At 46.4% G+C, this 123,723-nt stretch overlaps 42 protein-coding genes across 42 annotated transcripts; 15 read left to right on the forward strand and 27 right to left on the reverse strand.

The window, feature by feature from the left end:
• Nucleotides 1-10,930: 10,930 nt before the first annotated feature.
• On the reverse strand, nt 10,931-12,308 carry BT62DRAFT_893892 (glycerol dehydrogenase; the record flags this gene model as incomplete). Its single annotated transcript, XM_043183163.1, has 6 exons — nt 10,931-11,220; nt 11,270-11,327; nt 11,381-11,571; nt 11,623-11,938; nt 11,990-12,111; nt 12,164-12,308. The coding sequence occupies 6 exons, from the start codon at nt 12,306-12,308 to the stop codon at nt 10,931-10,933; spliced, it is 1,122 nt and encodes a 373-aa protein (XP_043040253.1).
• Nucleotides 12,309-13,097: 789 nt separating this feature from the next.
• BT62DRAFT_1005135 (uncharacterized protein) lies at nt 13,098-14,617 on the reverse strand (the record flags this gene model as incomplete). Its single annotated transcript, XM_043177106.1, has 8 exons — nt 13,098-13,469; nt 13,524-13,586; nt 13,639-13,730; nt 13,802-14,008; nt 14,061-14,223; nt 14,274-14,313; nt 14,369-14,402; nt 14,455-14,617. The coding sequence occupies 8 exons, from the start codon at nt 14,615-14,617 to the stop codon at nt 13,098-13,100; spliced, it is 1,134 nt and encodes a 377-aa protein (XP_043040254.1).
• Nucleotides 14,618-14,775: 158 nt separating this feature from the next.
• Nucleotides 14,776-15,770, reverse strand: BT62DRAFT_1075522 (iron-sulphar subunit protein of succinate dehydrogenase; the record flags this gene model as incomplete). The annotated part of the gene is made up of 4 exons (XM_043179123.1): nt 15,359-15,770; nt 15,204-15,302; nt 14,989-15,155; nt 14,776-14,928 (listed from the first exon to the last, which is right to left on the reverse strand). Exons 1-4 carry the CDS (start codon nt 15,747-15,749, stop codon nt 14,776-14,778), a joined length of 810 nt encoding a protein of 269 aa, XP_043040255.1. The 5' UTR covers nt 15,750-15,770.
• A 102-nt stretch (nt 15,771-15,872) lies between these two features.
• BT62DRAFT_1075523 (uncharacterized protein) lies at nt 15,873-18,612 on the reverse strand. Its single transcript, XM_043179124.1, has 14 exons — nt 18,516-18,612; nt 18,168-18,468; nt 18,066-18,121; nt 17,987-18,016; nt 17,813-17,931; nt 17,624-17,766; nt 17,512-17,577; nt 17,370-17,467; nt 17,234-17,320; nt 17,077-17,182; nt 16,954-17,023; nt 16,538-16,901; nt 16,391-16,491; nt 15,873-16,340 (listed from the first exon to the last, which is right to left on the reverse strand). Exons 1-14 carry the CDS (start codon nt 18,576-18,578, stop codon nt 15,926-15,928), a joined length of 2,019 nt encoding a protein of 672 aa, XP_043040256.1. The 5' UTR covers nt 18,579-18,612; the 3' UTR covers nt 15,873-15,925.
• Nucleotides 18,613-19,879: 1,267 nt separating this feature from the next.
• Nucleotides 19,880-21,451, reverse strand: BT62DRAFT_931333 (proteasome 26S subunit). Its single transcript, XM_043186104.1, has 6 exons — nt 20,933-21,451; nt 20,658-20,877; nt 20,498-20,606; nt 20,270-20,441; nt 20,126-20,217; nt 19,880-20,076 (listed from the first exon to the last, which is right to left on the reverse strand). Exons 1-6 carry the CDS (start codon nt 21,412-21,414, stop codon nt 19,967-19,969), a joined length of 1,185 nt encoding a protein of 394 aa, XP_043040257.1. The 5' UTR covers nt 21,415-21,451; the 3' UTR covers nt 19,880-19,966.
• A 13-nt stretch (nt 21,452-21,464) lies between these two features.
• Nucleotides 21,465-24,457, reverse strand: BT62DRAFT_967492 (S-adenosyl-L-methionine-dependent methyltransferase). Its single transcript, XM_043188864.1, has 13 exons — nt 24,397-24,457; nt 24,136-24,344; nt 23,984-24,088; nt 23,832-23,937; nt 23,709-23,780; nt 23,267-23,658; nt 23,087-23,217; nt 22,828-23,035; nt 22,398-22,778; nt 21,986-22,350; nt 21,887-21,938; nt 21,760-21,837; nt 21,465-21,708 (listed from the first exon to the last, which is right to left on the reverse strand). Exons 1-13 carry the CDS (start codon nt 24,409-24,411, stop codon nt 21,522-21,524), a joined length of 2,301 nt encoding a protein of 766 aa, XP_043040258.1. The 5' UTR covers nt 24,412-24,457; the 3' UTR covers nt 21,465-21,521.
• A 296-nt stretch (nt 24,458-24,753) lies between these two features.
• BT62DRAFT_1005139 (uncharacterized protein) lies at nt 24,754-25,611 on the forward strand (the record flags this gene model as incomplete). Its single annotated transcript, XM_043177107.1, has 3 exons — nt 24,754-24,947; nt 25,040-25,288; nt 25,335-25,611. 3 exons carry the CDS (start codon nt 24,754-24,756, stop codon nt 25,609-25,611), a joined length of 720 nt encoding a protein of 239 aa, XP_043040259.1.
• Nucleotides 25,612-28,488: 2,877 nt separating this feature from the next.
• BT62DRAFT_931335 (uncharacterized protein) lies at nt 28,489-29,118 on the forward strand. The gene is made up of 3 exons (XM_043186105.1): nt 28,489-28,608; nt 28,673-29,024; nt 29,082-29,118. Exons 1-2 carry the CDS (start codon nt 28,547-28,549, stop codon nt 28,806-28,808), a joined length of 198 nt encoding a protein of 65 aa, XP_043040260.1. The 5' UTR covers nt 28,489-28,546; the 3' UTR covers nt 28,809-29,024; nt 29,082-29,118.
• A 117-nt stretch (nt 29,119-29,235) lies between these two features.
• BT62DRAFT_931336 (uncharacterized protein) lies at nt 29,236-30,817 on the forward strand. Its single transcript, XM_043186106.1, has 3 exons — nt 29,236-29,471; nt 29,519-29,811; nt 29,862-30,817. Exons 1-3 carry the CDS (start codon nt 29,343-29,345, stop codon nt 30,661-30,663), a joined length of 1,224 nt encoding a protein of 407 aa, XP_043040261.1. The 5' UTR covers nt 29,236-29,342; the 3' UTR covers nt 30,664-30,817.
• Nucleotides 30,818-31,384: 567 nt separating this feature from the next.
• BT62DRAFT_893607 (uncharacterized protein) lies at nt 31,385-32,595 on the reverse strand (the record flags this gene model as incomplete). Its single annotated transcript, XM_043183152.1, has 6 exons — nt 31,385-31,586; nt 31,637-31,755; nt 31,814-32,008; nt 32,062-32,116; nt 32,166-32,391; nt 32,442-32,595. 6 exons carry the CDS (start codon nt 32,593-32,595, stop codon nt 31,385-31,387), a joined length of 951 nt encoding a protein of 316 aa, XP_043040262.1.
• A 377-nt stretch (nt 32,596-32,972) lies between these two features.
• BT62DRAFT_1005144 (uncharacterized protein) lies at nt 32,973-36,736 on the forward strand (the record flags this gene model as incomplete). The annotated part of the gene is made up of 19 exons (XM_043177108.1): nt 32,973-33,074; nt 33,123-33,185; nt 33,806-33,844; nt 33,898-33,951; nt 34,001-34,037; nt 34,091-34,242; nt 34,295-34,516; nt 34,569-34,602; nt 34,652-35,014; nt 35,085-35,156; nt 35,208-35,332; nt 35,390-35,473; nt 35,590-36,003; nt 36,042-36,087; nt 36,144-36,247; nt 36,299-36,305; nt 36,341-36,369; nt 36,425-36,484; nt 36,542-36,736. 19 exons carry the CDS (start codon nt 32,973-32,975, stop codon nt 36,734-36,736), a joined length of 2,202 nt encoding a protein of 733 aa, XP_043040263.1.
• On the forward strand, nt 36,676-37,808 carry BT62DRAFT_85618 (uncharacterized protein). Its single transcript, XM_043182481.1, has 2 exons — nt 36,676-36,855; nt 36,917-37,808. Exon 2 carries the CDS (start codon nt 36,930-36,932, stop codon nt 37,605-37,607), a length of 678 nt encoding a protein of 225 aa, XP_043040264.1. The 5' UTR covers nt 36,676-36,855; nt 36,917-36,929; the 3' UTR covers nt 37,608-37,808.
• Nucleotides 37,640-38,012, forward strand: BT62DRAFT_1005146 (uncharacterized protein; the record flags this gene model as incomplete). Its single annotated transcript, XM_043177109.1, has 2 exons — nt 37,640-37,726; nt 37,776-38,012. The coding sequence occupies 2 exons, from the start codon at nt 37,640-37,642 to the stop codon at nt 38,010-38,012; spliced, it is 324 nt and encodes a 107-aa protein (XP_043040265.1).
• On the reverse strand, nt 37,808-40,862 carry BT62DRAFT_1019728 (uncharacterized protein; the record flags this gene model as incomplete). Its single annotated transcript, XM_043178258.1, has 10 exons — nt 37,808-38,362; nt 38,412-38,502; nt 38,549-38,600; nt 38,654-39,309; nt 39,364-39,535; nt 39,586-39,670; nt 39,724-40,130; nt 40,177-40,260; nt 40,311-40,565; nt 40,614-40,862. 10 exons carry the CDS (start codon nt 40,860-40,862, stop codon nt 38,131-38,133), a joined length of 2,283 nt encoding a protein of 760 aa, XP_043040266.1. The 3' UTR covers nt 37,808-38,130.
• A 196-nt stretch (nt 40,863-41,058) lies between these two features.
• BT62DRAFT_1005148 (uncharacterized protein) lies at nt 41,059-41,817 on the reverse strand (the record flags this gene model as incomplete). Its single annotated transcript, XM_043177110.1, has 6 exons — nt 41,059-41,148; nt 41,196-41,246; nt 41,297-41,374; nt 41,427-41,507; nt 41,563-41,691; nt 41,752-41,817. The coding sequence occupies 6 exons, from the start codon at nt 41,815-41,817 to the stop codon at nt 41,059-41,061; spliced, it is 495 nt and encodes a 164-aa protein (XP_043040267.1).
• Nucleotides 41,818-42,372: 555 nt separating this feature from the next.
• On the reverse strand, nt 42,373-43,345 carry BT62DRAFT_85786 (uncharacterized protein). The gene is made up of 3 exons (XM_043182486.1): nt 43,318-43,345; nt 42,883-43,262; nt 42,373-42,831 (listed from the first exon to the last, which is right to left on the reverse strand). Exons 2-3 carry the CDS (start codon nt 43,079-43,081, stop codon nt 42,452-42,454), a joined length of 579 nt encoding a protein of 192 aa, XP_043040268.1. The 5' UTR covers nt 43,082-43,262; nt 43,318-43,345; the 3' UTR covers nt 42,373-42,451.
• Nucleotides 43,323-44,019, reverse strand: BT62DRAFT_893504 (uncharacterized protein; the record flags this gene model as incomplete). The annotated part of the gene is made up of 2 exons (XM_043183146.1): nt 43,323-43,553; nt 43,609-44,019. 2 exons carry the CDS (start codon nt 44,017-44,019, stop codon nt 43,323-43,325), a joined length of 642 nt encoding a protein of 213 aa, XP_043040269.1.
• A 458-nt stretch (nt 44,020-44,477) lies between these two features.
• Nucleotides 44,478-45,621, reverse strand: BT62DRAFT_85825 (uncharacterized protein). Its single transcript, XM_043182488.1, has 3 exons — nt 45,383-45,621; nt 45,011-45,334; nt 44,478-44,953 (listed from the first exon to the last, which is right to left on the reverse strand). The coding sequence occupies exons 1-3, from the start codon at nt 45,392-45,394 to the stop codon at nt 44,651-44,653; spliced, it is 639 nt and encodes a 212-aa protein (XP_043040270.1). The 5' UTR covers nt 45,395-45,621; the 3' UTR covers nt 44,478-44,650.
• A 768-nt stretch (nt 45,622-46,389) lies between these two features.
• On the reverse strand, nt 46,390-46,951 carry BT62DRAFT_1005152 (uncharacterized protein; the record flags this gene model as incomplete). Its single annotated transcript, XM_043177111.1, has 2 exons — nt 46,390-46,629; nt 46,682-46,951. 2 exons carry the CDS (start codon nt 46,949-46,951, stop codon nt 46,390-46,392), a joined length of 510 nt encoding a protein of 169 aa, XP_043040271.1.
• A 447-nt stretch (nt 46,952-47,398) lies between these two features.
• Nucleotides 47,399-49,047, reverse strand: BT62DRAFT_1005153 (uncharacterized protein; the record flags this gene model as incomplete). Its single annotated transcript, XM_043177112.1, has 4 exons — nt 47,399-47,639; nt 48,300-48,440; nt 48,573-48,697; nt 48,751-49,047. The coding sequence occupies 4 exons, from the start codon at nt 49,045-49,047 to the stop codon at nt 47,399-47,401; spliced, it is 804 nt and encodes a 267-aa protein (XP_043040272.1).
• Nucleotides 49,048-49,988: 941 nt separating this feature from the next.
• On the reverse strand, nt 49,989-51,705 carry BT62DRAFT_948601 (uncharacterized protein). The gene is made up of 4 exons (XM_043188075.1): nt 51,685-51,705; nt 51,473-51,631; nt 51,016-51,422; nt 49,989-50,967 (listed from the first exon to the last, which is right to left on the reverse strand). Exons 3-4 carry the CDS (start codon nt 51,204-51,206, stop codon nt 50,229-50,231), a joined length of 930 nt encoding a protein of 309 aa, XP_043040273.1. The 5' UTR covers nt 51,207-51,422; nt 51,473-51,631; nt 51,685-51,705; the 3' UTR covers nt 49,989-50,228.
• On the reverse strand, nt 51,469-51,627 carry BT62DRAFT_893354 (uncharacterized protein; the record flags this gene model as incomplete). Its single annotated transcript, XM_043183140.1, has 1 exon — nt 51,469-51,627. A coding segment is annotated over one exon (159 nt), but the record flags the coding sequence as incomplete, so codon positions are not given.
• BT62DRAFT_967510 (uncharacterized protein) lies at nt 51,553-52,765 on the forward strand. The gene is made up of 2 exons (XM_043188865.1): nt 51,553-52,486; nt 52,539-52,765. The coding sequence occupies exon 1, from the start codon at nt 51,809-51,811 to the stop codon at nt 52,424-52,426; it is 618 nt and encodes a 205-aa protein (XP_043040275.1). The 5' UTR covers nt 51,553-51,808; the 3' UTR covers nt 52,427-52,486; nt 52,539-52,765.
• A 1,307-nt stretch (nt 52,766-54,072) lies between these two features.
• BT62DRAFT_85992 (uncharacterized protein) lies at nt 54,073-54,937 on the reverse strand. The gene is made up of 2 exons (XM_043182495.1): nt 54,613-54,937; nt 54,073-54,559 (listed from the first exon to the last, which is right to left on the reverse strand). The coding sequence occupies exons 1-2, from the start codon at nt 54,780-54,782 to the stop codon at nt 54,313-54,315; spliced, it is 417 nt and encodes a 138-aa protein (XP_043040276.1). The 5' UTR covers nt 54,783-54,937; the 3' UTR covers nt 54,073-54,312.
• Nucleotides 54,938-55,532: 595 nt separating this feature from the next.
• Nucleotides 55,533-57,600, forward strand: BT62DRAFT_919363 (PLP-dependent transferase; the record flags this gene model as incomplete). The annotated part of the gene is made up of 7 exons (XM_043184155.1): nt 55,533-55,730; nt 55,784-56,388; nt 56,442-56,554; nt 56,655-56,790; nt 56,848-57,316; nt 57,364-57,366; nt 57,499-57,600. 7 exons carry the CDS (start codon nt 55,533-55,535, stop codon nt 57,598-57,600), a joined length of 1,626 nt encoding a protein of 541 aa, XP_043040277.1.
• Nucleotides 57,601-57,799: 199 nt separating this feature from the next.
• BT62DRAFT_948607 (uncharacterized protein) lies at nt 57,800-60,207 on the reverse strand. Its single transcript, XM_043188076.1, has 6 exons — nt 60,069-60,207; nt 59,864-60,017; nt 59,666-59,812; nt 58,430-59,616; nt 58,021-58,381; nt 57,800-57,969 (listed from the first exon to the last, which is right to left on the reverse strand). Exons 1-6 carry the CDS (start codon nt 60,143-60,145, stop codon nt 57,922-57,924), a joined length of 1,974 nt encoding a protein of 657 aa, XP_043040278.1. The 5' UTR covers nt 60,146-60,207; the 3' UTR covers nt 57,800-57,921.
• A 327-nt stretch (nt 60,208-60,534) lies between these two features.
• On the forward strand, nt 60,535-62,242 carry BT62DRAFT_993705 (NAD-P-binding protein). Its single transcript, XM_043190424.1, has 8 exons — nt 60,535-60,795; nt 60,848-60,991; nt 61,042-61,268; nt 61,319-61,334; nt 61,385-61,416; nt 61,464-61,488; nt 61,536-61,744; nt 61,794-62,242. Exons 2-8 carry the CDS (start codon nt 60,891-60,893, stop codon nt 62,186-62,188), a joined length of 1,005 nt encoding a protein of 334 aa, XP_043040279.1. The 5' UTR covers nt 60,535-60,795; nt 60,848-60,890; the 3' UTR covers nt 62,189-62,242.
• Nucleotides 62,243-62,763: 521 nt separating this feature from the next.
• On the reverse strand, nt 62,764-63,955 carry BT62DRAFT_1005161 (uncharacterized protein; the record flags this gene model as incomplete). Its single annotated transcript, XM_043177113.1, has 11 exons — nt 62,764-62,816; nt 62,865-62,875; nt 62,936-63,044; nt 63,096-63,141; nt 63,191-63,206; nt 63,258-63,308; nt 63,362-63,438; nt 63,489-63,585; nt 63,632-63,708; nt 63,762-63,790; nt 63,838-63,955. The coding sequence occupies 11 exons, from the start codon at nt 63,953-63,955 to the stop codon at nt 62,764-62,766; spliced, it is 684 nt and encodes a 227-aa protein (XP_043040280.1).
• Nucleotides 63,869-64,761, reverse strand: BT62DRAFT_86397 (uncharacterized protein). Its single transcript, XM_043182505.1, has 3 exons — nt 64,658-64,761; nt 64,235-64,608; nt 63,869-64,183 (listed from the first exon to the last, which is right to left on the reverse strand). Exons 2-3 carry the CDS (start codon nt 64,524-64,526, stop codon nt 64,017-64,019), a joined length of 459 nt encoding a protein of 152 aa, XP_043040281.1. The 5' UTR covers nt 64,527-64,608; nt 64,658-64,761; the 3' UTR covers nt 63,869-64,016.
• Nucleotides 64,762-65,343: 582 nt separating this feature from the next.
• Nucleotides 65,344-68,576, forward strand: BT62DRAFT_86477 (uncharacterized protein). Its single transcript, XM_043182507.1, has 4 exons — nt 65,344-65,676; nt 65,730-66,005; nt 66,056-66,214; nt 66,265-68,576. The coding sequence occupies exons 1-4, from the start codon at nt 65,422-65,424 to the stop codon at nt 68,434-68,436; spliced, it is 2,862 nt and encodes a 953-aa protein (XP_043040282.1). The 5' UTR covers nt 65,344-65,421; the 3' UTR covers nt 68,437-68,576.
• Nucleotides 68,546-71,257, reverse strand: BT62DRAFT_931351 (uncharacterized protein). The gene is made up of 5 exons (XM_043186107.1): nt 70,961-71,257; nt 70,845-70,903; nt 70,424-70,789; nt 68,759-70,367; nt 68,546-68,699 (listed from the first exon to the last, which is right to left on the reverse strand). The coding sequence occupies exons 3-5, from the start codon at nt 70,768-70,770 to the stop codon at nt 68,676-68,678; spliced, it is 1,980 nt and encodes a 659-aa protein (XP_043040283.1). The 5' UTR covers nt 70,771-70,789; nt 70,845-70,903; nt 70,961-71,257; the 3' UTR covers nt 68,546-68,675.
• Nucleotides 71,258-72,079: 822 nt separating this feature from the next.
• On the reverse strand, nt 72,080-72,766 carry BT62DRAFT_86590 (uncharacterized protein). Its single transcript, XM_043182508.1, has one exon. It carries the CDS (start codon nt 72,570-72,572, stop codon nt 72,192-72,194), a length of 381 nt encoding a protein of 126 aa, XP_043040284.1. The 5' UTR covers nt 72,573-72,766; the 3' UTR covers nt 72,080-72,191.
• A 688-nt stretch (nt 72,767-73,454) lies between these two features.
• Nucleotides 73,455-73,711, reverse strand: BT62DRAFT_893317 (uncharacterized protein; the record flags this gene model as incomplete). The annotated part of the gene is made up of 2 exons (XM_043183139.1): nt 73,455-73,520; nt 73,580-73,711. Coding segments are annotated over 2 exons (198 nt in total), but the record flags the coding sequence as incomplete, so codon positions are not given.
• Nucleotides 73,712-74,953: 1,242 nt separating this feature from the next.
• BT62DRAFT_948619 (uncharacterized protein) lies at nt 74,954-75,922 on the forward strand. Its single transcript, XM_043188077.1, has 4 exons — nt 74,954-75,118; nt 75,171-75,316; nt 75,386-75,401; nt 75,459-75,922. The coding sequence occupies exons 1-4, from the start codon at nt 74,978-74,980 to the stop codon at nt 75,492-75,494; spliced, it is 339 nt and encodes a 112-aa protein (XP_043040286.1). The 5' UTR covers nt 74,954-74,977; the 3' UTR covers nt 75,495-75,922.
• Nucleotides 75,923-76,376: 454 nt separating this feature from the next.
• BT62DRAFT_980425 (uncharacterized protein) lies at nt 76,377-77,492 on the reverse strand (the record flags this gene model as incomplete). Its single annotated transcript, XM_043189511.1, has 2 exons — nt 76,377-77,303; nt 77,358-77,492. 2 exons carry the CDS (start codon nt 77,490-77,492, stop codon nt 76,377-76,379), a joined length of 1,062 nt encoding a protein of 353 aa, XP_043040287.1.
• A 1,727-nt stretch (nt 77,493-79,219) lies between these two features.
• Nucleotides 79,220-81,112, forward strand: BT62DRAFT_980426 (putative adenosylhomocysteinase; the record flags this gene model as incomplete). The annotated part of the gene is made up of 12 exons (XM_043189512.1): nt 79,220-79,238; nt 79,287-79,333; nt 79,389-79,424; nt 79,479-79,531; nt 79,582-79,651; nt 79,712-79,746; nt 79,798-79,976; nt 80,029-80,264; nt 80,314-80,525; nt 80,581-80,730; nt 80,794-81,017; nt 81,075-81,112. The coding sequence occupies 12 exons, from the start codon at nt 79,220-79,222 to the stop codon at nt 81,110-81,112; spliced, it is 1,299 nt and encodes a 432-aa protein (XP_043040288.1).
• Nucleotides 81,113-81,671: 559 nt separating this feature from the next.
• BT62DRAFT_86783 (uncharacterized protein) lies at nt 81,672-82,214 on the forward strand. Its single transcript, XM_043182509.1, has 2 exons — nt 81,672-81,910; nt 81,962-82,214. Exons 1-2 carry the CDS (start codon nt 81,790-81,792, stop codon nt 82,099-82,101), a joined length of 261 nt encoding a protein of 86 aa, XP_043040289.1. The 5' UTR covers nt 81,672-81,789; the 3' UTR covers nt 82,102-82,214.
• A 2,108-nt stretch (nt 82,215-84,322) lies between these two features.
• Nucleotides 84,323-85,843, forward strand: BT62DRAFT_980427 (uncharacterized protein; the record flags this gene model as incomplete). The annotated part of the gene is made up of 5 exons (XM_043189513.1): nt 84,323-84,475; nt 84,527-84,553; nt 84,606-84,862; nt 84,915-85,063; nt 85,122-85,843. The coding sequence occupies 5 exons, from the start codon at nt 84,323-84,325 to the stop codon at nt 85,841-85,843; spliced, it is 1,308 nt and encodes a 435-aa protein (XP_043040290.1).
• A 717-nt stretch (nt 85,844-86,560) lies between these two features.
• BT62DRAFT_894221 (winged helix DNA-binding domain-containing protein) lies at nt 86,561-87,113 on the reverse strand (the record flags this gene model as incomplete). The annotated part of the gene is made up of 2 exons (XM_043183168.1): nt 86,561-86,890; nt 86,946-87,113. 2 exons carry the CDS (start codon nt 87,111-87,113, stop codon nt 86,561-86,563), a joined length of 498 nt encoding a protein of 165 aa, XP_043040291.1.
• A 2,657-nt stretch (nt 87,114-89,770) lies between these two features.
• On the reverse strand, nt 89,771-90,280 carry BT62DRAFT_893582 (uncharacterized protein; the record flags this gene model as incomplete). Its single annotated transcript, XM_043183150.1, has 5 exons — nt 89,771-89,853; nt 89,911-89,977; nt 90,036-90,060; nt 90,110-90,192; nt 90,245-90,280. 5 exons carry the CDS (start codon nt 90,278-90,280, stop codon nt 89,771-89,773), a joined length of 294 nt encoding a protein of 97 aa, XP_043040292.1.
• A 107-nt stretch (nt 90,281-90,387) lies between these two features.
• Nucleotides 90,388-92,795, reverse strand: BT62DRAFT_931355 (guanine nucleotide binding protein, alpha subunit). Its single transcript, XM_043186108.1, has 11 exons — nt 92,454-92,795; nt 92,326-92,402; nt 91,780-92,273; nt 91,666-91,718; nt 91,548-91,613; nt 91,427-91,498; nt 91,312-91,371; nt 91,151-91,194; nt 90,919-91,099; nt 90,762-90,857; nt 90,388-90,631 (listed from the first exon to the last, which is right to left on the reverse strand). Exons 1-11 carry the CDS (start codon nt 92,659-92,661, stop codon nt 90,579-90,581), a joined length of 1,404 nt encoding a protein of 467 aa, XP_043040293.1. The 5' UTR covers nt 92,662-92,795; the 3' UTR covers nt 90,388-90,578.
• Nucleotides 92,796-93,588: 793 nt separating this feature from the next.
• On the forward strand, nt 93,589-94,163 carry BT62DRAFT_931356 (uncharacterized protein). Its single transcript, XM_043186109.1, has 2 exons — nt 93,589-93,657; nt 93,712-94,163. Exons 1-2 carry the CDS (start codon nt 93,605-93,607, stop codon nt 94,070-94,072), a joined length of 414 nt encoding a protein of 137 aa, XP_043040294.1. The 5' UTR covers nt 93,589-93,604; the 3' UTR covers nt 94,073-94,163.
• The last annotated feature ends 29,560 nt before the right edge of the window (nt 94,164-123,723 follow it).

Genomic DNA, 123,723 nt, shown 5'->3' on the forward strand with positions numbered 1-123,723 from the left:
ATCCACCAGAATTTTATGAATGTAGAGCTTGCCATCACTGCAGCAAAGGACCTCAACAACAACCTACACATTGAGAGCCAGCTAAAAACAGGAATAGCCAGTGCAAGAGGAAGAATTGCCTGAGATCAAATCATCTGACAAGTCTTCCTAGGATGGGACCTTATAGTCCCTTTTAACTATAACAATGTAGTACAGCAGCAGCAGCAGCAGGATCAGGCCTATCAAGCAGAAACCCAGTGAGCCCAGAAAGAGCTCGCCGACTATATTCAGGCAGAGGCTCAGTGGGAGTATGAAGAAGCAGAGTATGACAGACAAAGACAACAATAACAATAACGAGAGGAAGCTGAAAGACTGAGATCGGTCTCTCTCAGCTAGTACAGCCTTCAAACCAACTCCTCAGACTCTCCATTCAGGGAGCCTGACTCAGAACCCAATCCATGGACAGGACCAGAAAGTCCAGTCATCAGAAGCAAGGCTGTCAGAAGAGGCCATGCCACAGAAGGAAGCTGCCCTCTCTTTCTCCAGTATTCCACTAGAACTGATATCATCTCTTCTGATGCCAACTCCATCTTTGGAGCCTATAGACTTAGAGTATCGGACAATGCCTATGTCTCTGACTGAGCTCTCTGCCGATTTCTAGGGAGTAGAGTCACTCATCAGTTCCTCAACTCTGAATTCCAACATAGCTTCAGCCTCTATAGCTGAGCACTGGAGGAGGACAGAGCACATGACAGAACACAGTACAACCAGCTTCCAAGGATTCCCATTCAGCTCACAGCCCCTGGACCTAACTCTAACACTGCCAGTCCCAGCACTAAGAAGCTCTCTGGCAATGCTCAGACTAGCTGTACCATCCATCTATGATCTGCTCATCAGTTCCCTCCTTAAGAAAGAGAATAGCAGGAAAGAGGGCAATGAGGAGGACAGCGAGAGCCTCTTTGAGCCTGAACAATTTATGAAATATGCCAGTGAAGAAGTTGATGAAAAAGTATTAAGGAAAGAAATAGAGAGGGAAAGAAGGAAGGAGTACCAAGGGTTATATGAGCAAGGAATGCTCTTTCTATGGAGGGATGCCCACTGGAGAGACATGCCCTAAGGACAAAAATATAAGTACACAGATAACACTGAAAAAGCAGATATTTTATAGTATGCCATAACCAAGTATGCTTGAAAAGAATATGGCTAACAGCATCCAGAGGATCCCCTCAAGCCAATACCTCCATACCAGGAAGAGAACCAACCTAAATCCATGCTGAGATCTCTATCTGTATCACTGCAATGGACCATCTACATGGCACCATTTATCTGAAGCTAAGCCAAGATATTGGAACCATCAATCTAAAGTATGACCACTCAGCTCACCAGAACCCAATACTAGCTGAATCCTTTAGCATCATGGCATGAGAGATTCCAAAACCTGTGGACTGAGAAAGGAAGCCAACTTCTTGAGGGACAGTCATCCTCTGATCAAGCAGGAACTAGTGAAGCAGGAAAAAAGCTGATACAAGATGACCTCAAGGCTGTTCGCCTCAGATTCACTATACAAGATAGAATAATCATCCAAAAAGATGCTGCTCCAAAAGGAAGTCCAGTTGCCAATGACTATTCCCTTCATTCATTCCTTAGACCCCTATAAGAATGAAACCGACCTCTATTTTTGGAATAGCCCAATCCAATGGACACTCTGCCTGAAAACGCTGCTGTCTTACAGTGCTGACCTGACTTATTACAGAAGCCTCATCCCTTTAAAGAGACCTCAGATGATATCAACTGATTTCTGGTTGACTGTGAGCAGTACTTCAAAGTGTACACCAGATATCTAGGCTCCAACATGAATAAAGTCATCTTCACCACCTTCTATCTCAAGGAAAAGACAAAAACCTGGTGGATCTTAATCTCTCCAAACTTCTGATCATCAACTCAGAAGCACTACTGATATCCATCATAGCTGGTATTTAAACAGATGCTGAACAACAAATTCACTGATTCAGTGGTGCAAGAAGTGCATAAGCAAAAGATCAGAAAGTATAAGATGGGAGACAAGACAGCTATAGACTACTTCAATGAGCTAGAATGACTTGTGAAGCTCACCAGGATCTAAGACAATGTGGCAAATGATGGGCAAATGGTTGAGGCCCTCAAAAGAGAGGTTCTCTTCTTGTATATCACAATGATTTCTATTATCAGCATCAAAATGTTGATGCCGATTGGATATGATAAATAGAAGGAATGAATTGTCAAGATATACAAGGAGTGACAAAGGTAGAAAGCAGAAGCAATGACATTCTAAGACTACAACTGAAAATCAACTCTGCTAACTCTGAATAAGTTAGGGCAAACTGCTAGAAAATCATCAGGATCCCTTCTGATTCCTATGTATAGTGCTCAGAAAACGAGAACAGGAACAACATACATAGAGGCTGAGAAACCAATAGACATTGATTGGATGAAGAAAGAGGGCAAGTGTTTCAATTGTGGACAAAAGAGGCATATGGCTAAGGACTGTCTAAAGAAGAAGCATATGAGGGAAGACATTCAGGCATAGATTGCTGAGTTACAAAAGAAAGACAAAGAACTCAGAACTGAAATCAAGGTGGAAGAAGTAAAAGATCTGGCCAGTCAGTGAGTGATTCCACTGAACCAGCCAACAAACATTATAGTGTGCAATCCCCAGCCACTAGTTGGACTGACAGTATCTCTGTAGTTACCTCTGTACCTATTATGCATTCAAATATACCACCAACTCACACCCCACACACCAAGGAATTGCCAAAGAAAACTCAAGAGCCTCTAGGCTGAACAGGGGCAGAGAGCCCTAATATCTGGCTCAAGCCATTTGATACCAAATGGACTTGGTGAGCCATCAAGAAAGCCAAAGATGAAGCAGCAGCAAAAGCCATGCTTAAAAACTGGGTCCATCAAACTCGAACTAAAGAAGTAATCAACAAAATAGTAGAAAGAATGAGAAGGGCAGAAAGGTGTCAAGCTTTGGAATAGCTTGATGAAATTTGGAGACTATGAAAGTTCATCCTGTGATCTAAAATGCCCAGATGAAACCTCATCACTAAGGCTCAAATCGAAACCCTCACCTCCCAATCCATCCATGCAGTAACTGCCCTAATCGACAGCGGCTGCACTGGAAGTTCCATCAACCAAACCTTTGTGGAAAAACACAAACTCCTAACTCAGTCCACCATAGCTCTAATACTAGTCTACAATGCCAATGGGACTAAGAACTAAGCTGGCTCGATCACTGAGTTTGTGGAGCTCAGACTACTGATCGGTGATCATTTGAAATGGATCAATCTGGCTGTCACAGACCTGGAAACTAAAGAAATCTTCCTTGGTCATAATTGACTCATACATCACAATCCACTAATCAATTGGAAGACTAGACAAATCACATTTGCAAGATGCCAGTGTTGGAAAATCCCATTCAAGCTTCCTGATAAGGATCTGGAGGATTAGTGGGATGAGGAAATGGAGGATAGAGAAACAATTCTGACCATTGACATTCAACAAGAACTGCACATTCATGCAGTGCACCATGCTAATAATCTGGCTGCTAAAGCCAACAAACAGAAGAAGAAGAAAACCTTTGAAGAAATAGTACCTGAATGAGCACACAACTTCAAAGATCTGTTTGAGAAAGAGAGCTTTGATAAGTTACCAGAACTAAAACCATGAGACCATACCATTGAGTTGATTCCAAATGCAAACACCAATCTAGATTATAAAATGTATCCACTTAGCAATAACAAATAACAAGAACTCAATAAGTTCTTGGACAAAAACTTATCTAGTGGATATATCAGACCATTGAAGTCCCTCATGGCTTCACTATTCTTTTTTGTGAAAAAAAAGAATGGCAAGCTTTGACCAGTCTAAGACTATCAAAAGCTTAACAAAATGACCATCAAAAATCAATATCCACTCCCATTGATCTCAGAATTAATAGACAAGCTCTGAGGGGCCAAGTGTTACACTAAGCTTGATGTTCAGTGGAGATATAATAATATCTGCATCAAGAAGAGGGATGAATAGAAGGCAGCATTCAGAATGAATTGAGGGCTATTCGAGCCAATAGTAATGTTCTTTAGACTCACAAACTCCCCAGTGACCTTCCAGTGGATGATGAATGACATATTCAAAGATCTCATTGCTACTGAAAAGGTCACCATCTATCTCGATGTCATTCTCATTATGTCCAAGACAAAGGAAGAGCATAGGAGGCTGGTACAACAGGTGCTAGCCCTCATGAGAAGACATAAACTGTTTCTTAAGGCCAAAAAATGTGAATTCAAAGTACTAGAAACTGAGTATCTCAGAGTCATCATCAGTGAAGGGAGCATTCAGATGGACTCCATCAAAGTAGCAGGAGTAACTGAATGGCTGGAACCAGTCAAGAAAAAAAAACTGCAATCTTTCCTTGGATTCACCAATTTCTACCAACAGTTTATCCAAGACTACAGCAAAATTGTCTGCCCTATGACACAATTAACTGGTAATGCTCTCTGAATATGGGGCCTCTCTCAACAAACCACCTTTGATGACTTAAAAAGGCAGTTAGTGGAGGATGTCATACTCACCATTTCCACACAAGAAGGAAGGTTTAGGGTCAAGGCAGACTCCAGTGAAGGAGCCATTGGAGCTGTATTATCCCAGGAACAGGACAAAAAGTGGCATCCTGTCACATTCCTATCCAAGGCACTCACAATTACTGAGTGAAACTATGAGATCTATGATAAGAAACTCCTTGCCATCATGCTCACCTTGGAAGAATAGTGACATTACCTTGTCAGAGCAGTGGAGGTCTTCAAAATTTGGACCGATCATTAAAATCTATGATACTTTCAACAGCCACAGAAGCTAAATCATTGATAAGCCAGATGGGTCACTGAACTCAGCCAATACCAGTATACAGTCTATCACAAGGCTGGTACTGCAAACAAGAAGACCAATCTCTTGAGCCAATGGGCAGATCATGATCAGAGAGAGACCAATAATGAGAGAGTAACCCTACTGCAGCCTGAATATTTCAGGGCCATGATAATGCTAACAAAAGAGGATATCTATGAGCATATCAAGAGTGCAACCTGCAACACTCATAAATAGGATCAACAAGTAGCTTCCTCACTCAATCATGAGCAGAAAATGATAAAGGAAGAAGAAATGATCCAATATGATGGCTGGATTTATATTCCTCGAGATCAAAAACTACACAGTGAAATCATCACCACCTGTCATGATCACACCACTGCTAAGCATCTTGGCATTGCCAAGATGAAGGAATTAGTGCTGTGGGAATACTAGTGGCCTAAAATGGGAAATGGCATCACTATATATATCAAAGCATGTGAAACCTGCCAAAGAGGCAAGTCCTTGACACAGGCCAGAGCAGTCCCACTTTATCCAAATATAGTCTCATCATCCCCATAGACCCACATTTCTGTTGATATGATCACTGGATTACCAGATTGCAATAGCTATGATGCTATCATCATCATAGTTGATTGATTCTCAAAGTCAATCATCTTGATCACCTGCTCAACTGAATTGACTTCAGAAGGATGGGCAAAAATATTATGAGATGAGGTCTATGCAAAATATGGCATGTCTCAAGTAGTGATCTCTGACAGGAGCCCCTAATTTGTGTCTAAATTCCTGGACAATCTTTACCAGCTCCTAAACATTAGACACAATGCTTCAACTGCTTATCACCCTCAGATGAATGGGTAAACAGAGTGAGCTAATCAAAAAGTCAAAAAATACTTGCACCTATTTATCAACTACCACCAAGATGACTGGATAGAATGGTTAGCTCTTGCTGCCTTCCAACATAACAATCACATATACTTGGCAACAGAGAAAAACCCTTTCTTCATAAATTATAGATGACACTCTAATATTGCACAAATAGAGTGACACCATACAACCACCCCTGCCTCAGCAGACTTTGCTGTCATCATGGCAAAAATCCATACTGAAATGAGGACAGCCCTTAAAAAGGCTGCCTCAACAATGAAAGCTCAATATGATAAGCATCGATAGCCAGCCTATGAATACTCTCCAAATGATAAAGTCTGATTGGATATCACCAACCTTCATCTTCTATGTCCCAAATGCAAACTGGCTGACAAGCAAACCAGCCCCTTTACAGTAACCACAAAAATCAGCATCAGTGCCTACAAACTAAAACTACTCAAAACCTGGAAGATTTACAATGTCTTCAATGAGACACTCTTAATGCCATATATTGCCCTGGCATTCTCAAACCAAGAATGACCACCACCTCCACCCCCTACTCTTGTCGATGACAAAGAACACTATAAAGTCAACCAAGTATTAAATCATAAACTATGAAAAGTCAAAGCAAAAGGTGGAGAAATGACAACAACAGTGGACTATCTTGTTAGTTAGAAGAGGTATAGACTGGAATCTAACCAGTGGGTAAATGAGAAACAAATGAATGCCAACAATACCATATATGAGTATGAATTATCCTTAAATTAAGCTATCAGGATGATGGTCTTAAGGAGGGGGTAATGTTATGATTTTTGTTCCTTTTCTTCTCTTTTCAACTCCTATTTATGCTTAGTCAGGGTGTCAGAACAAGCATCTGAGACCATGAGATGGGAGCTTAGTCATCACAACTGGCCAAGCCTGCTATTGTCTCTCAATGTAACAATGTTGCCTGATGATGCAGTCAGCCTTTTATGTATGGTAATGATGCCCTAGGACAATGAGCACAAAAGACAGAGGGATACATAATAAGTATGTAGTATTATTAGCAGAGTCCTGTACAATATTTAAGGAGCTCATCCTTGCTGGTAAACCTCAGCTTCAAGCTAAAGTTTATACATTCTCATTCTACTCTTATGCTAAAATCACACAAAGCCTTGAAGCACAGGGAACCAACATATAACACATAAAAGTGGACTCTAATGGAAGGCTCAAATGTGAAGTCATGTTAGCTTATCATGTGTTAGTTGATCACATGCAGCTTGAGCCTAACATCATGCCTTACTGGCAAACAGCATCACCACAATCTTCTTTGTGGCTCAGAAGAGTGGAAGAAACATCTTCTTAAGTGAGTATACAGTGATATCAAAGGTCCAATGCCTGTTGCAACTCCAGAGGGCTATTGCTACTAGATAACATTCATCTGCAGTGCATCTGACACTTGGACTGTTGCACCTCTGAAGTATAAAAGTGATGCCTTTAATACCTTCAAGCAGTTTAAAGCATATGCAGAGAATACCCATCCAGAACTCAAAATCATTGAGTTTCAGAAAGACAAAGGTGACAAATATATGAGAAAGGAGTTTATCAACTTCTGTGCTGAGCATAAGATCAAAAGATGACATACTGAATCTGATGAACTATACCAGAATGGCACAGCAGAATGAGCCAACCACATGACTGCAGAGGCCATCACTACCATGCTAAATGAGTCACATCTTCCACTATCATTTTGGAACTTTGCTATCTGAGTATTCATCCATGTCCAAAATCACATCCCCACAAATCCTCTTCTGAACACCACACTCTTCACAGAATGAGATCTCATCAAAAACCAGATATATCTCACTTTTGTGTGTTTGGATGCCTTGCATATGTGCTAGTATAAAGAAAAAGATATTAAGCATTAGAGTCACATATTCAAAAATGTATCTTTGTTGGATATCCAGAGAGAATAAAAGGCTGACTATTCTGAAACCCTTCTATGCAGTGGTTCATCATTGCCAGCTATACTGTATTCAATGAGCATGTATTTCTGAAAACCACAGAAATATTATAAATCCTCTTGGTAATGATACACCTCCCACAAACAGATATAACAGCACAGATACTGCTATACCTGATGCAATAATGCCTTATCAAGAGAGAGAGGATATATCTACTGATAAGCCATCTTTGCTATTTGAGCAACTCTCATCATCACCATTCTCACCATCTAAGTCAGCTCCATCCACTCTACTAGATATGCAAACACCTCCAGGATCATCTCTTACTCCACTATCAAGTCTTCCAATATCTTCTACATTCTTTTCACCACTCTCACATTCTCAGACATGCTTCAAGCCACAATATGACTCCAAAGGCCTTATAATTCCATCTCCAAACACTGGACATGGTTTTCACCATAAACATTCTGGCACTAATGCAATGAACTCATCAGACTCAGATAAACCTGTCTCTGATCCTACTGATGAAACTACTGCCAAGCTAGAGCTTACTGAGACAGACATTATTGCAGGAATGACTTTTGTATTGCATGATAATGACTATATCACATATACAGAAGCTCTTGAGCTCACATTTCAGACAGCAGTGGAGATGGCAAACCAAGCATCTGTATCCAACAATGAGCCAAAGACACTTGCAGAGGCCCATGACTCAACTAGAAAAGAAAAGTGAAAAATAGTATAAAGCAGCTCAGCAGAAATTGAATACACTGCAGAAAAGTGACACCTTTGAGCTTGTGAAGCTCTCTCCAGGATGAAAGGCTATAGGTGGAAAATAGGTCTTCAAAGTGAAGCATAACCCTGATGGATCCATTGAATGCTACAAGGCATGCTATGTTGCAAAAGAGTACTCACAGCAGCCAGATTTCAACTACACTGAAACCTTCTCTCCTACTCCAAAATAGGCAGCCATCCAAACAGTCCTTGCTCTTGCTGCACTTGAGAACCTGGAGCTCTGGAGTGTAGACATCTTATCAGCATTTCTGAATAGTGATCTGAAAGAGGAGATATACCTTCAACAACCAGAGGGATTTGAGACAAAGGATAAGAGCTGGATGCTTTGTCTCTTCAAGTCTATCTATGAACTGAAGCAGGCTAGGCATGAATGATACAAAAAGCTCCACAGCACTATGACCAAGATAGGCTTTGACAGAGTATGCTGTGAACACAGTGTATGGGTGTACAAGAGAGATGATGCTCAAATTATCATCTCTGTGTTTGTCAATGATGTAACAATTGCTGCAAAGTCTATGGAGTCTGCATGACATATTGTTGATGACCTCAAGAAGCACTTCAAACTTCATGATCTAGGTCCAACTTCATTCCTCCTTGGTGTTGAAATACAAAGGAACCATCTAAACTGAACACTCACACTCTCTCAACCACAGTACATTCAAAAAATCCTAGAATATACCAGAATGTCTGACTATAATAGTGTCAGTACTCCCCTTGATCCACACACTAAGCTATCCAGCTCAATGTCCTCTGCTACTCCAGAGGAATGGGAAACCATGCAGCACATCCTATATCTCCAGATCCTTGGCTCTGTAGCATACTTGGCCATCACCACTCATCCTGACATAGCTTTTGCAGTCAGCATCCTATTACAGTTCAGCAAAAACTCTGGATTGAGGCATTGAAAGGCTCTGAAACATCTCCTCAGATACATAAAGGGGACAATCAACCTAAAATTGACATATTCACCTGACTCTATAAATCCAGAGCTGTTCAAAATGTACAGAGATGCAGATCATGGTGGAAACCCAGATAATAGGCATTCAACCTCAGGATATATTGTCAAGATGGGCACAGGTGCAGTCAGCTGGATGAGCCAGCTACAATCTATAGTAACCTTATTGACCACAGAGGCTGAATATGTGGCTGCCATCTCTGCTGGACAGAAAATTCTGTGGCTGCAAAATCTGTTCACAGAATTTGGTTTTCATCATCTGTCACCATCTCCACTGCTGATTGACAACCAGTCTGCTCTCTCTGTCGCTTGCAATCCTGACCATCATGGTCATATCAAACATCTTGACCTCTGCTTCTACTGGTTATGAGACAAGGTTGAGCAGGAGCACATACATATTGAACATCTTTGCACAGAAGACACACCTGCTGACATCTTCACAAAAGCCTTGGGGAAGGAGAAGATGACTCACATGATCAGGCTGTTGGATCTTGAACTCTGAGAAGTATTGTGTCAAGGGGGAGTGTTGTGGGATGACACAAGTACCTGATATCAACCTTATATAAGCATAGACAGTTTTGTCCTGAGTCGACAGTCAACTGCCTTTAAGCAATTGACCATCATACTCAGCCTGGCCATTATTCACTGTGTGAAAATAACCTGCCTGCAACAGCATCAGGATCATGACTCGTCTGTTTTCAGTTATACCCATGAATGATGTTGAAGATGAATCCCTAACAAAGATTACCATCCACATTTATAACGGGCCCACAATAGGATGCGGAACGAAGTACGCCCAATGAGCCTTCCTTCCTGTGAGCTTATTCTCAGCATATATGAGAATATCGAAATTGTAAACACCAGCAGGTGCCAGGGATGGCTATGAGAATGCTTGTCAGTACAGGTATGTTCAGGTCCTTTCGCTTGCCTGACTGATTGATCGAAGATTAAGTCAAGGGACAAAACCATACGTATCACTCTGCCCCGTGAAAGAAATCTATTTCAGGGATGTGGCTTTTGTCAAGTCTTTTCAAGACGCAACTGCTCAGCTCCCGTTTCGACTTCGTTTTTCCACCAATTTCACGCCGCAGTCTCGATGCCAGACTTAATAATCCTAACCCCAGATGCTCCTTTATTCTCTGGATGAAATCGTTAAAGATACCATGTTAGTCTATATGCCATGTACTGCCCCACCTTCTTCCCTAAAACGAATCTGAAATTCCTACGGTATCCTCGCCGTCTTTCTTCCCCACCTCGCGATCGTCCCGAAGATCTGCAGCTGGAAAATTTGCCCAAAGTCTTTTTTTTACCTCGACGTCACTCCGTGGGTTTTTCTTGTGTCAGTCAACAGCTTCACCCTCCCTCTTCGATGTCAATCAACACCTCATTCTTGTTACAATAAATGGCCCACAACGATACACTTCAGTACATACAGCTAAACGCTCTAACAGCCCGATGAAGAAAAGACAAAGAGTCCAAGCGAAACCAATCACTACGCCAACAGCCCTTTTTTCTTCAAGAAACTCCTCCCAATAGCGTCTGCGCCCTTGATCGTATGAAAGACAACATCCACGTTAATTACTCGATCCAAATTCCAGATGGTCTCGTTTTCTGAGCATGAGAGCTCCGCTACCTTTTTTAGCTGCTCGTTAGTCGCGTCCTTGGCTCCAAGTTGCTCCAGAGTGATGGGCAAGTCAACAGAGATCATAAACTCGAGATACCGATCCATCTCCTCATGAGGCGTGTTGGATAAGATAAGCTGACAGATCGTACCAAAGTTAACTAAGAAGACGAATGAGAAATGCATAGAAAGATAAGCAAACCGTTTTACCTTTCTCGCCGTGCATGAGATGATGCGTGCCTTCAAGTGCGGTGAGACCGTTGTGAATCTTCGCCATGACGCTAAGTAAGAGCTCCAAGAAACGAATGATGATGGACTTACCGCATGGGCAGCAGCCAAACCGCCACTTTCAAAGCCGAGCCCAGAAAGTAATGTGTTTGCTTCAACGACGGCCTCCAAGGCAGGGGTAATCGCGCCGACCTTGTTCGCCTCGTACGCGAGTTTTCCATATTTGAAGAGAATCTCCTCGCACTTGGAAGTGATAGCACTTGACACGAGCGTCGGAAGGCCACCTTTTTGGGATAAGTTCAATGGCCACGAGTCAGATCATGAGACATACTGACCACCAAAATTGGTGCTATTCCTTGTCTCACGGGCCTCGACATGTGTCGCCAATGCATCACCCATACCCGCGCTCAGGAACCGAGCAGGAGCATTTGCAACAATAGATGTATCCACCAGTACGACGGTAGGGTTCGCAAGGAAGAAAGAATACTGATCAAATTCGCCGTTCGGAGTATACAGGACACTGAGGGCAGAGCAAGGTGCATCTGTAGAAGCTGTTGTTGGGAGGATGGCAGAAGGAACGCCCAGCTTGTCGGCGACGGCTTTGGCAGTGTCGATGGTCTTGCCTCCTCCGAGAGCAATGACGAATTCAGCCTAAATAATGATAAGTTCGTTTTCGTGGGATGCCAACGCAACGAGTCGAACCTTGCCCTGCTCACCAATATCCTGTACTCGGGTGATCTCTTGAACCGAGGCTTCCCCGTTGAACCTAGCATACAGGACTGTCATTTTGGCCTCCTCCAATGCTGTCGTCAACGCTGTTCCAGCTGACAACATTGCTTAGTGTTGTTGGCCCAGGACGTCGACTACAGCGCTCACCGATCTTGTACACCAAATCATCGGCAATTAACAGTGCTGTCTTGCCCAGCCTTCCCAGATACAGCGGTGCATTCTTGATAGCAGAGGGGCCTTGTATGTACTTTGACGGTGACTGGAAGAGTTTTTCGGTAACCGTATTCTTCATTAGTGGGGGCATGGTGGAAAGGTTGGAAGACGATCCCCTGGGAATAGTCGACTTTTGTATGGACGGGCCGGTACCGGGCCGTCCCTAACTCCTATTCTTCTCAGGAGGCCAGTGCATTTTAGCTGGTAAAAAATGAAACTTTAAAAGGTTTTGTTTTAGCGATGCCTTTTTCGGTCCTGAAAAGGGTGTCAGCAAAACAGTATGAAAAATATTTCCCCCTAGAGAACAATAGAATTGATGTACCTTTTGGTTTTACAATGCTCAAAACAAGGGCATAAAAATTGAAGCTGAAATCGAAACCTTTAAGGTCTCATTTTGAGCTATCAAAAACGCCCCAGCCTCTGCAGTGCATATTGCAACTGAATGTTCAAGTAAGGCCTAATGCAAATGGTTCATACCTTTGAAGGCTCCCATCACACTTTAATAAGGCGCGCCAGGCTTTCCCACGCTTCTCGACGACGACTACTGGCTTTTTGATGCAATAGCTCTTCTTGAACAAAGGTAGTTATTTTTCCGGCTGAGATTGAATTGTCTTTGTCGACGCTGTACGTATAGAACGGCATGGCATGGCCAGAGTCGATACCGCCGAATACTCTATTCGTAGGCCTGGAAAGTGTGCTTGCACTGGGTATAACAGAAAACAGTAATAAAATCCAATGACCTAGTATGTTAGAATTATCAGCAACGTCGTCTAAATCAATGTACTACACTGCCTGATGCAAAATATGCAAAAAAAACGTCCGTACAATCAAGTCCATTCGTACGAGTGTCAAAAGATTAATAGATCAGCTAGAGAAGCAACATTCCAATGCTGCCAGCCATCAGTGTCACTCCCAAGCTCACTATCGCAACACCGGCACTCTCGGCACCATTACTGCTGCTGCCAGTACCTGTGCTAGTGGATGCTGCACCCTTGGCCGAGCTGGTTCCCGTTTTGGAGGTGGTTGACGACGCTGCAGAGGAGGATGCAGGAGCTACGGATGCAAGGTTCGCGACAGTACTCCAGGTTGCAGCCGTGTTGGCTTCCGTTGACGAGTTGCTGTAGGAGATGTAAGAGACAGCGCCATCGGAAGTTAGCTGAACAAGAGAATCTGTAGAGGCAAAGTATGTTGCGCCTGAATCCTTAGTGGAAGGTCCGGCGAGGGTCTGCGTCGTGTTCGTCTAGCAAAGGTTGTTCAGTGTGTTTTTGATCTGCCGCGGTTTAAAAAGGCCCACCTCGACACTAACAACATATGTTGCCGACCCGTCATCGGGGATGAAAGCGAAGTCTTCTTGGACCTACGGCAACGCATTCAATACATCACAGAAACGAAAAGAGAAGATAACTTACGCCCGAGTCCATAAAGAACGAGGTCGCCTGTCCATGCGATGCAGGGAAGCTGTTGTTGCCGTATGATTGAACCTCTGGCTGAAAGTACGAATCTACCATCACATCAGAACACTGCCTTCCGCAGCCAAAAATAATAAATTCCAAAAAAATGGTGCCAACTCACAGTGAATGACAAAAATGTTTGCCGTTCCAGCGGCGTTTCCTGGGACGTCCAAAAAGTGTATGTGGTTTTGGGCGAGGGCCATGACAGGATTGTAACCAGTTGTAGTGAAGCTAGGGGCTTCGATGTCATTCCAGGAGAGCGATGTAGAATTGGCGGCGGTCAGGGATCCCATATCCAATGAGTAGAGCTCTCCTTTGGAAAGTGCATCTTAACAATGGCGTGAGTCGAATGAGGCGAAGAATGCTAATACACAACATACAGAAGATGTTGGTGTCATGGTCAAGAATAGCGACAAAATCTGAGACATCGAAGTTGCCGGTAGTCACAGTTTGGGTGGACCAGGAGCTACTCGCGGCGTTATAAATGTAGATATTTGAAGGGTTAGAAGAGTCAGCATTTAATACGTAAATGGCGTTGTAGAACTGGCGAACGTTGAGGATGATGAGCAGGACAGTCAAGGCAGCGCGCTCACCTGGGACAGGTAGCAAGTCGTGTTGGTGCCATCAAACGGTCTGTTACGGATTGGTAAACGGAAATTTTCTTGGCTAGCTGCGGAATGCTACTCACGGCCGACCAGACGTCGTAATGTTTTTTGCGCTACCTATATACCGATATTCAGCATGTTAGCTTGGGACTGCTGCTGCGATACTGACCAGACGCCCACGAATCCTTCGTGCCAGCATTGTAGTCCTTCCCATCGAGCCCAAAGGCGAGCAGGTTCCAAGAGATGTCAAATGCGACGCAAGAGCTGGCGGCAAGGGCAGCAGAAGAAAAAAAGAGAAGTAAAAGAGAGACGATAGTTAATTGGCGATTCATGATGGACAACGACGACGACGACGACGACGACGATGGAGGTTGGTATTTATTTATAGCTGCATGCTGGCATACGGTCACACGGATCCATATTTGGATAACTTATTTCGAATAATATCTCGCTGAAAATCCAAATGTACAGTGCACTCGAATACAACTTTCTACTCTGTCGCCAGCTCCAACTTGATCTTTGCAATCGCAGCAGCAGGATTCAGTCCCTTCGGACAAGTCCGCGAGCAGTTGAAGATCGTATGGCACCTATACAAACTCATCTCATTTTGCAGCTTCTCCTTCCTTGCCTCGCCATACGAGTCCTGCATGAATCAATCAGTAAGCAATCGCCCAGACACAAATACTGACAGAGAGAGACTTACCCGAGAATCGGCAATCCATCTGTACGCCTGCATCAACGTCGCGGGTCCCAGATACTCATCTTGGTTCCACCAGTAGGACGGGCACGACGTCGAGCAGCATGCACATAGAATACACTCGTAGAGGCCATCCAGCTTCTTCCTATCCTCCTGCGACTGGAGGAACTCGCCTGTTACCAAGGTCAGCCTCGACGTCATATCCAGCAATCATCGCCTGCCTTTCTCAGGGGGGTTGTCGTTCTGCAAATACGGCTGAATCGACTTGTACTGCTTGTAAAAGTACGTCAGGTCCGGTACCAGGTCCTTGACGATGTACACTATGTGAGACAGAACAGTCAGCTTCGCTCCATGGTGTACAAAGGCCAGTACTCACTATGTGGCAATGGGTAAATCTTGCTATCCTTCGAGGTGTTTCTGTCAATCCTGCACAAGCACGCAAGCGTATTCTGCCCATTGATATTCATCGCACAGGACCCGCATATGCCCTCCCTGCACGACCTTCTGAACGTCAACGTTGGGTCAATCTCGTTCTTGATCTTGATCAAAGCATCGAGCACCATTGGTCCCGTCTGGTTCAGATCGATAGTGTACGACTGGAGGGTGGGCTTCTTGCTGGGTTCGTCTGGGTTCCACCGGTATATCTTGAACTCCTTGTTCATCACGGACTTCTGCACGGGTGTTGCCTGCAACGCCACAGTCGACGTCGAGAATAAGCGGGCATTGGAAGAGATCTGGGAAGAAAAGCGTCGTGCCAGGGATTGCATCGCCGTCGTCGTTGTCGTAGGTGCGAACAGAGGGCGGATTGGTGCGGAAAGAAGTTATCGCGTGAATTCGGATGATCGCATCACGTGAAACTTGTTGGCCGGACCAATCAAATTCCGGCGGTTACACCTTACCCCACAATGGGGTCAAAACCAATCATATTAACTCCTCTACTACTCTACTCGGATAAAAACTCTTTCGGAGTCGTGGGACTATCTTGGGCTTTCGAAGAAAGCCTTCTACTTATTCGCTGACTCTGCAACGCAGCAAACATAGACCAACGTCTATCCATGATGCCGGGACTGGTCGCAATCTCGTATCCATCTTCCCCCTCCATTACAATCTTCATCGTCTTTGGATCGATTCTGAATTTCTTATCCTGCAGAGCTGCCGATATGTCTTCGGGGTGCTGTCGACCTGCCAGGAGATCACCCATCCCAGTCTGTGCACCGATGCTCACAGCCGAGGCAATCGTTCCCGGCTCATGGAGAAGCCGAAGGTTGCGACGGTCGTAGCGATGTAGTAATTGGATAATCGTGGCAAAAAATGCAAGCAGGAACATGGCAATGGCTAGCAGATGGACAGCAACGTCACTGTAAACCAATCCTCAGCACACTTGACTCCGGCCAATGCTAGCCCTTACCTCAACCAAATCCTTTTCTGCACCGTCTTCATCTGGATCGTTATTGGTTCATTATCGTCTAGGAAGTACACAGTCTTTGCAATAAGGGCCAAATAGGTCCTCTGAGACCCCGTCAGTCCAGTTACCAACGCAAGGTATGACACCTACATAGACATTCGAAGACAGCCTCGCAAACGTATCAGCTTGGAATGAACCAGTCAAACCCTCTGGGCTTTGGACAGCAGCCTGAAACACTGCAGCCGGCATCTGAAGCTGTGTCGCGTTCCTCCTGGCAATCACAAACCTATCCGGATTCGTCAAATTAAACTCGATCCCATTATACGCACGCCCGTTTAAAGGCGGACCGGTCACGTTCGCAGATAATGACGAAAAATTAGACGAAGAAGAGAAAGGACGCAATTCCGTTACTTGGGTGATATTCCCGCTCGCTAAGTCGAGGTTGATGTTGACGTCCCAGAGGGTGAGTGAAGGGAAGCAGAGTGTTGCAGACGCTGCAGGCTCGGGTTCATATCTAGAACCCAAGACATCAGATCCTGGGCATAAATGAAGAACATTGTGCATACGTGAAGAACCAGAACAGCACTGGGCTGAATTGCGGGGGTACATCCGAATCACACACCGGTATATCGGTGCCTATATCAATAGTGAGAAGATGATTTTACGATGATACAGGGAATTTGACGCGCCGAACTGGACCGTCGCATTGCGGTCAACGGCGAACGATATGCTACACCCGTTTGAGCTTACAGAGTTGTTCCACCCACTGCCATCTGTATTTTGGACCATATTGACCTGGAAAGCCATGAATCGCCGGGTGACCTTGATCGAATGACGACCACCCACGGATGCGGCTTGGCATCCAGGATCGCTCCTGAGTGCTGTAGTATTCGCGTAAATAACGGTGCTGTTGATCGCAACATCACTCGGAAGCTACAGGCGAGGTAAAGACGGCTCTTCGAGCGAGAAATTAGAACCACACCTGAAACGGAGCAATAGTATATCCATCAAACAAAAACGGGGGGTTTCCCAAGTTATACAAGACGGAAGCGGACGCGAACCCTGCCGCCGTCAAAAATGCTAGGAGAAGGTGAGATCGGTAGACGGGAAGGAAAAACGTATACAAGTCAGATCATCAAAATTCTGATTCTGGTTCAATCCAATGGCAGCGAGGGTGTTCAAGGTAGTATCTACAAAGGTATGTCAACAATGTATTGATACAGACACTAAACGCACCTGGTAACCCCCACCAAGTGTCACGAACCACCAACAAGGCAGCCGCCAAGGGCTGGAAGGCAAGAGAAAGCAATACCATAAGAGACGCGAGGGCAACGACATAGTGTTTATTGGCCGCCGCCCGCGACCATACGAAGAAGTTGCTATTCAACCAAGTCAGTAGATGATTCCGATGGCAGTAGGGCGCACTTTGTCCGGGTATAGTCTAGCAAAAGACTACGCTTAGGCGGGGAATCGCCATGGACGAGATCGACGTAAGGTTGCATCTTTTTAATCTCAATGTCTGTCCATGTCCATAGGGCGACAATCTAGGAGGATGAAAGGTCAATACTACCATGGAACACATGAGAAAACACAACTTACGACAGCGGCAACAGCGACAGGAGGCAGGGTCTGTATCAACTGATGAGCAGATGGTAACGAGTTCAAGCAATGAACGCACATAGACATAATGCAGGACCCCGGTCTGACTGCTGAAAGCGTCATTCGTCGCCCATCCTATAAGTCGTCAGGAAAGACGAAGAAAAGTATGGATATCACGCACCAGAATTCTTATTGCTGAAACAAAGGGCGACTTCTAAGCCAATAGCGCCTAGTATCATCAGGAGAACAAAGGGTATCCAGAACCAGGCTCTTAGAGGGTAAGGTATCCATGGTTTGGTAACAGCGACAGACTCGTCTACCATAGATGAATACATGAAAGACCGAAAAACGAGAAACCCACAATTAACGGCCGCATTTGTCCACGAGGCTGACTTTTCTCTAGAGATAGGGTATTCAGGCCCAAGCAAACGATGAGAAGGTGTTGCTGGCGGGCTGTCGTTGCGTGGAGTGTGTATGGTCGTCTGCAGTCGCGTGAATAGATGGGATATGCAGACAAAGGAGCGCATACAGTCGGGGCCATTGCACCTGGGGGCAAGGCCGACAGTGTCGAGGGCTGGTTGCGGTTGTCCATGGCAGCGAGAGAGAGCGTGAGAGCCTAAAGGAATGCATCATTGCTTCTTTGTTGGGTGGTTGTGGCTGCTGTTAGTCCGGCCATTTCGGTGATCATAGTGAATCTCGCTTTGCTAATCGTTCCAAATAAAGATCGAGTCATTTACAAACTTTTATTACTCTCATGCTCAGGCTTGCTATCCAGGAATTCCGACTGCCTCTTTACACATGCACAAAACTAAACTACAGGGGTAACCCTCCATCTTAAAAACACATGGTCACGGTCGGTCTTCACAGTTGGCAATGTAAGCAATGTCGAATTTTCATCGAGAGCAAAATTACTTGGAGACTGAATGGAAGGATCATACAACCGGTTCAAGGATGACCTGGTAGTAATTTATTTGTCGAATTTGCTTCACTGTGTAGAACCTGTTTTGTGCTCTGCTATTCACACAGCACGATACAGCTGCATAGTATTACATCTAATGCCATTACACCAAAATCAAGTCCCATGTGTTTCCGAAAGGCCTGACGCTTCTACTACCAATCTTATCCAATGAAAGTGCAAATAGTACCTCTCGGCGATATTCCCTCAGAAGATGGTAACTCCTTTCAGTCTGAGGAACTGATCTAGGTGCTGTGGAAGCTTGTATGAAGCACTGAATATCATTAATAACGACGTACACGTTGACGTGTGTAACTCACGTTACAGTGCCAGGAAGGACAATTCAGAATATGGCAGCGACCTCATATCTTAACCAGAAGAAGATCAGCTAACCAATAGCGGCATGAATCTTAGCCTGCACCCGTTTGGAGGCTTTGAATTCATCATGATCATCACGAGTACAAACACATAAACAATATCTCCAAATCGAATACAGCGCTCATATATCAAAACGTATCGCATTGAGAAGAGTGTAACAGCCTAAATTGTCGGCGACTAGGAGAAAGGGGTTTGACAGTTCTGTTTTTCTCTGAGTCGTGGAATGAGTCATCCACATCGTATAATCCAGGGAATGAATACGTATGGCCCTTCCTTAACGGGAGGGAAATGTGATGTCCCGAGTTGCAAGAAGGAAGACAAGTGCAACATACGAATCCCGCTTCAATGACTGTCCGTTCTGTTGGGCATACCCAAGCTATATATCTGTGTCGACTGCGAATCTACAAACCATTAGCAAGCGAGAGATCAGTGAATGATGCGCACCCGAATTCAAAGCACTTATATCTGAAGCGCTAATTGAATTCCCTAGTAATTTATTCTTTTTTCATGATTTTATCGTAGGTCTGGCTGGCGATATACCAGGAAGTCTTCCAAAAATGCTGGCGCTCACTACCTTCGTATATTACCACTTCTTAAATGCTTCCAGAATGTTCTAGTCGTAAGATTGCAAGGTATGAATACACCGGCTACCACAGAACCCTACTAAGTCGACCGGCCTCTCCTAGAACCAGATCGCCCTGCTTTAGCACCACCTCAACTGCCGTACTCTTCAAGCTCAACGCTGGTGTTATGGAGTCTGTTATTGCGTCAGACCAAGCAAAGGCTAATAAAAGCTCAATACGAACCGTTGAATCCCATCCTCGTTGTTTCCACCACCTCATGCACCTTGTCAATCGTGGCGTTTAATCTCCCTGTCGATATGAAATGAGAAAGTTCACTGGAGAGATGTCAGCTTCCTCTTGAAAAGCACCACACTACGGGCTGCTCACTTGTCGATAAATTCAGGCCTGACACCGAAAGCTTGACCCATACTTTCAAGGGTCAAACTCTTGTAACTCTGCAAGAGCTGATTGTATGCCAAAATGCGCATTTCGCGAACATAGAACCGCGTATGTGGCGATAGGAAACGAGAAGGAAGCAAATGCGTTTGCTCAAGAGTTGCTGTAGAAAGGCATTGAGAGGAGGACGATAATGACATTCCAAAATATTACACCCACCCAAGGCGACGAAGAACTTGTCGTAATGGCATTCGTAGAGATTCTTGACGATGTCGCCAAGTGTCGGCTGTTCGGGAAGCAGCTGTATTACCTCCGGCGCAGATATTATCTTTGATTAAAGCGTGAGGGTATTTTCAGAATGATCCAGAGTAATCCGTACCTTCTTCTTGAGATCCACACGACCAAGGGTCAGTGTGTTAGCGATGACGGTGAGGGCTACGAAATCATTGTAGCTCAAGAGTTCCGTAGCTGTAAATGTTGATAGCGCATCAAGAAGGAGCTCGCCACCCCGCTTGAATTGGCGAACGGAAAGAAGATGAAGGCCTTTGTAGACCTTTAACCTGTTACGTCGATCCCAGTCGCCGCCCTCTTCTACCATTCTGTATAAACAAGTTGGAATGATAAAAAAATACCTTAGTTTGAAAGGATACTCACTTCTCTGCTTTATCAAGTCCCCACATAACCAGTGGCCTGTCCAACCAGAAGAAGCCGATTCTGACAATTGTCAGGGCAATATCTATCCGACTACCCAGCCCAGGTGTCTTCTCCAACGCCACCTTCTGCGCATCGACGGCCTTCTCTCGTTCTCCAGTCTTGGTGAGAAAATTTGCCCGAGCACGTAGTGCGTCACTGATTTCGGATTCGCCTTCCATCTTCTTTGCACTCTCCAGCCGCTCATCGAGCTCTGTCAGAATTTTGGTATTTTCGGCTTGCATCTTTTCCAGTACAGAAACGTCCTGTGGAAGTAGAGATGGAGAAATAGAGGCATAATATGGAGCCATCTGGTCGGCGTTGATGGCTTCCAGCAGAGCATGCTTGGAATGCTCATGAAGATGAGAAAGAGATGGTGAAGAGAGTATAAAAAGGTGCTGAGGAACAGCGAGGTTAGGAATGGGTAGGACAACTTCGTCGCTCATCGTGGTTGTGGTGAGAGCACGGTCAGCGTCGACGACGCGACGCGTAAGTTGCTGATGTAAGCTGATTAGATTAGGTAGATCGTGCGAAAGACTGCAATATACATATTCTAACTATCTACCTCTTCCTTTGCCTCTTCCAGAGCTGCTTTCTCGCTGTCTTCAGGACTCTCCTCTTTCACATTTGCTTGAGATTCAGCCACTTTGGTAGAAGGTCCCTCTTTGGATACTTTAACAGATGTTGCTTCGCGACCAGCAATCGTAATGTCTGCTCCGAATATTCGCAGACTCAAGGCGCTGTTGATCAAATACGTGACCAAGCTGCAAAAATGTTTAACGGCTTCGTACCTTTTTGCCTTCTTGTCAATCATTAAACTGATAGATACATTGGATTTCCATACAGGAAGAACAACATCGTGGAACAAGCTAGGAAAAATGTGTCAGTAAAGCTCAGATGCGCGCCGAATCAACTCACGTCGCGCCTTCGGACTTTTCGGGTGGGAAACGTATGATATGGCTCCCCACAGCTGTAGTCACATCAAAACAAAGGAATTGTATAGTCTGAAACACTCACGTTTCCCTTCAATGACCGACTTGAACGGTTCGGCAAACGAGGAACATAAAGGATAGTAAGATTGCACCAGCGTCTTCAATGTTTCCAGATCTCCGCCTAAAATGGTGGTAGGGTCCGTGAAAGGCAGTACCACAGGCAAGCCCTCTCCCAGAATTCTAAACTGGGCATCCACGCCCTTGCCAGCTTCTTGCTTAGCAAGTACTTTGGTCCCGGCCGCATTCAAACGTATCCGACCATACTCATTGTGCAGCACAATCTGTTTGACGATATCATTGGTAAGGTACATGGACCTGACAGCATCGCCTTCGGGGTTTCTGACGAGGACATTCGAAGCCGGAAATTCAGAAGTGAGGTGCAGACGCTCACTGAGAAGCTCGTTCAGTCAAGGCGAGGGACAAAATTATACACGTACATGCACGATAGAAGAATGGGGTCGTCGAGGCGTAAAAAGGTGTAAGGGTTCTCTTTGAAAGATCCGCCACCACCGGAAGTGACTTTGGACACGTTTTCACCCTTCTCGTCAGCTGCAGTGTCCATTGGTGCCGGGTCACTTGCCATGGCTTCTACGTCTCCTCCGACCGCGGCAGGAGGTTTGGCGCTATCCTCGGCCAGTCGCGGCTTTTTCGATTCGGGCACATCCCCTACGCTGTCTGCCGTTCTTTTCCTGTGCATAATTAAAATTGTGGACCTGACGGGAAAAGAAGATTCAGACTTTGTTTTATTCGTCGATCTGCGTTCTAATACTGCAATGAAGAAACCTCCCGAGTCTTGAAGGTGGGGATATATACGCATGCTTAGACCGAGACGATTAGCTATGGGGAAACGGGTGTAAGAAGACTTACCTCCGCGGGAGATTCAGTTCTTCAACATCTTGCGGAGGCCAATGCCCTGGCGTCAACTTTGCCTCCGAGGCTGATTCAGCTGACAAGAAGGCATCGTACGTGTCGTAGGTAGTTTTAGCTTCGCGGTGTGATGTCGGTCTCCAATTTGTCAGTCCAGGCCGACGCTTCAACTCGGGCAACTGAGAAGACACATCAACAAGATGGAAGTCTCACAAAACTAAGGATAAGATTATCGACCGCATTCACAACGAGAACCTACCGGAATTAGATTTGAGAGCAGAAGCCACGACCGCCTCGTTCTCAATGGGGTTCAGGGAACAGGTCGAATATACTATCCGACCGTCTGGTTTGAGAAGCTTCATCCCCCGCTGTAGAATACGAAGCTGTAGACTAATCTTCATTTGAGTTAAGGTGCGCGCGAGGGAGGCATATAGCTAACCTGTGCAACCCATTGCCATCCTGCGGCTGCCATTTTTTCCATATGCCAATATTCTTCCTGATGGTTCCGTCCCCGCTACATGGGACATCGCAGAGGATACGATCAAATAGCAGCTGCTCCGTACGCGGCGGGCTTCCCGCAGAAGTGTCTCCCTTTACAGGAGTAGGAATTTTGATTGAAGGATAATTCGATGCGTCCATATTAGTTACCATCAGCGCAGGACTGGGTAGACGTGCAGACTGGTGGATAAGCAGGTGGGTTCGCTTGTAATCGCTGTCATTGGCTATGAGAAGGCCAGAAGGCATGGAAGTCGAAGTGACAGTGTCATTTGCGTGTAATGCTTCCAACAGCTGGGCCGTTTTTGAACCCGGGGCGGCACACATATCCATTACCTGATATGAAAATCAATCACGGTGTGATAGACCTTGGGTCATAGACGTACATGGTGATGGGGTTCGACTCCAAGGAAAAGGGGAGGTAGCATGCTGACAGCTTCCTGCCTGGAGATATTTCCCTGGTACTGAAATGAATTCTGAGCGGCAACTAGACATCAAAGACAACGGACCACTTCGGTTTCGCCGACCAGGAATGAGTGGAACTTTTTGAACTCTGCCGACTTGCGCAACACTTTCTTTGGTACATTAAACTGCCATGCAAGGCCTTCTGGATACCTTTTAAATGTTGAACACACAGCTCGATATAATGACATGTTCGTACCAGGGGATCTGAACTGGAGGCGGTATTGACTGGCCCTCGAAGGTGACATTGCTCAGGGTTCGCACATGTATGTCCTTTACCATAGAATTAAGTGTATGGGCCGTCCTGTACTTGGTCAGATAAGGCAGTCGATAGAGAATCACTGTACGCACTCCCGACTGCCAGCAACCCTGAATGTAGTGGGCAGATGTTGCCGCAATGTCTCCACAAACAAGTCCCATTCATCGTCAGGGACAATTTTCTGGGCCTTGTAGTACGCGAAAAAGCGCTCGTTTTTCATGTCAGACTTATCGAGGAGGTCGCTGCGGTATTCATCTTTTTTCTGCTGTCGACCGCCGCCGCCTCCTCTATCACCTCGGTTCTATAAAATAGTTGAGAACAAGTCACTGCGCGACAGTGAAGAGGGTCATGACCTTGTTTTTTCCCATCCTTCAACAATTTGTTGAAGTTTTCGGAAAGGAGTCAGCTAGCCACGTTCGGTCGGACTCGGACCGATATCCGATACCACTCACCATCACTTGACATCGACGACTTTCGGACTCCGTACATTCATTGAATATGTGCTGCGACAGAGATTCCCCAGTATAAGCTGGAAAATTTCTTATGATTCTAGCATGAATGCTCCGGCCCACGAATCACTATCGGGGCAGAAAAAAGCTCCTGCGACTGTTACTCGTATGTAGCTATGCTATTGACACCTTGATGAAAGCTTGCTGCCATTCAGATATCTGCGAGTCCTTGGCAATCACTCCTTTACTCTTAGGATTTCTATGTCTCTAGATTCGTTTGAGATACGTGCTCAATTGCGGCAACCGTCTGAAGGTTCTGCTCCATTGGACTGCAGTGTTTCATCTGTCGTGCCCACGCTGTTGATGATGAAAAGTCTAAAAGGAGAGACGCAGGCTAGTTCTCCATTTTCGAAGGACGTTTGCAACTGCACACCCTCCAACCGGCCAAAGTTACGGTACGTTGCTGCAAGTATATTCCTTGCCTCTACTTGGTGCAACTAATGCTGCGTGGATGTATTTCATGTTGAAGCTGACATTTCTGTTCAAGCAACCTTTCTATCATCGTGGAATCTTCTCTCTGGGTCCTTGATCTTTGCATCATACAACCGCATATAGATGTCTTCCTACCATTTTCATGTTCGGAAACTGTACCCGTAACCACCTTTTCTCCACAGACAGTGGCCCATCTGACATCCCTTGCGCTCCCATGTTCTCTTATGGTTTGTTGCTTGCCGTCTGGTCTAGAACGCCCGTCCTTTTCACGAGCGGTGGAATGGATTTGTAAAATTTATGGCTTGTATGAGTCTTGTCAGAATTCTGAGTCGTGCTGACTCAATTGACAGTCTTGAAGACCTCGAGACACCGGCGGTGCCGTATCGCTGGAACTTAAATGTGGGAGACCTGCTGCTATCTCACGTTCTCGTTAAGGTTCTCCTTCGCCTGCGGTGCCTAGAGCTCATCCAGGGACGCGACCTTTCCTTCAAAAAATGTACCAAGCTTTCCATGTCGTTTACCAGGAGCGCAACCAATCATTTCTTTTCTGCCTCAAACCCGTCTTCCAGAGACCCTGATGTTCCTGATGTTGAATCTAGAACAAGTTGCGTAGTTGAGAAACCATAAGTGGCAACATTCAATGAGACCGAGCCTCATCGACATACGGCATTTTCTTGTAGCTGGAGGCACTTTTGCGGAACATAAATTCGCTTGCTTGAATGTGCATGCTTCTTCTTCTTTCATCCCTACAAGTACCCAATATAGGAAGATTTGGGTTCTTGTATGTCCTTCATTCTGATTCCGCGGATGTTTTCTCCCGTGTGGGAAACAAAATTTCTCGACGGCGCATAGCTGTCGCGTCTCGAGCACAGTCTTTCTTCCTCAGACCTACCACCACTCCTCCTTTCTTTGCTATGCTAGGTGCCAGAAATGGACATGGCTCTTATTCATCACGTATACTTGGCACCACATATGGAAAGAGACATTCTCAGTTTTATTCCAGCATTCCTATCTTATGCAACAATGCCGACAACCTCTTCTCACAATATCTTCCTCCATTTGCCATCTATCTCGTCCAACGCGCCCTTCCGCTTGTACCTTGCCACCTATACCCGAGTCAGGATCGGTATTCTCTATTCATTATCAGACCATGTTCTCAGAGCCTGAGTTTGACGTGTACGAATTCGTATGTCAATGACAATGGATCTTCGCAGGATTCGAATGTCAGAGGGTTGTCCAATGGACCCGAAGATACTATTGTCAGCTGTTCTTCCTCGGGTTTCCACTCAGGACGAGAGCTATAACCCTTCGGAATATTCCAACAGTTATATATCAGCCAATCCTGTCACCTCGACCTCGGAAACAGAAGAAAATCTGAAGAGGCAAAAATGCCTTGCTTTTCGGCGGACCTGCTGTGTGTCCTTGGTCTCCCTGGTCCTCATCGCGGGATTTTAAAGCAGGCTCGGAGGCTAACTTTTTGACGAAAAAGCAGTCTGCAAGGTAAAGGACATTTTTCAGGACCTCAAGTCCAGGCTACATCTGAAGTCCCGAGAGACGGCGAGTCTGCATAATGCTGCTGACGATGCTGTCAAGTCAGAAAGCTCCAAATCCAGGCGTTCTCGCTAGACTCCATTCGTTCTGATCCAAGACTCAAGGCGGTGTTGGTATGTCACTTATCTAACTATTCATCAATTGCGTTGATTCAACTGTTTTACTTATTTAGACGGCCCAGCGTAGTTTGCATTTGGTGCATGCTTCCGGTGATCCTTGAGATGTAACTGCTCTCTTGTAAAGAAATTTTAGCGAATGTGGAATTCCGCATGGATCGGTCAAACTACGTACTTGTCGGAATCTGGACTTTCTTTGACATGTACCACCTGTCGGACCGTTTTACCTGAATCGAACAGTTTCTACTGGTATTATTTGCTGTCATTATCAGACAGTAGGCGCAAGTTTTGTTATAAGCCACATTATTAATATTGGGCCTTTCGGCATTCGTGTATTAACTTTTACCGGGAACATCTTTCGCCTTGTGTTCACATCACTGAATAATCAAATTCATGATCTATTCCGAGGTAATTGACCCTCCGGTGGGGAACGCTTCGAGGTCAGGCGATGAACACAAGCAAATGATAATCGACGTTGATGTGTACTCAACCCGGAGTTTATGCAAAGCCGGTACATTTCGGACGGAAGGGGACGTTCTAAAACAAGAAAACAAAGTCAACTTGAGTTGACGGATGGCTTGTGCTCTGCTGAGGAACTTGGTGGATTCAACTGAATTTGCCAAAGGTGTCGGATCCGTCCATCTCTCTGCCCAAGGACTAGCGCGTTTGAGGGAATAAGCATAAGGCTCTGATTGTTGTCTTCAAAGTTCAAGCTAAGTATGAATGTTTTGTAACCAAGAGGGGCTAAGTCTTCAATTCTGTCAAGGCATTGGCCACTTTCATTCTGACGTTCCAGCTTGAACTTTTACCCAGAATCTGTTGTAAAACCCGGTGGAAACCGCCCTTTCCTAGTTAGTACCCTGGTGGCACCCTGACTTTGCCCTGACCTTGAGGCACTTTCCTGCCAAATGCAGATACATAGACGAAAGCAAAGGGCTCGAGGTCGGCCTCAGTGCCTGTCCCTGCCTTTGGAAGTGATTACCGGAGCTCGAGACTTGAATGAACAAATGCGTCGTAGCCGAATTTGGAAATAGGCGGGAGGCGGACCGACAGCCACGTCTGTTACCAAAGCACCGATAGTAGGGTGTGTCCGTGCCTTTTCAGTTGAAATTGGCGACAGTCTCCGCAATGAATGCGGATTCCATGCCAACTCAGTTATCTGCGGCTACAAGTGCGACACGGAAAACATCACGGTTAAGCAAGGAGACGTCGGCATCGCAGTTGGGGCCTTACGTACTCCGAGTCGATGTCCGTACCGCGTGAAAGCTATCGGCTTGCGAATGTGGGATCGTCCGTTGAAACGCTCAAGGCACGGTCTTGCTCCTGATCACGGCCATTGCTCAGGACCATGAATAACAGAAGCCCTTTAGGATCACTAACCTTCTGGCCCCATGATTTGGGGGGAGAGCCTTGTAGCTGAATCATGACTTGATCAACTCCACCTGCAATCACGAAGGGATCTGCTTCTGAGGCAATGGACAGATCAGCAGCTACAATTCACTCTGATACTTCTATCATACAAGAGCGCGGTAAAGATGATATGTCTCTTCATCATGTTGCCTCGAACTTTGTATTGTTATTTTACGAAAACGCCGATCTCGCAAGCGGATGGTAGCACTGGAATGTGTTCCATTACGTGCTGTAGCTGTTGAACAGCTACGAAGGTGCATCATTTCATCCTACTGGTGTTCCGTGGGTTCCAGGATGTTTTCTCGCATCGTATCGTCCACCGGCAGTCAAGTATTGGATGCTATGAGAATGAATGAGGCTGTGCATGTCACGCAGTTTATACGCTGGCAGAAGGATGGTACAGTATCTCTCGTCGTTATCGTACTATCCGCAAGAGGATATCATGATGTGTCCTGCAAGGTCGGAACGAACAATATCCAACTACTATGTCTTCTATCAGGCAGCCACTGCTTCTTTCCAGGATGATCGAATCGCACATACTGTGCAACTAAATATATGTTTCCTTGATCAGACTGATTCTGATGGAATCAGCTGTAGTGGGGACGGCTCACTGTGACTTGTACGGGGGATAGTATGCTCCAGACGTACAGCAACGGTATCGCCGACATCGACTCTGTAATAGTCTTGGGAACATCGGCTGAAATGACGCCTGTTTTTGGGCACTACTACCCAACATTGTGGTCGTAGTCTCCAAGGCGCATATCCGCAAAGATGGTATCCGAACAGCAGTGCTATTTACTGATCGGGAGAAGGTCGGTCAGGAAGCTGGGACACCACCGACCCTGCAGGATTGAGTTTCGCTGCGTGGCATGTAATCGCTTAATGTTAACGGGCAAGGGGTGGGGGAGGCAAGTCGCGGAACTCGGGAGATTCATACTGTTCCGGTGAGAGAGATGTGGAACCCTGACAGTATTTGTGAGAAACATAATATAATGTTTTAAGAAATGAAGGGAATATTACAGTAATGGGTAAAGAGACATGCACTCATAACGGATGCTGACTAGGATGGCAAAGTGGCTGGGTGGTGGCTGGCCCTAATCTGGATGTTTGGCTATGGCAACAAGTGCAAATACGGCAACCAGTTACGTGATTGATGATGAGAATAATCGGAGTAGTTGCTCAATTCCACCAACACCGGACATCGTGGTCTTCGGACGAGGATGCGAGATTCACCTTTAAAGCCCATGCTCGTCTTTTGCTTTTTGCTCATTCTCCACCATCATGTCCTGGCACGACCTTCCCACTGAAATGCACCTCGCCATCCTCGACGTTCTCGACTACGAGCAAGTCAGAGCTCTCTCCACCGTCGACAGAACTACCTACGAAGCTTGTGTTCCGTCTTTGTTCAAGGTGCGCTACTATTTATCGTATCATAACGCGTACTCACCTGTCTCTAGTCAGTCACATTGAATACTCATGATGCTCTCGAACAATTCCTCGAAAACGTCCCCAAGGACTACTGCAGATACATCCAGTCCATCCAAGTCGATCTCAAGCGTCAGGATTTCAATCGCAGCGGAAGAAAGGAGCGAACCAATAGTCTAATATCCCTTCTTCAAGCTTGCCTCCGGTTGGTTGCACTGGACGTACGAAATGCAGGGTATCTTCACCCGGATATTCTATCCTGTGTGCTTCCCTCCTTAAGGAGCCTCGTACTGAGCCATTGGGATCCTGAGGAAATGATGCCATTGTAAATTTTTTCTCAATGATAATCGTAGGTTTCACTGATCTTCGATCCAGGAGTGAACGCCTTGTTGTTTCATTTGCTGCATCACTTCCGCTGTTGAACCATCTTTCTATTAGTGGTGCTACACGAAGTACACTACATGCCCCGGACCTCGTTGGTGTCTACCCACCTGTCCCTCTTGTCGTTGGAGACAGTGATATACCTGCTCATCCCATCTTTGGAAACGACTTGAATCTCCCCAGTCTGCTCAGACTCACTGGGCTGCGCACCCTCAGCATTAAAGACACCCACCTCGGAGATGCACGCTGGGACACGGAGCAAGTGTGCTGCCAATTAGAGCGTGTCGATTTGATGGGCTGCTGCGAGGAAGGATGGACAGAACGTATCATGGCTCGTGTGGGCCGTACCGTTGGCGAATTCGGCTTAAGCGTTCCGGTCAAACCAGCAAGCGTCAAAGGCTTGGCGTCCTTGAAGAAGCTGCGCATTGGGGAATATTTCCCCGTCGACGACGTAGCTGAAACGCTTGGGGTCTTCGCAGGCAGCCCCATTGAACGTGTCGAAATGGAATGCTTCGAGGAAGACGTAGTGGATGTATGTACGGAGCTAGAGGGATGGTTGCGCCGCAGGGGAGAGGGCCTTTGGCAGAGACTTGAACGTGTGGATGTCAACGTTCTTGAAAGCTCGGACGACGACGACGAAGAAGAGAAGAAGAAGGAGGCCATGGGGAAACTTATGAGAATATGCGGCGAGTTGAGGGTTAAAAGCCGCATTAGCGGGCAGCGCAATGGGAAGCAGCGGATCTTCTCAGAGAACATGAGATGGCCAGATGGACGAGTTCGAGCCAACACCGTCTAATCATCTCACACCGCGTTACTCTATTATCGGGACTTTAGTTGGACTAGGTTACTGGGTATCTTTATTCCTTTCATATTCTAATATGTACCAATATCTATCCGCGAAATATACCTAGCAGATATCTTCAATTCTCGTCTAAAGACTTCTAACGCGGTCCACCCGGAGCCTGCCCATATCCAGCTTTGACGGACATTGAGATAATACGCTGTGGCGCTGGTAAACTCAACTTTTATATGGACAAGTGACGTCCTTTCAATTAGTTCATTGACAGTGATGTCCAGAGTCTAATAGCCGTCGGTAACGGCGTTCACTGATTGAGAGCCAGTCTATGTGCTCAATTCAAAAATAGCACGGAGATAATCTCAAAGTGCTGGCAACCACTGACAGCTCATTGATATATCATTGTTTAAAACTCTACAGACGGAATAACACGGGGATAATGTACATGTATTAGACAAGAAAAATGTGGGAAGCCAAAAGAAAAATTGCGGTTAAATAAATACTTAGTGCCAGTGGCTGACGGGTTTACGTTTGGGCCTGAGCGGAGTCCGAGAATTCACAGTGCTAGTTGACGGGGACCGAATCAAGTCAGCCTCCACGGACTCCTAAGAAGAGGTGAACTGCAGAAAAAGCGGCTCACCGCGGATCGGCCCAGCACGGACTGTAGCAGTTCCAGAGTTACGGACTTGGCCAAATGCAGGTGCCGACGGAATAGGAGCCTTCAAGCTGGAGGCGGGAACGGGTCTCGGGGAGAGTGACAGAGTTGCGCTGACGCTGCCGTACATTGCGTCAACGTAAAGGGAGTTATTCCGTTCCATGCGGATATAGAAAAGTCAATGGTCTTTCGAGGCTTGAACTCGGGAAGAGACTTTGTGTCCGGGAAGAGGCGGCGTGTTGCGACAAGGAGCAGGACTTTACGAAGCCTGAGTTACACATAAGGAGTTGGCGGCGTTCAAGTTGAGCTTGGGAAGACTTACCTGTCAAGTTGAATATCACCGCCGTTGAGAGGACCGCCCATTCGGGGACGTGGGCCCCGGCAAACTCGGAAAGGCGGGCGAGGCCTATAGGGACGATGAGCATGCTATAAGCAATCTAGAGCAAGAAAAATTAGCATTAATGTTCGGGACCTTGAAAGAGGCACACAGTTTACCGGGTGCCAGACCATTTGGTGCACAACGCGCAACATAGAAGAGTCAATAAAGTCTCGGAGAATGCTGAGTTTCCAGCTCTGCCCTCTGGGGACGAAACGAAGGCGGGGCCTCCCTGAAACAAATATGAGGTTGCCACGGACCCTGAATAGTATCGCTGTGTACAGAATAAAGGAGGTTCCCGCTGAGATGTATTCCTTATTTGCTCTAGTAAGATCGTACGCTTGACGGAATGCACTCAGGAACTCACAAAGAAATATTCAAGGAATCTTTGTTCCCGGGGATAGGCGCTGGTTATCCAGCACCTCAAACTCTGTGAGCAATGAACGGATAAATACTAAACAAATGACATACCAGCTGCCAGAAATGCCGAAATATGGGTACTGAGTCGGATGCGACGCTCGTATTGTGGTGGGGCCGATGATTACAATGCAAATGACGAGTCCCCACCCGAGTATCAGCACAGCAACAAACGCAGCACGATTAGATGTCTGCCGTAGGAAGAGGATGTTGAACAAATGAATTGAAATACTAAGAGACCAAACGGCGTGGCCAACATTTCCGGCTTGTTTGATGACGCCTGCAGGGCAGAGTAAGTAAGATGGTGACGAGAAGTGGCGGCGGGTTTACCTTGGGCAGCACAAAAGTCCGTCTGATAGACATTGTTGAATGATAACCATCTGGCGTTCATGACGGTACCGGATGATTGAAAGACATTGGAGATGAGAAGGGATACAAAGTAGCCGAGGATGTGGGTCCCTTTGTATCCTTTGGATCTGGGCATAACAATCTGAGCCATTATAAGACTCTGTGTGCAATAGAACGATGGTATAGCGCACTATGAGTGCGAACACGGCCGCGAGCAAGGAAATTGCTCCTGATACGGATATCCACTACATCCCGTACAATAAATCTCAAAGTCAAATCATTTAAATAAAACAGGTACTCACTAGAACGCCGTTGAATTCATATATGTCGTACGTGTGCACAGATTCGAGACGAGTTGGGTTGATCTCAATAGCAGGCATATGATATTGTTCACCACACCAGGTGGGACGTCGATCCTAATTGAGGGGAGCGGAATGGTTGCACAAGAAATTCCAAAGCAGAAGAGTTGGATTGTATAGGATGCTTTATCTGTTTAGCCTGCGTATCTTTGTTATGGTAATTGAGGGTAGCAGGGGCAAATCACGAGTGTTCACGACGAGTACTGCCCGAGCTATATTCAATGCCTTGCTGTCAGTCTTCGTATATACGCTAAATGTACCGCGAGCCAGTCCATAATATAGTTTGCACTGGTGAAAAGCCTAGAGTGTAGGTTCAAATTTCGAGTCGGGAATCCGAAACGGAGTTGATGAAAATGGCGGTGTTGACGTATGTTTGATTTAGACAACTTTAGCTAGTCACCCAGTCTGGCAGGGTCCGTTGCGACGCTACTTAGTACCTTGACCTGAGTGCGGTGGGGGTTATTTTTTATGGGTAAGTGGCATTCATACCAGTACCCTTCCACCCAACATGATGCCAACTCACACATCCCTATGGAGAGATTGAACAATCCCCATGATACCCCAGACTTTTCGACTCATTCTGGTATATTTCTCTATGAAGGAACCGCTTGAGCCGGGGGTCAAGAACGGAGATCTGATTGTCATTTTGTGACCTGGCGCCGAATCATCCTTTACTCATTGTTTTTTTTTTTTTGGTAGACCCGAAAATGCATCTTTTTTCTTCACAAGGACTGTGGGCCTCAAGAATCTTCCAAACATTAGTGTCAAGCTTCGAGTTCAAGCTCGTCAAAGATACCTTTCGACCACTACCTTCTTAGCCAGGAATTGTCCACAAAGTCTTCTGAACCGTGACCTGTCGAATTTTGCTTGACGTCAAAACGCCGTGCGGGCCGGTATTTATCTGAGGTTATCTTTGAAATTCAAAGGCTATCGCGATATTCTTTCACCAACGGAGTCCCAAGAGTCTCCCTTCAATTCGTTTCATAGGAGGGGCATGCCAAGAAACCCCATACGAATGCCCCGAAGGTGCCCTCTTCATCTTATCTTCAATGGACATATTGACTTCACGGTTACCACAGAAGTGCGATAATCATGTCACCGCTAATACGGGCGTCCTGACAAGCACTCAGCAGGTCAGTCTCTGACATTGCTATTCTCAAATGCTTCTCTGACCTCTGGAAGATGTGGGCTGACTTTGACGACATGCCTTTCCCGCCAAGTAAAACCCTTTCACGCCTTTTTCTTTGAGCCAAGACTGATCTCGTGGAACAGCACCGGTAACCGAAGAATATGCAGAAAACGGAAAGAGGAAGTCGAGTGATACGATTGATCTATCCTCGTCCGGAACGCTAGTGGATGGTCAAAGACCAGCGAAGATGCTGCGAATTGATAAAAGTGCACAGGATGATCAGTTGTGGATCGTGGTCAGTATTTTTTCTTTCTTATACTGTTTCATCTAACATTCTTCTCGCCCAGGCGCATCACCCCTCCCTTGTCAACGGGTTCAACGGGTTCAAAATAGCTGTTGGCGTTCGAATGGGGCTTGCAAGGTTGAAGACGTTGGGTGAATTGACAGAGGAGAAAATATGGCAGAAAAAGGATTGTCTCCAGCGCCTGAGAGGATCCAACCAGCAGACTACGCCGAACACTCGGGCAATGTTCCTTCCCGACACAGAGTCAGATGACGATGGTCGACCCGTACGTTTTCTCAATATTTCTGTGCTACATCCACCCATGTAACGCATTGTAGCCGCCTTTGGCGGAGCTTGACCTCGAGGCTGGCCGTCTTTCTGAAGACCAATATGCCGGTCTAGGGAACTGAATAATGACCAGGCCGGTACAGAGGGAAGGTCACGTTCCGGGCTCGATATAGTTGGGACTCAAAGAAAATCATCATTGAGAGACCCATTTTGGAAGTGTTTAACTCCTTGAAGCGTCGTTTCGGTTCATGGTGCTTCCTTCGCGTGGCGACCGAAGACCAATGTGGCCCCGAAGTCGTCGATTTGTTCAAGAGACCACTAGTAATTTGGGATGCCGTATTTAGGGCACTGCATGCTTCTGAGGGCCATGTTACCATGGTGTGGATCAATGAAGCATTCGTCGCGGGGAAATTGAGAAGCCCTTGCGGAGCCTTAAATCATTCGGTGTCGGTTATTCATCAACTTAATCCTCTGCAAGAGAATAAGAATCGGGCAAGTATGTTTGTTTCATTCTTACTCGATGCTCATCGTAGTGCAGTTCCCAGGGAAATGAGCGTCGCGTATAGCACTCTATCTCTCAGTTTCTGTGCCCGGTCCACGTCTTGGGGAAGAAGACATGCATGAGCAGGATGATCATTGTAAGCGCATAGTCCAATAGATCATCGGGTTCTGAATATCCGATTTGCCAGTTTCCGCCAAAAATTCAAACATGACGGACGGCTGTGGCATATCCAATCTTCCTCTCCATCAAATTTTTTCAAGGCACAACAATAGAATACCTACTGCTGTTCAGTTTCGTTTGAGAGGAGCAAAGGTGAATCACACGTCCGCTGGTCCTTAGCCGCACCTATCTGACGCTCCTCAATTCCAGGGAATGGTCCTACTTGCGCGAAGCAAGGAGTGGTTGGGCAAGCCTAAGTGTTCTGGACCTTCACCCACCGAGGAGCGACCAGAAGTATGGTTTCGGCGTCCATCTCAAATCAAGATCAATTACCCCAAGACTGAACCGCTTGATTCTCTTCACTTGACCATGGCCATTCTCTATATTTCATCGACACAGTCCCCTGCTAGACTCTGCAGAGATCATCATCAATCTGGAACACAACGGCATGCCTGCGGTCGTCTTTGAGCAACTTGGACGGAACTGTATCCATGCTTGACGTCTCCGTTGTGGTATACCTCAATGACATCCTCGAGCAAATTGTCCAGGAATTTGCTACGTGCACGACGCCTGAACAAGCCTGTAGGCTTTGGGCATCTGTCGAGGATGTAGAGGGTATATATTCAGCTAGGCAGATGCGTATTGCGGAGCATCACAAACGGCCTCTGAGAAGGAAGAAAGACGACGAGGATGATCATGATGCTGGGGCATGGTTCCCTGATCCTCATTCCGGATGCCCAACTCCCTTAGGCGAAACAGCGATGGAACTCTTGGATCTGGCTTTCTACCCGACCAATGCAACTTCCCCAGATAGAAGTTGTGGCGTGTAGCCAAGGCTGAAATGCACGCCGTTTCTTCGCAGTTCAACTTTGACCTGGAACAGAGTTGTTCTGGACTAGTTATAGTTGGTGCGTTCCGTCAACGTACATCTTATGTTTGTTTGTATCTGATAATGATCCTGAAGACCCACATGGCGTCCCCAAGGAGAACGGAATACAGATTAAAAGCTCGCGACACGACTTCAAAGATGATGGTTTAGAAACCGACACTGTGCTTGGAGAAGTGGTGGTTAGTGTTAATACTCTTAATTATTGGATGGCTAGATGTTATACTCTACAGATTGCCCGTAAGCCATGCAAAATTCCTACTGATAGTCGAAAGGTGGACTCGTTCTGTTTCTGGTTGCACTCGTTGATCAAACAGAACAGGTTATGGCAGTGGTGCACCCAATGTTGGCTGATATAGTCGACGTCATCGTCGGCGCCATTTAAGGAGCTACTGCTTTATTACAATATCTTGCAGGAGGTTAGTTGGTATTGTGTTTGTAAAATGGCTTCCACTCATTTCATCTGATGTATGTAGGTGATTATGATGGCGATCGAATGTTGGTCATCTGGGCGCGAGCTCTCGTGGATACCTTTCGAAACGCTCATGAGGATTGCATGGAACTGCCCCCTGGATTTGAAGATCTTTTCGAAAGGGACACGAAAAACTGTTGATGAATTTTGTCGAGAAATGGCTTCTGCACCATCTCATGCCAAAGCCAAAGAGTTGTAGAACCGTCTCCTTGCCCCATTGAGCTGTCCTTCAGTAGTGGGAAAAATGTCGACTCACCATGACGACTATGTGTATACGAGGTGATACAGTCATCCAGACACGCTCTGCACAGGACAAGCGTGAGTCACATGTACATCGTAATCACCTTGATCCCTATTACTGACATCGAATGCAAAATAGATTTGCCAGAATAATGGATTCTGCAAAGACTGGGTATCGATTGAAGCCGGGTTCTTGCCTCCAAGCCATGTCCCAGGAGAGGCAAACGCCTCGGTGGAGGGCAGTCCAAAAGAGCGCCAAACTACCCAAGATGTCGAGTAGCAGTTCTGAAAATGTGGTCGGGAACCAGGGCAACCCGCCACATCGCAGAAGACTGGTAGATGAGTCTCATATCGTCGGGAAATACGCCATGAGAGACATAATTATAGCCATGCAAGAAAACATTGTGGACTGGGCGAAGGTTCTGGCTCGCATGTTGCCCCAGTACGCCGCTCTACCCAGTGATCTTTCCGAGCCGTGGAATGATGCATGGTCATTGGACAAGTATCAGGGCAGTCTTGGATCATCCAAAGACGTGGACGATACGCACGTAAAGTGGCTGAAGGTCAGAAAAAACAAACCAGAATTCAGGCAACTTCTTTACCATTCCAACGTATTTCCATCGATTGGTGACCTGCGGCATATCACGGATAAATCGCAGCTCGCTCTTCTTCGTGCTTCCTATGCCTGTGTCAAGGACGGCTCTGACGGCCACCGTTTCGCTTTTCAAATTGTTCCCCCCCCCATCCTTTCCGACAAGTTTGTTATGGACTGCATATTGGACGCTCTCGAAGTTGCATTTAAAAAGGGCATGAGAGCTTGGAGCACCTAGCGCGCAACGACGACGAGGCATACATTCCTGACATGGATCTTCCCGGGACGTGGCAGACCTTGACAAACGTCAAGGAGCATCGGAAAGATTTGGAGATCATCAAAAAGCATGTTGAGGACGTGTATGTACAATGAAAAGACCAAGCAACGACGCTTAGCTTGTTCTAAGGCCTTCAATTCACTCCCGACGTTTGTGGACATGCATTTGCTCAAAGACGATGCACTGATTTCCCGCTTGCGAGCGTCCTATCCCTACGTTAGCTATCGCGGAGCCGGCAGAGACCATCGCTTTTCGTTCGAAATCGCTTTCAGGGGACTCTGTCGCATGAAGGCCACTGCCAGTGGTCAGGATAAGACTACGACACGAGTGTTTTACGATCGTATGAAGCTGGAAGTTTTGACATGAACTTCTTTCTTGTATACCCCCCTTCAACTTATATCCTCGGTTCCCATGTAACGTTTGCACGCACATTAAACTGTATCATATTTGTACCCCACAATGTACACTGTTACATGATTCAAAATTATATTACAACACTATCATCCTCTGCGGGCTCCTGGACGGACAAAAGGGCATCAAGTTCTTTCAGCCGTTTCTCCCATTCATCAACTTCCTTCAATTTGTTCTCTAAGGTGATTATCTCTCTGTCAATACCCACACGCTCCTCCGCCGTACCCACGCGCGTCAAAGACCAACTACCTGTTCCATCACCGTGCAATGTCAGCAATCGCGTATGATATTTCGACAGTGATGGACTAAATGATTCATTAACATCAGGTTGCTAACCTGGAGTACGACACGTACCGTAAGGAGATGGTGATCAAAGTGATACCTTGCGCCTTGAGATGTTCGTACATACGTCCTTCAACGTCACTAGACACGGCGCTAGTACATTCTACACCAACATCAGGATCATTCGCCACAGTACATAGAGTACATACCATCCAAAATCGCGAACTCGGGCTGATGATAGAAGACGCGAGCTAGACTCATCTACGAAAGTTGTCAGCATCAGCCAAACTATGCATACATAAAATGTCACCGACCCTTTGTTTCTCACCCCCGCTCAATACATCCCTCCACTCTTTCCTCGTCGTCCATCCACCCTCTCTTTCCGGCAAATACGCAAGATACACCATCTCCAAGATATTCCTCAGATCCTTCTCGGTCTTCCCTGACTCTAAAAATTCCGCATACGAGTGTGGGTAAATCATCTGGTCAAGAAGACTCCCTGTAACCATATACGCTCGTTGAGGTACCACAAACACGCCCGGGCGGCCTCCACTGTTCTTGGGACGCTTAATCTGGGTATCGTTTGTACCTTGCGGCGCCCACAAACCAGCTAGGACGCGTGCGACGGCGGTCTTTCCAACGCCATTACTCCCAGTAATCATGAGATGCTCCCCTTCCCGTAAGATCAAAGACAGATCTTTAACGAGTGGTGGAGTCTCCTTTTCCTTCTCCGGCGAGTCAAGAATCGCCTTGTTGGTCAACGGAATTCCAACATCAACATGAGAAAGTTCAATGGTGTTATCTAGTTCACTGGCTGCGGCAGGCAGGGGCGGCAGGTTATGTAGCGTTGAAAAAAGAGTGTAAAGTCGCGTCGTAAGACCTGCTAACTCTAACAAGTCTTTGTATGCGTACATCAGTCTGCCTCCGGCGTCAGCTAGGGAAACGAGAAGACGTCGGTTGGAAATATAGCCTGTGATGGTATAATGAGACCTTGAGACACCAATTGGAATCCAAGTTGGCCTACTTTCTGTTCGATTCGCTACTGCATTTCCTTCCTCCACAGAGTTGGGTCTCTCATGTTGAGCGTGTCGCCGTCGTCGCGTGTACAGAAGAGGCACCGCGATGAGCACATATCCTGCCGCTGACCACAGGTACTTTATGACAAAGTCTTCCGTCCATTCATAAGCTATGCGGATCTACAGAAAAGGGATTAGAGGTAACTTCTGAAAGAAGGTCTTGTGCCCACTTTGTAAATCGAATTAACATGCTTAATTAATCGCATGTACGCAGCCGTAAGGATGTTCCTTTCACGAGCCCCACCGTCATAGAATCTATCGAGGCAAGTCAGGGCCAAGATGCCAAAGAAGCAAACCGTGAGACTGACGCGATTTCTTCACTTTCCCGCTCGACTCTTCCCATCCCCGCTCGATACTCGCCTTCGAGCCGGGCTTCGACAGCAGCGAGTTTTCCAAACGCTGGTGTCACAGCACGGAGGATTGCCACAGTTGCGTAATAGTTGCAAAATAACAATACCGTACCCCGAGCACCTAGGGATCGGGAAAGTTGACTTGTGAATAGGACAAGGTCGAGCGACGGTTTGAGGACATTTCCGTATAACACCGACAGAGCCTCTGCCCAAGACTCGACATCAGCAGTGATGTACTGATCGACACCTTCAAGGCCAGATCGGTAGAACCGTAGGTCCGGATACGAGGAGAGGTAGAGGTCGCTGGTGTAGTGTGTCAACCGCGACCGCAGTCTGAGTGAGAGTTTTGATTGAAGATGCCGGATCTGTTCAGATGAGAAACATGGGTTGGAAAAGGGAGAGAAACGTCACCATGGAGTTTGTATATGTGCTAGGTATTGCAAGCAGGAACCACAAGACTAGTCCTCTGAGAAAGCCTTTAGCATCCGCCCGAACCTTAATATAACGATAAGGGATGAAACTACTATTTTCAATATAGCACGTACTAGATCCCTGACAATGATCCCATCGAGCCTTGCAACAGCGATGCTCAGGACCGTTCGCGAGACTAAGAAGAAGGAGTGCAAGGCGACGATGAAAGCCTCCTTTGACCGGAGGGACGGAATAGCTATTCGAAACAAAATTGCGCGTAGCTGACGGAAGAAGGTCAAGTCGATATTCGGTTTTGCTGAGGGCGGTAGAAGAGGAAAGTAAGGCGCATCGGATGTGAACTTTGATTTAGGTGTCGGTTTTACATTGACCTGAACAAGAATTAGTTTCTACGTGGAATCGTACAAGACCTGGCTTACCCTAGACACCTGGTCACGATACGGAACGAGTAGGGTCTTGCTGCCGTCGTCCTCATTGAGATATACCTCTTGGAGAACACGCAAGAGTTCTTCCTGGGACAAGTGCTCCCTGTTGACGACGACGCGGAGTTTCGCCAGAGCTTCCTTGGGGATTTCGGTCAACCTGGACCGAAGTAGGAGGACGACAGCGAGCACGAGAATCGACGTTCGTTGAGATGGCCATCGTACAGGCTTGGAGAAGATGGCCATGCTCCGGTGGAGGCCACCAACAATGATGGTAAGAAACAAGAAAGGACAAGGTCGGGCTGGGGTAAGCAGGTCAAGGCATCAATTGGGCCAAACACTACTGTGGGGTTGTCGTATCAATACTACACTGACATGTGAAAAATCTCGATATGTCATCAATAAGATTAGATTAGATCAGATCGGATTAGATCAATTCTCTTCAAACTGTCTCCGACCCTACAAAACTCCAATGCTGAGTATACGTCCCATCCGTAGGCATCAGTTTGACCGTCACGGTGTTCGGAGAAGCCTGAGTTTCATCAGCTCAGTCGACAATGCAGCATCGAATTTACTTACACCGTATGCAGAGGCCACAGTCCAGAGCAGGTCGGTGTCGGGATACTTGATCTGCAAAAGAACATGTAAGAGCAAAAGCAGATGTAGAAGAGGGGACTTACAGCATAGTATCCATCCCCAACGGATTCGATTGTGAACGCGGTGGCATACTCAGAGTTATCAGTGATGACAGGCGATTCCTTAGTTTCCCCTCAGCTGATTAGAGCATCATATAAATGGGTTACCACCCACCTCGCAGTTTTCAGTAGACGCTGATCCAGAGAAGCTCGAGTTGCCAAAAGTGTAACCAGAACCACTCTGTGCAACTTGCCACTATGAAAAGAATAACGTTCAGGCGATAGTACCTCACTGGAAGCGCGCAACTCACAGCCGTGGCCGGTGGAGACGTAGTGTTGGTGGGAACAGTCGATGCATACAACGTCTGGTACATGCGATCTGATTTTAGCGAACCTCCGGTCACATTGCGATTGAAGATCTGATACAGTCCCGGCGTGATCTAACCATGACAACGCGATCAGCTTTCTTTCCCTTTCGCTGGTAGAATTTCTACACGTACGTCCGAGTCAGCAGCATGAACACAAGTAACGGCAACAGCAGCAGCGAGCACAGAGAGGAAGAACATCACCATGGCCGTTGGTAAAGGAAACTGGCAGTCACACCCGTACTTATATTATAGGCTTCTATTTTTTTCGGATGTAGAACGGATGGCCGCAGTGGCGTACAGCGTACAAGAGCATAAGATCGCCGTTGATGACTGTTTGATGAGTGCAACCGTAACCGATCAATTAGTTACATGTATCGACAAAACAAAATAAACAAATATATCTGGAATGGACGCTTTAGGCTTGACGAAACGAATTCTGGATGAACCACATGCATATCTCGTATGAAAAATAGACTCGTAAGATCGCAGTTAAGTCGCGTCTGAAATGTTGCAGGTGAGCCAAGCGAATACGCGCCAACGTGATATCCATACAAGGCATAAAATACGTCGCCGCCCGTCTGGGATTGGTCTGAAATATATCATCTTGGCACCCTTCGTCAGTTTGCAGGGTCCAGGATCGAAAATTCATAACGAATACGTACCTAATAATCAATTAACTTACGTATGAACATTAACAAGGATAGCATGGAAGAAAGAGGAACGAACGCAAACTGAACGCCAAAATGACGGTCGCCAGGCAAATCAGAACAGGCCGAGACCATCAGTTAGTCAATGGGTGTCCGACAGCCGTCAGAATCATAGGAAAACGACTTCAACTGCCAGTGTGCCCAAGATATCTCCGATAGTTGCACCTGAAATCATTTTCGGCTTCGAGAGTCGGAGCAACGTTCCTAGACACTCGTTCGAACAAGTCCAATGGTACATCCATTCCATAGTACACGCTAAGATTCACAGTGCGATTGCTGCGCCGTGTCGATCCAAACTGCTCTGCCGGCGTACACAAGTATTGACATAAGCTTAACAGACCGGTAGGATGCCCCCGTTCACACCCACATCGTCGTAATAACCATGAGTATACTCCATCGTTCTTCTGATGAAAAGAAAATCTAATCATGACGCGCTTTGTGTTGGCCAAATCCGCAACTTCAGATCGGGCATAAGGCCCAGCGAGCAGTCGCATCGTCATATCAACTATCCGGCAATCAGTAACTAGCGGAGAGCGAGCTTGAACGACGACCGAACCGACATAGGTCCCGCCATAGCGGCCATACATCCACACCCAGAAAGTGTTGAAACAAGTGAACGTTGGACTAGAACATGTCACGGAGAGACATGTGTCTCGACCTTTCATCTGCTTGGCCCGTATCCTGTCAGTGGAAGCCTTCGAAAGGGGAGATAAGAGGTCTTCATCTTGTTTGAAGCTTACGCAGTCACTGCGCATGGCGTTGTCGACGTGCCAGATGACTCCAAACTAATGGAAGCCAACTTTAAGAGGAAAGCGTAAACTTCAGCTTGAAGAGGGAATGATTCAAGTAATAACAATCAGCCACATTGATTCATGATGATTGTCCGCACAGAACTAGCTTGAGTATGTAAAGTATCCTGTCCAGTGCCCCAGGGACCTACAATTGAAGTCTCTGCTGTGTGAGTTACATACACCTCACCGATCATCTTTACCTTCCTTACCCGCTCTCTCTTCCTCGACCACTGATTCTTCGGTCATGCGGCGGATAGATGTGCCTCAAGAGGAACTTCAAAAGGCCGCCCGCATAGGCATTCTCCTTTGGAAAGATCTTGTCAAAGGCATGACTATACCTGGCCAACGCACTCTCTGTGAAGAAGACAGGAGGCGGTATGGTAGTTGCCGGGTAATCGACCAAGTCGCATATGTTCACATGAACTCTTCTTATCACCTATGTGCCTGGCTTGAGATTAAGACAGCGCAGAGAGAGATTGCCAAAAACGTACCGCTCTGCATGCTTCAATATTGTTCGGTATGTTCCCACCACCCACCAACCCACAGAGTCTCTGCCACGCATGAAGGTCCTTGACGTCAGCACCATATATATCGTTGAATTGCTGGGCGATAGCATCATGGAGGTCATCAATTGCCCTGCGCCTCTCGGATTTACCCCAGCCAAATTGTTTGGACATTTCCCGAAACTGAAGTATTGTCTCTCTTCTCTGGTCATATGGATACTCCGGGAACCGTGCGAAGAACACTTCGATGGGTGTTGGTGGCCGTGTGCTGACAGTGTTCTGGACTGCAGCGTTAAGCGTTCCAATACCCAAATAAAACCTGCGTGTCAACTCTATGAACTGGGCCAGCAGGATGTATCTGCAGGAGGCTGCCAGGTATTGGGTCAAGATATTTTCCATGGGCATTGGCGTTATTGACGGGGCACCACTTTGTCTTCTGTTTCCCTAGAAGAAGTTGCATCAAGCCAAATAATAGTAATTGAAGTAATGGAAAACAGACCCTCGACGGCATGGTGGTAGAGAAGGTAGAACGGAGACGTCGGCTGACCTTCTTCACCTTTCCTTGGCCCGCGTGGCCGAAGATTCCCAAGCCCTTTCTGTGTCAGATAAACTGTGGTTCAAGATGGTTTATTCACCGTACACTGAATGCAGTCAGTAGTCGTAAAGCAGAGTCAGGCAGAGAGTACAGTCGTAAATGGTGCAACAAAGGAAACCAAAGAATTCCAATATACTCGAAAGAACATCAGAGTCGAGTAACATAAGTACCCGTGTCACAGTAGCTGAGCAACTTCAAACTTGTACCCGGCGGGCTGCGCGGCTTCCCACGTGCAAGCGCCATATCGGGCACTCACCTTCTAGTCACCCCCGGCAGAGTCCAGTCATCTTTTCAAAACCCTAGTATTCGAAAAGTTTACACATGTACATTAAGTTTTGGCATCCAGAAAACTATCCGTGCGGTAGCAGGTTTGTACATCAAGAAAATCTTACTTCTTCGACACTTCACAAAAATTTTTGCAACTTCGACTAGCCATTAGTTCGACGCTCTGCCCCTTCTTCCTCCTCGCCCCCTTCCTCCTCCTCGCCCCCTTCCTCCTCCTCGTCCACTTCCTCCGCCCCTCCCTGTGCTTCCTCCTCGATGCTGCGACGGATGCTTTATCTTCCTCAATAGGAACCGTAAAAGCCCTCCGGCATAGGCGTTGTCTCTGGGATAGATCTTGCCATTGGAGCGACTGTACTCAGCCAGTTCAACCTCGGTGGAGAACAGAGGTGGTCGTACTTGAGTAGCTGGATAATCAACAAGGTCGCATATATTGACAAATATCCTCTTCATTGCCTACAAAGCACGCAACTGAGACAAAGACGCATTGTCGTGATACAGGTTGGAACTTACCGCTCTGCTTGCATTGATATTGGTAGGTACGTCCCCCTCACCCACCATCTCACAAAGTCGCTGCCACGCACCCAGATCCTCGGCGTTCCCACCATAGATGTCGTTGAACTGCTGGGCAATAGCATCCCGGATTCCAGAAAGTGCCACGTCTCTGTCACCATTGACGCCGCCCCATTCGAATTGACGCAGCATGTTCCAGAATTGTTTCATTGTTTCCTCGCTAGGATCGTATGCAAATGCAGGGTATTGGGCGAAGAACGCCTGGATGGGTGTCACAGTTGCTACTCCCGCTGAATTCGCAGCCCTAGTCCTTGTTCTCTTTCTCTATTGAGAGCATTAGGATGATATAGATTTTTTAAAAAGGACACAGACCCTCGGCGGCATGCTGGTAGAAGATACAGGACCTTGGCTGGCGACCTTTCCCTCGATGTGATTCGTCTCGGGGTCACAAGGCCCATTGACATTTCTTCGTTTTCACACCACACGGCGCATGAAATCAATATGTGTTCGGCATTCCACTGACTCCTCACCACATGCTTCGCTGACTCGCAAACATCCTGAAACAATGAAAGGCATATATTCTGGTTTAAAGGTTCCCGGAGAGAACATCAAAGAAAGTATGCGTGCGGCTTCAAAGAACGCTTGCAAAAATATTCTTCCACCCAAGCCTTGAAAACCTTACAAAACGCACGCATACTCTCCTTAATCATCCAATTCGAGCCACTTTGAACATGAATCATCGTATGAATAACGAGCAAGGCCGTTCAGCAGAGGAAGCCCAACCATCTCAGGCTGCGGAAAGCTGAAGAGCTCCTGTGTACCATATGGCCGTCAGAAAATGCTGCGTGGCAGAGCGAGTCCAGGTATCCAACGGATGCCTCAGATCTACTCGATTTTGCTCGCGGGACTGATGTTGTACAAGGTCAAGCAAATATATCTTTTGGAGCGTCAGATGCGTACTGCCGACTACGTCCCAAATAGACAACATCATGGTATTCCAGTCGGCTCGGTTCCTGTTGCTTTATGCCTCATTGCATGGGAAAGTATGTGCATCCAAGTGAAGGTCCGAGAGCCACCCTCGCTTTTCAAGATCGCTGGATTCTCGAGTCTACGAAGCCGCCAAATAGTGAAAAAAAAGTACAGAAACCAAAACTGGCCATGGTAAGAACAGAGATCCAGCTCTAGAAAGCGAGACTTGAGGTCTGAGGTACAATGGAAGCCAAGCGCATGAGTGAGAAAATTTGAGTGCGTCCACGTGTTAAGCGCTAAAGGACCGACGTAAATACGTCAAGCTCTAGATTTCCATTATATGTCAAGGGATTTACGCTTAGGTAGAGCCTTTCAGAATTATATATTATACCGGATAACACAAACGTCCACTATTCTGATCCTCCTCGCCTTCCCGCCCCGCTCCCCGTTCCTTCCCGTTTTCGCGACGGATTAAGGATGTTCCTCAGAAGAACCTTCAAAAGTCCATGTGCATCCCTCCTTGGATAGAATTTGCCAGATGAACGAGTATACTTGGATAGTGCGGTCTCGGTGGCGTGCATAGGCGGTGGAACCTTCATCGCGGGATAATCGACTAGGTCCCATATGTTCACATGGACTCCCTCAATCACCTAAATGATAGGCTAAATGAAAAGAAGTAATGTGCCGCTGCAGGTAACATACCGCTTTGCACGCCTCAATATCGTTCGGTATCTCCTGTCGGCCGACTACCTCACATAGCCTCTGCCAAGCATGGAGGTCGTCCACGCTCCCTCCGTATATCTCCTTGAATTGCTGTTCCATAGCGGCTTGTATGTCACGGAGTGCCTCACACCTGGTTGCCTTTTTCCATTTGAGCTGGCGGGCCATGTCGTGAAATTGGGCTATTGTTTCTTTGCTCTGGTCATAAGAGAACTCTGGGTTTCGGGCGAAGAAAGCTTGAATTGGGGTCATTGAGGTATGTCTGCATCTTCTGCTTCTCTGTAGGGGGTTAGAACAAGTCAAGATTAAGAAGATGGTGACGGACCGTCTGTGGGACGCTGTTCGAGAATGCAGCAACGAGGGATCTGCTGAACCTGTTCATCTTCTCTCATATATTGTAGTGAAGCAGGTCGTAGATATAAGAGTACCTCACGCCTTGCCCCGCTGCCCACAGTTCCAGGTCCTCGTTTCATGATTCTTTCTTATCACATTGAACTTTATAGACCTGAAACCTTGATATAGAAGCCGCCCACATCACCAAGGATCAGTGCAGCACCAAGCACACGCTCCAAACAAGAAAAATCGATGTAGGAAGACAGGATCCCAGAGAGAAAATCGAAGAAGCTATGTAAACGTCCTCGTAGCCAGCATCGACTCAAACAACTGCTGCGCCTACCCGTTCCATTGTGTTTTGGGGGTTCACGGAGGTTTAAGTAAGAGGACCCGCATCCGCGCAGACGCGAAAACATCCAGATCTTCAATGGAGCACAACATCACGGCCAGGTCATGTATGACTCGTCGCGGCGCTACATCGTTCCTCTCGTTGTGCGAATGTTCCCTGGCCTTCCAGCAGTCATAGTAGAACGCAATGAAAAAACAAAACAAGTAGTTTAGATCTCTGATGTCGGCCGGAACAATGTACTCGAAACGGAGGGACAATCTAGTGAAGCCGACTTCAACAGTGTGCCGCAAAGTCGTGCATGGAGTCGGTGTAGACGGGCCTTAGAAAAGATACCATCATTTATCTATTACCGATGTCACTGAAAGATATGCTCGTTAGAATCTCTGTCTTTTTATTCACTGAAAAGGATGGAAAGCCTACTTTTCACCATGAAATGGAATTACTACAATGCTGATACTAGCCTTGAGCCCTTTTGGAGGATTGAGTGATTGTAAAAGCGGCACCAGACAACTCGTGAATTCCAAGATCCCTTCACCCAAACGTGCAAAGGAGCCGGAAGCAGGCAGCAGGAAGGTCGGTTTCATCGCGGTCGAACCCTAAATGGGTCACGTGGAAACTGTTTGTCCCTTTTCATGACCGCCAACTGCTTGAGCTTGGTTGAGTTGGAACCCAGGTAGACAAGAAGGATTTAGAGTCAAAATATTAGCAGTCGCAAAGAGTTGGTAATTCTCATTCAGGTCGTTGAACTACTTATGTCTAAGAGAAGAGTTACAGAGATAATCCAGTGTTCCTTAACTATATGACCACAGGCCTTTACCATTGCGCCGTTCCGCGCTACGGCAAAGGCCCATATATATCATGAATGTGGGGAAAAACAAACATCAGTATGGGAATGATTCAGAGAAAGATAACACTCACCCCGAACACCCAACTTGGGACGACCGCTCAAAGGGAAATGGTTGCACCACGCCGAAACCTCCTTGAGCGGCCAATCCCAGGTCGGCACCCATCCACATACATGCGTTCAGCTTCATAGACAACGTCGAACATGAACACTCCCTACACACACCGTCACAATAATACCGACCGCATCGACGCGCTGCACCCCGCCCCACCAGGAGCCCACCATCACGGTGTGTTAGAAAAGTAAAGAGGCGCTGAAACACCGTTACACCCAGGCGCTACGCTTACAGGGTCGAGCGCATCCTCCGAAGGAGTTTGGCCTTGAGCGTCTTCAAGGAAGTCGGCCTCTTCTCAACTACGACTCCGGTGACGGGCTTGTTACCCTCTGACTCTGACTCCGACTCCTGCTGTTGCTGAAGCGAGGAGAGAACGAGAGGTGAGCTCCCTTCGGGAGGCTCTCGTCCACGGCGGAAGTAGGAGTCGCAGGAGCCGAGTCATCATCATCAGAGGACTCAAAGCTTCCGTCGCGCATGTCAGCAGCGGGAGGTGCGACCTCTGAAAACGAATCAAGGGGATCCATTTCAAGGACCCACTCACAATCGTCTGAGTCTTGCGAGTAGATTGACACGTCGTCGTCGTACTCTTCTTCGCGGAAGGACTCTTGAGAATAGATAGAAATATCGTCCTCGTAAGAAGGGAGAGAAGGCAAAGGGCATGCAGGAGAAGGTCCAGGATGGGGAAGGTTGTAGATAGAGGAAGGCATTATGAAAGAGGTTATGATGGTGGTAAGAGGTCAAGAGCGAAGTGCTGTTTCATTGGGGCTTTCTAGCTCTAAATACCACGTCTGGGGATCCATCGCTAGGTGAGACAATGTGAAATATGATTTCAAGCGAAGGAAGAAGGCAGATCAGGGTAAGGATACGCCGCAGTCCAGAGGCTGGACGATCAAGCCAGTATATCACGGGAGAAAAAGATTCCGCGGAAGCAAATACGCTCATTGCGAGCTCCGATTTTGGCACTACTCTCGCGATAACCAGCAGAGGGAAAGCAGCAATGTAATTGGAGGTAATGTGGTCATTGCCATGAAAGTCTCACTTTGAAGTTCGGATCGGAGGAATTTTGAGCTCCACAAATTTTGCGCAGGAAGTTGTCCATACCCGGTGGACGTTCAACAAAAGAGAACAGTAATAATAGACAGAGTGTTTCCAGAATTACTGAGCAATGAAAAGGGTGTCAGCTGGGTCAAGTCAGCCTGGCAAAAATCCAGTTAGCATGCTTCGCTTCCTAAGCTTGTAGGAGGTGAGGTTGGCTTCCCGGCACGAACGTCGGTAATCGCTTTTATCTGTTGGCAGGAAGATAAGGAAGGAGATTTGCGAGGTGTCTGAGAAAGAATGATAGCAAAGATGCGAGGGCAATTGCTGAAAGAATTCGCTGCTCATGAAGGTAAGCAGGATTCTATGATAGGCGATCCTTGCCGCATGTCGAGTTAGAAGATTATGAGACGTTCCAAGTGTATACGAGCGGCCATGATGTGGTCTGCATTGTTAAAGCTCATGCAAAACCTGAATGAGATGGACAAACGCGCTTGAAGTGAGCGAAACCAGGAAAGAACCACAGAAAAAAAGATTCCTGGACGGCGGCCTATACAAAGACGTAAGCAACCTGACAGTCTCTTAGATGCAAAAGAAGAAAAGTACGAGGCGCCGTGATTATCAGAAAAAGGCAGGGTCCAGCCAAATATGACTTAAAGCAACAATCTATGTTCCTAATAGTGTGGGGCCTAGTAAGTACATGCTATATGCAGTGTAGGTTAAAGTGTATATGCAAAAAGAAAGGAGTGTGGTATGCGTGACGTGCCTCGAAAGCCAAAGAATGACATTTATAACCGTGAACCCAAAAGCGTGCCCAATATTATGGCATAATTACAACCCGAGCGCCTGGATTCTACCAGTTCCACGCATCATCGTCTTCCTCTTCTTCTGGAGTGCGCGCCAACGACATCGGCTTAGTAGGGTTCATCTCTTCAGTCGTCGCCAGAGGCAGCGTGGGAAGTCGAGTATTGGCACTTGGCGGCGACGGACTGGAGGGCGTAGAAGACGAATCGGGATGTGACATCACCGCAGGGACCTTTGCCGGCAGCGATGGTGATGGGCGCGAGGAGGTTGATAAAGGTAATGAAGCCGATGGAGTCGATGCCGAGTGTGAATGTCGACCCGTCTTCCCTGTGAGTGGTCTAGCAGTCGACGGTGGTGGTGACAAGTCCAGGGCCTGAGCGATTGACTGCCCTAACAACGACGCCCGCTTGGAGAGGGCCGGTACGTCCCAACTTTTTGGCAAATTTGGGACTCCGACGGTGGAGAGCCATGAAGAAAAGTCGGGAGCTGGATTGATAAGTGGTGTTGCGCCAGAGTCACGCGTATCTGGGGGCAGAGATGGTGAAGTCGGGGTGCTCTGCTGCGGAGGTGGGGTAGCAAGAGTTTGGGTAGACGACGATGCCGACGAGGAGGAGGAGGATGTAGATGACGGCGACGAGGTCTGCTGCTGCCTCTCGAATCCCCTGGATACTATCCGCTCCCACTTGCGCTTGAGTTGGAGAAGTTCTGCTTCGTGTACGGCAAGCTGGGATCGTAATTCGAGGCACTTGGACTCCTTTTGGGCGATAAAGTGGAGGAGATCAGCATGCCTGAATGGATTTAGCTGATGCCCAGGATGCAGACGTGTATGTGCGCACTTTTCAGTCAAGGTCAGTGGTTCGCGGTGCTTCCGTTCGATTTCTCTGTAATAAATGGTCGACTGGCGGCGAGGCAGTGGCGGCGACGGCGACGACGGCGGCTCTGACTGGGATTCATTGAGGAGATGCAAAGGACGTGCACCGGGAGTGATATTGAAGGAGTGACGCTTGGGATTCACGGTAGAGGACATGGTGGTAACAAACAAGGTAACGATAGGGTTGCTAGCTAATAAGATTGGCAAGGGTAGACAACGTATTCAAGCTCTCATTATTCTTAATGCTTCGCCTCCTTCTCCGCCTCCTTCTCCGCCTCTTCCACGAATTTCTTGATGCTGTTCAATCTGTCGTCAGTCATGCAATCCATTTCCGACTCGAGGCGTCAGTGCACGTACAATTCTTCTTCCTCACTGTCGATATCATCAGAGTCGTCCAGCCACGCAGTTACCAGCATGCTCACCTGTCTCCTGAAGTCACAGTCGCCTTGACCTGTTCAACAAGCGTCGGCGGAGGACCTTCTTTTTTCCTGCCCCGTGTCGCGAGGAATGCGCCGCCGAAAACTGAAGCGAATGTGCCCAGGGCAATATATTCGTTTTTGATTGCCCGTCCAAAGATAACGCTGTCGATTTCAATGTCAGTATCCAGCAGCAATGGGCAAAGCAAGAGGCCCACTAGCTCATTGTCGATTCAAGGTGGGAGACCACTTGTGCTGGTCGTCTCCGGCTCCTACCGAATCCGCCTCTGACGCGGTGTTGTTTGCTCACGGCTTTGCCAAATAAATACCGCCCTTCTCTCAATGGCCACATCGACTGTCTTCCGAGGGACCACATTTGAGAATCGTTCCCTCACCATCCTTAAAAATGTCTTTGGCATGGCCCTTCGACGCGTTGGTGGCAAGAATGATGGCGGTGTCGACCTTGTAGGCTGGTGGGGCCTTCCAACAGCGACTCCAGGGACGTCTTCAAACAGACTGCGCGTCGTCGCCCAGTGCAAGGCAGAAAAGAAGAAATTCTCTCCGCGATATGTGCGAGAAATGGAAGGTGTCGCGTGGAGATACGGGTCAATACCTCCAGAGGACTCCGAGTCTGCACCTCCAATACCATTCCCGGACGATGATCAAAATACAGGTCCACTCATCGCCCTCCTCCTCTCTGAGAGCACATTCACCAAAGCGACTCTTCTTCGTGCCCAGTCTTCTCCCGTTCCGTTTATGCTCGCTCATATACTCAATGAAGATGAGATGCAGGACATGGATGCACCCATTGCTGGTATCACATGGAATATCGCACTGCGTAATCTGATGCAAGGATACGAGCTTCGGTGGGAGGTCGGTGGCTTGGAACCAGAGGGCACCGACAGACCGAGTTTGTGGCATGAGGGCCAAAGAATTGTCGTTGAAGCTGCTCAAAGCTGAGAAACGGTCGTTCAGATACTTCCGCTGCTTACAGGCATTATATTCCTACATACGACCATCGTATGTGACATTTTATTTCTTCCCGACTTAAAAAAAAAACAATCTGTTTCAGGTCATACCGTCTTGCATCTTTTGCTATTCACAGCGCGCGATATCAGAGTCAAGTGCTATATCTGTCGCACGGTGTATTTGGAACGCTTTTCTTGGACTCTGATATCAGAGCATTTGTCAGACCGTATCTTATGTACGCGTTCCTTATCTTGTGGCCCTTCTTCTGACACTACAACAGGTTTAAGGATAATTCATACTGTGTAAAGCGATTGGATTGGCGACTATAATGCAGAAGCTCGTTTGTCCATGCTAACCAATACTGAAAGAGATCGGTGATGATTGGATGCCATTCATGTTTCGACCCACCGGCTGGTGGGAAAGACGTAAAACAAATCAATGGATCCCAGTGGTATTGATAATACAACAAGGGGGAACCACTTTGGTTCGAGACGAAGACACAATCATCGCAAGCCGAACCAAGGCTTCCGCATGTTGGTTCTGTGGTTCGTAACCCCGTTTCACCTCAGTTCCGCCGTCGGTCTTTGCTCAAGTTAGAATGATGAATGCCCCCCTGGGGCTACCTCAGCTGATAACAAACACAGGGCTCCGGTGCGAGACCTATGATCTTCCGCAAGTAACCTCGATGTTTTCCGAAAGTCCTGAGCGATGGTATCCTAACAATGCATTCAAGAGTTACGCTGGCGGATAAATTAGCGAATTATGTTTTGCTGTCTTACTCGGTACTCGGTTTTTTTTTTATAAATAGGTCACGAGCAAGATCAAGAAACATCTTGAAGTAGTTCTCGAAGTTGGATCAAATGGACGTAATAAGGAACGTCTGCAGGTTTGAAGCGCCAACCTAGCGTGGTGGATTACATCCATCCGGGAATCACAGCATGAATAATGAAAGAAGCTGGCTCGTCACTATAAATGTAAACCTGGAAGATAGCCGTCATCGCGATCCTCATTCCTCATCCTTCATTCATCCTTGCCAGAACAGTGATTCCCACTACCAACACCGTCGGGCGATCTGGTGGGCCTTTAAGCACCAATTGATCGAGTTTAGGATGGAACAGTCTGGTAAATCGTCGGTCAGCCTATACGTGCTCATTGGCGGCTAATGGTGCTCACAGAGTACCGCGTATGTCGCTGACTGGGAACCTCGACGCGTGCTGGACCTCGTCTGCAGAATTGGCATCTCCACTGGTTTCTTCTTTGGTCCATAAAGACGTCTTGGCCCAGTTTTTTCCATAAGATTTGTTCATGGTTTGCTTAGTTTTTTCATTGTCTCCTGGGGTTGATGAAGCACTGGGAAAGATATCTAGAGAATGACTATTTCCAGGAAGCAAGCCCCCAAACAAAAACATCAATCGGTAAGACATCAACGCACATTGCTCCCGTTCTAGTATGATGGGCTACATACCCTAACAGGTGTTTTGCCTCGCTGTAAAGAGGTCAAACTTCGGATCGGTCAGTCCAAGCTATAGAAAACTTAAGATAATCTGCTGTCACGCAGCCGGGGCAAGACTCCGACTGGCAACTGTACTTGAGCTTGTTTCGAGGTCCTGGAAAAGTAGATCGCTTCAAGAACGCGAACCCCATATAAAGAGAATGCTCACGCGGTGTCGCGTCTACTAGTCGTCTGCTCTGAACTGTCCGGAGCTAAGGAATGGGTTTTATTTAGGGAAGCGCGTAGGTGATGGGAGGGCCAACTTGGGGAAGGTATCCTGAGTGCTTCTAGCGCTTTGCATAGAGAGAGTGTGTCGGATCTGAGTCATTGGACTCGGTGCTACGGATATGAAATGCATCAGCAAAGCACGGCGAGGGTGGAATTTCTACACACGTTGGTGACGGTTCTGACGTGGATTCACCAGGCTCTTCAAGCTGTCCTGAGTCTGGTCATGAGAATGTCGTTCTGGATCCGATTTCTCAGGCTTTTGTCCTGAGCTTGAGCTTGATTTCTTGGTTTTTTCTTTTGTGCTTGATTCCTTGGGCTTCTGTCCATCTAGCGAGTCAGTAGTTCGTCTTCCGTAACCCCTCATATCAGGATCGTGTTTGTAGTTGTCGAGCATCCAAATAACACTAAGGGAAAGGCTAGTCTTCACATAACTTGCCTGCATTTGAATAAGGCTTACTTTTCGTAGGTCACTGGGGTCATAGGATTAGCTAGGTGACAGTGTTTGGGCTTGGAGAGAAAAGGTGAATCGATGAGTATGTGACAGTTCGTCCAATGAGTATTCGACGTGTTAAATACCAGCCATCTACAATGACAACAAAGTGCACCAAGCAGAGTCGAAGCAATCATTGATCTCCCATTTGAGAACTCAGAAAGGCACTGTGTTTTTGTTCAGACTTGATGGGAAAATAGATAATAGAGACTTGGTGTTATGGTGACGACAACGAGGGAAAACTGTGAGGACCGTAAAGCGGTATATCAGCGGATACATCGTTGCATATTTTTACTCGGTTCCTTTTCAGACACAAAGGCGCATGCTAACAACTGCAATTGAGAATCAGGTTCATGCAGGGTTGATCGTTGTTATCAGAACGACGGGCAGGGTAGAAAGCTAATCTTCAAAGTAATTTCTTCACCATTCGAGTGCTCGTAATTGTAGGAATGCCAAAGAGTAACTTCGTATTGATTGAAAAATGTCGGCGTATAGTTTGCTTGCATATGCTTCTACCCCTTCCCGAAATTAGTTGTCCGTCAAAATGTCTTACGAGTCGCAGAAATGCGTAGGGAGATAATTTTGACGGACATGGTTAATCTTTTAAGGTTGCGTACGTTTAACCTATTCATTGAATCACTACGTCATCCGTCTTTAGTGCCATTCAAGTCAGTGACAGCAAAGTACGCTGATATTTTTTCTACTTACCGTCGATGGACTCGGACCTCATCTAGTATTCACCTCCAAATTTGATCGTGAAACTCATGCGTTACATACCATACGTCCATTCATACTATCGGAACTATATCACGTCCCACACTAAAAGGAAAGCGGCGCCAGTCTTCGGTTCTGGTCTTCTTTTCGTCCCTTCTCCTCCCCAACCCGATATGAATACCGACAGCTCACCAGTGACCGGTAGTGATGCTCCTCTTGGCACTGCGGTCCCCCCAGACTGCCCTCATGCACTCCTTTGCTCCATACCTACATGGACCAACATCGTTGAATATATGGATAACAAAGAATGGGTACTGAAGACCTTAAAAACAGCATATCCGCGCATAAGGCTTCATACCTTTGTCAAGCAGGTGTGTAGACTCGCCAGTTGACGACATTTGGCACTGACTAACTCGGATACTAGCTCGGTAAGATCTGCTCTCATGTTCATGGCAAAAAGGACGAAGACTGCTTGCTTTTCCCTTCTCGTAAAGTCGCTGAGTACTGTCAAGCGTACGTCCTAAAGCATGCAGATGACGCAGCACGGCCCCGTATTTTACGTTTCGAGTTACCCGTCAAACATGATCTTGTCATCTCCCTCCTCTTCCCTGATGGAATCCCCGAACTTTTTGCAGTCCTGTTTCCATCATCCTCGTTGCCTCGAGCTCTGTCATTCTGGGTGTACACCGGGACGGGAATATCCACCCGCTTGGCTGAACATTGCCTCTTTGCGTTGTCAACAGAATTGCTCGACATCAGCGCTATGACTATGCCTCTCGCACCACGCAGTTGGAGAAATTCAGAGTTCTACAACGTACATAGACCCTTAGGTTCGGGTGCGGAAGCAAAGGCCCTTATCCGAAGGCTATTTTCAGGCATCATCAACGAAGGTCCAGAAAACATACGGGGTGTCCCCTATGCATCACCGGACGACGTATATCTCTACTCCACAGGCATGAATGCTATCTGGAATGTGCATCTTATGGTATTGCATACTCAATCGAAAGGAACGAAGTGCGCTGCGTTGAAGTATGTCTTCCGTATATACTCCACTGTCCTGTCTCCTAAGGCAACATCTACAGCCTCTTGTATTCACACACCCACGACGTGTTAGAAAACTGGGGACCTGGGTACCTCTTCTTCTCAAACGGCTCTATAGACGACCTCGAGGCCTTCCTCGCTCTCGAGGATGCGCGTAACCCAAGCCAACCCCCCAATTTCTGCGTTGTATTTCGATTTCCCGGCGAACCCTCTCTTGAGGTCCCCTGATGTCCCGCATCTGAGAAAGCTCGCAGACCAGTACGGGTTCCCGCTCATCGTAGATGAGACGGTGGGCAACTTTCTCAATGTGCAGATGCTTCCCTACGCGGATATCGTGACCTGCAGCCTCACCAAAGTCTTCAGTGGGCTCGCGAACGTGATGGGTGGTGCGTGAGTGCATTCATTTTAGCTGTTCTAGCAGCATTCTGAAACAGACACGACCTTTAGCTTTCTTCTCAACTCCGAATCGAAGCATTATCCAGCATTCAAAGCTTACATGGACATCAACTACGAAGACACCTACTTCAGCGAAGATGCTGTCTGTATAGAGGCAAATTCCCGGGATATGAACCGACGTGTACACATGATAGACCACAACGCTGAGGCAATAGCCGACTTTTGCTACGAGGAGTCATCAAAAGAGGGGTCTGTCATTAAACAGGTGCTCTATCCCAAGTATCAGATGCGGGAACAGTACGAACGCTGCTGGTCTAAAGCCACTAATAAGCCGGGATATGGAGGTCTTCTTACCTTGACCTTCATCTCTAATACTGCCGCAATGGCGTTCTTCGATGCGTTTCCATGTTATAAGGCTATCACACTGGGTACGGTGTTTACCCTTGCTGTACCGTTCGCGGAGGCAGGTTTCCACGATAAACTTGATTGGGCGCAGGAGAATGGGATTGATTATGCATCGGTAAGCGGCCCTGTACTGAGTGCTTGTATATTCTTTGTTCCTTACAGCATGTAGGTACGCTTCAGTATAGGCATGGAAGACTTGACGAGCCTGAGGGACGGCTTCAAAGCGGCACTAAACAAAGCAGCGGCAGAACACAAAGCATCGAAGTAATGATTCATCGAAACTGCAGTCATTTCAAGGTATCAATTAGCGATATATTGCCACCTTTAAACTCGAAGGGATACAGGGAGGGGTCGCGTGGCGCTTTAAGGGTGAAAGACGCACATATGCCCACCGACTGATGGATACCAAGGCATTCTTCGGAGACAATCAGAATACAGTCCAATCGCCCATGCATGATTTACGGTTCCGTCGTTCATGAGACCTCTGGAGTTTTTACCGGAAAACATAACCTGAGATTTCGATTGAACGCGATCCATCATAGCAAAGAGGATAACGGACGTTAAGTGGTTCACCCAACCCTCCTCCAATCAGCCGAAAAGGCATGTTAACCGCAATCCTCGTTGATAACGAGGCAGCTAGTATTTCGACTTTATAGTAGATACTGATACACTTCAAGTTTATCCTGCATTACATCACATCGTACAGAAGAAAATCCCACATCACTGTCCATTTGCGATGCTCATCAGACTACCCACAAATGTCATAATCTACACCGACGTCAGCAACGAGTGAAAGAGACAAGCACGATGTATACTCACCAGCTTCGGTCGAATATCCACAATATCTTCGGGTACTAAGAAGATCAGCGCATTCATCTTCCTAGCAATTGATATCGCCAATTTTGCATTCTGCCTTCGGTCTTCGTATTCGCCGGTCACATCGACTGCAATTACCAATGCCGGGTCAACAGTTCCTGGCCGGATGGCATCTAGCAAGTCGAGGAAGAACAAGCCTGTCGAAATAGACGGATCCTTGAACGACCTAATGGTTCTTGTCCGAGCAACAGGATTCACTGCCTTGGCGGCAGTAGTGTTGGCCCATTTGAGTATCTCGGTATCTGAAATAGGTCGGCCGCCAGTAGATTTGCTCAAAGACGTTAGCGTCTTGGTGATACTCAGCCTGTGGAGGATAAGTATAGTAAGAGAAAATTACATGGGAAGCACAAACCTCATCAGCTGCCAGACCAAACCGAGGACCAATGTCTTGTTCCCGTCGACGATATCTGCACCTTGGATACCGACCATATGCAAGCCGCTGCCCCTGGCGAGATCGACGGCATAGTTTGTGTTCTCTACAGCCTTGAAACGGCTCACACCCATGCCCTTGGACTGCATCCCGACATCTTCGTCTTCCTCCCCAATGTCCCCGCCGGATACATAAGCGCCCAGGTTTGCGCCCTTTCCTTCCTTGGGTTTTGACACCCTTCTCCAAACAACTACACCAGGGTTGATCTTGTCGAACGCTTGAAGAATGACAAGTCCGTCCCTCAGATCCTCGACGAGGTTGAACACGCCTGGCTCAACGCCTAACGAATTCAGCCATAATGTGAAGACACGAGCTTCACGTTCGCCCTCTGCATCAAAGTCCTCTACGGCGCCGTAATCCGTCTTCTCGACCTCCGTAAGCGGGTCCAATCCAGGATGGGTATTGAACAAATTGGCAACAAAGGCCAAGTTCAAACGAGGGTTGCCTGCAATGAGCGAGGAAGGTGTAAGGTATTTGCGGCAGCCGATCTTGTCTGCATTCGTCAGGACTTGCTCCGCGCGCGTTCGAAGATCTGATGCTTGCAGCGGAGACAAAGAGCATTCTGTCGGCACGAGCTGATTGAGGAGCACGGTATAATTCTCTGCGTCATTGACATCCCTGCTAAAGTTGTTGACCCGCCTATGCCATCCGGCCTTCTTGAGATGATAATTAAACCATCGCACCAGAATCTGGTCCGGGGTGAGCCTCAATAGATCCTCGATGGTCTCACCCTCTTCACATAGCCTCCCAAGCTCTGGATGGATCCTCAAATCCACACCGCTTAATAAACCCCTCCGAATAACTTGCCAAATCAGCCCCAAAATAAGATGCTCCCTGCCCTCCTGGATATCGGCGCTCCCAATGTTCACCACGGAGCACCCAATGGCCTTGGCACTGGTAATCACGATATTGTTATTCTCCGTCATCTGAAACGCATTCAGCGGCTTCCTCGCTGTCGGTTTATTGAGGACACGCGTATCGATGGTATCCGGAACTGAATCGTTGATCAGTTTGCAGAGCACGAGTCCGTCTTTGCACTCGTCGAAGAGCTGCATCGTATCAGTAGGAATGGGGTATCGGCCTGAAATATCAGGGTCGTTCTCAAGAACCTACAAGATTTTGAGGATACAGTCAGTTTCGAGAGACCACAAAGCATACCATGTTGATATGATTCGTAAATTCGCGCCTCTCATCTTCATTGATGGTATGGCTGACGTTTGCATTGCTTCCTTGCACGGTCATCTTGCCCTTTGTTGTCTTGATACCACCTCCCGTCGCTGCTTGCGAGTGTAGTTTAACATTGAGCTGTAGAGGATACTGAATCGTTGTCTGCATGAAAGTCCACCAAGTACGCACCTCAACCCAGTCCTCTAGCTCGACTTTGCCACTCGCATCGACGCTAACGTGCTTGAGCGTTTCTCTAGCCTGATCATAGCTTTCACCGGAGCTTTGCAGAGCTTGAAGAACGGCGGTCTTGTCGACACGGCCTGGTGAGTCGGTGGATATCGAGCTTGTATGTTGTTGTCAGCGAGAACGTCGTGCTCTTCTACTGCGCACTCACTTGAATCGGTTAATGAGATTCAACATCTCATCTCTCGAGACTTCGGGATACCTTTTCTGCAGTCGTAGGGCCTCCATAGTGCAGCGACGTCGAAGTATGAGACAGAAATTTAAATAAGGGTGGTGGCTGTGTGGTGACGAACCACAGCCACTGCGTAGGCCGATCATTATTGCTGATACCGCTGTTTTTGACATACCAACATACCAAATACTAATTGTGGTGCTAGGGAGAACATTATACTAATAGGCATGGTGCATCCTTTTCACCCGTACTGACACGGCGCAGCTTCTCGCAGTTGGCTTTGATACTACTGCGCTAGGGGATGAGAAGGAAGAATAGGAAACTTAGGACGTGACTCGACCATCCAAGAACTGCGCAAGTCGGCGCGAGATTTGCTTGAAGAACGCGTGAAACAGTGTCTTGGAATGCTGGGTGCTAGTATAGCAAACTAAGATGCTCTGTTACACTAACATTTTTCGTCTTGATGCAGAAGAAATTTCCCGGGTATCCGTTGAACGACTTATCTTCATACGGATCGTTGAGTCTGGTTTACCAGACTATTTCTCGGGCTCTTCGGCATAATGCGGCGTTTTGAAATTTCTGCAAGTGTACTTGGCTTCGTACAGTGACTCAGCTGCAGTGTCTGTCGCTGCGGACGGTATGCTTCATGCATTCTATTACACTAATGGAGTATGCTAGGAGCAGGCTATATAGGGCATGTCGTATTGTAAGTCTTAGCAGGTTCCACAACCTTGACTTCAGTCTTTACTACACTACAGTTTGGTCACTTCACTTGGATAACCTTCCTGGGCCGTTATTACCATGGATATCATCCATGGTATCGTGGATAGGTGGACTTTCTATCCTGCTGGTGCATCTTTGCTTGACCTGACGGGAAAAGTGGTCATTGTTACCGGTGGAAAGTGAGTTGTACTAAACTCTCTCGACATCCGGAAGCTGAGGATATTCGTAGTACAGGAATCGGTTATTGGACCGTTTTACATCTCGCAAGGAAAGGCGCCAAGATATATCTTGCTGCAAGAAATGAAACCAAGGCTTTGGACGCGATCAAGAGCATTACGGAGGCGGGTATTGGTTCAGGGGAAGTCATCTGGCTCCCGTTCGACCTGAAGGACCCGAGACTGGCCAAGAAAGCTGCAGAGGACTTTTTGAGTAGAGAGAAGAGGCTGGATGTTCTCAGTGAGTCGTGCTGTCTCTCTACAGCCAGCACTAAGCTGACGTTGTGATAGTCAACAACGCGGCTTTGTGTGTATTTCGTATTGCTTGTAGGGACGAAGTTACCTAACATTCTACAGTTTGACCGGTCCTTACAACGCCGACCAGGATGGTACGTACATTTTCATCTTCGCGTTCTTATATTTACGCGTATTTCAGGTGTCTCCGAAGTTGTAATGACAAAGTGAGTAGACGCTCGGTTGGATGGTCCTTATCTCAAACATCTCCTAGTCATATCAGCACCTTCCTTTTCACCCAGACACTTTTACCTCTCATGATAGAGGCGTCCAAAATGCCAGACTCGGATGTCCGTCTTGTCAACGTTGCGTCAGATGCACATATAAATGGCCCATCCGCAAACCCTGACATTCGTTTCCAAAGCATTGACGATTTCAATGGCGAATATAAGGAGATGTTTTGGCCTGATTCAGGCCGCTACGGTACGTCAATAGATAATACCGCACATCAACGACTTATTCCTATAGGCAGGAGTGTCGAAACTCATGAACGTCATTTATACCACCGAGTTGCAGCGCCGCCTATCTACCAAGTCGATTCCTATCACCTGTATTTCTCTTCATCCTGGAAGTGTCGACACCGGCCGGGCGTGGAGAACCCCCTACCCTCGGCTCGCGACCATCGTTTTTAAGATCTTCTTTATCGGGCCTGATCAAAGGGCGTATACGTCTTGTTTTGCTGCCGCGTCCCCTCTCATCAAAGCGGATCCGGACAAATATAAAGGACAATACATCAGGCCCGTGGGGAGGATTGTGGCCAAGAACCCGAATGTTGCGAAGGCTGGTCTTGCTGAAGAGCTCTGGGAGACGACTGAGAAGTTTTTGCGGGGGCTGGGCTTGTACACGCCTATGTCGGAGTGGTTGTAGGCTCGGACAAATTCTCATTGCTTTATATACAGAATTTTGAGAAACAACATCGCGAAGGCATTTTGGAAGTCAACGCTCCGGTATGCGAACTTGTCATGCTTCCACCGCCAAGTCGTCTCTCGTACTTGCTCGTTGTACACCGGGTAGTTATTGCCGTCTGAATGTCAAAACAAGGTAACTATAAGTGGCCTGAGATATCAAGTTTTTGCCTGCTCGTGACGCGATGATAGTGTTCATTGGACCGGACACGGCCGGTCCGTGATTGGCAGTAAAGCATAAGGACCATCTCGATGAACTGTGGTACGCTTCGGCAAATGTCCCTGTACTGAGTCCTTGTATGATCCTTTGTTTCTTATAGTACCGTAGGTACGCTTCAATGTAGGCTTGGAAGACTTGAGAAGCCTGAGGGACAGCATCGTTCAAGCAGAAGTAACGTTTCATTGGAACTACCGTCATTTCAACGTATCAACTACTCTACAGGTGGAATTGGTATCTGTTGGTAAATATCGTTATTATCGTGAATACCCGTGAAAGCAGCGGCGATCCATGACTCCCATTAGTACATCAGCTTCGCTTCACCTTGTTGTCTGGACTGTGAGCAAGGTCGTAAGCCCGTCGGTTGCTATGCCTGGTGGGGTCAGCGGTGGTGATACTTATCGGTTATTTACCTCCATACCATGGTTGACTCTGTCAGACCAAACCCGTTTTGTGAGTGCACCATATGGATGCCATAGAACGAAAGCTTACCCTACTGAACCAGGAGGAAGCAGTCCGGTAATATTCTTCGCTACAGTCTTATAATGCACACCATCAAAGTCGTGCTTGCCGATTGCATGTCCAACTAGCTGGTCGCGACCTGGACAAAGATAACGCCACCAAAAACATGCATGTTATGAGGACTCCAAACCAATATTGTAGCCATCAGGGACGATTGTGTGGTTTTCTTCTACATCCTATTATCGGGGTCAGCATTATCATACTGAAAAAGGAACCACGACGAACTTGTTCTCGAGAGACACTGTACCGGCAGACGCGTCAGAATGGGTAGAATATTGGAAGAAAAGCGCACGCGAGGAACAACGCGCCGCTCATTGCGCTCGGACCATCTTGACGATAAACTCTGCATATAATATTTTCAGCTAGGTTACAGAAGAAAATCGCAGGTAAACGGACCGAAAATGATTCCCACCAATGATGCTCTCAAGGCATGTCCCAAGCTCCTCGTTCCCATAATCCTCTCTCAGTTCGATCTATGCGATATATTATCACCTTTTAACTGGAAAGACGCGCATATACCCACCGTTTGATTCACCCAGCCGTGTCCGTCCCCAAGATTTGCTGACTGAGGGTCGCCAAGATGGATGCCGAGGCATTCTTCCGAGCTGATAATATAAGACCTAAGAAAGGAGAACAAGGACCCAGGGGAATAGACAATTAGCATACAATCCAATCGCCCGTGCATAGTTTACGATTCCGTCGTTCGTGAGGACCTCTGGAGAGCTTTTACCGGAAATTATGACCTGAGATACTGATTGAACGCGATCCACTATAGGTGCGAAAGAGGATAACAGACATTAAGTGGTTCTCCCAGTCCTCCTCCAGCTGCACGACGTTAGCGTCGACGCATCTTTAGTCAATACCGAGCTCACCGTTGTTCAGCATGGATCCACCATTTAGATTTGGATCATAAAAATCTACAGATCCAGACTGTATGGGAAGCTGAATGGCCAGAGCGAGAGGAGCAAGGGCAGTGATCACAGTGAGCATCGTGAGGGATGAGAAAAGGAAGCAGGAGCAAGGTGATTTCGCTGCAATTAAAGGTCTATTTTTATGCTTCTCTGGTAGTGCACCATGCCTGGGTGAGGAAAACTACCGAATAGTCATGGTACCGCATTGTGCCGTATCCATATGGCCATCCAGACGTCGCACGTGCTAGGGGGATGATGGTATGCTGGTATGCTGATATTCTTTTGGCACTGGTGCAGGTCCCCGAATCTAGGTGATTGTTAGCATATGAGGGGGGGGAAATTAATTAAAAAGGCGCACATTTAATATCAAGTATTCTCTTCGTAAAAGAATATGGTCTTTTTTTTGTAGTTCTCCGACCAAAGTGCTCTCCAAGTGTGGTATCCATGTGTTCATCGGTGGTAGTCCTAGCCGTGTTATATTTCCCCGAGTACGTACGTACCATTTTACCTTTGTCGATTGTATCCTCTACGAAAGGGACGGAAAATATGTTTTCTTGTCTGGACGTACGAGACGGAAGGGGAATCGGCTTCCTGTGAGACCGTTGTGCTATTGATCGCCTAAAAAGGCAACCCCCAATTTCTCGTTTCATCACCCAGCACAGCGCTCCCAACCACTGCGACAATCCCCCTTTTGTCTTCCGCTTTCTTATTTTTCTTTCCCTCGCATAAGTCCTTGTACGGTTTCGACTAAACGACGAGCATCCTGAGAACAATATCTTACCGACAGCTTAAACATCACGAATGCAGGTCCCAGGAAGCGTGGGGCCCACTGGCGCTTCAGCAGCAGTGAAACAAGATAGGAGAGCAGCTGGTGGCAGGAATATTGTGCGCATATACCTTCATGCTGTTGGACATCTACTCACTGTTGGCCCGTACCAGCTGCCACGGCTTGCCCAGCAGCCACTCTATCCCCCGGGACTGTGTATTTCTACCCAGAAGGACTTCAATATTCATTATCCTGCATACCAACAGCTGCCGTCACTTTCCGACAATCACTCCGTTCCTCGCCCTATATATTCTCCGAAACAGTATACTTCGACGAGACGATTCTCGATACACCACGAGATTTGTAACCGTCACCTTAAAGGCTGCTGCAAATACGGATCGAGCTGTCATCGGCGACATGTATCTCCTTCAGAGTACAAAGTAAGTTGGCCAATATTCGATGACGACTACGCCATGACGCCTCCTTAGCATGTAGAGGATTACAACCCACCACTGCCCGTGAAATTGCCTTCCCCCCAACGTTTCGAACCCGAATTTCCTCCTGGTCTTCCGAAAGTAAGGGTCCTACTACTTGAATATCTCATGCTGCATGATTGAACGTCCATCTACTTTTGGCGAACCAACGGAGCAGATGCACGTTCAGTCTGCCAAAAGTAGATCCATGTTCAATCATGCAGCAAGAGATATTCAAGTGCACTTTGCCACCAGATACCTGACCCCGACTTCCTTGCGTAGAAATCAATAAATGTTGCCGCTAGTATGGATGGTAAATTAAAGGTTCACTCATCTCCAGGTCATGTCACTATTGATCAAGTTGTGTCGTCGGCTGGACAAGATAACTCCCACAAAGTAAATGTCAAGATCACCACTCGACATTCGCCATTACTTCGTAGCGATAGCATCTCAGCCTCGTTTCCAAATTTTGTCCGAACGAAAGAGGACACATCAGCTTACCAGCCACAGGATGTGAATGTGAGTGAGTCGTCTGGCGAAGAGATTGTTTTCGGAAGTTGGGTTGGTGGTTTCTACAAACACAGACTTGCGCGATTTGTTAACGTACTTGTCAGCAACGCGAATCATCAGATTCAGATGGCACGTCGGACACATTCGAAGTCAAGCCAGCAAATGAGGAGCAACGGCGTTGTCCTCCTGGAATATGTAGGGACTGGTGTCGCAGCGTCTGCTGGCGGGGCTCGCGTTGTCGGTTTCTTCACGTTGACCATGCCCACACTCCAAAGCATCCACGACCCAAATCCAACGAAATCTGTTGGGGCTGGCAACGTGACTGGTGCGACTTGGGCTATGACTGTCCTTTCATTCACGAGGATCTCAAATATGACCCGGTAGGTACTCCTTGCCGCACGCCGAACTATCAGCATTAATCTTGTCTAAGCCCGAGGAATCAGTTGCCGAAGAAGAGGTGTCTAATCCGGAACCAGCCAAATATCCACGACCAAGGTCTTCAGAAGTTTGCCGCAGGTGGCTTCAAGGCATCTGCCATCGCGGTCTCTATTGCTCTTACATTCATAATGATATTGACTACGAAGATCCAGTCAGTTTACGTTCATCGTGTGCCATAAACTTATCCTGATCATATTTTAGCTTCCACAACCTCCGGCATCGACGCAGAAAGAATGCCCATCGTCTCCACCCCGGTATCCTCAGGCGAATTGGCTACTCACGGTCCATGATCATATAAAGGTCAGATATGCTGCTGGATTTGAGGTGCAGAACATCTTAACAGGGTTTGAAACACCCTGGCTCTTTCTCGAGCACCTTCCTGCGACTGTAACTCTTGAGAACATCACTCAGCTGCTGAAGCCATACGGACAGCCTGAAATCAAGATGCCCTCGTCTTTGGTGCCTTTATCCGTGGTAAAGGCACGTTTTACCAATCACGAAGAAGCCAGGGATGCGTACAATGCTCTCAATGGGACTCAGCATTTTGATACCACGATCATCGCTCGTCTTCCTGTGCACAGCAGTGGATCAGGTGGTCCTGGTATCTTCCGTGATTCCGTTGTACGAGTTCAGTGGGATGCGCCGTCAATTGTGGGGTACGGCGGGTTTTCGACACTCGAGAAAGCGCAGCAGGCTATAGCGGCTGCGAAGAAGCCTTTCCGAGATGTCTTTGTAACCGCGACCCTACACGAGGATCTTCCGGCTGTCGGGAACTTCACGGTCCGCTTTCGCAATTTACCTCCGGATATCACAAAGAAAGGCATGAAGCCTTTTGGTGATCTGGATGACTTGATGTGGGAGCGACTCAAGTACGATTCGGTGCCTGCGGCGATTGCAGGAATTAAGAAAATCCTCAGCTTCCACTTTAATGTTCTCGACTTCGACGTACCGCCGCCCCCTTACGTGGACGGATACGTTCGTGCTTGGCTTCGATTCGCCTCTCCTGTGGAAGCTCAGCAAGCTGCCAACCACCTCCACCTGCGGCGGCCCATCTGCATGGGAGGGGAGACACCTCTTTACGCCCATCACGTACAAAGTGTCACTTATAGCATCTCTGTCGAAAAGTACGCAACTCTTCGATCCGATATCTTCACTTTAAAAGAGTCTCTGAGGTCTCGAATGTCTCGGGCAGCGAGTCTCATCGTCAGCTTCCACGGCTTTGAGAATCAGTGGGTCAAGGTCAAACTGTCTTCAGAGAGTCTTAGGGAGCTCAGCCAGATGAAGGGCGAGTTTGAAAAGATTCTCAAAGGGGAGGTTGTCAAGTTAGAGGACAAAATTGCCTGGGATCCTTATTTTGGATATCCCATTGGAATCGCGTTTGTACAGAATCTGCAGCGTCAGACTCCCGGAGTAGAGATTATACCAGACGTTGTTCGCCGGTGTCTCATTCTCCGTGGATCGAGTGAAAAACGAGAGGCCGTTCGACGAGAGCTGATATCCAAGATCAAGGAACTGCGTGCGAGAGAGGTACGGGTTGTGTCTATTCCGAGGGAGATCATAGGTTTCTTTGTGAGCGTCGAGTTGTCCAGGTTGAAGCAGGAGTTGGGCGACGAGAATGTGAGGGTGGATCTGTGGGACCGGCTCTTGACTGTCCGAGGTGGTGTTCATTCGCTGAACGCGGCGAGACGTGCTGTCAAGCAGGCTGAGGACCGGCAACGATACGGCCGCCGTGTCAGCATCGATGAATGTCCCATCTGTTTGGACGAAGTGGTAGCTCCATTCACACTCCGTTGCGGCGACAGCGTCTGTCGTTCGTGTTTGAAGAATTACCTGGTGGCGGCAATCGACAACCGGTTCTTCCCTCTGACGTGCCTCGGGAATGGCGCTACCTGTTTGGAGCGGATTCCGTTGTCGGTCGCGCGTGAACTGCTGAGTGCGAGCGAATTTGACAGCGTGATGCATTCCGCTTTCTCTGCTCATGTGCACGCTCATCCCAATGAGTTCTACTACTGTCCTACGCCTGATTGTCCCCAGATCTACCGCTCCGCGACGAAAGGCACTGTTTTGCAGTGCCCATCGTGTCTGATACGGATATGTTCGACATGTCATGTTGAGCAGCACGATGGTTCAGAATGTCTGAACCTTGATGACACAGATGCTGCTTTCAAGGAGTGGAAGAAGAATCATGATGTGAAGAGTTGTCCTGGATGTAAAGTTCCGATTGAGCGTGCGGAGGGGTGTAATCATGTTACGTGCACCAGGTGTCAGACACATATGTGTTGGGTCTGTTCTAAGACTTTCCCCAGGGGCGACGGGATCTACGAGCATATGCGCACGGATCATGGTGGTATTGGTTTGGAGCCGCTGTTTTAGGCTTTTTTTTTACTTATATGTTTATCGTTCTGTTTTTTTTGTTTCAAGCGTCAATGTCTGGCGTTGTATTATTTTCTGTTGTAAACCTTCTCACCTTGTATGCCGTGGTATGTAAAGCAGTTGTGAAGCATGATGTATATTATTATCGCTGAGCTATTTGTCATTTCAACAGCTAGATGCTATATATATATAATCCCAATGGTGTGCTAAATGAATACAAATGTCGGAAAATTAGTTATTTAGAAGTAGTTATATACTACGAACTGGAATAAAGAACTGATCAGCAACAAAGCATACAGAATGCAAGGAGATATCCACTTACACTTTCATAGGGCCTAACGGGTGACCTCCCAAACCTAGGTAACGAGTCCTGTAGCTCGGTCCAATTCGGGCTTTGCTTCATAAAAGCCCCGTCATGATTCATGAACCCATCTTTAGTACGCGGATAATCCTTAAGCTCAGAGGGGTGAGAAAGATGAGGGGGTGCATAAACGATGTGCCCATCTGGAGTGAGGTGGTCTCCCCGTCGATTCCAGAAGCCCATGCGGACCTTGCGCTTGTACGTTTTCGGCGGCGTCTTCTGCCTTGGCGGAGGTAGGCTATACTGGAACTCACGAGGCGGCTCTGGGAGAGGATTGTGCGACATCAAGGGAGACGTTCGTCTGGAACCCGAGCTCGAGCTGGAAATACGATGCCGGGAAGAAGAAGACCGGGAGGAACGGGAGCTGTGTGGAGAGGGTATGACGTTACTGTTAGGTGAAGGGATGACATTACTATAGGGTGAAGGCACAGTTGTGCTGCGGGGTGAAGTCCTGCTATGAGGTGAAGGCATAATGCTACGAGACGATGCGTCTGGAACGTTGCGAGAAGACGATTCCGGCGTGTTTCGAGGAACGGCATTACTTTGAGATGAAGAAACAAGGTTACTATGTGGCGAGGATGTGACGTTTTTGTGAGGTGGAGATGTCTCCGGAACGCCTCGAGGCATGACGTTGCTGGCAGGCGCAGGGCCCGAAGGCACGTTGTTCTGTGGCGAAGGTCTGGCGTTCTTCTCAGCTGAAGGAACTGTGGACGACATCTCCGGCGCGTTGTGAGCAGATATTTGCTGGACGCTTCGAGACGATGTCTCTGTCACGCCTCGAGTCGCAGTCTCTGGGATCGAGCTCAGTGTCGGCGCTGTGTGATGACGTCCAAGCGGGCGATTAGGCAGGACTGGAGTATGGCTAATGACAAGCGGGCTCAGCAATGCGGACGGTTCCTCTGTGTAGACTTGTGCACTTGCATGAGTAGTTGACGAAGAAGACGATATGGAGTGCGTCGGCAGTGACGAATGCCGCACTAGAGGCTGAGCCGGGCCTGTGTTCAAGCGATCCATCTTGGCAGCCAATTCGGCATCGATACTGATGCTACGACTAGATTTCTTACCACTGTGACCGGAGGAGGCAGCGGCACTGTTCGGTCGTGTAGGGGAACTATTACTATAATGGTCAGGAGTGCGAACAATGTTAGTTGAGAACGTGGGCTGGAGAGGACGGTGGTCCTGTTGTTGGGGCTGCTGTGGTTCCGGAGAACTATGTCGGCTCTGTTGGCTGTATGACGAAAATTGAGTCACAGACGGCTCAGAGGTCCCTCGCTTCGGCGCAGTGGCAGCAGCGTAGATCTGTGGCGAAGGTTCAGATGATTGACGAGTGCTTGTATGGCGCTGAAGGCGTAGAGGTGAGGGGGAAGGCGATGCCTCGTATTCAAGGGATGAGCGCCGACGCGTCGGTGTAGGGCCTCGAGATTGCAGAAAGCGATTGCCGAGCGCATCACGAAACTCAGCTTGAATGGTGCCTTGGTCATCCTCCTTCTCCACTAGACCTCGAGGATTCCATATCCATGGTGTGTGTGGTGTATCATCATCGCCTTTCTCTTCGCCGTATACTTGTGCCCTAGAAACGAGGAAGCGATTAATGAAAGAATTGGGAAGAGCGGATATAGAACGAACCTGGGAATCATGCCCGTTAGGTCCAAGGCGTTTTCCTTCACAGGTTGAGCCAGATATTCTGCGCTTGGCGGTTTGATGGGCCGCTGGTAAGGATTGTGTTTCTGTTGTTGTTGCTGCTGCTGCTGTGCCCCAGGCCATGATTGACTTGGGATCCAGGGAATATACTGCTGAGACGGCTGCTGATGGTGGTGGTTGAAAGCGGGATTGAACTGCCATTGGCCTTGATTCCAATCATTAGGCTTGACATTCCAGCCTTGAGGAATCGGCGGAGCACCCTGATAAGGAGGCTGCCAGCCAGCAGGAATTTGGGCAGCATGAGTAGCACGGGGATACTGATTTGCGTACATGAAGTGAAGGCGTGGATATCTGGACAGCTTCCAAGTTGGCTTTAAATACATGAAAGCAAGTATTGTTTACTCACAATTACAGTACAGCAATTGACAAAAGGAAATGTTGTTGTTTGCTGCCGCGAGTCAATATCTGCCGCGTACAAGACAATAAGAATCAACAGTCCTCTAGCAAGGCTCCACGACTCACAGTATACGACCCCTAAGCACCTCTTCTGCCCTCGAATTCCGTCGCGTACTCTATTATACCTCCTCGTCGCCGACGCGACCGTATAATGATCCAAGATCGATCAGTAAAATGGAAGCAAAATGAATGTCAGCAGCCAGCACAGGATCCGTCGTTGGGGACACAAACAAGGAGAGCGGGAGGGTCAGAACAGCCGTAACGGCGTGTATATCTCGAGTACGGCCACGTCAAAGGGACAATTTCTGCGTCCTGGTCGTTCAGCGTGGACCGCAGGAGAAATTGGAAAATGGAAGAAAGAGGTCATGTCCCTTTTGGGCCACCTCCCCTGCCGGGTGGCGGCAAATATTACCATTTCTGGAACCCTCTCTTCCGTCCCCTCCTTCCAGCGGTTTGAGTGAAATGAGTAGAATCAAGTACACAAACATGGCCGTAATCTTTCAAATAATAAATCGTTTTATTTAGGCGCTGGGGGATTACTCTCGCCAGCAGGTCCAGTGCATGCCGTGTACCACCACCACTGTCTGGTCCACGCCCGGGTCACGACTTCTACTTTCTGTGGATCACGGCATCTTACTGTTCGCTACGCGAGCCGCATGTCTCTCATTACGGGCGTACTGGAGAACAGCCGTGACAAGTTTCGCAACAATCGTCCAAGAGGAACCACCAATGGATCATAATGATATAGTACACCCTGCTGATTGAAACGATTACATGCTGGTAAGTGTATAGTACAGGTATTCTGTGTTTAGTAGAGAGCAAGACGCAACCGAACCAGATACGCTGCAGAGAGTATCAAAGCGTCAAAGTCCGAACGTCGGGTCATCTATCTGGTGAGCAGCCATTGTAGTCTTCAGTAAAGATCTCGACGACAGAGACGATCCGGGATCCGAGAGACACGGAGAAGATACCCATGCTGACGACCCATCCGACTTGGCGGAGCGCCTTGATCTCGAAGAGGCGGAGATATAGGAACAAGCGTTGGGCGCTGTGAGCCCTTGCTACGTTAAACATCCGTGGGAAGTCACTTCTAACATCAACAAACGCGCGCTTACCTGTCGTCCTGGAAGCTACCGAGGAGTCTTGATGTGTAACTCCGGAAAGGACAGAGAACAACGAGAATGCTTTAAGATAACATATCAGAACGTCGTTTTAGGCGCTTGTCAAGATAAACCATGAACGAGGACGCAATGCCGTGAAAGAGATGAGTGCCCAAACCAGAGAGCAGGAACAATATTCAGAAAACATAAATCCTGTCAAGAAAGCCTAGATATTCAGCATCGACTTCATACACGCCGGTTAGCTCGGGAACTGCCACAGGAGAGCATGCAATACCTCGCAAAAAGATCTCGAGAAATCTAACAAGGCCCGCCCTAGCCCAGTGTTGTTCGCGGAGAAGACTCTGATGAAGTGACACCATCGAAGAATCCATTCTATGGAGCTCGTCGTCTGTCTCTATCGATATCCGGTGTAGGGATTCGACGAGTTGAATGGCAGTTCGTGATGCATCGGCTTGTTCTTCTGCAAGAACCAGGTTGCGTTTGTTCGATTCATCTAGGACCTTGATGACCTGTGAACCGGCTTCCGTAAGAAGTAAAATGTCCTTCGACCCAATCATCAATGTCGCGAGGCAAGATGGAATGGAACAGAAACATACATATTGCGTCTCAGCAAAGTTGGTTTCTATTGATGTCCAGCGAGAGTGGGCTTGGACCTATCGTTATCAGTAGTCAAATAACACAACGCTTTTTCATTGCCATAGAGAACACACCAAAAGATCCGTGTTTAGCTGCTGATGACCAGCAACGACCAAAAACACAGCTTCTAATTCGGCGGCTACAGTGTGCCTGACCATCAACGCAATGTCATTGAGCCAGTGTGCTAAGAGACTGTTAGTACAGGAATATGATGACCTATGAGCCGCTCACACGTTCAGGCAAGTCGGCGAAGGTAACATCGATCTAAGAAGCATGGGAACATCAACGGAAGACGGACAATGGCTGAATCAACTACTTGTTGGAATAAGACTTTAATGTTATTCTCGCTCTGTATTCTCATATTTTGGATCGCATCTTGAGATACTTCGGATGTCTGCGAGCCGGTGAGTGTGAGTATACCACAACCCCGGAAATCCTATCTTTTCCATCGTCCCCGTCAAACGATCGATGCCATCTTGAAAGGACCTGGATAAACAGTGCAAACTCTGTCGCACCAGATTGAGCCCAAAAAAGCATCAACAAGAAATGGAAGTACCGATAAGTGAGACTCCCAGGCCGACATGTGCTCTTGCTCCGTATGCTGGCGCTTTGATAGATACCGTAAGAGAGCGACCTTCTCTTGAGTAATGTTCCGGTAAATGTCCCTGGCAGTGTCTGCAAAAGAAGTCGCTACGCATGAATCTCCGTTTGTACCGCATCTTACCGATGTCGTGCCATCTTCTGAAAGAGAAACAAAGTCGGGCCAGCAGAATTCGGAACATATTCACAGCCGGAAGAGCGCATCACACACGAACTTCTCTTAAATACCCGGAGTAGCTTGACCAGAATTGTGCGCTCCGGGATAATGCCTAGAACAGCGGTGTGTGCACCACCGTGACGGGGCAGATAAAATACCGGCTCACTCGACGCATTTTCCCTGCAGGTCATCGTATCCTTGGGAATATAAGCGGGCATTTTCGGACGAGAATGGGGCGCATTCAAGGGACAGTGACAGGTGTTTTGCTGTTGGGAGTTCACATAGCGTCACGGATATTGTGGCTGACAGGCCGTTAGTGTGAAAGGGAACCGTATTTCAAGCGACGCGTTCATCTTCGTCCATTTCCAACTGACTGCACCGCACCTTGATGTTTCCAGCGACGCGACGAAAGCAATCTGATCGTCTTGAAGTGAGTTTACGCTGATGATGAGATATATTTCCGTGAAGAATATGGCGACTCTACCCTGCGTTCGAAATATACCATCTATCTCGTTTGGTATTAGAGGCAGCTCTACGGGACCGTGAGCCTCCGGTCTACTTGAAAAGAAACTGCAGTACCTGCTAACAACGATTGAGTCTGCTCTACAGGAGTTCTCTCGTTCCTTTATCACAGAAAGGCACTGGAAATAGGGAAAAAGGACAGCGTCCAGAGCACAAGAATGAACAGCATGGTAGATACAGCAGAAGAGACGGCGGGCCGGACCGAAATGACGTCATACTCTACCGTCGACAAACAACGCGTGTTGTGTGACTCTTCGGTTCCCCAAGAGTCCGAGCCGACTCCTTCAAGCGAAATGTTTAAATATTAGGAACATTATTGCCAGGACGTCGCATGGATATCCGAGCTGACATGCTTAAGTGTTTTCTCTTCCTGGACACTTGATAGGAATCAATATCCGTTCCCCATAAAGAAGAGCTCCACAGGTCCCTTCAGACACCTCTCACATATGCTAACTTAGACAAGGTTTTCGTTCTTTGTACCCTCAAATATGCTAAATGCGGACAAAGATTTCGCATTTTTCGGGCCTAAAATACGCTAATTTCCGGACAAACCTTTCCCTGGGCCTGGCACCAGATGCGTTGTCCCAACACTCCTTCCCTTCCCCCACATCCAGGCTACAAATGATTATCTTGCATCATCTGGATAATTCACGATCCCAGAGAATACTATGACTTTTGGTGTGTCACAGCGGCGCCTCGGACCTCTTTGGGCACTCGTTGCTGATGAAATGACAGGAAGAGCTGGACAGCCGTTATGAAAGCAAGAAATATTATCGCAATTCTCTGAAGATAGCACCGAAGGTAACCTCGAAGAAGTGGTGCTATCATCGGTTGGTTCAATCCTGTTGAACGACGTTCCAAGTTCTCATGCTTCAGGACCAGAATATCTTATTGAAAAATACGGACACGGACGGTTCCGGACGACAACTGAATCTGAGCACATCAATAATTTATACTGTGAGTGTTTCTACCCGTGCGCATATGCGAAAATGTTTTAATTCCTCCTGTCCCTATACGTTACACACGCACTACGCGGAAGGTTCTCTGATGCCAGTCCTTGTTATTGGTTTGATCTTCAGTTTTGTACCTCAGAATTCTCCGTGGTTCCTTCGTCCCTTCATGCGCTTCATGTTCGGGCAATTGGAAAAGCGAATAGTCGAGCCCGAATTTGCGAAACATCTTGAGCTGGTGAATCGATTTCATTGTCCAACGCCACAGCTAACGGACAAAACGGGTCGAGCAACACTTGAGTAAAGTCAAATGTATAGCCGGAGGCATTGGGCCTACCTCCGCGGATTTCATAAAAATCTTTCCCCTGGAGGGTCTAGTTCATATCAAAACAGCAGGGAAGAGTAAGTCAGAGTACGTTCAGAAAGTACAGGCCCGGTAAGGCGTGATTTACCTCGACTTCAAATTCAACTATTCATCGACATATCGACATTGCGTCACTTTTAGCCCGGCGTACAAGCGAGTGAGTATAATCTTGATTAACCTCTACAAGGTATCTAATCCAACCTACTCCACCAAGGCTCTTGAGAGGGGCGGGGATTATGTATACGCATGATTTTTTATCACTGCGCATGGGTCCCGAATGAAATTCATGGACCGGAGATTATCCTTGGAACGTTTGAACTACCATTTTCGTTATGCCGCTCTAGGAATGTGGGCCTCGATCATATTGGTCACTTCGGCTTCCAAAAGATACAAAATGAACTCGGTTTGGTCCCAAGCCAACTCGATAAGTGATGAACGGTCCCTGCAGACTCTGTGTCCGGATCGAGTCCGGCAATCATTACATTACATTTGTTAGAATCCATCTCCTCTGGCAGCTACACACACACTAACGACCCCCCCCAATGGGTGTGTACCTCTCTGTAACCTAATCCACGGCTCTGCATCCTTCGTAGGCCGCCTTAATAGTTACTGTGTTTCGGGGACTTCACGTCCAAATCCACACTGTGCATCATACGGGGTCTTGAAAATAGTAGTATTTGATGGTACTGCCCTACATGGGTCTAGGAGCTATTCATGGTGTAACTTATCACTGTGGGCCCTGTCCCTAGGTCTTTGCAACTGATCCGCCGATAGCTCATGCCTTTCTCAAATTTCTGAGTGGTGCCAAGTGTTTCATTCGTGTGAGTATGTATATATCAACATCAGATGCGCTGAAACAAACGTACATCGGGCCTACTCTGCTTCGGTCAACTGCTAGCAACAAGGGTGAGGTACATGACACGTAAGTACAGAGTAAATTCTACGGGATACAATACAAGGACTGGTAGAATACAGAATAAAATATTATAAGTAATTAATTAGTCGGTATACACAAAATATGATCCTCTTAAACGACAGGTAGAGTGGCGGCAATGAGATCATTGGGGCGCGCAAGAAGTAAATAATGTTTCTATCATTTCAGAGCCATCAAGCGTTCCATGTCCCATCTCGTTCATCGACGATCGTGGTCAGCCCGAGGGCGACGAGGATTCGTAATACCAGAATGAAGTTGCTGCTCCCATTTTTCAGGTCCGTCCCCGGCCATCCAGTCACCTGTGCGAGGGTCGCGCTCGAAATCACCATCCCTATATCCATATCTTTCCTGTAGCAGCTTCAACAGGGGATTGCGCAGCGCGGGATCCATCCGCACGTTCTCCCCAGGAAGGTAGCTTCCAACACCATGCCGCGATAAGCTTTCTTCAAACAGTGCCTCTTCGAATGAACAGCCACAATTGAGATATCCTGAAGGAGCCATCCTAGGAGGATGTACGCGTCGTTCGCGACGGGAATCATGCCAAGCACATAGGGCATTGCCAGCACGATTTAGTGAACAGAACTGACGTTGACGGGCCTCTGTACGAAGTCTCCATGACTCTTGGAAGGACGGTGAGGTAGATAGTCGTGGTGATGAATTGCTGTTCAACTCCATTTGAAGCATCCGCATACGTTCCTTGTCCTGCTCATTAGCACGCTCGAGCTCCTTGACTCTTCGTCGCAGGTTGCGTATCTCTTCTTGAGGGGATGTTGAACCTGATGATGACGGCGAGTGCGCCGGAAGTGTTTCGTACTGTCTGTATGTATCCGCGAACGGCGGTGATGTGAATGATGGCAGTGGCGATGATTCATTGCGGTAGTCGTGATAACCCATAGCGCTGACGTCTGCCTCTGTTGGATCGTAGAAGGGTATGTGGGATGTTAAACCGGTATACATCGAGGATTGGGATGGAAGCATTCGGGGCTGTGAATGTCCTGCAGGCCAGACCAAAGCTTCGTTCATCCCCCCTGGAGGTGGTCCTGAAAACCTTGAAGTTGAAGAAAGGATGCGAGGATCCCCTATCGCACCGGAGAGGCTGGAGCTTGAAGACGTCGGCCTGTCTATCTACTCGCAATGACAATCAATAATAGTGTCCCTGCATTGACATTAGATCCTTACCGCGGACGAGGCTGAATGGTTTGCTGCAGAGTATGCCATTTGCTGCTCATCATCTGATGAACGTTCATTGCTTGATCTGCCACTTCCAACGCTTCCACCGCGAGTTGTCCATTGACCGTTATATGGTGATGACATTTTAGGGTCTGCCGAAGGATGAACGCGATTATCGAAACGTGTAATCAAAGGAGGGTAAGAGCGTTGTCTTTTTGGGCTGCCGGAACGCCGACGACAAAGCTGGGTGGACAGGGTGGTGTTCGTTAACGAAGGTGAAGAGGGAGGGGATAGCAATATCGTTTCCGTCTGAGGCTCGACTTTAATATCGAGACTCGAGTCTGTCGGATAGGGAAGCCATTGTAATGCTTGAGAGTTATGCATGAAGGGCAGCAGGCAGTGCAAATCACTGGCACTATGAACGAAGTAGAAAGATAGAGACCAACACAGCGGGAGCTCCGGACTGCCACTGATTTAAAAACCGTGTTAGCTGCCTGGACGATGGATGGGGTCAATCCTGTAATTACAGAGATCAAAGCATGGGTTGTGAAGGAGATCTTAAAACTTGACGACTTAAGATGGTCCTGCAACGGGCTGTACTCCGGAGTGATCACGTCGCTTCGCATGGTATATGCGAGAATCTTGTAAATTGATTGATCTCAGCATTGATCATCCGATTCACAAAATGAAAGCAAACCGAACCTTATAAGCGCCCCTACATCCAAGGGATCATGGCAGCTCACCTTATTATGTGCTCTGCCTGGGGTCGACACATGGTAGGCAGAACGGGCCGACTGTTTGTTTGATGCGAATGTCATACGACCGTCGATTTGAACGTCTGTACTGCAGAAGACATGAAAGATTGTATCTAAGAGGAATGTCTAGGCGCAAACCGGTTGGGTGGAATCGGAGATGGCCCTGCAAACGCGAAACAGTTTGTCAGATCGGTGCACGCCGAAGGTCTTGCCATATTTCACGTTTAAACAGTAAACACTCTGATCCGCATCTTTATGAAAATCGCATACGGCGAGACGAAGACCTGAATGTTTCAATGTTGGCAGCAAGGATACACGAGACATATCTCGGAAATTTTCAGGAGATCTAAGGCGCTTAGCGCAACCTCTGTCGACAGGTCCAACCGGATCATTGGCCCTCATGGGAATCCTGGTTAATTCAATCATCAGATCGAAGAACCTAAAGCCTTGCAGAGCATGGACCTACCATAAAGCAGCACAGGTGTGACTCAGGTAACGCTTTAGATTGACAGCAGATATATTCTTTCCGGCTATGGCGATTCGTGTGACGCTTCCCAAGTCGTGCCCATCGTAAATCAGCATCTAGCCGGACATTTCATCATCTGCGCCCTGTTCGCGATGTATCTCGCTGAATGGTTTGCCTTTTGGAAGGATTTTACTACGTGAGAGATCAGTCGGTTGTCGATATGAAACGGACCCTGGGATGGGACTGACTCGATGTTGCTGGGTATTATCACTTCCCCTTGGTCGGAAATAGTTACTACCCTAGTGATTTCTACGGCCAGTCTCCCAGCGCATCTGTATGGGAGAGGTTGGCAAGGATGAAACTTGTCGGAAATGGCCTTACATTCTAAAGAGACGAACGACGGGTGAGCAGTCCACTGTTGGCTGGCCCTCCTTGGTCCTGCCTGACTTGCAGGAATGCTGCACAATTTCAGCAATATGGCAGCCTTTTCGTTTGTCCTCCATGCAGATCCTAATAGTAAATGGTACCAATGTCCGACGTGACAGATCACGTTAGTCACAGCTCACACCCCAAAATTCGATTAAATTTTTTAGAAAACGTTCGACATCCCCTTCATCTCATTGATCTTCTTCATTTCCTCTACAATTGCCATGGTCTTCAAAGTTGCTGGTGAGTGCGATGGCGACGATATTGCTGCAGCCATTGATGCTGTTGCAGACGTTTCTCTCGCTGCCTTTGGGCGCAAAGAGATTGAGATTGCCGAGGTTGGACATATCTCGCCTGCATCGATATTGATGATCTGATTTCGTTTGGCCGTAGAATGAGATGCCCGGGCTCATGTACCTTCGTCAGAAGGTTGGATCGCCTGTTTTCTGCTGTTCGCCAGCATCTCACTTCATTGGTATATAGTACGGTCCTTCCCAGCCTTTGAAGGGCGCCCGTATCGCAGGATGTCTTCACATGTGTGTCTTTTGCATTTCTCCTCTTAGGCCGTATCTTACTATCGACTCAGGACTATCCAAACTGCCGTTCTTATTGAGACCCTCAAGGCTCTCGGAGCCGAGGTTACCTGGTCGTCCTGCGTACGTTGTGATCCATGCTTTTTTCGCGATGACAACACCGTTGACATATGCTCTTTGTAGAACATCTTCTCTACTCAAGATCATGCCGCTGCCGCGTAAGTCGAACCGTCTCATCTATCTATATGTAGGCCCTGACATGCCATCAGCATTGCGGCCACCGGCGTACCTGTTTTCGCCTGGAAAGGTGAAACCGAGGAAGAGTACAATTGGTGTATCGAACAAACTCTTGCTGCCTTCCCTGGTGGACAGCCTCTGAACATGATCCTTGATGATGGTGGTGACCTCACCAGCATCGTCCACGAGAAGTATCCGCAGTATCTCAAAGGTCCATTGTCTTTGATATACCCCGTCAGCGTATTCTCATATTTCAAGTATAGGTATCCGTGGCGTCTCTGAAGAAACCACCACCGGTGTTCACCACCTTTACAAGGCGTTCCGTGAAGGTAAACTCAAAGTCCCAGCTATCAATGTGAACGACTCTGTCACCAAGTCTAAATTCGACAACCTTTACGGATGTCGTGAATCCTTAGTCGATGGGATCAAACGTGCGACGGACGTCATGCTGGCTGGCAAAGTCGCCGTCGTTGCTGGTTTCGGAGACGTCGGAAAAGGCGTAAGTGGTTCGTTGCTACAGCCCAAGTTTCTCCTCACGCTATGTTTAGTGTGCCGAGTCTTTGAGGTCCTATGGTGCTCGCGTCCTGATCACCGAAATTGATCCCATCAATGCCTTGCAGGCTGCCATGGCTGGGTACGAAGTTACCACCATGGAGGAAGCCGCTCCTAGGGGCAACGTGTTCGTCACCACTACTGGAAACAGGGATATCATTACATCTGCTCACTTCCCAGTGATGCCTGAAGATGCCATCGTTTGCAAGTCAGTAACACTCCTCCATATGTTCGGCCTGTCATTTTATTGATGCTCCATTTAGCATCGGTCATTTCGATGTCGAAATTGATGTGGCCTGGTTGAAGTCTAACGCGCAGTCGGTTGTCAATGTCAAGCCTCAAGTCGACCGTTTCACAATGCCCTCTGGACGTCACATCATTCTCCTTGCTGAAGGTCGTCTCGTCAACCTGGGGTACGAATGCTTTGCAATTATGTTTTATTTTTTGTATTCTAATACACGTGTGCCATCTGACAGATGTGCTACAGGACACCCGTCCTTTGTCATGTCTTGCTCATTCGCGAACCAGACTCTTGCTCAGATTGCTCTGTGGACTACTCCTGAAAAGTTCCCTCTCGGTGTCCACATTCTCCCCAAAGAGCTTGATGAGGAGGTCGCCCGTGCTCATTTGGCGCAGCTGAACGTGAAGTTGACAACCCTATCCGATGCGCAGTCTAAGTACCTCGACATCCCCGTCAATGGTGAGTGTACACTCCTGTGTCTATCTCGGAAGTGTGTTGAATCCATTATTTTTCTAGGGCCCTACAAGCCCGACCACTACAGGTGCGAGCCATGATTCTGAAATGTTTCTCTAATTGACCGCCTTCTTTACTCAGGTACTAAGCGCATGGTTAGTTACCCGTAAGAACCGACGGCCTCAACGAGCCCTCGCCAATCAAACGGGGAGTAAGGATCTTCAACGTCCTTTTCTGAGTGGACTATCATTTCAACACTTGATTCCTTCGGATGCAGTTTATTTATGGCAAGGGAAAACAAGTTGATCAGGCAGGTCGAGCATGCGCGACGTTGAGTTGATAGGAGGTTGATAGTATAGAAGGCATGTCAGTCAATGGTGGTTGTATTTTACAGGGCCTCAACGAGCCTTAAAGCGATGTTATCCAAAGTTACTCTGCGTGACTTAAAAATTTGTCTCAGGACGCGTTCGAGTACCAAGACTATTGCTCTTGAGGGTTGGCTGATCGATTGTCACCTTATCGAACGTTGTCAATGTCGATGAGTGGCCTGCAGTTGTGCAGGATTGCCGAGTACTCCTTATGTCCGCGCTTTACAGAAGCCGCCATCTCCTTTTTTAATGATGGTATCTCGAGGCGTCTATTCTTTTCTCTCAATGCGCGGCTCGAAACTCGCTTTCGTCTGGTTCAAGTTCAAGTTGTTAAAGGGAGAAAGGGGGGACAACATTTGTTCGATTTCAATGCTCCGGTAACGATATAAAGTGCGTGTTCTGAATTATCAATGCCGTTGCACTACTTACGTCTGGGCTCTTGTATTCTTCTTCTTTACCAACTGTTGGCATGTCAAATATGCCTGGTCGGTTGGACGAAATCTTCAATCCTGTGCTTCTACTGCCTTCCTTGTGATGCAGTAATTTTATCTATCTGGTGATCACTATTGACCAACTGGAAAGATTTCAACTTGACCGGGCAAGTTCGTTCTGATCAAGCGCTGGAAGTTAAAAAGAGTCTTCCTGCTTGGTCGATGTGGGTGGTGATGCATATGCATGCAGCTTGTCGAACTACTTCCGAAAGAGCTTGCTATAAAATTTGACGACATTGCAGATGAAGCCAACAGCAGAAGGGGGTGGAACTGAGCCGCCGTTGTTGCTCGTGCTCCTCCTTTTCCTCCTTTTCAACTACAATCCTGCAACCGGCAAAGATAAAACTGCATCGACTCTTGACGCTCTACTTTTCCTTGCATCTTCTGGACGTGGTCAGACGAACGTGGCCATCTTATCTGTGCTATCAATGGTGCAGAAAAATAGAGACATTTTCTGATGTGTATCTGCACGGCTTGTTCATTCCAAATAAGTTGGAGGTCCACAAACGCGACAATGATAGAGTACTTACCAACGCCATTGACACCGACGTCGTGCTCAGTATGTCGCACAACAGATAGATGGTATCGGACTCAGAGCACCGTGAAGAATTGGGGTTCACGGTTGCTGCCTGTATTATTACCCTTCTCTGTTGTACAGAATTTGGGGGAGCATGCTGAGGTGGGTGCTTTTGCCCGTAAGATGTGCAGAGGTTCTTGCTACTTAATCATGACAATATTTACTGTTTAGACTAATTGGTTATCCAAAACTCTGAAAATTCTTGGGCGATTCATGGATTTAAGGTCGTTGGTAGGCTCGAAGGAATCGATATCGACCACATTTGTAATATGATGACACTTACCACGTCGCACTGGAAGCGGTGCAGATGCGTAGTATTCTATATAGATACCGGCTCACTTGACAGTTAATCAGCGCCGTGAAAACACCTATAAGCTGAGGAACCCGGAGCAGATTGTCGATAAGGTTTTAAAAAGTTCTTGCAATAATTATCTCAACGGCGACCGATTCGCACTTGCTTGTCCAAACCAAAGTATCTCGCTATCTATGCAGGCTGTGCAAAACTATGCCATGTCCGTGGCATCAGTGAAGTTATTGATCAAGTTTTGCGTGACCGGGAGGAGGTCAAGGTGTTTTCAGAGGAGGTCTGGGTTGTCCTTTGATGTTTTCGAAATCTCTATAGCTATGCATGCTCCCTAAACCTGGAGAATTTACACGAGAACTAGCAAGGGCTCGTGCCATTTCTGGCTCTCTTTTTTAGTTCCAGACTCATGGAACACTCATGAGTGAACTATACATCTTACAAAAACTTGTATGATACATGGCTCGTTAGGTATGTTTTCCTTTTGCTCTACGATCAGTACAGATTGTTTATGAGATGCAGAAGAAGCTCCCGAAGCTCATGTCCTTCCAATGCAAAGTTCCTGTCAAGGGGTTCCAACGCTACACCGTTAGGAAGGTAGTAAGCTTAGTCGGCCTTGCCTCGTAACATTGATATTACAACTTTTATCCACTCTAAATCTACTGTGTTCTCAGATTTCTCTGTATGTGGGTTTCCTCACAGTATTGGTATACTCTCAGATCGGCTGCCAGTGAGCACCCTGGAACTGTTTCTAGAATCACGAATATGTTGTGACTGTCATACCGGGACAAGTTCATCATTACTTATCTACCTATGAAATCCCTGCAAACCCACTAGGGAACACTTCACAGTAGGGGGAAATCTTGCTACTTCGCTATTTTGCTCGCTAGTTACGCTCCGACACCTTTCAGGTTGCTTTCCTTCCCATTCTTGTCGAGTTCTATTGCCACGAGCGCCAGCTGCTGGCATGTCGAGTAAGCTTCGTTGGTTGAAAACTTCAATCCTGTGCTCCACCAGTGCCTTTCCTTGGGATACAGCGATTACATCTATCTGATGAATGATCATCATAAGTCCAAGTTGGTCTAAGTATTGACTGAAGATTTTTTGAACGAGACACGCTCTTTCCGTGCTTTGGGAATTGGACACGTTAACCGCTATTCTCTATGTTGTATTCGCAGCACGGAAGTCGGATGTCTTGTTCTCTCGTTCAAGAGCGTTAAAAATAGTAGAAGACGATGCACGTGGGAATTGTGCTATCATTACATATCGTTCCGTACAACCACTAGCATGATCATGGACGCGTTCCTGGATACACACACTCGGTTTCCTACTTACCACTCGAAACGTTCACGATTGATCTTGGCGATATTCCTGAAAAAAATACTATGTCTGGAGCCTCTGCTTTGGGTCCCATTGATCCCAGCTCCGTCATTGCGCTGGATCCCAGCGGTGATTCCCGTCAGGAGAAGGAGATAAAGGCGCCCTGGATAATGCGCAAGCTCGTGGGGGTAAGTTGATTGCATGTTAGTCTTGTTTGAGTCGTGTTTTCATGCTACGATCACCATGATTAGTCGATGACCGGTCGGATCGTACTATCGTCGTACGAATCACTTCGCGCAGCTGGTACCAGTATTATATGTCTTTCGCCTTGGGGGGACTCCTCACCGCTTTCCTTGCCCTGTATACGCTTTCGGGACATCGCGGTTCACACCGTGATCGCAGCGACTGTACGTCGATCTTCTCCGTCATTCTAAGAGCACTACTGACAATATGCGCAGGGAGGTATGGCCGCCGTAGCTGCTCCGGTATGCGCGTTTACCGATGAAGTACCACGACGCACGCTAATTCTATTTCTAGGTAATGGGTCCAGTATCCGACCTCGTCGTGGGTTCGCTCGGTGATTCCATCCTTGTTGAGATAGGAGTGCACACGGGTTTCGAGACTACCACAAAGATCGCAAATGACCTGATCATCGATAAGACACTGAAGCACATCATACCGATACACTCAAAGATGCTTGAGACTACAAATGTAAAGTCCATCCTTATCACGCTCAAGTTCAAGCAAACAATGGAGGATGCCGCTCTTGGTTTTTTCAGGAGTAGTGTACATAAGTAAGCAATCCTCAGGATAAAGAGAGATTCTGTCATAGTCATGTTTTTTCAGGGATCCATCTCTTTTCTCCTCTGTGATAGATTACTTCTCTGTCGATAAAGGATGGTTTTCACCTTACCTTTTCGCCAGTTCGCGCCGACCTATCATTCCCCGTACGATGCAACCCGATGTTCTCTTTTGTCACGGCCCATTCCTTGAAGGTACTGTTGGATCTTCTATTTATCCGCTGTCGTACTCACCATCTTCATCCTATGTTAGGAGATTACAAAATCGGCGAGACGCTCCTGAAAGAATCAGCGTCAGTAATCATATTAACAAGCGCTCCTCTTTCGGGGGTCAAGACCATTCAAGCCGAAGAACCCTCACGTTTTTCTCTCTCAAATCTGAATATACCTTCTTTGTCTTTGTCTAACCTTCTTTCTCGCTCTCGCAGCCCTTCTCCATCACCGGAGTCAGGAAAGGGTGCTGCTGAGGGTGAACCTACACCTCAGCTTACTCCTCTCCCGGTGCCTCCATCTCCGAGGCGCATGGTGATTGTTCTGATGGGGTTGAAGCCTCACAGGAAGCTTTGGACGACCAGCGCGCGCCCAGGAGAAAGCGTCATCAACTATATCCTTTTCAATGGCTGCCCGGCTATTGTGGTTCCCGTCAAAGTCGGCGCACCGCTCTTGGCGTGGGACGCGCTCACCTTAGAAGAGCTATGGAAGATAGAACTTCCTCCCGAAGGAGGTGAAAGCCAGTCCGGGCAGTTCGAAGGAATTGTCAGTGTGCTCTATGAATTCTTGGATTTGTGTGTCGATTGGAAGAGGATTATTCTGGATGAAGAAAGTTCAGACTGTGACGAAGAGGAGGGAAGGAATGTCCTCAAGGTTTCTTTGACGTTGCTACTAGCAGCGGCCGTTAGGAGCAAGGACAGCAAGGAAGTTGTGAAGGAAGTTGACAAAGAGCGGAGTGGATTTGCTATGTGGAGAATCCCTTAAGAGTTTTGAAGCCATTGCCAAGTGACCATTCTTACTCGTATTTTAATTTAGGAGCGTGAATATCTCTCGGGCAACACGCGATTGATTGGCCAGCAATTTGACAGAGGACCAAAACTAGGCACAAGCAGTAGGAAATCATACCTGACTCCAGCGGAATCGTTGTTTCTCAAGTCAGTACCAATGATTTTCAGTTGTATGCGTCACATTGAATGCTTTACTCACACAATGTGTTTATATCCCATCAAAAGTATGACCAGCATCCAGCCTAAGTACCGTCAGTCTGGATACCTTCCCTAATCTATCACAACAAATTCCAAATCGAGCCGACTCGAAAACCTGATTTTCTCCACAACCTATAACCTCCTCTCTTCAAAGCCAAGTCTGCACACGTCAAGGCCAAAAGATTATAACGATCCAAGCCGTATGTACGATATTGATATTGATGCAAGTGGTTGTATGTATAAGTGTATATGCTAGGTTGGTTGAAAAAATATGCGCGGCGAAAGAAAAAAAATAGAACACGAAAGAAACCTCAAGGGAACACGTACAACAAGATCAAACTTGAGAGCCGGAGAAACAACAAAGATGAGTAAGTTACAGGCCCCTGGAACCAAAAAAAGCTCGCCGACGAGGTATAGTTAGGAACGAATCGACGAATGAGAAACCATAATAGATGGGAGCACATCGTTCAGTGAAAAAGTGAGTCCCAGTTGACGTCTAACTTCCCATAACGAAAACAACATCGTCTTCCTCCTCCTCCTCCTCGTCGTCTTCTTCTTCTTCTTCTTCTTCTTCTTCTTCTTCCAGATCTTCAGATTCGGTTCGGTGCTCCAGCTTGTCAATGCTTATAGTGCTCTCTTTTGCTCCCGGCAACACAAACTGCTCCCACCCAATCATTCTCACACAGTTCCCAGTCGCATTCAGCTCTACCACCGAAGAAAGGGTTAGTACATCTCTCACGATCCCATCATCAGTACCACCCGTTATTTGCTTAACACGGTTGAACGAGGCAATAAGCGATATCGGTATCCATCCTTGCGCATCCATCTACAAAAACAGTGAAGTGAGAAGATGGTCGAAGGTTGGATGATACGAAATTCACCTGCCGCCGCAAAAACAAGTCCTGAGCCATATTTTGCATGCTCAGATAATATTCGAGCTGCCCAAGCAGGTACCATCTTGTATGATCCAGCGGAAATGTGATGGCTGTCACAGGCGTCGGCAACGGCGGCGCATTTGGGCTACGCGGCTGCACTGGCACACCACCCATAGGCACAGGGGTAGACAGGCCACGCATACCCGGATCCTGGTGCTGCTGATGTGGTTGCATGATACCGTTCTGATACCCATCATACCCAGGGTCGAAGTATTGCGGCTGAGGAGGCGGAGGGTACATATGTCCATGCATAGGGTAAAATCCATCGCCGTACCCCAACCCATCACCCATGCTGTTAGCAAACTGAGGGATGAAGTGTTGCTGCTGAGGAGAGTAACCAGGCGCCTGCCCACCACCACGCTGGAAACCTCGCCAAGCGGCCCGGCCTCTCCCTCTCCATCCTCGTCCTCTTCTCTCACCAGTAAAGTACCCTCGGTCAAAGCCATTGTTGTGGCTACCAAAGAGGCCGCCGCGCTTTGGTCGGGGGGCATACGGCAGCCGCTCTTGGATGTTCCCATTTTCACTCCAGCTGTCGCTACTCCCACTTCCATTCATGCCGAGACCGTTTTCGTTCTCTCTCTCCCTTTGGGCTCTATCCTTTTCGCGTTCTCGTTCGTGCTCCCTTCGCAATCTTTCCTCTCTCGTCAAACGCACCGCGTATCCGCTCCCACTGGCATGACCAAACCCGAACCCAAAGTCCTTGACTGCCCAGTCCTCGTCCGTCTGATTCGTCGCATCGATCTCGACGGGCGACATTATAGAGGACTGTGTGCGATGGTGATGATGCTCGTATGTGTCTGCTGGAACCTCACCATCTGGTGCAGGTCCATGGTCGTACATCGGTCCGTTCATTATCGGAGACGTCCTAAACTGCGGAATCTCAAGGGCAGATAACAGTGGATGGTGAGGGTATACGTCATTCCCGTCTCCATTTCCACCAAGTGCCTCAATGCTCTTTTCCTGCGTAACCTGTTCATCTTTTAGGGAACTTGTTCCAAATTCCCACTTTTTCTCAGTGAGATCTATTATGCCTTCGTCGCTTGACCGTTTTGCGATTCCAATTGAGAACCCACTAAAAGATCTCTCTAGTCCACGTGTTATTGCACAATCGGTCGAAGGCGGAGCGGGGCTCGGCGCCTGACTGCTACCTGGCATGTCAACACTGCCGAATATCACTTTCCTCGATGGCTCGGATCCCTCGCGCCCTAGTGCGGGTCCGGCAACAGCCTCGGAATCTTCCGGTCGTGGGGGTTTTGTCGCAGCGGTGTTATTCGGTGGGCGGTCGGTCGATGCCATGCCGTTCGGGTTTTGGGTTGGATGCGACTGAGGTTCGGGTTCCGATTGTGGAAGGGGATGGAGGACTTGAGAAGGGAAGGGTTGGGGAAGTGGGTAAGGATATCCCGCATATTCTGGGGTGTGATGACCAGATCCTGAGGTATGGTAGCCGTTCCAATACAAGTATGGTTGAGGCGGCGGTGGCGGATACATGGGATATGGTGACGGCAAGGGAAGATGCTGCTGATGCGAAGGGCTGTGATGGGAATAGTATGGTGGATTGACTATAGGCTGCGATGAGAAGGAATAGGGTGAAGTCAGATTTTGTGGTTGAACTTGTGGAGACGACCGTGAGGTGCTTGCTATTTCCTCCTCCGGTAGCGGCCTCCCTCTAGGTAGTCTTGGGCTTGAGGCCTGACTCTGGATGCGGGACTGGGTCTGACTCTGGGAGCCACTTGGGGTATTTCTTACCGAATTGGAATGTGAAGGATGTCGTGAATGAGAGTGAGACTTGGAATGAGAGGCAGCGCGGCGTGCGGCGTCGGCAGCGGCTTGCAGCTCTTCAGCAGGGATTGGGACCCATTTTGTCTTTTCACCTGCGGCGAAAAACGACAAGTAATCAGGGAAAATACACAGGTATGAATGCCAGGCCAGGCGCACTTTTTGTCGTCGACCTTGGTTCGCCAACAGTACTGATACGTCGTGTCAACTCGCCCGTCCCCGACTGCGACTCATCCTCACCTGCGAGGGTGATTCATAATGATTTATAGACACTGGTTTGAACTCAATACGTACCACTCGTTGTCGAGCTGCTCTGATTCGACGCCAATTTTCCCACCTCTGGCCAGCTGTTGCCATCGTCTATTGACGGCCGCAGTGGCATTCGAACCACAAACGGGTCGTCATGTTCCGGAAAGGTCGGTATCGATGGCTTGAGAGTTAGTGTTCGCGAAGCAGCCATCTGCTCTTTGCGGACGTTCCAGACATTTACAACCGGCGCTTTCGCGTCAGTAATGTCGAGTGAGGGTGAGGGCGGCCGTGTCCCCAGGATAACAGAGGAGTTTGGCGTTGTCGAGTTTGAGTTGGATTTGGAGAAGGAAGTAGAGACTGTCGACGTCGACGAGGCGCTGCTTGTGGTTGCTCGTTGCACGTCGTTTGGTGAGCGAATATTTTGGGCTCTCCTGGCGAGATCGGCATAGGACAGCCTTGAAGGGGTCGCCATGGATGTCGATAGATTGCAATTTCTTGAATCTGGGCGTACAGGAAGGAAGAGATTGTAAGAGGAGGTGACGGTCGCTGCACAAGCCGTGATTTGTGATTGTTTCCCCCGCTATTCCAAAAAAAGATGAAATACGCCCCTATTTCCAAACTTGAACATTATTATTTCCCATTATTTCTGAAAATGTACTGAAAGTCCTCACGCAGCTCTGGCAAGGAGACTGCTTTATCGCATATATACCGTAGAGTATATACTACCAAAAGTAAGAAAGGTTCATTTATACAGTCGTTGCACCATAGAAAGGAGGCGCTTGATATGGCGCAGAGTTGAGAACCGGCTCATAGTATCCGTATCCCACATCTAATCAAAATAAACCGAGTTAGCGCCCACTTGGAAAGAGAGAGACTCATTACGCACATTCGTACCCTCCTGGACCATACATCTCCTCAGCCTTGATCTTCTTGTAAATAAGCCAGAAAGCGTGCTGGATAACGGAATTCATTAGTCTCAATACAACGCACCCGACACACGACTGCACTTACAATATGACCAGGGAATGCGCCGACGCTGTGCATACCTCAGTCAGTCCAAAAAGATAGTTGTAGATATCACTTACAGAGTCAAGAGGAAGTTGATGAGAAGGTCGGCACCACAGCCTGAGACGAAGAAAGCAGCTGCAGGCGGAAACAGAATAGCAACCTGGAAAGGCCGTAAGCTGCAATACCAACCAAGGAAGAAAAATCTTTCTGACAATAATAAGAAGGATATCTGAGGACTTTACGGGCATCTTGAGCAAAAAAAGAGGTGAGGAGGAAGCTGAAGGAGTGGTGCTGGTACGAATAGTGTCAAGCGCCCGATTGACGTCATGCACGTGGTGGTCCCAGACAGTGGACTTTTCACAAACGTCTTTTCACATTCCTCGTCTATAGATCCGGACAACGATATGCACGATTGTAAATATGATGCCCCAGAAATATTTCTACAGAAAGATCGTAATATACAGCACTGAGGTCAAGTATTTGAGAAGGGGAAAACAACGAAAAAGCAAAACCACGAGATGTAACAATAAATAACCCTATAAATACTTACAAAATATTCGTTTGCGCCAGTGTCTTTACGAGAATGACTTCTTGGACTACTTGAAGCATTGAAGGTCAGCCAGAAGGCTCATACATATTGACAAGTTCCTACCTTGTGTGATGACCAAAGACGTAGATTCCGTATCCTGTGAAATTGACATACTCAGAGAGGGATCGGCCTCAAAGTACATAGACTACTCACTATTGCACACGTCAGATGCGTATGCACCTTCCTTTTCTTTGGAGTTGACTGGTTATGCATCGCCGTAAACACATCCAGCAGATCTGTTGCAAGACATTCCATCAACATCGACACCGAGAACAGAACAGCAGAAATGTTACATACACCTCGAGACATGCTTAGCATCATTCGGTCTCTCCTTATAGTTTGGCACATATTTGCGGAACTGCACGCCAGAGTCTAGATTGGACTCGAGTATATCCGTCTTGTTCAAGAACAAGATCAAGTCCACCGAGGCGAGCAGCTTATTGCTGCATATCATTTTCCACAGTTTGAATGAATCCGCCTGAAATGAACCTTCAGTACTGACATTCCTACCAATCCCACACGGATTTACCAGCCGGTTTACAGTAGCATCTTCAGCCAAGACCTGATTGAAGGCTGTCCAATACTTCAGCTAACCAAACAATGCTATGAGGACGAATCCGTCCGAACCTGATATAGGTGCTAGAAAAATAATCGCCGTGACTAAAGACCCATGCGTTTTGTTAATATCACCGTGCCGAGGCCCGAAAGCAAACGGCGACGTACTATCGTCAAAGAACTGCGCCCACTTCGCTGTTGAAAGAGATGCGTTAACACTATTAACTCGCGACGATCCTAAAGTAATAACCTCGTTGACTTCGGCTGCCTCCAACATCGTATATTATCCAATGCTTTCCTTCCGGGCCTGGCGGGAAAACACCTCGACCCTGAATCAACGAACGAAATCTTGATGATCATACCATACACACCTGTGTCCATTGGTATACGATGCTCCTCGGGCCCTATCGTTTTCACCCTCGCGCGTAGTATATCTTCTAAAATGCCAGTTAGTTTTGCTAGCACAAAGCTTATGACCAAGCGACTTGCGAGATGTAGGCACATAACTCTGCTTTGATATTCTTTCGACGTCTTCTAGGAAGCTGTGGAGAACAGACCACACGGTAAGACTGCAGTACGAACCCAAGTAACTGACGGACTCACAAGCCCGGCTGGTGAACCAACGATATTTCTCTTTCTGCCAAGCGATATTGCACCTCTTTTGCCCTCCATAATGCCTGAATATCATCCACACAAGCTTCCAATATCCGCCTATTCTGTTCGTCCTCTGTCTTATCCTGCGCAGACCGACCGGGGGAGGAATCAGCTGGTCTCCGAAGTTTCATGAATCCCATCCAGCCCGAGCCAGATCGTACTGAAACTTCGGACGCTTTGGCAGGGTGATACCGGGGAAATTCCTTCAGTTCGTCGCCACTGACGACTGGGAGGAATAATGAACCGGATATACGCTTCGTCAAAGAGTCTTCGACTTGTTTCAAAGGCCGTAGACTGAACTGTATTCGTCGCAAGTTATCAGGTTCAGAGGAGAGAGACGTAGAGGGTGGTGGGCTTGAGGGTCTCTCAGATGATAGAAGATCTAGTATGAAGTTGACAGAACGGACGAGATTCAGATGTATTATGGGTCGCCACAGCTCGGCCTAAGGTTGTCGGAATAAGAAATGCATTCAAATATGAGAAGCAGTCACTCACCTCAGCCTGAAAAGTTTTTGGGGCGAAACGTAGCTGGAAGTTCTTCAAGACCGTAGACTTCCCAGATTCTGCCTGGCCTGAGTCCATATTCCCAGTTAGAAAGGACACGCTCGAACTAAGCGACGTACCCAATAAAAGGAGCTTTACTCCATTCTGTTTCTTCCTCTGCTCCTTCTCAATGCTGATGGCACGGTCTATCCCATCACTGACCTTCTGGGCCTCTCGCTCCCTCTCCAAGCGCGCCAAACGTTCCTCTTCACTGGCGTCCGGTGGAATGGGCGGTGGCCAGGGATCGCCATCTGTCGAAGCACGCCCAATCGTCGCAATACTAGGCATGAAGGGAAAAAGCAAAACGCGCTAAGGAGACCAAGCGAGGACCGGTCAGATCATAAGCTACATAAGCTCCCATGGTATATGATCGGCCGTTGGTAATTTGAATTGGGCTGGTTAAGGTTGCACCCGAGGTTCGGTTCTGAGTGAAACACATTCAATTGCCCGCGGCACTACCGTCTTCCACCCTCTTGTAAGGATATAAATGAATGTCGTGTAAGACACACAAGCGAGCGAGGGTCGGGTTTGGTCCGAGTCGGCGACCAAGAGCTCCCCTATTGGTCCGACCCCAGCGGGTTGAGGGCCACATGAACGCGTGTATGAAGCCCAGATAGTCCCGTAAAATGCAGCCGGGAAAAATATTGGCTTCCATTCAATCGGGGGACGGTCAGGGACGGATTAGCAACCGAATTCTGCAGGTGCTTTGTACCTAGTGTGACTCACAAGAACGGGGCGCGCTCGACGCGTAAACTCGTGAATGACGCGCCGGTACTAATGTGTTCCGCTAAATCAGAAAGTTTCCGTAGGTGGCGTAAATAGAGCATACCTTGTGGGACATTCGCATTGCTATGTCATATTGGGCCCCACATAGACTAATCGTTCGAGCGATTTTCGCCAGTCGGCACCGCAAGAACAGGAAGCGAGACCACATTTGTCAACTTGAAATTTTGTGGCGCATCAAATTAATTGTGATCTGTGAAACGAGCACTGTTCCAATGTTATAATAAGTATAACTGGTGTTTATCTCACTTGAGTGGTAAGAACTGGCCTAAGGCCACATATACCGCAACTTACAGAGGCAAATATTATTGATCCGTCGACTCAGCCTCAGTCCTGCTCGGTCCCATCAAGTGGGTTTGATTTCTGTCAAAGTCTGAGTCACCGTGACATCCTTAAAAACCCACGAAAAGGTACGAATCAATAACTTCGAAACGCATCCGCACCAAGAATGGCGCTCACCAAAGACGACCATATCTTCTTCTGGACGCCACAGCAGCCCAAGTACGTCCTTAATGTGAGATCGCACCGTTCATGGATGACCCACCCGTCTCCTAGTGGCTGGGCTAGCCAATGGTACTCCTCCCCATTCACCCTTCCAATAATCATCTCGGAAGAGACTGAGACCCTGACATTCCCCACGGCCGAGCACTGGATGATGTTCCAAAAAGCACTTCTCTTCAACGATATCACAATTGCTCGCCGAGTCCTTACTTCCGACGTTGCAGCTGTGAAAGCTCTCGGCCGAAAGGTTTCCAATTTTGGTGATGATCTCTGGAACCGCGAACGCAGTCGAATTGTATTGGAAGGGAACCTACATAAATTCAAGCAGAATTCCGAGTTGAAAGAAATGCTACTTGGAACAGGCGAGAAGGTTCTTGTAGAAGCCAGTCCTCGGGATCGAATATGGGGCATCTGATATGGAGAGAAAAATGCTATGAATAAAAAGGACCATTGGGGATTAAACCTTCTGGGACAGGCCTTGATAGAGATGAGGAGACAGCTAAGGGAAATGGCTTAAAATTCACCCTGGCAATGAATTGTATTTTTTTTTTGTACCCGCAATTGAATTGCTTAGCAGTAAGCGCACTGCGCTTGTATTATTAGCTGTAGCCCACCGATTTTTCGCGGCTCGTCTGGACCCAGTTCCGACAAGAACTTCTCAACGCCGACCTGAATGTACCCGGGGCTGCTCAGAATCAACAAAGCCCAGCCAGAACGATGCTTCCGATGGACGTTTTTGGAGTGAAGGAAGTTTTATTTAGTTCCCAGAAAAGCCGCTGGTAAAGTTTGCATTGATCAAACAAGCCAGCGATGTCTACTTTCCTGGCGATAGCTGGAATTACTTCAACAAACCAAACATAACGCAGAAATCCGGGATTTCTGTCCAGGTTTTTTTTGAATTGTGTACATGAACTTCGGCGTTCATGAGGATCATGGCCGCCGGAAGACAAATCTCGGGATGATCGATGATCGACGAAGATGTCGTTTATCGCATCCCTGGTAGCAGTAGTACTCAAGGAAAGAGGTGCGGAGAGAAACAGGGTCGTTCAGTATAACAATAGCTGGTGTTGTTTGAGTAGTGTCGAGAGGTTCAGCCAATGCCTATCATCAGACCTTTCGGATTCCCTCTATTTATAGTCAAGTGTTTCATGATCACTACCATATTTCTTTCTTTCGTCTCCTGTCGCACCTTAGTCTTTCACAACCATTCGGGTGAAGACTTAGATCATTGCTTACTAACAGGTTATGCAGTCCCACTGTGCTTAACCTCATGAATTCAGATTCTAACAACTGCATCTGAATCTATCAAAGACTCAAGAAATTGATTACTGAACCCTCAAAACAAAAGCTTGGGATCATAGATGTTGGCCCATATAACTCATCACAAAAATAGACCCCTATAAAAATTTCACACTCAAGCATGTTGACAACAATGACATCCCAAGTATTGCCTTTTAAACTTGAAGCTGATGAGAAGTTCAATGGTGAAAATTGGGCATTGTGGGAATTGCTGAAGGAGGTCTATGTGGACTTGTAAACTACTGGTAAAACAAAGTATCCCCTCAGCTGCCTGTAATAAGCATGCCATGGACCTCCAATTTCAATCCAACCTCTATCATCCAACTCCACATTTGATTGGACTCTGTTGGACTCTGTTTTCCAGTTTCTATTTCATATTCCATTCTATATTTCACCTACTAATTTTATCTCTTTAATTTATCACATCTAGATTCTGTCATAGTAGTGAATAGATGCACATTGGAGTCCTCAGAATCCTGACTCCTCTAGCTACAATAGTCTAGACATAGGCTCAATCTCTAGAACATGATTTCTCAGACTCTGCACTAGTATATAAGCTGTAGAATTACTTGTACATACCTCAGTTTGAATATCAACTTGGTTCAGCCCAATAACTTTGCTCTCAAGCCAACCCTCTCTCTGCTGTTGACCTTCAAGTTAACCATCATCTCCAGTCTGTAAACCTCTGACTCTGTAGGACTAACTTTATCTCTCACTCTATAGACCTCTGTCTATACCCATCTTAGGATTTCAACCAAAGGGTGATATTGTTAATAGCTTCATCAAGATCCACACACTCTGCAGCCTCTACTGCATTCAGTGAGCACCATAGATAGTGCTAGCCTGTTAGGCTTCATTGGTGGGGATGCTGGTGGCATTAAAAGGGCAGAGGGAGTTGTCATAGTTGGGTTGACAGGCCATGAAGCTGGAGTGGATGTAGGTTTCCCTATGGGAGCATTTGTTATATACATGCCACTGGTTTCTGTTCACCTTGACCAACCCAGAATTCAACCACCAAGTTCCACCAGCCTTCAGTCATTCCACACTACTAATTTCATTTTTACCTTTATTATTTCACATTTGTATTTTACATTATAGTATCTAGACCCTGAACACAGTAGCAAATAGTTGACACCAGAGCCCAATAGACTCCAACTCAGAATTAGCTACTATTAGTATATAAACTACACATAGTTATCATAGATACTCAGTTTGAATATCAACTTGAATAGCCATCTACACTTTGTGATCACTCCAGAATCTCTCTCTTCCATCCACTGGATTTCACTTTGAAGGATATTCCTCTTCACTTTCTTGATAGAACTCTGTTCTGTCAATCTAAATACTTAGGCCTTGACTCAAGGGTAATATTGCCAATAGCTTCATCAACATCCATGCACTCTGTTGGTCTCTGTATGTGCACTCAAGCTCAATCATTTGGCATGTTTCTAACAGTATATTCAAACTCAAACCCTTGAGTCAAAAAATTTCTACATTATATCCACCATATTCACTCAATCCACAGAAGCTGATTCTGAACAAACTCAGCCTATCCATCCTAACCTGTTTTCTATGAAAGACATCCTGGCCTCCACCTCAAAGAAACAACCAGATCTCTTTGGATCACCCTCTGATAGAAGACAACTCTTCTGTAGGGAAACTTACATCCACTCTAGCTTCACTATCTGTCAACTCAACTATGACAACTTCCCTAACTCTTTTGATGCCATCAGCATTCCAACAATGGAGTCCAACTGGCCAGCACAATTTACAATGCCTGAAGTGACCTCTTTACAGACCTCTTATCTTTGAGCAACATGAATAAGGATTCAGACAGCTCAGACTTGGAAGGCAGAGATTGTTAGACCCAAGCATCACATGAGCAGAAACAGATGATAAACAGAAGTCTCTTTGCACTTTGAGAGATTGTCTGAGTTCACTGATACATATTCTGATCAGTGTGTCATAAGGCTTTTGGCTTGAGTATAGAATGATGTAGAATAAACTTTAGCTCAAAGCTAGAGTTTCCTAGCAAGAGTGAGCCTCCTTAAATACTGTACAAGTCCAAGCTAATTATACCACTATCTATTGTGCATTGCTGTGTTCTTTGTGCCCATTGTTCTTGAGCATCACTACTGTATATAAAAGACTGATTGTGCATTGTTGGGCAATGCTGTTACATCGAAAGACAATAACTGACTTGGCCTAGTTGTGATGACTAAGCTTTTGTCTCACAGCCTTAAACACTCATTTAGTGCCCTGACTAAGCATAAATAGGGGTTAACCATAGAAAAAAGATAAAGAAAATGGAAAAATTGTAACATTACCCCCTTTTTAAGACCATTGTCCTGATGGCTTAATTTAGAGATAATTCATAGTCATATATGGCTTCATCTGCAGCCATTTGTTTTTTGTTAACCCATTGATTAGATTCTAGTCTATAGCCCTTCTAACTGATCAGATAATCAACTGTTATTATTATGCTGCTCTCTTTTGCCTTTACTTTTCATAGTTTATAATGCAATACTTGATCCACTTTATAGTGTTCTTCATTGTTGATCAAGTTGAGGGGCAGTAGAGAGGGTTGTATTATGATTTACTTTCTTTTTCCTTGAATAACCTCTATTTATGACCTCTATTTATGCTTAGTCAGAGTGCTAAGACAGGTGCTTAAGATTATGGGACAAAGCTTAGTTATCACAACTAGTGAAGTCTGTTATTGTCTTTTGATACAACAGCATTGTCTCATGATGCACAAGTAATCTTTTCTGTATGATAACAACACTCCAACACAAAGAGCATAAAAGACAGAGAAACACATAATAAGTATATAGTATTATTAGCAAGCCATGTACAGTATTTAAGGAGCTCATCTTCGCTGGTAAATCCCCAGCTTTGAGCTAAAGTTTATGCATCCTCATTCTACTCTTGTGCTAATCACACAATGCCTTGAAGCACAGGGAATTAACAAATAACATATAAAAGTGAACTCTAGTGGAAGGCTCGAATATGAAGCCATGCTAGTTTATCATGTGTTAGTTAATCATATGTGGCTTGAGCCTAACAATTAGCTCGAAGCTATCACTTTTCCTTTCTCAAGCTCAATTGTGCTGAGAAACTGAATGCCTCCAGCCACTACTGCCAATCTCAATCACGACTTTAAACTGATAGCTTTTATCATTGAAATGCTACTAGGTCTTCTAGCCATCATTACCCTTTGCCACAGATGACAATTAGTAATCATTTGAATAGTCAGGTACTATCAAGCATTTCAGCAGGTCTGTATTATACTCTGAAATATAACTCCAGATCTTCTCTTCCATGACATCTCTGCCTCCATCAGAATATCCTTTCAGCTGCAAGGATGATCCATATCCAAAGCTGGATCTAGCAACTCATCTTTGGAGAGCCTTCAGAAAGAAGAAGAACCCCAATACCCCTCTCGATAACTCAGCAGAAACAGCAACCCTGCTTTTGCAGGGTTCTGGAACCCTTGGATGATGAATATCATCCAGGAGCCCAAGGAGATCCTTGGCAATGTCTCTTTGGCCCTCTTCTCCAATCCTCCCACCTCTCTGGTCATCTCAGAGATTGGAAACCATGCTCAGGACTCCCTTGATGCCACTCAGATGGCTTCAAGACCCCAGACAACTCTCAACTCCCCTCACAATTCTCTCTACACTATCTCTGAGTCAAGCCAATCCATCAGCAGACTGGGGTTTGACAACCCCTACAGATGAATCATCCATCAGGATTTTATGAATGTGCAGCTCGCCATCACTGTGGCAGAGGATCTCAATAACAACTTTCATGTCAGGAGTCAGCCAGAAGAAGGAACAGCCAGTGCAAGAGGAAGAATTGCCTAGGACAGAATTATTCGACAGGTTTTTCTAGACTGGAATCTTATGGTCCCTTTCAACTACAACAGTGCAGTACAGTAGCAGCAGAATCAGAACTGCTGAGCAGAGATGCAGTGAGCCTAGAAAGAGCTCACCAACTATGTCTAGGTAGAGACCCAGTGAGCATATGAAAAAGCAGAGTATGACAGACAAGAGTGACAATAGCGATAATGAGAAGAGGCCGAAAGATTGGGATTGACCTCTCTCAGCAGATATGGGCTCTGAACTAACTCTTCAGGATCTCCCTTCAGGGAACTCAACTCAGAGTCTGACCCATAGGCAGAATCAGGAAGCATGATCACCAGAAGTGAAGCTATTAGGAGAGGCCATACTGCAGAAAGAAGTCACTCTCTCTCTCTCTGATATCCTGCCAGAACAGACACCATTTCCTCTGATGCTGACTCTATCCTTGGAGCTTACAGGCTTCAGGTATCTGACAATGCTCACATCTCTGACCACACCCTCCACTGATTCCTGGGAAGTCGAATCATCCACCAGTTCCTCAATCCTGAGTTCCAAAGAAACTTCGGCCTCTATAGCTGAGAACTGGAGAAAGAAAGAGCATGCAGTAAAACATGATATGGTCGACTCCCAAATGTCCCCATCCAACCTACAACCACTGAACCTGACTCAAACACAGCTGAACCCAGTACTAAGAATGACAATGAGCTCACTGGTAACACTCAAGCTGACTGCTCTATCTATCTATGATCCACCTGTCAGTTTCCTCCTTGAGGAAAAGGACAGCAGAGACAAGGGTGACAAGAAGGACAGTGAAGGCACTTTTAGATCTGAACAATTTCTGGAGTATGTGTTACACGCATGCCACCAGCCTCCACATCACCTAAATCAATCACGATTCCAATCACACTACCCACTGGACTCTGGTCACTTCCCATTACCTACTAATTTTATTTCACCATTATCATTTCACATCCATATTTCACATTGTAATATCTAGACCCCAAACTCAGTAGCAAATATTGACATCGGAACCCAATGGAACCTGACTCGGAATTAGCTACCATTAGTATATAAAGCCATGTATATCATCGTAACTACTCAGTTCAAATATCAACTTGGATAAGCCATCTACACTTCACACTCACCTTAACTTCTCCCTATCTCATCCATCAGATTCTGCTCTGAAGAATATTCCTGTTCACTTCCTTGACAGAACTCCGTTCTGCCTATCCAGATCCTTGGGTTCCAACTCAAGAGTGATGTTGCCAATAGCTTCGTTAATGCCCATGCACTCCACTGGACTCTGTGCATGCATTCAAGCCCACTCGATTGGCACATTCCTAACAGTATATTTGAACTCAAACCCTTGAGTTGAAAATTTTATCATATCCACCACATTTACTGAATCTACAGAAACTGATCCCAAACAAACCCAGCCCACCCATCCAAACATATTTTCCATAGAAGACATTCCAGCCTCTGCTTCAAAAGAACAACTAGGCCTTTTCGGACCAGCCTCCAGTGGAGGACAATCTTCCCATAGGGAAACCTATAATCACTCTAGCTTCACTGTCCATCAACCTAATTATGACAAATCCCCTAACCCTTTTGATACTATCAGCATTCCAACCAACAGGGCCCAACAGACCAGCCTGATGTATAGTTCCCGAACTGACCCTCCAATAAACCCCTTATCCCTGAGCAACATATACAGAGATCCAGACAGCCCAGACTCAGAGGGCAGAGATGAAAACACTCCTACTTATACTCTCATCTGACAGGAACCAGGTGACAATCCACCAAACCCTTTTCCAGATGGATCAGAAGGACCAGGAGGACCAGGAGGACCAGGTGGTTCCAATGGCTCAGGCAGCTCTGATGGCCCTGCAGGAAGTAACAATCTAAACCAGCAGGATATGTTCCTAGAGTTCATGAACCTGCTATGAGGAGTCTCTGCTTCCTTTAACAACCCTAAACCAGCCACTATCCACACCAAGGTCAAGGAACCAGAACCATTTGATGGCTCTGACCCTTGTAAACTGAAGGCTTTCATCATCTCTTTTCAGTTAAACTTCAATGACAGACCTACTGCATTTGCAACAGATGCTAACAAGATTAACTATGCCATTTCATTCCTGGCTGGCACCATGCTTAACTGGTTCAAATCAGACATCCTTAACTCCAATCCATGAAATCCACCAGCCTGGCAATTCTCCTATGTAGCTTTCCTAGATGAGCTTTGTAGCAACTTTGGCCCTTTTGATGCTATCAGAGATGCTGAAAATGCATTAGAACACCTTTGGATGCATGATGGGGATTGGATCATGAAGTATATAGTCCAATTCAACCAGTATGCTTCACAAATTGGGTACAGAGATAACTCTCTCTGCCACACCTTTTACTGTGGCCTCTGCACCTGTATCAAGGATGACATGGCACACCATGGGAAGCCAAACAATCTTCATGATATGTGCTTTCTTGCCCAAGAACTTGATGCTTGCTACTGGATCTGGAAGACCGAAATTGCCCATGAAAATTAGGACAATAAATTCCTCAACCTCAAATCCAAGAGGTCTAACATGTCTTCCTCAGACTCTAGCCCTGCACCAAAATCTACCACTCCTAAGCCCTATGCTGACAAGCTAGGCAAAGATGACCATCTTACTCAGAAAGAAAAAGACCACCAGTGCTAGAACAACCTTTGCATGTTCTGTAGAGCCAAACACAAGACTGAGGACTGCAATAAGCGGAAGGCAGCAGCCTTCACCAAGAGTCATGCAGCAGAAGTTGACACTGCTCCCATGAAACCAATCCTGATGGAGTTGGAAAACTAAGAAGCAACTCTGTTCCCTCCATGTGAGTTCAGGGTTGCATTGACTCTATTTGCACACTGGAGGTCATCACTCTCAATGCAACATCTCTTTTCAATCACTCCTTCTATATTTCTCTCTCAGCAGAATTACCAACTACTATGGAACCTGAGGGTTCTCCAACTTGTATCATTCTGCGTTTTCTTGCCCTTATTGATTCTGGCTCTAGCCACTGCTTTGTTGACACTAAGGATGTAGCTGCCAATGAAATTCCCATTAAAACCATCCCTAATGTGCAACTTCAATTATTTGATGGCTCTATTGGGAGCCGTATATCTCAAATCGCAACCATCCCCATCTGTTTTCCATCCAGAGACACCTTTGCTACTGACTTCTATGTCACTCCTCTGGATTTGTCTTGCAATCTTGTCCTAGGATACAACTGGCTCTCCCACTACAATCCTCTGATTGACTGAGTTGAGAACAGTATCATTTTCCACTCAAGCTACCAGGATCTCACTCCAACCAATGCTGTGGCCTCCACCACATCCCAGGGACTTTCATGCCCACAGGACAACAGTCCACCCCCCTCTGAGTCTTCCAGCTCAAATCCGGGACTTTCGCACCTACAGGACAACAGTCCACCCCTCTCCAAGCCTTCCAGCTCAATTCCAGGACTTCCGTGCCCACTGGACTCCATCAGTCCAACTCCCAGGGCTTCATCCCATTTCAAATCGACTCCAGGTAACTGGCGGACTCCATTTCCATACGAACTCATCTACTCCTATCCTCCCTCAGAGTCTTTTACTACGAAAGCACATCCAAAGATCTCTATCATATTCGCTGCCGCATTTGTCCAAGCCAGTGCAGAACAAGGCACTCAGCAGTTCACACTGCAGCCTTCCTTGCCTAATATTGGAGCTAAAGCCACATCCGCAGAACCAGCAGATCTTTCATCAGTGCCAGTAGAGTACCACAATTTTGCAGACATCTTCAGTGATACCCTCTCTGAAAAGCTACCTGAACACAGGCCATACGACCTTAAAATCAACCTTGAGGAAGGAACATCCCCACCACTTGGTCCCATTTATTCTCTCTCAGAATCTGAACTCAAGGCCCTACAAGAGTTTATTGATGATAATCTGCACAATAGGTTCATTATGCTATCCCGCTCTCCACATGGAGCTCCAGTCCTATTTGTTAAGAAAAAGACCAGTGAACTCTGACTTTGCGTCGACTACCATAGTCTAAACAAAATCTCTAAGAAAGATCACTACCCTCTTCCCCTCATTTCTGATCTCCTCCGACTCTGCCTGCTCTATGTGCATTTACACCAAGCTTGACCTTAGGTATGCCTACCATCTCGTTTGCATAGCTAAAGAGGATGAATGGAAAACAGCCTTCCAGACCCATTACAGATTCTTCGAATGGCATGTCATGCCTTTTGGCCTCACAAATGCTCCAGCAGCATTCCAATGATTTGTGAATGATATATTCTCTGACATGCTTGACATATCAGTAGTAGTCTACCTCGACGACATTTTCATATATTCCAACAACCTAGAAGATCACCAGAAACATGTTCAAGAGGTTCTACACAGGCTTAGAGCTAATAGACTCTATTGCAAAGATTCTAAATGCGAATTCAACTGGGATTCCATGGAATATCTAGGCTACATCCTATCACCTGAAGGACTCCACATATCTGAAGAAAAAGTCAAGGCTATTGTTGACTGGCCAGTGCCACGAAAAGTCAAGGACATCCAATCTTTTCTTGGCTTTGCCAACTTCTACCACTGCTTCATATATGAATATAGTGATATTGTTCTTCCCCTTACATGACTCACCCATAAGGGAACTCTATGAAAATTTGATGACAAATGCTTAGCCACCTTCAATGAGTTGAAACAGGCCTTTACACACACTCCCATCTTTACTCACTGGGTTCCCGATCGAAAGATAGTGGTGGAAACCGACACCTCCAACTATGCAATTGCAGCTATCCTCTCTATCTATCTTAAAGATGGTGAAATTCACCCCATTGCTTTCCACTCCTGGAGCCTCCACAATATTAAACTCAACTATGACACCTATGACAAAGAGCTTCTAGCCATTTTTGAAGCCTTTAAACATTGGTGGCATTATCTTGAAGGCTCTGCAGATTCCATCGATGTTGTAATGGACCATAAAAACCTTGAATACTTCGCCACCACCAAGATCCTAATCTGCTGACAGGTCCACTGGTCCGAATACCTATCCTAGTTCAACCTAGTAATCCGGTTCTGCTCTGGAAAACTTGGTGGGAAACCAGATGCACTCACTAGACAATGGAATGTCTATCCTAAAGAGGGGGATAGCTAATATGCCTAAATTAACCCCTACAATTTCCGACCTGTGTTCACCCAAGAACAACTCTCTGCATCACTCCGAGCAACCTATCTCAAAGGCCCCACCCTATAGGCTAGTGCCATCATGGATATTGACAAACTCCACACTGATATCAGACAAGCATAATTTTCTGATGCTACATCCTCCGATGGACTCTGCCAGGCCAAGGCCACTTCTGAATCCTCTCCTTCTCAATGGTCCATTGACGAATCCAACATTCTTCACTTCAAAGGCCACATCTATGTCCCAGACTCTGATGATCTCCATCTCTATATACTACAGAACAATCATGACCACATCTTGGCAGGTCACTTTGATCAAAACTGGACATTGGAACTAGTTCAGCAGAACTACACCTGGCCAAAGATGTGTAAATATGTCTGACACTATGTTAAGTCCTGCACAGTTTGTGGATGCAATAAGGCATCCAGACACTGCCTCTATGGGTTACTCAAACCCCTGCCAGTTTCCGAACAGCTATGAGATTCCATTTTCATAGACTTCATTGAACAACTACTGGACTCCAATGGATTCACTGCCATCTTAGTAGTCATAGACCGAGCTAGCAAGCAAGCCATCTTCATCTTCACTCATGACACCATCAACTCTGTGGAGCTCGCCTAACTTTTCCTTATCCATGTATTCTCCAAACATGGAGTATCCAGTCACATCATATCCAACTGCAGTTCTGAATTCATCTCCTAATTTACTCATGCCTTAGCTGTAGTGCTTGACATGGAACTCCACCTTACCTCTGGTTATTATCTGGAGGCTGACAGACAAACAGAATGAGCAAACCAAACTCTGGAACAATACATTCGCATCTACTGCTCTTATCAGCAGAATAACTGGGACATCCTCCTATCCATTGCTGAATTTGCCTACAACAATGTCCCTAATGTGTCCACCAGAATTTCCTTATTTTTCACTAACAAGGGTTACCACCCCAACATCACCATTCATCTCGAAAGAGACATCGCCTCTGCCTGGACCTGAGACTTTGCAGTCAACTTGGACGAACTCCATCAATTACTGAAGAATGAAATTTCTGAAGCTCAGTCTCACTACAAGATCCAAGCAGACAAGCACTGGATTCTGACACTCCCATTCACAGTGGGGGACAAGGTCTATCTCAGCTCCAAATATATCAAAACCACCTATCCAACCAGAAAATTTTTGGAAAAATACCTTGGTTCTTTTGAAATCATAGCCCAACCTGGTACCCACTCTTTTACCTTGAGGCTTCCACCGAATCTCTGATCTATTCACCCTATCTTCCATGTGTCACAATTAGAACTCATAGAAGAAAACACCATCCCTAACCAAATCCAACCACCACCATCTCCAGTTGAAGTCGATGGAGAAGAACATTTCAAAATAGTCCAAATCCTCAACTCTAAACTGAACCACCAGTTCCGCTGCCCACTGTTGTACAAAATCCAGTGGCTAGGATACAAAGGTACCAACAAAAAATTTGCTTGGTTACTGGCCTCCAAGTTCTCTGCTGATGAATTCATTAAAGAATTCCACCATTGATATCCAGGCAAACCAGGACTCTTGTCCAAAGTCATTCAAACATCTCAGTCTTAATACAATGCTACTCTGGACACCACCAGTGCCTCACTTTACTATTTCAATTCGAACTACTAATCACTACCATTTCAATCATCTCTTTTACACTTTCAAAATCAAAACCTTGTAATTACATTTTTTTTCTTCTTCACTACCAACATCTGACACCCATTTCTATATATATTTTATACAAATATTTTACAAAGATGTGGAATCCGACCAGCCCACACCAGAACCCGAACTCTCCCCCCACTCCTTTAACTCCTTTATATCCTTATTCAGCCCCTTCAATATCGCCTCCTGAAGATCCTCCATCTCCTGATCCCTCTCATCCTTGAAGATCAATTGGGCCTTCTTCTAGGCCTCCACCTCGGACTCTGAAAACAGCTCTGAAGGAGACGACATATCATCGGAACTATAGTCATCTTGAAGACCTGCCATAGTACTGTGAACATCTGCCATCTTGTCTGCCAACTCATCCATGCAATGCATCAACTTGCATATCAATTTTGAAAGTTGGTGGAGACTGGTGGAGACCTCCACACTGCTGATCACCTCACTCACAGTGATGCCCTTGTTGAATGAACAGGCAGTCTTCTTGACCTTGCAGTGAGAGCAAATCTGCCTTCGACTGGTGCCTTCAGTTACCAGTCATGCATAACACTATGTGCCATCTTGATGACAACACATACAACTCTCTGAAAACAAAAGCTAAGTGAAGCCATAAAAGGAAACTAAGACACTTACTTTCACCATCCAACAATTCTTCGCCCTCCACCAGTCCTGCCACTTCCAACTTCACCTGCTTTTTGGGGCTAACAACCACCTCTGTCCCACTGCCATCCACTATGCTCCTTGACCTGAACTTGCATTTATGGCCCTTCTCTGCCAGACCTGCTACCCTTCTCTTCTCCTTCCACACCCTCTTCCTCCTCTCCAGAGTCTCCTCGGATTCCTCAGACTCATCATTCCTCTCAGTTCTCTTGTCCTGCTTATCATTGGATCCTAGAGGTGTATGGCGAGTCACCTTCTTGAAGCGAAGACTAGGACCAGGACCAAACCATTCCACTAACACTTGACAGAGCTGAAAATCAACAGCCTCTATGGGGGTCATTTGCAACCCCTTCTCTGTAACCATCCCCTCTGGCTCTACCTCCTCAGCCTCAACTCTCGCCACTGCCTCTGTGGCCTCTCTCTCCTCTGCCTCTTTTGCTCACTTCTCCATGGCCTGCTGAACCTCCTCCCTCTTCCTCTCCAATTCCTCTCTCTGCTCCTTTTTCCATGACTCCCAGGCTACATGGTCTGCCCAGGTCCTTTCCTCCTGCTTCTGCTCCCCTTGCCACTTCAAATGGCTCTCCACAGCCTCTGCATATTCTTCCTCCATGGTTTGTCATTCCAGATGAAACAATTCCTTGGCCTCTTCAGGGCCATCAGGGGTGGACCCCCTCACCAGAGGCTCAGGAGTGCATGAGCAACAATATAAGCAAAGATGGTGGTTTCAGTTCAAGCTGCAAAAAACTCCCATGGTCACCAACAATCTTCCATATAGCCCCACTGGCCATCGGGATCTGCGCTCTTGAGGGCAAGAATACTAAAAGGGGGATACTGTTACATGCATGCCGCCAGCCTCTGCATCACCTAAACCAACCACGATTCCAATCATGCTACCCACTGGACTCCAGCTGCTTCCCATTACCTATTAATTTCATTTCACCATTATCATTTCACATCTGTATTTCATATTGTAATATCCAGACCCCAAACTCGGTAGTGAATATTAACACTGGAACCCAATGAAACCTGACTTGGAATTAGCTACCATTAGTATATAAAGCCATGTATATCATTGTAACTACTCAGTTCGAATATCAACTTAGATAAGCCATCTACACTTTGCACTCACCTCAACTCCTCTCTATCTTGTCCATCAGATTCTGCTCTGAAGGATATTCCTGTTCACTTCCTTGATGGAACTCCATTTCGCCCATCCAGATCCTTGGGCTCTGACTCAAGGGTGATATTGCCAATAGCTTCATTGACACCCACGCACTCCATCAGACTCCGCATGTGCACTCAAGCCCACTCGATTGGTGCATTCCTAACAGTATGCAGATGAAGAAGTTGATGAAGAAGTGCTAAGAGAAGAAATAGAAATAGAGCAAGAAAAAGAATACCAAGGACTATACAAGCAAGGAATGCTCTTTTTATAGAGGGATGTCCACTGGAGGGCTACACTCTTAGGATAAAAATATAAGTATACAGATGATACTGAAAAAACAGACATTTTACAGTATACTGCAATCAAGTATGCCTGAGAAGAATATGGCTGATGGCATTCAGAAGACCCACTCAAGCTGATGCCCTCATACCAGGCCAAAAACCAGCTGAGACTAATGCTGCATTCCCCTTCCATTCTATCAAAATGGGCTGTATACATGGTACCATCTATTCAAAGCAATGCTGAAACATCAGACCTCTCAATCTGAAGCACAGCAACATAGCTCACCAGAACCTGATACCAGCTGAATCCCTTAGGATTATAGCACAATGGATTCTGAAATCTCTGGACTGGCAAAGAAAGCTGGCTCCTTGGTGGACAGCCACCCTCTGATCAGGCAGAAACAAGTGGCACAGAAAAGGAGCTGATATAAGATGATCTTGAGGCTATTCACTTTGGGTTTACTGTACGTGATAGAGTAATAGTCTAAAAAGACACCACTCCAAGAGGAAGCCTAGTCACTGATGACCATTCCCTTCATTCATTTCTCAGATCCTCACATGAGTGGAATCGATCTCCATTCTCAGAATAGCCCAATCCGATAGGCATTCTCCCAGAGAATGCTACTGTCCTACAGTGCCAACCTGACCTACTTTGAAAACTCTGCCTCTTCAAAGGGGTCTCAGACAACATTGACTGATTCCTGGTTGATTGTGAACAATATTTCAAAGTATACATCAGATACTTTGGCACCAATATGAATAAAGTTGTCTTCGCTGCCTTTTATCTTGAGGAAAAGGCAAAAATCTGATGGATTCTGATCTCTCTGAACTTCCGATCATCAACTTGGGAGTATTACTGGTATCCCTTGTGGCTGGTATTTAAACAAATGCTAAATGACAAATTCATTGATCCAGCAATGCAGGAAGTTCATAAGCAAAAGATTAAGAAATATAAAATAGGAGACAAGGTGGCAACAGACTATTTTGATAAGCTAGAACACCTTGCAAAGCTCACCAGAATCCATGATGATGTAACAAACAATGGATGAATAGTAGAGGCCCTCAAGAGAGGAGTTTCCCTCTCATACATCACAATGATCTTGGCCATCAGTGTTAGAGCACTAATGCCAGTTGGATATGACAAATAGAAAGAACGAATCATTGAGATATATAAGAAGAGACAAAGGCAGAAAGCAGAGTCAACCACATTACAAGACTACATCAAGAAATTGACTTCACCAACCCCAAACAAGTTAAGGCAAACTGCCAGAAAATCATCAGGACTCTCGATGGCCCTCACCTATGGAAGTCAAAAAACCAGAACAGGCACCACATACATAGGAACAGGAAAGCCGATGGACATTGACTGAATGAAGAAGGAAGGGAAATGTTTTAACTGTGAGCAAAAGAGGCACATGGCTAAAGATTGCTCAAAGAAGAAATAAACCTATGAAGATATCCAAGCACAGATTGCTGAGCTGCAGAAAGAAGATGAGGAACTTGACAAGGAAACCAAGGTGGAAGAAGTAAAAGAGAGGGCCAACCAGTGAGTGATTCTACTGTGCTGGCCAAGAATCTTTACAGTGTGTGATCACCAGCCATTAGTCAGACTGATAAGATTTCTGTAGTTATCCCTATGTCTACTGTACCAATGCATTTGAATATACCTCAGACTCTCAACCAGCACACCAAAGAATCACAAAAGAAAAAAACTCAAATGCCAAAAGACTGAACAGGGGCAGAGGGCCCCAATGCTTGGCTCAAACCATTCAATACTGAATGAACTTGGAGGGTGATCAGAAATGCCAAAGATGAAGCAGCAGTGAAAGCCATGCTTAAAAATTGGGTCCACAAGATCTGGGCTGAAGAAGTAATCAATGAAATGATAGAAAGAATGAAGGGAGCAGAATGATGCTGAGCCCTGGAGTGGTTTGATGAACTTTGGGGACCACAGAAGTTCATTTGACAGTCCAAAACACTCAGATGGGACTTAATCATGAAGGCATAAATCAAAACCCTAACGTCCTGCTCCATCCATGTGGTAATCACATTAATTGATAGCAGATGCACAGGGAGCTTCATAAATCATGCTTTTGTCAACAAGCACAAACTCCCAACCCAAGCCACAGCAGCTCCAATCCTGGTCTACAATGCAGATAGAACCAAGAACTAAGCTGGTTCAATCACTGAATTTGTAGAGCTTAAGCTCATGATCAGCAATTACTCTGAGTGAATCAACTTGGCAGTCATGGATTTTGAGACCAAAAAAGTTTTCCTTGGTCATGACTGGCTTATATGTCATAATCCATTAATCAATTGAAAGACCAGGAGAATTACATTTGCAAGATGCCAGTGCTGAAAAATCCCATTCGAACTCTCTGATGAGGATTCAGAGGACTGATGAGATGAGGAAATAGAGAAAGGAGAAATGATCCTCACTGTTGATATGCAACAAGAATTGCATATTCATGTGATATACTATGCTAATAATCTGGCTGCTAAAGCCAATGAGCAGAAGGTGGAAAAAACCTTTGAAGAAATGGTGCCCAAATAGGCATATGACTTTAGAGACTTATTCAAGAAAGAGAGCTTTGATGAATTACTGGAATTGAAGCCTTGGGACTATGCAATCGAATTAGTCTCCAATGTGAATGCTAACCTGGATTGCAAAACATATTCACTTGGCAACAATAGGCAATAAGAGCTTGACAAGTTTCTTGATGAAAACTTGTTGAGCAGGCATATCAGACCCTCAAAGTCTCCCATGGCATCACTATTCTTCTTCATCAAAAAGAAAGATGGCAAGCTTCGACCAGTCTAAGACTACTGAAAACTTAACAAAATAATAATCAAGAACTGATATTCCCTTCTACTGATCTTAGAGTTAATGGACAAACTCTGAGGAGCTAAATACTACACTAAGCTCAATGTCCAGTGGGGATACAACAACATCCACATCAAAGAGGGGGATGAATGAAAGGTGGCATTCTGGACAAACTGAGGGCTATTTGAGCCAACAGTCATGTTCTTTGGACTCACCAACTCTCCAGCAACATTCCAGTGAATGATGAATGACATATTCAAAGATCTCATCATCACTAGGAAGGTTACCATCTATCTTGATGATATTCTAATCATGTCCAAGACCAAGGAGGAGCACAGAAAACTGGTATGATAAGTACTAGCTCTCATGAAGAAGCACAAGCTATTCCTCAAAGTAGAAAAATGCAAGTTTGAAGTACTTGAAACAGAGTACCTCAGAGTCATCATCTTGGAAGGAAGCATTCGAATGGACCCCATTAAGATTGCAGGAGTAACAGAGTGGCTGGAGCCAACAAAAAAAAAGGAATTGCAATCATTCCTCAGATTCATCAACTTCTACTGCTGGTTCATCTAAGACTATAGCAAGGTCATCCAACCTATGACACAACTAACTGGCAATACTCCCTGGGCATGAGGTCTCTCTCAGCAGACCACCTTTGACAATCTGAAGGGGTGGTCAGCTAAAGATGTCATACTTGCCATCTCTACTCAAGAAGGAAGATTTAGAGTCAAGGCTGACTTGAGTGAAGGGGCAATCAAGGCTATCCTGTCTCAGGAACAAGACAAGAAATGGTATCCTGTCACATTCCTATCTAAGACACTCATCATCACCAAGTGAAACTATGAGATCTACAACAAGGAACTGCTTGCCATCATGCTCACCCTTGAAGAATGGTGACATTATCTGATCGAAGCTGCAGAGGTGTTTGAAATCTGGATTGATCACTAAAACCTATAATACTTCTATCAGCCTCAGAAATTAAACCACTGACAAGTGAGATGGGTCACAGAATTAAGTCAATATCAGTACATCCTATACCACAAGGCAGGAACCACCAACAAGAAAGCTGACTTGCTCAGCCAGAGGGCAGACCATGACCAGAGAGGGGCTGATAATGAGGGAGTAACTATACTCCGATCTGAACACTTCCAGGCAATGATCATGCTGACAGAAGAGGAGATCCATGAGTAGATCAAAAGTGCAACTTGTGACAGCTGCAAATGGGATCAACAGATAGCTTCATCTCTTAATTATGAGCAGAGGATAACTCAAGAAGGGGGATTAATCCACTACAATAGACAGATCTATATTCCCTGAGACCACAGACTGTGCAGCAAGATTATTGTGACTTGCCATGATCATGTCACAGTCAGTCACTCTGGCATCGCCAAGACAAAGAAACTCATATTGTGAGAGTATTGGTGGCCAAAGATGGGAAACAACATCACCATATACATCAAAGCATGCAAAGTTTGCTAGCATGGCAAATCATTGACACAGGTCTGAGCTGCTCTGCTCTATCCGAATGAGATCCTGTCATCACCATAGACCCACATCTTAGTTGACATGATCACTGGATTGCCAGACTGCAATGGCTATGACACTATCCTCATCATAGTTGACTGGTTCTCAAAAGCAATAATCCTGATTGCTTGCTCAATAGAATTGACTTCTGAGGGATAGGTCAAAATCCTACAAGATGAGGTCTATACCAAATATAGCATGCTACAGATGGTCATCACAGACTGGAGACTACAATTTATCTCTAGGTTCCTGGATGACCTCTATTGGCTTTTAAATATTAAATGAAATGCATCCACCACATATCATCCCCAAACTGATAGGCAGACAGAACATGCAAACCAAGAAGTGGAGAAGTATCTCTGACTCTTTATCAACTATCAGCAAGACAATTGGGTGGAGTGACTTGCATTAGCTGCTTTCCAACACAACAACTGAGTGCACTCAGCAACCAAAAAGACACTATTTTTTATTAATCACAGATGACACTCTCACATTGCCCAGACTGAATAACACTGAACCACCACTTCTGCATCATTGGACTTTGCTACTACAATGGTGAAGATCCACACAGAAACCAAAACCGCACTAGAAAAGACAGCCACATCCATAAAAAACTAATATGACAAACATCGATAGATAGCTCATACTTATGCTGAAAATGACAAAGTATGGCTAGACACCACCAACCTCTATCTACTGCACCCTAAATGCAAACTGGCAGACAAATAAACTGGCTCATTTTCAATACTCTCAAAAATCAGAGCAAGCACATACAAACTCTGCTTACCAACCACATGAAAAATTCATAATGTCTTTAATGAGACATTGTTAACACTGTATATTGCTCCAGCATTTCCAAATCAAGAACAGCCATCTTCTCTACTCCTGAATCTAATCAATGACAAAGAACATTACAAAATTGATCAGGTCTTAAACCATAAACTATGAAAAATCAGGGCAAAAAGAGGTGGCTCAATGACTACTATTGATTATTTAGTTAGCTGAAAGAGATATGGTCCAGAATTGAACCAATGGGTCAATGAAAAGTATATGAACATAAATGATACCATTCAGGACTATGAACTATCCTTTAATTAAGCCATCAGAATGATGGTCTTAAAGAGAGGGTAATGTTATGATTTACTTTCTTTTTTCTTGAATAACCCCTATTTATGACCCCTATTTATGCTTAGTCAGGGTGCTAAAACAGGTGCTTAAGACTATGGGACAAAGCTTAGTTATCACAACTAGCCAAGTCTGTCATTGTCTTTCAACACAACAGTGTTGCTCTATAATGCACAAGTAACCTTTTATGTATAGTAACAATGCTCCAACACAAAGAGCACAAAAGACAGAGAAACACATAATAAGTACATAGTATTATTAGCAAGCCATGTACAGTATTTAAGGAGCTTGTCTTCACTGGTAAATCCTCATCTTTGAGCTAAAGTTTATACATTCTCATTCTACTCTTGTGCTAATCACACAACACCTTGAAGCACAGAGAATCAACAAATAACACATAAAAGTGAACTCTAGTGGAAGGCTCAAACATGAAGCCATGCTAGTTTATCACATGTTAGTTGATCATGTGTGGCTTGAGCCTAACAGGTTGTTTCTGGTTCAGAAATGCTGGTGAGATATATGATGTTAACAATGTTTCATTGAAGATGTTATAAATCTTCTAAGCTGCAGGGAGTTGCAATTTATATGTGGAGATGCTGATTTCAGCAAGGATAGAGAAGGGTCTGGTGTATTTATTGGTGAGATTTCACTTTGGGTAGGGCAGATGAAGGTTGGTTGTGTCCAACCAAACTTTATCATTGATTGAGTATTTATAGATAGCTTGTTGGTATTTGTTATACTGCTTCTTTATTGTGGATGTGGCTTTTTCAAGGGCTGTTTTGATTTCAGAATGGATTTTTGCCATAGTTATAGCAAAGTTCATTGAAGTGGATGTTATCATATGATAATAGTTAGTTTTGATAATGTGTAGATGTCATCTATAGTTAATGAAAAACAGGGTTTTTCTCATTATGGAGTGGACCCAGTTATTGTGTTAGAATGTGGTGAGGGCCAGCCACTCTACTCAATCATCCTAATGGTAGTTTATGAAGAGGCAGAGATACTTTTTCACCTCTGGGTTTGCTCATTCTATTTGTCTATTGGTCTGGGGATAATAGGCTATAGACATGTTTCACTTGATGTTTAGAAGTTGATGCAAGTCATCTAGGAATTTAGAGATGAATTGTGGGCCCCTGTCAAAGATAATCACTTGAAGCATGCTGTATTTGCTATAGACTTCATCATGAAGAATCTTTGCCTGCTCTTCTGATGTAAGTTCAGTAGAACATGTGATTAGGATGATTGCCTTTGAAAAGTGGTCAACTATAATGATGATGGCATTGTAACCACTGCAGTCTGATAGTCTGGTGATTATGTCAACAGAAATATGGGTCCATGGGGCTGTTAGGATCTCATTGGGATGCAGCAGTGCTAAAGAGGATCTGAATGTGTGCAAGATGAAAATAGATACAGCAGAGCATTATCCATTGACTATACTCACACCAACACACACACAAAACTCTTAGTTCATAGAGGGATTATAAGTGATAAAAGTAGTAATCAACAAATATAACTGTCTTCTTCAATGAGATCACAGCATGTGAACAGTAATAGCACACTTACAACAGTCTGAGGTCTCTCTAAGTCTCAAAGCTTTTCATCTTATCAAAACAAGAGGTGGCAACAGGTGTTGCTGGGTCTCAAGGCAAAGAATGCTACAGCTCAATACAATATATCAAAACACTCTCACAAAACTCTCTAAAAAAAGTCCTAAGCACAGCTCAGATCATTTCAAAATCTCTAACACACACAATACACAACTCAAAGCTTTGTGCTCTAAGTAAAAACCAATCACAAACATGTCCACAAGTGCCAAAGAGCACAGATCTGTTAAGCCCAAACTCCATGTGACTATCAACACATGATAAACAGTTCAGAACCTCACACTTTGGGTTAAACTGACTGAGTTCACTGATGTGTCAATAGAGGTGTGTGGTCAAGGCATTTGCAAGTCACTTGAGATAGAATAGTAGAGAATAAACTTTAGCTTGAAGCTGAGGTATTACAGCAAGAGCTACACTACTTAAATACTGTTCTGTTATCAGGCTATTAATAAATGTTCACAAAAGATATTGTCTGTCATAGAGCTGTTACCCCTGCTGTTGCCAGTCTCTCCACAAAAGCTGTTGTCATGCTGTTGTGCTGTTGTTGCTGTGCAGTAATTATAGAACAAAAGGAGTAGTGTCTCTCTCTTTGCAGTGCACAGCCATAATAAGACAATGACCAACTGGGTTGGTATTCTCATAGTCCTAAGCACTAGTCTAAGTGCTCTGACTAAGCAAAGATAGGGGTCATTTCTGAAGGAAAAAAGAAAAGAAAATAGGAAAAATCATAACATTACCCCCTCTTTAAGACCATCATCCTGATGGTTAAGTTAGGATAAGTCATCTCAGTCAGGCATAGTGTCAGCATCTTCATCCTCGCACTTGACATTCTGCAGATAGCAGATAGCTTGGTCCTGTTGTCACACTATTTCTGGCTCATCTGTTGCAGAGTCAGCCTCTCCATCCTCTCTAACATGTCCTCTGCTGCTCCCAGGTGGTCGATCTGCTAGACCCATCATATGATGTGATTGCAGATTCATAAAGACATTGACTGCAGATGGATGTATTTGTTCAGAGATAATGTTGAATATAACCCTCTGTGTGTCCACCTTGTTAATTCTGTACTCATAGTCATGAATCATCTCTTCTGTATTTATATGTTTTTCATTGACCCATTGATTGGATTTCGGTCTGTAGCCTTTCCAGCTGACTAGATAGTCAATGGTTGTTTTCATGCCTCTGCCTCGTGCTTTGATTTTTTGGGTTTTGTAGTTTAGGACTTCATCAATTTTATAGTGTTCCTCATCATCAATAAGTTCTGCTGGAGATGGAGGTGGTCGTTCTTGGTTTGAAAAGGCTGGTACCATGTATGGTGTCAATAATATTTCATTAAAAACATTATGAATTTTTCAAGTTGCTAGAAGCTGTAACTTGTATGTGGAGTTGCTGATTTTAGCCATGATTTTAAATGGTCCTGTCTGTTTGTCTGTGAGTTTCTGCTTTGGTCTTGGCAGGTGAAGATTTGTTGTATCCAATCAGACTTTGTTATTGGTTGAATATTGATGTGCTGGACATCAATGTTTATCATACTGCTTTTTCATCATCTTAACAGCCTTTTCGAGTGTGACTTTGGTGTTCTCATGGATCTTTGCCATTGTCATTGCAAAGTCTGCTGATGCTAGTGTCATTATGTGAATCTGCCCTATTTGCACAACTGATGGGTTTCATCTGTAGTTTACAAAGAAAGGTGTTTTGCCTGTTGCTGAGTGAATTCTATTGTTGTGTTAGAATGCAGCAAGTGCTAGCCATTCCATCCAGTCGTTCTGTCGATAGATGATGAAAAGTCTGAGGTACTTTTTGATTTCTTGGTTGGCCTATTCTGTTTGGCCATCTGTCTGTAGATGATATGCTGTTGAGGCATTTTATTTGATGTTGAGGAGTTGATATAGGTTATCTAAGAATTTGGAGATAAATTGTGGTCCTCTGTCTGAAATTACTACTTGAGGCATACCATATTTTGCATATACCTCATCATGTAGTATTTTCACCCATCCCTCAGATATGAGTTCTATTGAGCAGGCGATCGGGATGATCACCTTTGAGAAATGATCAACTATGACAATGATTGCATCATAGCCATCACTTTCAGGAAGTTCAGTTATCATATCCACTGAAATGTGGGTCTATAGTGATGAAGAGACCTCATTTGGGTGGAGTGGAGCTGCTCTGGGTTGTGTTGAAGTCTTGCCTCACTGGCAAACCTCACAAGCCTTGACATATTAGGTGATATCATGGTCTATTTTGGGCTACCAATATTTCCTCAAGACTAATTTCTTAGTTTTAGTGATGTCTGGGTGTCTGGCAGTCATGTGATCATAACAGGTGGCAATAATATTGCCTTGAAGTCTCTGATTCCTTAGGATATAGATCTGTCCATCATAGCAGATCATTCCCCCATCTCTTTTTAACCCTCTCTCATGATTTAGTGATGGGGCTATTTTTTGATCCTATTTGTGTGGATCCCATATGGCACTCTTAATGCATTCATGCATCTCCTCCTCCATTGGCATGATCATTGCCTAAAAGTATTCTGGTCATAGTAATACAACCTCCTTGTTGTCATCTCCTTCTTGATTGTGATCTGCTCTGTGGCTGAGAAAATCAGCCTTCTTGTTTGCTGCATCAGCTTTGTGGTGAAGCATGTATTCATATTCAGATAATTCTATAACTCATCTTGCTTGTCTGTGATTAAGCTTTTGGGGTTGTCAGAAGTATCATAGATTCTGATGATCAGTCCAGATCTCGAAGATGTGATTGGCCTCGATGAGATAATGCCACCACTTAGCAAGGGCAAGCATTATAGCTAGGAGTTCTTTGTTGTAAATCTCATAGTTGTGCTCTGTTACTGTAAGCATCTTTGATATAAAGGCGATGGGTCACTATTTGCCATTTTGTTCCTGTGAGAGTATGGCTCTGATAGCATCTTCACTAGAGTCAGCCTCTACTCTGAACCTCCCATCCTGGCTTGGAATGGTGAGAATGACATCTTCAGCTAATCAGCATTTAAGATCGTTAAATGCTGCCTATTGGAAAATTCTCCAAGTCTATGAGGAATTCCTAGTTAATTGCATCATGGATCAGACTATTTTGCTGTAATCCCATATGAATTGCCAGTAGAAGTTGGTGAATCCAAGAAAAGATTGTAGTTCCTTCTTCTTCATCAGTTTCAGCTATTCAGTTACTCCTGCTACTTTGACAGGATTCATCCTGATGCTTCCTTCACTGATGATGACTCCAAGATATTCAGTTTCTAATACCTCAAATTCACACTTTTCAGCCTTGAGGAAAAGTTGATGCTTCCTCATTAAGGACAGTACCTGTTGTACTATTCTTTGGTGTTTCTTCTTGGTTTTGGACATAATGAGTATGTCGTCCAAGTAGATCATCACCTTTCCCATGGCAATCAGATCTTTGAAGATGTCATTCATCATCCATTGGAAGGTAGCCAGTGAGTTGGTGAGTCCAAAGAACATAACCATTGGTTCAAACAAGCTGCAGTTGGTTTGAAAAGCAGCCTTCCACTCATCGCCTTCTTTGATGTGCATATTATTGTACCCCCACTGAATGTCCAGTTTGGTGTAGTACTTGGCATCTTGGAGCTTGTCCATTAACTTTGCAATTAAAGGAAGTGGATAATGATTCTTGATCATCATCTCATTTAGCTTCCGATAATCCTGTACTGGTCAAAGTTTTCCATCCTTCTTTTTGACAAAAAAGAAGGGTGATGCCATTGGTGACTTTGATGGTCAGATTCTTCCACTAAATAAGTTCTCCTCAAGGAACTTATCTAGCTCCTGTTGTTCATTATTATCCAATGGATAACACTTGCAGTCTAAGTTGGAGTTTGAGTTGAGAATTAATTTGATGGCATGATTCCAGGGCTTTGCATTGGGTAGTTCATCAAAACTTTCTTTTTTGAATAAATCCTGATAGTCATATGCCCATTCGGGTACTATTTTCTCAAATGTTCTTTTCTCCTTTCCAGTGTTGGCCTTTGCTGCCAGGTCATTAGCATAGTGTATTGCTTAAATGCTAATGGCCCTTTGTAGATCGACAGTAAGAATCATTTCACCATCTTCCATCTCTTCATCCTATTGATCCTTGGGATCTTCATCTGGTAATTTAAATGGAATCTTCTGGCAACAGCATCAAGCAAAAATGATGCATTCAGTCTTCCAATTGATTAGTAGATTGTGTCTAATCAGCTAATCATGACTGAGGAATATTTTCTTGGTCCTTAGTTCAGTTACTGCCAAGTCAATTCGTTCTGAATGATCACCAATAGTGAGCCTAAGCTCTACATATTCAGTGATTGATCCAGCCTGATTCTTGGTCCCATCTGTATTATAGACTGAGATAGATGCTGCTATTGCCTGAGTGGGCAGTTGATGCTTGTTGACAAAAGCCCGATTAATGGAACTCCCTGTGCAGCCACTGTCAATCAGGGCAGTGACTGCATAGGTAGATCGAGACGTTAACATTTCGATCTGGGCTTTAGCCAATAGATCTTGTCCTGAGGACTTGGACTATCGAATGAATTTTTGGAGTCTGTGTAATTTGTCAATCCATTCTAGGGCTCAGCATTGTTCCATGGCCTGCATCCCAGTGATCATCTTGTCAATCACTTCTTCGGCTTGGGTTTTATGTACCCAGTTCTTGAGTACTGTCTTCGCTGCTGCTTCGTCCTTTGCATCTCTAATGGTCTGCCAAGTCTATTCAGTGTCAAATGGCTTTAGCCAATCAGTGGGGTTCTCTACCCCTGTTCAGCCTGAAGGCAATTGAGTCTGTCTCATATTTTTAGCTTAGTGAACTTTTGATGATGATGCACCTTTGAGGCTCTCTGCCTCTCTTTGGCCCTTCATTGGTGCTTGAGTCATTGGAGTGGGTTCCTTAGATGATTCATGATGGTGAATAATGGAGTCAGATATATTCAAATGCATGCATAATTTAGACATAGAGGGTGGTCCTACAGAGGATAAAATGTCAGTCTGCCCAGCAGTTTGTGACCCATTATTCATATCTTTGGCTGAGTCAGCAGAATCGCTCACTGCTCGGCCTCACCTTTTACCTCCTTGGTCTTGTCATCCTGGCTGAGATCTTGTTCCTCCTTCATCAATTCAGCAATCTGTGCTCGAATATCTTCTCTGGTGCACTTGTTCTTCTTCTGGGGACAGTTCTATACTATGTGGCCCTTTTGGCCACAATTGAAACACTTCTCTCCTTTCTTGAGGTGATCCACATCCATCAGCTGACCTATTCCAGTAAATATTGTGCTTATACCAGTTTGCTTCTCTCTGAAAGAAGTTGGGGTTGAGCCCCTGGGCTTAGTGGACATAGTCACAGCCAGGGCAGAAGACTTCAAGCCTTGTCCCTGGCTTCTATAAGTCCCATAAGCCAGGGTCATTGCTTCTGCCTTCTATCATTGTCATTCTTTGTACATGATGATGATTTAGGCCTTCCATTTATCATATCTGACCAGAATTTCCTGTCCAATATCAGAAATAGTGATGAGATAATGAGATGGTACATCCATCTTCATGTATTCAACCATTCATCTGGAGTTGGTGACATCATCATGAACCCTGGTGAGCCATTCAAGTCATTCCAATTCATCAAAGTAATCAGTGGCAGCCTTGCCAGCCATCTTGTACTCCTTCATCTTCTGCTTATGAACTTTTTGAATGGCTGAGTCCATGAATTTATCAATGATCATTTGTTTGAATACTAGCCACAAGGGGTATTGATGATGAGTCCTTATGGTAGACCAGAATATCAAGGAAATTAGGACCCACCAGGTCTTCGCTTTGTCAGCCATATGAGTGACCGTGAATGTGATCTTGTACATGTCAGCAAGGAAATATGGTGTGAATACTTGGAAATATTAGTTGCAGTCAACCAGAAACCGGTCAATATCATTGAAGGCACCTCAGAAGAGTTTGGACTCTGCTACTAGAATGAGTCTAACATTGAGGATTTGAGCCTCTGCATCAAGAGCAGGCATCAGATTAGGCCATCCTCCAGCAGGTGGTCCTGACTATCTGCTTAGGAGTCCTGGAAAAGAATAGAGAGAGCTGTCATCGATGATGGGACTTTCCAGTGGAGAAACTGTCTTTTATATGATCCACCCATTCCTGATGATCCAGCTCTAGGCCAGTGCCACAGGGTCATCTTCTGTAGGGGCTGGTTTAGCAGGTTTGGGGTTTTTGCTGCTTTTGGCTTCGTCTGGTGGTGGCTGTCTGGCAAATGGTCACCAAACCGGGAATCTCCATAGGTTCAGATGGTAACTACTTGGCTTAGGTCAGTATTGGGAAAGTTGAGATGCTGTGCTGTAGATGGCAGAAGTGGCAAATGAGTATCTTGATAACATCATTCAGATGGTGGGTGCCATATTGGCTGGCTGGCTCGGCACAATACTCAGCATCCATGGTCTTAGTGTTGTGCCATACTTCAGTCTGTATAGCAGCAATATCTGCATCTAATATCCTAAATATTTTTTATTGTAAATAAAAATAGCCTGTTCAATGGCCATATATTATAAAATCTCTGCATGCTCAATATAATCAGTGGAGAGATACCTTTGTCCCATGGGTGACACCAACTAAGTGTTGTCCATCTATAATATCATTGTTTCTTCCTGGAACAACTCCATGAAATCCTCCTTTTGTGCCTCTCATGCTAACTCCCTCTGCTTCTGTTTATGCATATTGATATTTCATAAGCTGATCCAGTCAGCTGAAGGGTTCATGACTTTCTTGTTGTGATTCTCCTCCCTCTCATCATCTGCATCCCTGCTGGTGGTCTCACTGTCTGTATCCCCCTTAAGGAGAGAACTGTCATATGGATTATAGACCTTTGGGACAGCCATGCTGGGGCTGCATGCTGCTCTGGCAGCTCCTCGACACTCATTGCTGCTGGTGCCATTGCTCTGCGATACCAGCAGAAGTTTCAGTAAAACTTTGAATTGAGAAAGAGGGCCACGAAGCTCCCATTGAGGAACCTCTTAAGGTCACCAGTTGAGTCGATACCCTCATCGTCTCCCCCAATTGTTTCTCTTTCTGCCAGGATTTCATCTCTTCAGACCAGAATGTTGTCTGTCTCTGCAATGGTATCAGTCTTTGTTACGCGCATGCCGCCAGCCTCCATGTCTCCTCAACCAACCACCAATTCAACCACGCCACCCACCGGACTCTGGATGCTTCCCATTACCTACTAATTTCATTTCACCATTATCATTTCACATCCATATTTCACATTGTAATATCTAGACCCCGAACTCGGTAGCGAATATTGACACTGGAATCCAATGGAACCCGACTCGGAATTAGCTACCATTAGTATATAAAGCCATGTATATCACTGTAACTACTCAGTTCGAATATCAACTTGGATAAGCCATCTACACTTCGCACTCGCCTCAACTCCTCCTTATCTCGTCCATCGGATTCCGCTCCGAAGGATATTCCTGTTCTCTTCCCTGACGGAACTCCGTTCCACCCATCCAGATCCTTGGGCTTCGACTCAAGGGTGACGTTGCCAATAGCTTCGTCGACGCCCACGCACTCCGCCGGACTCCACGCGTGCACTCAAGCCTACTCGATTGGCACGTTCCTAACAGTATATTCGAACTCAAACCCTTGAGTCGAAAAATTTTATCATGTCCACCACATTTACCCAACCCACAGAAACCGATCCCGAACAAACCCAGCCTACCCATCCAAACATGTTTTCCATGGAAGACATTCCGGCCTCTGCCTCAAAGGAACAACCAGGCCTTTTCGAATTGGCCTCCAGTGGAGGACAACCTTCCCGTAGGGAAACCTACCATCACTCTAGCTTCACTGCCCGCCAACCTAATTACGACGATTCCCCTAACCCTTTCGACGCCACCAGCATCCCAACCAATGGGGCCCGACGGGCCAGCCTGATGTATGGTGCCCGAACCGACCCCCCAATAGACCCCTTATCCCTGGGCAACATGCATGGGAACCCAGACAGCCCAGACTCAGAGGGCAGAGATGAAGACACTCCTACTCATACTCCCATCCGACGGGAACCAGGTGGCAATCCACCAAACCCTTTTCCAGGTGGACCAGGAGGACCAGGAGGACCAGGTGGTCCCAATGGCCCAGGCAGCTCCGATGGCCCCGCAGGAAGTAACAATCCAAACCAGCAGGACATGTTCCTAGAATTCATGAATCTGTTACGAGGAGTCTCCACTTCCCTCAACAACCCCAAACCAGCCACCATCCGTACCAAGGTCAAGGAACCAGAACCATTTGATGGCTCCGACCCTCGCAAACTGAAGGCATTCATCGTCTCCCTTCAGTTGAATTTCAATGACAGACCTACCGCGTTTGCAACAGATGCCAACAAGGTTAACTACGCCATTTCATTCCTGGCCGGCACCGCGCTCAACTGGTTTGAACCAGACATTCTTAACCCCAATCCGCGGAATCCACCAGCCTGGCAATTCTCCTACGCAGCCTTCTTAGATGAACTTCGTAGCAACTTCGGCCCCTTTGATGCTATCGGAGATGCTGAAGATGCATTGGAACACCTTCGGATGCGCGATGGAGATCGGATCATGAAGTATATGGTCCAATTCAACCAGTACGCTTCGCAAATTGGGTACGGAGATAACTCCCTCCGCCACGCCTTTTACCATGGCCTCTGCACCCGTATCAAGGATGACATGGCGCACCATGGGAAGCCAAACAACCTTCATAATATGCGCTTCCTTGCCCAAGAACTTGATGCTCGCTACTGGACCCGGAAGACCGAAATTGCCCATGAAAACCGGGACAATAAATTCCCCAACCCCAAATCCAAGGGGTCTA

This window comes from Guyanagaster necrorhizus (assembly GCF_019112545.1).
Source record: "Guyanagaster necrorhizus MCA 3950 unplaced genomic scaffold BT62scaffold_11, whole genome shotgun sequence".
Taxonomy (NCBI): domain Eukaryota; kingdom Fungi; phylum Basidiomycota; class Agaricomycetes; order Agaricales; family Physalacriaceae; genus Guyanagaster; species Guyanagaster necrorhizus.

What these genes read in the sequence shown, in the direction of transcription:
- BT62DRAFT_1075523 (XM_043179124.1), bottom strand. Translation starts at nt 18,578, where the DNA reads ATGGACAACCGCAACCAGCCCTCGACACTGTCGGCCTTGCCCCCAGGT. An exon ending in GAATTTTGATGATCTGACTT is followed by an intron (nt 17,468 to 17,511) that starts GTATACGTTTTT and finishes ACCTTCTCCTAG; the next exon opens with CATTTTTGACGGCGGCAGGG. An exon ending in GGCTGTCTTCGAATGTCTAT is followed by an intron (nt 16,492 to 16,537) that starts GTAGGTGTCATA and finishes ACGGGGTCTCAG; the next exon opens with AGGACCTATTTGGCCCTTAT.
- BT62DRAFT_931333 (XM_043186104.1), bottom strand. Translation starts at nt 21,414, where the DNA reads ATGAGCGACGAAGTTGTCCTACCCATTCCTAACCTCGCTGTTCCTCAG. An exon ending in GGACTTGATAAAGCAGAGAA is followed by an intron (nt 20,878 to 20,932) that starts GTGAGTATCCTT and finishes TTGTTTATACAG; the next exon opens with AATGGTAGAAGAGGGCGGCG. An exon ending in CAAGTTCTTCGTCGCCTTGG is followed by an intron (nt 20,442 to 20,497) that starts GTGGGTGTAATA and finishes GCCTTTCTACAG; the next exon opens with CAACTCTTGAGCAAACGCAT.
- BT62DRAFT_967492 (XM_043188864.1), bottom strand. An exon ending in AGGGTTGCTGGCAGTCGGGA is followed by an intron (nt 24,089 to 24,135) that starts GTGCGTACAGTG and finishes GACCAAGTACAG; the next exon opens with GACGGCCCATACACTTAATT. An exon ending in TGGTCGGCGAAACCGAAGTG is followed by an intron (nt 23,781 to 23,831) that starts GTCCGTTGTCTT and finishes TTTCAGTACCAG; the next exon opens with GGAAATATCTCCAGGCAGGA.
- BT62DRAFT_931335 (XM_043186105.1), top strand. Translation starts at nt 28,547, where the DNA reads ATGTCTTCTATCAGGCAGCCACTGCTTCTTTCCAGGATGATCGAATCG. An exon ending in GAATCGCACATACTGTGCAA is followed by an intron (nt 28,609 to 28,672) that starts CTAAATATATGT and finishes GGGACGGCTCAC; the next exon opens with TGTGACTTGTACGGGGGATA.
- BT62DRAFT_931336 (XM_043186106.1), top strand. Translation starts at nt 29,343, where the DNA reads ATGTCCTGGCACGACCTTCCCACTGAAATGCACCTCGCCATCCTCGAC. An exon ending in GTGTTCCGTCTTTGTTCAAG is followed by an intron (nt 29,472 to 29,518) that starts GTGCGCTACTAT and finishes ACCTGTCTCTAG; the next exon opens with TCAGTCACATTGAATACTCA. An exon ending in CCTGAGGAAATGATGCCATT is followed by an intron (nt 29,812 to 29,861) that starts GTAAATTTTTTC and finishes TCTTCGATCCAG; the next exon opens with GAGTGAACGCCTTGTTGTTT.
- BT62DRAFT_85618 (XM_043182481.1), top strand. Translation starts at nt 36,930, where the DNA reads ATGGATTCTGCAAAGACTGGGTATCGATTGAAGCCGGGTTCTTGCCTC.
- BT62DRAFT_85786 (XM_043182486.1), bottom strand. Translation starts at nt 43,081, where the DNA reads ATGCGCAGTGACTGCGTAAGCTTCAAACAAGATGAAGACCTCTTATCT. An exon ending in CTATGGCGGGACCTATGTCG is followed by an intron (nt 42,832 to 42,882) that starts GTTCGGTCGTCG and finishes ATTGCCGGATAG; the next exon opens with TTGATATGACGATGCGACTG.
- BT62DRAFT_85825 (XM_043182488.1), bottom strand. An exon ending in ATATCAATGCAAGCAGAGCG is followed by an intron (nt 44,954 to 45,010) that starts GTAAGTTCCAAC and finishes CGTGCTTTGTAG; the next exon opens with GCAATGAAGAGGATATTTGT.
- BT62DRAFT_948601 (XM_043188075.1), bottom strand. Translation starts at nt 51,206, where the DNA reads ATGTCCTCTACCGTGAATCCCAAGCGTCACTCCTTCAATATCACTCCC. An exon ending in CCACTGACCTTGACTGAAAA is followed by an intron (nt 50,968 to 51,015) that starts GTGCGCACATAC and finishes AAATCCATTCAG; the next exon opens with GCATGCTGATCTCCTCCACT.
- BT62DRAFT_967510 (XM_043188865.1), top strand. Translation starts at nt 51,809, where the DNA reads ATGGCCACATCGACTGTCTTCCGAGGGACCACATTTGAGAATCGTTCC.
- BT62DRAFT_85992 (XM_043182495.1), bottom strand. Translation starts at nt 54,782, where the DNA reads ATGATTGCTTCGACTCTGCTTGGTGCACTTTGTTGTCATTGTAGATGG. An exon ending in ACCCCAGTGACCTACGAAAA is followed by an intron (nt 54,560 to 54,612) that starts GTAAGCCTTATT and finishes CCTTTCCCTTAG; the next exon opens with TGTTATTTGGATGCTCGACA.
- BT62DRAFT_948607 (XM_043188076.1), bottom strand. Translation starts at nt 60,145, where the DNA reads ATGGAGGCCCTACGACTGCAGAAAAGGTATCCCGAAGTCTCGAGAGAT. An exon ending in AATCTCATTAACCGATTCAA is followed by an intron (nt 60,018 to 60,068) that starts GTGAGTGCGCAG and finishes ACAACATACAAG; the next exon opens with CTCGATATCCACCGACTCAC. An exon ending in TGGATATTCGACCGAAGCTG is followed by an intron (nt 57,970 to 58,020) that starts GTGAGTATACAT and finishes ACGTCGGTGTAG; the next exon opens with ATTATGACATTTGTGGGTAG.
- BT62DRAFT_993705 (XM_043190424.1), top strand. Translation starts at nt 60,891, where the DNA reads ATGGATATCATCCATGGTATCGTGGATAGGTGGACTTTCTATCCTGCT. An exon ending in GTCATTGTTACCGGTGGAAA is followed by an intron (nt 60,992 to 61,041) that starts GTGAGTTGTACT and finishes GGATATTCGTAG; the next exon opens with TACAGGAATCGGTTATTGGA. An exon ending in GCCTGATTCAGGCCGCTACG is followed by an intron (nt 61,745 to 61,793) that starts GTACGTCAATAG and finishes TCCTATAGGCAG; the next exon opens with GAGTGTCGAAACTCATGAAC.
- BT62DRAFT_86397 (XM_043182505.1), bottom strand. Translation starts at nt 64,526, where the DNA reads ATGAAACGAGAAATTGGGGGTTGCCTTTTTAGGCGATCAATAGCACAA. An exon ending in GAGAATACTTGATATTAAAT is followed by an intron (nt 64,184 to 64,234) that starts GTGCGCCTTTTT and finishes ACAATCACCTAG; the next exon opens with ATTCGGGGACCTGCACCAGT.
- BT62DRAFT_86477 (XM_043182507.1), top strand. Translation starts at nt 65,422, where the DNA reads ATGGATGGTAAATTAAAGGTTCACTCATCTCCAGGTCATGTCACTATT. An exon ending in AGATTGTTTTCGGAAGTTGG is followed by an intron (nt 65,677 to 65,729) that starts GTTGGTGGTTTC and finishes CGTACTTGTCAG; the next exon opens with CAACGCGAATCATCAGATTC. An exon ending in AGGATCTCAAATATGACCCG is followed by an intron (nt 66,006 to 66,055) that starts GTAGGTACTCCT and finishes ATCTTGTCTAAG; the next exon opens with CCCGAGGAATCAGTTGCCGA.
- BT62DRAFT_931351 (XM_043186107.1), bottom strand. Translation starts at nt 70,770, where the DNA reads ATGTACGCAAATCAGTATCCCCGTGCTACTCATGCTGCCCAAATTCCT. An exon ending in CTAACGGGCATGATTCCCAG is followed by an intron (nt 70,368 to 70,423) that starts GTTCGTTCTATA and finishes CCTCGTTTCTAG; the next exon opens with GGCACAAGTATACGGCGAAG. An exon ending in CCGTTAGGCCCTATGAAAGT is followed by an intron (nt 68,700 to 68,758) that starts GTAAGTGGATAT and finishes TCTTTATTCCAG; the next exon opens with TTCGTAGTATATAACTACTT.
- BT62DRAFT_86590 (XM_043182508.1), bottom strand. Translation starts at nt 72,572, where the DNA reads ATGATTGGGTCGAAGGACATTTTACTTCTTACGGAAGCCGGTTCACAG.
- BT62DRAFT_948619 (XM_043188077.1), top strand. Translation starts at nt 74,978, where the DNA reads ATGCCAGTCCTTGTTATTGGTTTGATCTTCAGTTTTGTACCTCAGAAT. An exon ending in TTGCGAAACATCTTGAGCTG is followed by an intron (nt 75,119 to 75,170) that starts GTGAATCGATTT and finishes AAACGGGTCGAG; the next exon opens with CAACACTTGAGTAAAGTCAA.
- BT62DRAFT_86783 (XM_043182509.1), top strand. Translation starts at nt 81,790, where the DNA reads ATGCCGTTGCACTACTTACGTCTGGGCTCTTGTATTCTTCTTCTTTAC. An exon ending in GTGCTTCTACTGCCTTCCTT is followed by an intron (nt 81,911 to 81,961) that starts GTGATGCAGTAA and finishes CCAACTGGAAAG; the next exon opens with ATTTCAACTTGACCGGGCAA.
- BT62DRAFT_931355 (XM_043186108.1), bottom strand. Translation starts at nt 92,661, where the DNA reads ATGCCTAGTATTGCGACGATTGGGCGTGCTTCGACAGATGGCGATCCC. An exon ending in TCGTATACCAATGGACACAG is followed by an intron (nt 91,499 to 91,547) that starts GTGTGTATGGTA and finishes TTCAGGGTCGAG; the next exon opens with GTGTTTTCCCGCCAGGCCCG. An exon ending in TGCTTTCGGGCCTCGGCACG is followed by an intron (nt 91,195 to 91,311) that starts GTGATATTAACA and finishes AGTATTGGACAG; the next exon opens with CCTTCAATCAGGTCTTGGCT.
- BT62DRAFT_931356 (XM_043186109.1), top strand. Translation starts at nt 93,605, where the DNA reads ATGGCGCTCACCAAAGACGACCATATCTTCTTCTGGACGCCACAGCAG. An exon ending in TGGACGCCACAGCAGCCCAA is followed by an intron (nt 93,658 to 93,711) that starts GTACGTCCTTAA and finishes CCCGTCTCCTAG; the next exon opens with TGGCTGGGCTAGCCAATGGT.